Here is a 144179-nt window from a genome sequence, read left to right as displayed (position 1 = left end):
TTAAAAAATTTGTACGCTGGTGTCTGTTTGGTACCAAATGATTCTGTAATCAATGTACTATTAAAATGTATAATCGATGAATTTTTGGCTCGTCTTAAAATATTAGAAATCGATACTTTTTTGCCGCTGACCCTATGCGACGCATCCTTAATTTACGTATAGCAAATGAAAAAGTTTGTACGCTGTTGTCTGCTTGGTACCAAAAGATTCTGTAATCAATGTACTCTTAAAATGTATAATCGATGAATTTTTGGCTCGTCCTAAAATATTGGAATTCGATACTTTTTACCGCTGACCCTATGCGACGCAACATTATTTTATGTATATCAAGTTAAAAAATTTGTACGCTGGGGTCTGCTTGGTACCAAATAATTCTGTAATCAATGTACTATTAAAATGTATAATAGATGAATTTTTGGCTCGTCTTAAAATATTACAAATTGATACTTTTTTGACGCGGACCCTGGCGACGCATCTTTATTCTATGTTTATCATATTAAAAAATTTGTACGCTGGTGTCTGCATGGTACCAAAAGATTCTGTAATCAATGTACTGTTAAAATGTATAATCGATGAATTTTTGGCTCGTCTTAAAATATTAGAAATTGATACTTTTTTGACGCGGACCCTGTCGACGCATCCTTATTTTATGTTTATCGTATTAAAAAATTTGTACGTTGATGTCTGCATGGTACCAAAAGATTCTGTAATCAATGTACTATTAAAATGTATAATCGATGAATTTTTGGCTCGTCTTAAAATATTAGAAATCGATACATTTATGCCGCTGACCCTATGCGACGCATCCTTAATTTACGTATAGCAAATGAAAAAGTTTGTACGCTGTTGTCTGCTTGGTACCAAAAGATTCTGTAATCAATGTACTCTTAAAATGTATAATCGATGAATTTTTGGCTCGTCCTAAAATATTGGAATTCGATACTTTTTACCGCTGACCCTATGCGACGTAACATTATTTTATGTATATCAAGTTAAAAAATTTGTACGCTGGGGTCTGCTTGGTACCAAATAATTCTGTAATCAATGTACTATTAAAATGTATAATCGATGAATTTTTGGCTCGTCTTAAAATATTAGAAATTGATACTTTTTTGACGCGGACTCTGGCGACGCATCCTTATTTTATGTTTATCATATTAAAAAATTTGTACGCTGGTGTCTGCATGGTACCAAAAGATTCTGTAATCAATGTACTGTTAAAATGTATAATCGATGAATTTTTGGCTCGTCTCAAAATATTAGAAATTGATACTTTTTTGACGCGGACTCTGTCGACGCATCCTTATTTTATGTTTATCGTATTAAAAAATTTGTACGCTGATGTCTGCATGGTACCAAAAGATTCTGTAATCAATGTACTATTAAAATGTATAATCGATGAATTTTTGGCTCGTCTTAAAATATTAGAAATCGATACTTTTTTACCGCTGACCCTATGCGGCGCAACCTTATTTTATGTATATCAAGTTAAAAAATTTGTACGCTGGTGTCTGTTTGGTACCAAATGATTCTGTAATCAATGTACTATTAAAATGTATAATCGATGAATTTTTGGCTCGTCTTAAAATATTAGAAATCGATACTTTTTTGCCGCTGACCCTATGCGACGCATCCTTAATTTACGTATAGCAAATGAAAAAGTTTGTACGCTGTTGTCTGCTTGGTACCAAAAGATTCTGTAATCAATGTACTCTTAAAATGTATAATCGATGAATTTTTGGCTCGTCCTAAAATATTGGAATTCGATACTTTTTACCGCTGACCCTTTGCGACGCAACATTATTTTATGTATATCAAGTTAAAAAATTTGTACGCTGGGGTCTGCTTGGTACCAAATAATTCTGTAATCAATGTACTATTAAAATGTATAATCGATGAATTTTTGGCTCGTCTTAAAATATTACAAATTGATACTTTTTTGACGCGGACCCTGGCGACGCATCTTTATTTTTTGTTTATCATATTAAAAAATTTGTACGCTGGTGTCTGCATGGTACCAAAAGATTCTGTAATCAATGTACTGTTAAAATGTATAATCGATGAATTTTTGGCTCGTCTTAAAATATTAGAAATTGATACTTTTTTGACGCGGACCCTGTCGACGCATCCTTATTTTATGTTTATCGTATTAAAAAATTTGTACGCTGATGTCTGCATGGTACCAAAAGATTCTGTAATCAATGTACTCTTAAAATGTATAATCGATGAATTTTTGGCTCGTCCTAAAATATTGGAATTCGATACTTTTTACCGCTGACCCTATGCGACGCAACATTATTTTATGTATATCAAGTTAAAAAATTTGTACGCTGGGGTCTGCTTGGTACCAAATAATTCTGTAATCAATGTACTATTAAAATGTATAATAGATGAATTTTTGGCTCGTCTTAAAATATTACAAATTGATACTTTTTTGACGCGGACCCTGGCGACGCATCTTTATTTTATGTTTATCATATTAAAAAATTTGTACGCTCGTGTCTGCATGGTACCAAAAGATTCTGTAATCAATGTACTGTTAAAATGTATAATCGATGAATTTTTGGCTCGTCTTAAAATATTAGAAATTGATACTTTTTTGACGCGGACCCTGTCGACGCATCCTTATTTTATGTTTATCGTATTAAAAAATTTGTACGCTGATGTCTGCATGGTACCAAAAGATTCTGTAATCAATGTACTATTAAAATGTATAATCGATGAATTTTTGGCTCGTCTTAAAATATTAGAAATCGATACTTTTTTACCGCTGACCCTATGCGGCGCAACCTTATTTTATGTATATCAAGTTAAAAAATTTGTACGCTGGTGTCTGTTTGGTACCAAATGATTCTGTAATCAATGTACTATTAAAATGTATAATCGATGAATTTTTGGCTCGTCTTAAAATATTAGAAATCGATACTTTTTTGCCGCTGACCCTATGCGACGCATCCTTAATTTACGTATAGCAAATGAAAAAGTTTGTACGCTGTTGTCTGCTTGGTACCAAAAGATTCTGTAATCAATGTACTCTTAAAATGTATAATCGATGAATTTTTGGCTCGTCCTAAAATATTGGAATTCGATACTTTTTACCGCTGACCCTATGCGACGCAACATTATTTTATGTATATCAAGTTAAAAAATTTGTACGCTGGGGTCTGCTTGGTACCAAATAATTCTGTAATCAATGTACTATTAAAATGTATAATAGATGAATTTTTGGCTCGTCTTAAAATATTACAAATTGATACTTTTTTGACGCGGACCCTGGCGACGCATCTTTATTTAATGTTTATCATATTAAAAAATTTGTACGCTGGTGTCTGCATGGTACCAAAAGATTCTGTAATCAATGTACTGTTAAAATGTATAATCGATGAATTTTTGGCTCGTCTTAAAATATTAGAAATTGATACTTTTTTGACGCGGACCCTGTCGACGCATCCTTATTTTATGTTTATCGTATTAAAAAATTTGTACGCTGATGTCTGCATGATACCAAAAGATTCTGTAATCAACGTACTATTAAAATGTATAATCGATGAATTTTTGGCTCGTCTTAAAATATTAGAAATCGATACATTTACGCCGCTGACCCTATGCGACGCATCTTAAATTTACGTATAGCAAATGAAAAAGTTTGTACGCTGTTGTCTGCTTGGTACCAAAAGATTCTGTAATCAATGTACTCTTAAAATGTATAATCGATGAATTTTTGGCTCGTCCTAAAATATTGGAATTCGATACTTTTTACCGCTGACCCTATGCGACGTAACATTATTTTATGTATATCAAGTTAAAAAATTTGTACGCTGGGGTCTGCTTGGTACCAAATAATTCTGTAATCAATGTACTATTAAAATGTATAATCGATGAATTTTTGGCTCGTCCTAAAATATTAGAAATTGATACTTTTTTGACGCGGACCCTGGCGACGCATCCTTATTTTATGTTTATCATATTAAAAAATTTGTACGCTGGTGTCTGCATGGTACCAAAAGATTCTGTAATCAATGTACTGTTAAAATGTATAATCGATGAATTTTTGGCTCGTCTCAAAATATTAGAAATTGATACTTTTTTGACGCGGACTCTGTCGACGCATCCTTATTTTATGTTTATCGTATTAAAAAATTTGTACGCTGATGTCTGCATGGTACCAAAAGATTCTGTAATCAATGTACTATTAAAATGTATAATCGATGAATTTTTGGCTCGTCTTAAAATATTAGAAATCGATACTTTTTTACCGCTGACCCTATGCGGCGCAACCTTATTTTATGTATATCAAGTTAAAAAATTTGTACGCTGGTGTCTGTTTGGTACCAAATGATTCTGTAATCAATGTACTATTAAAATGTATAATCGATGAATTTTTGGCTCGTCTTAAAATATTAGAAATTGATACATTTATGCCGCAGACCCTATGCGACGCATCCTTAATTTACGTATAGCAAATGAAAAAGTTTGTACGCTGTTGTCTGCTTGGTACCAAAAGATTCTGTAATCAATGTACTATTAAAATGTATAATCGATGAATTTTTGGCTCGTCTTAAAATATAAGAAATTGATACCTTTTTGACGCGGACCCTATGCGACGCATCCTTATTTTATGTTTATCATATTAAAAAATTTGTACGCTGGTGTCTGCATGGTACCAAAAGATTCTGTAATCAACGTACTATTAAAATGTATAATCGATGAATTTTTGGCTCGTCTTAAAATATTAGAAATCGATACATTTACGCCGCTGACCCTATGCGACGCATCCTAAATTTACGTATAGCAAATGAAAAAGTTTGTACGCTGTTGTCTGCTTGGTACCAAAAGATTCTGTAATCAATGTACTCTTAAAATGTATAATCGATGAATTTTTGGCTCGTCCTAACATATTGGAATTCGATACTTTTTACCGCTGACCCTATGCGACGTAACATTATTTTATGTATATCAAGTTAAAAAATTTGTACGCTGGGGTCTGCTTGGTACCAAATAATTCTGTAATCAATGTACTATTAAAATGTATAATCGATGAATTTTTGGCTCGTCTTAAAATATTAGAAATTGATACTTTTTTGACGCGGACCCTGGCGACGCATCCTTATTTTATGTTTATCATATTAAAAAATTTGTACGCTGGTGTCTGCATGGTACCAAAAGATTCTGTAATCAATGTACTGTTAAAATGTATAATCGATGAATTTTTGGCTCGTCTCAAAATATTAGAAATTGATACTTTTTTGACGCGGACTCTGTCGACGCATCCTTATTTTATGTTTATCGTATTAAAAAATTTGTACGCTGATGTCTGCATGGTACCAAAAGATTCTGTAATCAATGTACTATTAAAATGTATAATCGATGAATTTTTGGCTCGTCTTAAAATATTAGAAATCGATACTTTTTTACCGCTGACCCTATGCGGCGCAACCTTATTTTATGTATATCAAGTTAAAAAATTTGTACGCTGGTGTCTGTTTGGTACCAAATGATTCTGTAATCAATGTACTATTAAAATGTATAATCGATGAATTTTTGGCTCGTCTTAAAATATTAGAAATCGATACTTTTTTGCCGCTGACCCTATGCGACGCATCCTTAATTTACGTATAGCAAATGAAAAAATTTGTACGCTGGTGTCTGCATGGTACCAAAAGATTCTGTAATCAATGTACTGTTAAAATGTATAATCGATGAATTTTTGGCTCGTCTTAAAATATTAGAAATTGATACTTTTTTGACGCTGACCCTATGCGACGCATCCTTATTTTATGTTTATCGTATTAAAAAATTTGTACGCTGGTGTCTGTTTGGTACCAAATGATTCTGTAATCAATGTACTATTAAAATGTATAATCGATGAATTTTTGGCTCGTCTTAAAATATTAGAAATCGATACTTTTTTACCGCTGACCCTATGCGGCGCAACCTTATTTTATGTATATCAAGTTAAAAAATTTGTACGCTGGTGTCTGTTTGGTACCAAATGATTCTGTAATCAATGTACTATTAAAATGTATAATCGATGAATTTTTGGCTCGCCTTAAAATATTAGAAATCGATACATTTATGCCGCTGACCCTATGCGACGCATCCTTAATTTACGTATAGCAAATGAAAAAGTTTGTACGCTGTTGTCTGCTTGGTACCAAAAGATTCTGTAATCAATGTACTCTTAAAATGTATAATCGATGAATTTTTGGCTCGTCCTAAAATATTGGAATTCGATACTTTTTACCGCTGACCCTATGCGACGTAACATTATTTTATGTATATCAAGTTAAAAAATTTGTACGCTGGGGTCTGCTTGGTACCAAATAATTCTGTAATCAATGTACTATTAAAATGTATAATCGATGAATTTTTGGCTCGTCTTAAAATATTAGAAATTGATACTTTTTTGACGCGGACTCTGGCGACGCATCCTTATTTTATGTTTATCATATTAAAAAATTTGTACGCTGGTGTCTGCATGGTACCAAAAGATTCTGTAATCAATGTACTGTTAAAATGTATAATCGATGAATTTTTGGCTCGTCTCAAAATATTAGAAATTGATACTTTTTTGACGCGGACTCTGTCGACGCATCCTTATTTTATGTTTATCGTATTAAAAAATTTGTACGCTGATGTCTGCATGGTACCAAAAGATTCTGTAATCAATGTACTATTAAAATGTATAATCGATGAATTTTTGGCTCGTCTTAAAATATTAGAAATCGATACTTTTTTACCGCTGACCCTATGCGGCGCAACCTTATTTTATGTATATCAAGTTAAAAAATTTGAACGCTGGTGTCTGTTTGGTACCAAATGATTCTGTAATCAATGTACTATTAAAATGTATAATCGATGAATTTTTGGCTCGTCTTAAAATATTAGAAATCGATACTTTTTTGCCGCTGACCCTATGCGACGCATCCTTAATTTACGTATAGCAAATGAAAAAGTTTGTACGCTGTTGTCTGCTTGGTACCAAAAGATTCTGTAATCAATGTACTCTTAAAATGTATAATCGATGAATTTTTGGCTCGTCCTAAAATATTGGAATTCGATACTTTTTACCGCTGACCCTTTGCGACGCAACATTATTTTATGTATATCAAGTTAAAAAATTTGTACGCTGGGGTCTGCTTGGTACCAAATAATTCTGTAATCAATGTACTATTAAAATGTATAATCGATGAATTTTTGGCTCGTCTTAAAATATTACAAATTGATACTTTTTTGACGCGGACCCTGGCGACGCATCTTTATTTTTTGTTTATCATATTAAAAAATTTGTACGCTGGTGTCTGCATGGTACCAAAAGATTCTGTAATCAATGTACTGTTAAAATGTATAATCGATGAATTTTTGGCTCGTCTTAAAATATTAGAAATTGATACTTTTTTGACGCGGACCCTGTCGACGCATCCTTATTTTATGTTTATCGTATTAAAAAATTTGTACGCTGATGTCTGCATGGTACCAAAAGATTCTGTAATCAATGTACTATTAAAATGTATAATCGATGAATTTTTGGCTCGTCTTAAAATATTAGAAATCGATACTTTTTTACCGCTGACCCTATGCGGCGCAACCTTATTTTATGTATATCAAGTTAAAAAATTTGTACGCTGGTGTCTGTTTGGTACCAAATGATTCTGTAATCAATGTACTATTAAAATGTATAATCGATGAATTTTTGGCTCGTCTTAAAATATTAGAAATTGATACTTTTTTGCCGCTGACCCTATGCGACGCATCCTTATTTTATGTTTATCGTATTAAAAAATTTGTACGCTGGTGTCTGTTTGGTACCAAATGATTCTGTAATCAATGTACTATTAAAATGTATAATCGATGAATTTTTGGCTCGCCTTAAAATATTAGAAATCGATACATTTATGCCGCTGACCCTATGCGACGCATCCTTAATTTACGTATAGCAAATGAAAAAGTTTGTACGCTGTTGTCTGCTTGGTACCAAAAGATTCTGTAATCAATGTACTATTAAAATGTATAATCGATGAATTTTTGGCTCGTCCTAAAATATTGGAATTCGATACTTTTTACCGCTGACCCTACCCGACGCAACATTATTTTATATATATCAAGTTAAAAAATTTTTACGCTGGTGTCTGCTTGGTACCAAAAGATTCTGTAATCAATGTACTATTAAAATGTATAATCGATGAATTTTTGGCTCGTCTTAAAATATAAGAAATTGATACCTTTTTGACGCGGACCCTATGCGACGCATCCTTATTTTATGTTTATCATATTAAAAAATTTGTACGCTGGTGTCTGCATGGTACCAAAAGATTCTGTAATCAATGTACTGTTAAAATGTATAATCGATGAATTTTTGGCTCGTCTCAAAATATTAGAAATTGATACTTTTTTGACGCGGACTCTGTCGACGCATCCTTATTTTATGTTTATCGTATTAAAAAATTTGTACGCTGATGTCTGCATGGTACCAAAAGATTCTGTAATCAATGTACTATTAAAATGTATAATCGATGAATTTTTGGCTCGTCTTAAAATATTAGAAATCGATACTTTTTTACCGCTGACCCTATGCGGCGCAACCTTATTTTATGTATATCAAGTTAAAAAATTTGTACGCTGGTGTCTGTTTGGTACCAAATGATTCTGTAATCAATGTACTATTAAAATGTATAATCGATGAATTTTTGGCTCGTCTTAAAATATTAGAAATCGATACTTTTTTGCCGCTGACCCTATGCGACGCATCCTTAATTTACGTATAGCAAATGAAAAAGTTTGTACGCTGTTGTCTGCTTGGTACCAAAAGATTCTGTAATCAATGTACTCTTAAAATGTATAATCGATGAATTTTTGGCTCGTCCTAAAATATTGGAATTCGATACTTTTTACCGCTGACCCTATGCGACGCAACATTATTTTATGTATATCAAGTTAAAAAATTTGTACGCTGGGGTCTGCTTGGTACCAAATAATTCTGTAATCAATGTACTATTAAAATGTATAATAGATGAATTTTTGGCTCGTCTTAAAATATTACAAATTGATACTTTTTTGACGCGGACCCTGGCGACGCATCTTTATTCTATGTTTATCATATTAAAAAATTTGTACGCTGGTGTCTGCATGGTACCAAAAGATTCTGTAATCAATGTACTGTTAAAATGTATAATCGATGAATTTTTGGCTCGTCTTAAAATATTAGAAATTGATACTTTTTTGACGCGGACCCTGTCGACGCATCCTTATTTTATGTTTATCGTATTAAAAAATTTGTACGTTGATGTCTGCATGGTACCAAAAGATTCTGTAATCAATGTACTATTAAAATGTATAATCGATGAATTTTTGGCTCGTCTTAAAATATTAGAAATCGATACATTTATGCCGCTGACCCTATGCGACGCATCCTTAATTTACGTATAGCAAATGAAAAAGTTTGTACGCTGTTGTCTGCTTGGTACCAAAAGATTCTGTAATCAATGTACTCTTAAAATGTATAATCGATGAATTTTTGGCTCGTCCTAAAATATTGGAATTCGATACTTTTTACCGCTGACCCTATGCGACGTAACATTATTTTATGTATATCAAGTTAAAAAATTTGTACGCTGGGGTCTGCTTGGTACCAAATAATTCTGTAATCAATGTACTATTAAAATGTATAATCGATGAATTTTTGGCTCGTCTTAAAATATTAGAAATTGATACTTTTTTGACGCGGACTCTGGCGACGCATCCTTATTTTATGTTTATCATATTAAAAAATTTGTACGCTGGTGTCTGCATGGTACCAAAAGATTCTGTAATCAATGTACTGTTAAAATGTATAATCGATGAATTTTTGGCTCGTCTCAAAATATTAGAAATTGATACTTTTTTGACGCGGACTCTGTCGACGCATCCTTATTTTATGTTTATCGTATTAAAAAATTTGTACGCTGATGTCTGCATGGTACCAAAAGATTCTGTAATCAATGTACTATTAAAATGTATAATCGATGAATTTTTGGCTCGTCTTAAAATATTAGAAATCGATACTTTTTTACCGCTGACCCTATGCGGCGCAACCTTATTTTATGTATATCAAGTTAAAAAATTTGTACGCTGGTGTCTGTTTGGTACCAAATGATTCTGTAATCAATGTACTATTAAAATGTATAATCGATGAATTTTTGGCTCGTCTTAAAATATTAGAAATCGATACTTTTTTGCCGCTGACCCTATGCGACGCATCCTTAATTTACGTATAGCAAATGAAAAAGTTTGTACGCTGTTGTCTGCTTGGTACCAAAAGATTCTGTAATCAATGTACTCTTAAAATGTATAATCGATGAATTTTTGGCTCGTCCTAAAATATTGGAATTCGATACTTTTTACCGCTGACCCTTTGCGACGCAACATTATTTTATGTATATCAAGTTAAAAAATTTGTACGCTGGGGTCTGCTTGGTACCAAATAATTCTGTAATCAATGTACTATTAAAATGTATAATCGATGAATTTTTGGCTCGTCTTAAAATATTACAAATTGATACTTTTTTGACGCGGACCCTGGCGACGCATCTTTATTTTTTGTTTATCATATTAAAAAATTTGTACGCTGGTGTCTGCATGGTACCAAAAGATTCTGTAATCAATGTACTGTTAAAATGTATAATCGATGAATTTTTGGCTCGTCTTAAAATATTAGAAATTGATACTTTTTTGACGCGGACCCTGTCGACGCATCCTTATTTTATGTTTATCGTATTAAAAAATTTGTACGCTGATGTCTGCATGGTACCAAAAGATTCTGTAATCAATGTACTCTTAAAATGTATAATCGATGAATTTTTGGCTCGTCCTAAAATATTGGAATTCGATACTTTTTACCGCTGACCCTATGCGACGCAACATTATTTTATGTATATCAAGTTAAAAAATTTGTACGCTGGGGTCTGCTTGGTACCAAATAATTCTGTAATCAATGTACTATTAAAATGTATAATAGATGAATTTTTGGCTCGTCTTAAAATATTACAAATTGATACTTTTTTGACGCGGACCCTGGCGACGCATCTTTATTTTATGTTTATCATATTAAAAAATTTGTACGCTCGTGTCTGCATGGTACCAAAAGATTCTGTAATCAATGTACTGTTAAAATGTATAATCGATGAATTTTTGGCTCGTCTTAAAATATTAGAAATTGATACTTTTTTGACGCGGACCCTGTCGACGCATCCTTATTTTATGTTTATCGTATTAAAAAATTTGTACGCTGATGTCTGCATGGTACCAAAAGATTCTGTAATCAATGTACTATTAAAATGTATAATCGATGAATTTTTGGCTCGTCTTAAAATATTAGAAATCGATACTTTTTTACCGCTGACCCTATGCGGCGCAACCTTATTTTATGTATATCAAGTTAAAAAATTTGTACGCTGGTGTCTGTTTGGTACCAAATGATTCTGTAATCAATGTACTATTAAAATGTATAATCGATGAATTTTTGGCTCGTCTTAAAATATTAGAAATCGATACTTTTTTGCCGCTGACCCTATGCGACGCATCCTTAATTTACGTATAGCAAATGAAAAAGTTTGTACGCTGTTGTCTGCTTGGTACCAAAAGATTCTGTAATCAATGTACTCTTAAAATGTATAATCGATGAATTTTTGGCTCGTCCTAAAATATTGGAATTCGATACTTTTTACCGCTGACCCTATGCGACGCAACATTATTTTATGTATATCAAGTTAAAAAATTTGTACGCTGGGGTCTGCTTGGTACCAAATAATTCTGTAATCAATGTACTATTAAAATGTATAATAGATGAATTTTTGGCTCGTCTTAAAATATTACAAATTGATACTTTTTTGACGCGGACCCTGGCGACGCATCTTTATTTAATGTTTATCATATTAAAAAATTTGTACGCTGGTGTCTGCATGGTACCAAAAGATTCTGTAATCAATGTACTGTTAAAATGTATAATCGATGAATTTTTGGCTCGTCTTAAAATATTAGAAATTGATACTTTTTTGACGCGGACCCTGTCGACGCATCCTTATTTTATGTTTATCGTATTAAAAAATTTGTACGCTGATGTCTGCATGATACCAAAAGATTCTGTAATCAACGTACTATTAAAATGTATAATCGATGAATTTTTGGCTCGTCTTAAAATATTAGAAATCGATACATTTACGCCGCTGACCCTATGCGACGCATCTTAAATTTACGTATAGCAAATGAAAAAGTTTGTACGCTGTTGTCTGCTTGGTACCAAAAGATTCTGTAATCAATGTACTCTTAAAATGTATAATCGATGAATTTTTGGCTCGTCCTAAAATATTGGAATTCGATACTTTTTACCGCTGACCCTATGCGACGTAACATTATTTTATGTATATCAAGTTAAAAAATTTGTACGCTGGGGTCTGCTTGGTACCAAATAATTCTGTAATCAATGTACTATTAAAATGTATAATCGATGAATTTTTGGCTCGTCCTAAAATATTAGAAATTGATACTTTTTTGACGCGGACCCTGGCGACGCATCCTTATTTTATGTTTATCATATTAAAAAATTTGTACGCTGGTGTCTGCATGGTACCAAAAGATTCTGTAATCAATGTACTGTTAAAATGTATAATCGATGAATTTTTGGCTCGTCTCAAAATATTAGAAATTGATACTTTTTTGACGCGGACTCTGTCGACGCATCCTTATTTTATGTTTATCGTATTAAAAAATTTGTACGCTGATGTCTGCATGGTACCAAAAGATTCTGTAATCAATGTACTATTAAAATGTATAATCGATGAATTTTTGGCTCGTCTTAAAATATTAGAAATCGATACTTTTTTACCGCTGACCCTATGCGGCGCAACCTTATTTTATGTATATCAAGTTAAAAAATTTGTACGCTGGTGTCTGTTTGGTACCAAATGATTCTGTAATCAATGTACTATTAAAATGTATAATCGATGAATTTTTGGCTCGTCTTAAAATATTAGAAATCGATACTTTTTTGCCGCTGACCCTATGCGACGCATCCTTAATTTACGTATAGCAAATGAAAAAGTTTGTACGCTGTTGTCTGCTTGGTACCAAAAGATTCTGTAATCAATGTACTCTTAAAATGTATAATCGATGAATTTTTGGCTCGTCCTAAAATATTGGAATTCGATACTTTTTACCGCTGACCCTATGCGACGCAACATTATTTTATGTATATCAAGTTAAAAAATTTGTACGCTGGGGTCTGCTTGGTACCAAATAATTCTGTAATCAATGTACTATTAAAATGTATAATAGATGAATTTTTGGCTCGTCTTAAAATATTACAAATTGATACTTTTTTGACGCGGACCCTGGCGACGCATCTTTATTTTATGTTTATCATATTAAAAAATTTGTACGCTGGTGTCTGCATGGTACCAAAAGATTCTGTAATCAATGTACTGTTAAAATGTATAATCGATGAATTTTTGGCTCGTCTTAAAATATTAGAAATTGATACTTTTTTGACGCGGACCCTGTCGACGCATCCTTATTTTATGTTTATCGTATTAAAAAATTTGTACGCTGATGTCTGCATGGTACCAAAAGATTCTGTAATCAATGTACTATTAAAATGTATAATCGATGAATTTTTGGCTCGTCTTAAAATATTAGAAATCGATACATTTATGCCGCTGACCCTATGCGACGCATCCTTAATTTACGTATAGCAAATGAAAAAGTTTGTACGCTGTTGTCTGCTTGGTACCAAAAGATTCTGTAATCAATGTACTCTTAAAATGTATAATCGATGAATTTTTGGCTCGTCCTAAAATATTGGAATTCGATACTTTTTACCGCTGACCCTATGCGACGCAACATTATTTTATGTATATCAAGTTAAAAAATTTGTACGCTGGGGTCTGCTTGGTACCAAATAATTCTGTAATCAATGTACTATTAAAATGTATAATCGATGAATTTTTGGCTCGTCTTAAAATATTACAAATTGATACTTTTTTGACGCGGATCCTGGCGACGCATCTTTATTTTATGTTTATCATATTAAAAAATTTGTACGCTGGTGTCTGCATGGTACCAAAAGATTCTGTAATCAATGTACTGTTAAAATGTATAATCGATGAATTTTTGGCTCGTCTTAAAATATTAGAAATTGATACTTTTTTGACGCGGACCCTGTCGACGCATCCTTATTTTATGTTTATCGTATTAAAAAATTTGTACGCTGATGTCTGCATGGTACCAAAAGATTCTGTAATCAATGTACTATTAAAATGTATAATCGATGAATTTTTGGCTCGTCTTAAAATATTAGAAATCGATACTTTTTTACCGCTGACCCTATGCGGCGCAACCTTATTTTATGTATATCAAGTTAAAAAATTTGTACGCTGGTGTCTGTTTGGTACCAAATGATTCTGTAATCAATGTACTATTAAAATGTATAATCGATGAATTTTTGGCTCGTCTTAAAATATTAGAAATCGATACATTTATGCCGCTGACCCTATGCGACGCATCCTTAATTTACGTATAGCAAATGAAAAAGTTTGTACGCTGTTGTCTGCTTGGTACCAAAAGATTCTGTAATCAATGTACTCTTAAAATGTATAATCGATGAATTTTTGGCTCGTCCTAAAATATTGGAATTCGATACTTTTTACCGCTGACCCTATGCGACGTAACATTATTTTATGTATATCAAGTTAAAAAATTTGTACGCTGGGGTCTGCTTGGTACCAAATAATTCTGTAATCAATGTACTATTAAAATGTATAATCGATGAATTTTTGGCTCGTCTTAAAATATTAGAAATTGATACTTTTTTGACGCGGACTCTGGCGACGCATCCTTATTTTATGTTTATCATATTAAAAAATTTGTACGCTGGTGTCTGCATGGTACCAAAAGATTCTGTAATCAATGTACTGTTAAAATGTATAATCGATGAATTTTTGGCTCGTCTCAAAATATTAGAAATTGATACTTTTTTGACGCGGACTCTGTCGACGCATCCTTATTTTATGTTTATCGTATTAAAAAATTTGTACGCTGATGTCTGCATGGTACCAAAAGATTCTGTAATCAATGTACTATTAAAATGTATAATCGATGAATTTTTGGCTCGTCTTAAAATATTAGAAATCGATACTTTTTTACCGCTGACCCTATGCGGCGCAACCTTATTTTATGTATATCAAGTTAAAAAATTTGTACGCTGGTGTCTGTTTGGTACCAAATGATTCTGTAATCAATGTACTATTAAAATGTATAATCGATGAATTTTTGGCTCGTCTTAAAATATTAGAAATCGATACTTTTTTGCCGCTGACCCTATGCGACGCATCCTTAATTTACGTATAGCAAATGAAAAAGTTTGTACGCTGTTGTCTGCTTGGTACCAAAAGATTCTGTAATCAATGTACTCTTAAAATGTATAATCGATGAATTTTTGGCTCGTCCTAAAATATTGGAATTCGATACTTTTTACCGCTGACCCTTTGCGACGCAACATTATTTTATGTATATCAAGTTAAAAAATTTGTACGCTGGGGTCTGCTTGGTACCAAATAATTCTGTAATCAATGTACTATTAAAATGTATAATCGATGAATTTTTGGCTCGTCTTAAAATATTACAAATTGATACTTTTTTGACGCGGACCCTGGCGACGCATCTTTATTTTTTGTTTATCATATTAAAAAATTTGTACGCTGGTGTCTGCATGGTACCAAAAGATTCTGTAATCAATGTACTGTTAAAATGTATAATCGATGAATTTTTGGCTCGTCTTAAAATATTAGAAATTGATACTTTTTTGACGCGGACCCTGTCGACGCATCCTTATTTTATGTTTATCGTATTAAAAAATTTGTACGCTGATGTCTGCATGGTACCAAAAGATTCTGTAATCAATGTACTCTTAAAATGTATAATCGATGAATTTTTGGCTCGTCCTAAAATATTGGAATTCGATACTTTTTACCGCTGACCCTATGCGACGCAACATTATTTTATGTATATCAAGTTAAAAAATTTGTACGCTGGGGTCTGCTTGGTACCAAATAATTCTGTAATCAATGTACTATTAAAATGTATAATAGATGAATTTTTGGCTCGTCTTAAAATATTACAAATTGATACTTTTTTGACGCGGACCCTGGCGACGCATCTTTATTTTATGTTTATCATATTAAAAAATTTGTACGCTGGTGTCTGCATGGTACCAAAAGATTCTGTAATCAATGTACTGTTAAAATGTATAATCGATGAATTTTTGGCTCGTCTTAAAATATTAGAAATTGATACTTTTTTGACGCGGACCCTGTCGACGCATCCTTATTTTATGTTTATCGTATTAAAAAATTTGTACGCTGATGTCTGCATGGTACCAAAAGATTCTGTAATCAATGTACTATTAAAATGTATAATCGATGAATTTTTGGCTCGTCTTAAAATATTAGAAATCGATACTTTTTTACCGCTGACCCTATGCGGCGCAACCTTATTTTATGTATATCAAGTTAAAAAATTTGTACGCTGGTGTCTGTTTGGTACCAAATGATTCTGTAATCAATGTACTATTAAAATGTATAATCGATGAATTTTTGGCTCGTCTTAAAATATTAGAAATCGATACTTTTTTGCCGCTGACCCTATGCGACGCATCCTTAATTTACGTATAGCAAATGAAAAAGTTTGTACGCTGTTGTCTGCTTGGTACCAAAAGATTCTGTAATCAATGTACTCTTAAAATGTATAATCGATGAATTTTTGGCTCGTCCTAAAATATTGGAATTCGATACTTTTTACCGCTGACCCTATGCGACGCAACATTATTTTATGTATATCAAGTTAAAAAATTTGTACGCTGGGGTCTGCTTGGTACCAAATAATTCTGTAATCAATGTACTATTAAAATGTATAATAGATGAATTTTTGGCTCGTCTTAAAATATTACAAATTGATACTTTTTTGACGCGGACCCTGGCGACGCATCTTTATTTTATGTTTATCATATTAAAAAATTTGTACGCTGGTGTCTGCATGGTACCAAAAGATTCTGTAATCAATGTACTGTTAAAATGTATAATCGATGAATTTTTGGCTCGTCTTAAAATATTAGAAATTGATACTTTTTTGACGCGGACCCTGTCGACGCATCCTTATTTTATGTTTATCGTATTAAAAAATTTGTACGCTGATGTCTGCATGATACCAAAAGATTCTGTAATCAACGTACTATTAAAATGTATAATCGATGAATTTTTGGCTCGTCTTAAAATATTAGAAATCGATACATTTACGCCGCTGACCCTATGCGACGCATCTTAAATTTACGTATAGCAAATGAAAAAGTTTGTACGCTGTTGTCTGCTTGGTACCAAAAGATTCTGTAATCAATGTACTCTTAAAATGTATAATCGATGAATTTTTGGCTCGTCCTAAAATATTGGAATTCGATACTTTTTACCGCTGACCCTATGCGACGTAACATTATTTTATGTATATCAAGTTAAAAAATTTGTACGCTGGGGTCTGCTTGGTACCAAATAATTCTGTAATCAATGTACTATTAAAATGTATAATCGATGAATTTTTGGCTCGTCCTAAAATATTAGAAATTGATACTTTTTTGACGCGGACCCTGGCGACGCATCCTTATTTTATGTTTATCATATTAAAAAATTTGTACGCTGGTGTCTGCATGGTACCAAAAGATTCTGTAATCAATGTACTGTTAAAATGTATAATCGATGAATTTTTGGCTCGTCTCAAAATATTAGAAATTGATACTTTTTTGACGCGGACTCTGTCGACGCATCCTTATTTTATGTTTATCGTATTAAAAAATTTGTACGCTGATGTCTGCATGGTACCAAAAGATTCTGTAATCAATGTACTATTAAAATGTATAATCGATGAATTTTTGGCTCGTCTTAAAATATTAGAAATCGATACTTTTTTACCGCTGACCCTATGCGGCGCAACCTTATTTTATGTATATCAAGTTAAAAAATTTGTACGCTGGTGTCTGTTTGGTACCAAATGATTCTGTAATCAATGTACTATTAAAATGTATAATCGATGAATTTTTGGCTCGTCTTAAAATATTAGAAATCGATACTTTTTTGCCGCTGACCCTATGCGACGCATCCTTAATTTACGTATAGCAAATGAAAAAGTTTGTACGCTGTTGTCTGCTTGGTACCAAAAGATTCTGTAATCAATGTACTCTTAAAATGTATAATCGATGAATTTTTGGCTCGTCCTAAAATATTGGAATTCGATACTTTTTACCGCTGACCCTATGCGACGCAACATTATTTTATGTATATCAAGTTAAAAAATTTGTACGCTGGGGTCTGCTTGGTACCAAATAATTCTGTAATCAATGTACTATTAAAATGTATAATAGATGAATTTTTGGCTCGTCTTAAAATATTACAAATTGATACTTTTTTGACGCGGACCCTGGCGACGCATCTTTATTTTATGTTTATCATATTAAAAAATTTGTACGCTGGTGTCTGCATGGTACCAAAAGATTCTGTAATCAATGTACTGTTAAAATGTATAATCGATGAATTTTTGGCTCGTCTTAAAATATTAGAAATTGATACTTTTTTGACGCGGACCCTGTCGACGCATCCTTATTTTATGTTTATCGTATTAAAAAATTTGTACGCTGATGTCTGCATGGTACCAAAAGATTCTGTAATCAATGTACTATTAAAATGTATAATCGATGAATTTTTGGCTCGTCTTAAAATATTAGAAATCGATACATTTATGCCGCTGACCCTATGCGACGCATCCTTAATTTACGTATAGCAAATGAAAAAGTTTGTACGCTGTTGTCTGCTTGGTACCAAAAGATTCTGTAATCAATGTACTCTTAAAATGTATAATCGATGAATTTTTGGCTCGTCCTAAAATATTGGAATTCGATACTTTTTACCGCTGACCCTATGCGACGTAACATTATTTTATGTATATCAAGTTAAAAAATTTGTACGCTGGGGTCTGCTTGGTACCAAATAATTCTGTAATCAATGTACTATTAAAATGTATAATCGATGAATTTTTGGCTCGTCTTAAAATATTAGAAATTGATACTTTTTTGACGCGGACTCTGGCGACGCATCCTTATTTTATGTTTATCATATTAAAAAATTTGTACGCTGGTGTCTGCATGGTACCAAAAGATTCTGTAATCAATGTACTGTTAAAATGTATAATCGATGAATTTTTGGCTCGTCTCAAAATATTAGAAATTGATACTTTTTTGACGCGGACTCTGTCGACGCATCCTCATTTTATGTTTATCGTATTAAAAAATTTGTACGCTGATGTCTGCATGGTACCAAAAGATTCTATAATCAATGTACTATTAAAATGTATAATCGATGAATTTTTGGCTCGTCTTAAAATATTAGAAATCGATACTTTTTTACCGCTGACTCTATGCGGCGCAACCTTATTTTATGTATATCAAGTTAAAAAATTTGTACGCTGGTGTCTGTTTGGTACCAAATGATTCTGTAATCAATGTACTATTAAAATGTATAATCGATGAATTTTTGGCTCGTCTTAAAATATTAGAAATCGATACTTTTTTGCCGCTGACCCTATGCGACGCATCCTTAATTTACGTATAGCAAATGAAAAAGTTTGTACGCTGTTGTCTGCTTGGTACCAAAAGATTCTGTAATCAATGTACTCTTAAAATGTATAATCGATGAATTTTTGGCTCGTCCTAAAATATTGGAATTCGATACTTTTTACCGCTGACCCTTTGCGACGCAACATTATTTTATGTATATCAAGTTAAAAAATTTGTACGCTGGGGTCTGCTTGGTACCAAATAATTCTGTAATCAATGTACTATTAAAATGTATAATCGATGAATTTTTGGCTCGTCTTAAAATATTACAAATTGATACTTTTTTGACGCGGACCCTGGCGACGCATCTTTATTTTTTGTTTATCATATTAAAAAATTTGTACGCTGGTGTCTGCATGGTACCAAAAGATTCTGTAATCAATGTACTGTTAAAATGTATAATCGATGAATTTTTGGCTCGTCTTAAAATATTAGAAATTGATACTTTTTTGACGCGGACCCTGTCGACGCATCCTTATTTTATGTTTATCGTATTAAAAAATTTGTACGCTGATGTCTGCATGGTACCAAAAGATTCTGTAATCAATGTACTATTAAAATGTATAATCGATGAATTTTTGGCTCGTCTTAAAATATTAGAAATCGATACTTTTTTACCGCTGACCCTATGCGGCGCAACCTTATTTTATGTATATCAAGTTAAAAAATTTGTACGCTGGTGTCTGTTTGGTACCAAATGATTCTGTAATCAATGTACTATTAAAATGTATAATCGATGAATTTTTGGCTCGTCTTAAAATATTAGAAATTGATACTTTTTTGCCGCTGACCCTATGCGACGCATCCTTATTTTATGTTTATCGTATTAAAAAATTTGTACGCTGGTGTCTGTTTGGTACCAAATGATTCTGTAATCAATGTACTATTAAAATGTATAATCGATGAATTTTTGGCTCGCCTTAAAATATTAGAAATCGATACATTTATGCCGCTGACCCTATGCGACGCATCCTTAATTTACGTATAGCAAATGAAAAAGTTTGTACGCTGTTGTCTGCTTGGTACCAAAAGATTCTGTAATCAATGTACTATTAAAATGTATAATCGATGAATTTTTGGCTCGTCTTAAAATATTGGAAATCGATACTTTTTACCGCTGACCCTACCCGACGCAACATTATTTTATATATATCAAGTTAAAAAATTTGTACGCTGGTGTCTGCTTGGTACCAAATAATTCTGTAATCAATGTACTATTAAAATGTATAATCGATGAATTTTTGGCTCGTCTTAAAATATTAGAAATTGATACTTTTTTGACGCGGACCCTGGCGACGCATCCTTATTTTATGTTTATAATATTAAAAAATTTGTACGCTGGTGTCTGCATGGTACCAAAAGATTCTGTAATCAATGTACTGTTAAAATGTATAATCGATGAATTTTTGGCTCGTCTTAAAATATTAGAAATTGATACTTTTTTGACGCGGACCCTGTCGACGCATCCTTATTTTATGTTTATCGTATTAAAAAATTTGTACGCTGGTGTCTGTTTGGTACCAAATGATTCTGTAATCAATGTACTATTAAAATGTATAATCGATGAATTTTTGGCTCTTCTTAAAATATTAGAAATCGATACATTTAAGCCGCAGACCCTATGCGACGCATCCTTAATTTACGTATAGCAAATGAAAAAGTTTGTACGCTGTTGTCTGCTTGGTACCAAAAGATTCTGTAATCAATGTACTATTAAAATGTATAATCGATGAATTTTTGGCTCGTCTTAAAATATAAGAAATTGATACCTTTTTGACGCGGACCCTATGCGACGCATCCTTATTTTATGTTTATCATATTAAAAAATTTGTACGCTGGTGTCTGCATGGTACCAAAAGATTCTGTAATCAACGTACTATTAAAATGTATAATCGATGAATTTTTGGCTCGTCTTAAAATATTAGAAATCGATACATTTACGCCGCTGACCCTATGCGACGCATCTTAAATTTACGTATAGCAAATGAAAAAGTTTGTACGCTGTTGTCTGCTTGGTACCAAAAGATTCTGTAATCAATGTACTCTTAAAATGTATAATCGATGAATTTTTGGCTCGTCCTAAAATATTGGAATTCGATACTTTTTACCGCTGACCCTATGCGACGTAACATTATTTTATGTATATCAAGTTAAAAAATTTGTACGCTGGGGTCTGCTTGGTACCAAATGATTCTGTAATCAATGTACTATTAAAATGTATAATCGATGAATTTTTGGCTCGTCTTAAAATATTAGAAATCGATACTTTTTTGCCGCTGACCCTATGCGACGCATCCTTAATTTACGTATAGCAAATGAAAAAGTTTGTACGCTGTTGTCTGCTTGGTACCAAAAGATTCTGTAATCAATGTACTCTTAAAATGTATAATCGATGAATTTTTGGCTCGTCCTAAAATATTGGAAATCGATACTTTTTACCGCTGACCCTATGCGACGCAACATTATTTTATGTATATCAAGTTAAAAAATTTGTACGCTGGGGTCTGCTTGGTACCAAATAATTCTGTAATCAATGTACTATTAAAATGTATAATCGATGAATTTTTGGCTCGTCTTAAAATATTACAAATTGATACTTTTTTGACGCGGATCCTGGCGACGCATCTTTATTTTATGTTTATCATATTAAAAAATTTGTACGCTGGTGTCTGCATGGTACCAAAAGATTCTGTAATCAATGTACTGTTAAAATGTATAATCGATGAATTTTTGGCTCGTCTTAAAATATTAGAAATTGATACTTTTTTGACGCGGACCCTGTCGACGCATCCTTATTTTATGTTTATCGTATTAAAAAATTTGTACGCTGATGTCTGCATGGTACCAAAAGATTCTGTAATCAATGTACTATTAAAATGTATAATCGATGAATTTTTGGCTCGTCTTAAAATATTAGAAATCGATACTTTTTTACCGCTGACCCTATGCGGCGCAACCTTATTTTATGTATATCAAGTTAAAAAATTTGTACGCTGGTGTCTGTTTGGTACCAAATGATTCTGTAATCAATGTACTATTAAAATGTATAATCGATGAATTTTTGGCTCGTCTTAAAATATTAGAAATCGATACATTTATGCCGCTGACCCTATGCGACGCATCCTTAATTTACGTATAGCAAATGAAAAAGTTTGTACGCTGTTGTCTGCTTGGTACCAAAAGATTCTGTAATCAATGTACTCTTAAAATGTATAATCGATGAATTTTTGGCTCGTCCTAAAATATTGGAATTCGATACTTTTTACCGCTGACCCTATGCGACGTAACATTATTTTATGTATATCAAGTTAAAAAATTTGTACGCTGGGGTCTGCTTGGTACCAAATAATTCTGTAATCAATGTACTATTAAAATGTATAATCGATGAATTTTTGGCTCGTCTTAAAATATTAGAAATTGATACTTTTTTGACGCGGACTCTGGCGACGCATCCTTATTTTATGTTTATCATATTAAAAAATTTGTACGCTGGTGTCTGCATGGTACCAAAAGATTCTGTAATCAATGTACTGTTAAAATGTATAATCGATGAATTTTTGGCTCGTCTCAAAATATTAGAAATTGATACTTTTTTGACGCGGACTCTGTCGACGCATCCTTATTTTATGTTTATCGTATTAAAAAATTTGTACGCTGATGTCTGCATGGTACCAAAAGATTCTGTAATCAATGTACTATTAAAATGTATAATCGATGAATTTTTGGCTCGTCTTAAAATATTAGAAATCGATACTTTTTTACCGCTGACCCTATGCGGCGCAACCTTATTTTATGTATATCAAGTTAAAAAATTTGTACGCTGGTGTCTGTTTGGTACCAAATGATTCTGTAATCAATGTACTATTAAAATGTATAATCGATGAATTTTTGGCTCGTCTTAAAATATTAGAAATCGATACTTTTTTGCCGCTGACCCTATGCGACGCATCCTTAATTTACGTATAGCAAATGAAAAAGTTTGTACGCTGTTGTCTGCTTGGTACCAAAAGATTCTGTAATCAATGTACTCTTAAAATGTATAATCGATGAATTTTTGGCTCGTCCTAAAATATTGGAATTCGATACTTTTTACCGCTGACCCTTTGCGACGCAACATTATTTTATGTATATCAAGTTAAAAAATTTGTACGCTGGGGTCTGCTTGGTACCAAATAATTCTGTAATCAATGTACTATTAAAATGTATAATCGATGAATTTTTGGCTCGTCTTAAAATATTACAAATTGATACTTTTTTGACGCGGACCCTGGCGACGCATCTTTATTTTTTGTTTATCATATTAAAAAATTTGTACGCTGGTGTCTGCATGGTACCAAAAGATTCTGTAATCAATGTACTGTTAAAATGTATAATCGATGAATTTTTGGCTCGTCTTAAAATATTAGAAATTGATACTTTTTTGACGCGGACCCTGTCGACGCATCCTTATTTTATGTTTATCGTATTAAAAAATTTGTACGCTGATGTCTGCATGGTACCAAAAGATTCTGTAATCAATGTACTCTTAAAATGTATAATCGATGAATTTTTGGCTCGTCCTAAAATATTGGAATTCGATACTTTTTACCGCTGACCCTATGCGACGCAACATTATTTTATGTATATCAAGTTAAAAAATTTGTACGCTGGGGTCTGCTTGGTACCAAATAATTCTGTAATCAATGTACTATTAAAATGTATAATAGATGAATTTTTGGCTCGTCTTAAAATATTACAAATTGATACTTTTTTGACGCGGACCCTGGCGACGCATCTTTATTTTATGTTTATCATATTAAAAAATTTGTACGCTCGTGTCTGCATGGTACCAAAAGATTCTGTAATCAATGTACTGTTAAAATGTATAATCGATGAATTTTTGGCTCGTCTTAAAATATTAGAAATTGATACTTTTTTGACGCGGACCCTGTCGACGCATCCTTATTTTATGTTTATCGTATTAAAAAATTTGTACGCTGATGTCTGCATGGTACCAAAAGATTCTGTAATCAATGTACTATTAAAATGTATAATCGATGAATTTTTGGCTCGTCTTAAAATATTAGAAATCGATACTTTTTTACCGCTGACCCTATGCGGCGCAACCTTATTTTATGTATATCAAGTTAAAAAATTTGTACGCTGGTGTCTGTTTGGTACCAAATGATTCTGTAATCAATGTACTATTAAAATGTATAATCGATGAATTTTTGGCTCGTCTTAAAATATTAGAAATCGATACTTTTTTGCCGCTGACCCTATGCGACGCATCCTTAATTTACGTATAGCAAATGAAAAAGTTTGTACGCTGTTGTCTGCTTGGTACCAAAAGATTCTGTAATCAATGTACTCTTAAAATGTATAATCGATGAATTTTTGGCTCGTCCTAAAATATTGGAATTCGATACTTTTTACCGCTGACCCTATGCGACGCAACATTATTTTATGTATATCAAGTTAAAAAATTTGTACGCTGGGGTCTGCTTGGTACCAAATAATTCTGTAATCAATGTACTATTAAAATGTATAATAGATGAATTTTTGGCTCGTCTTAAAATATTACAAATTGATACTTTTTTGACGCGGACCCTGGCGACGCATCTTTATTTTATGTTTATCATATTAAAAAATTTGTACGCTGGTGTCTGCATGGTACCAAAAGATTCTGTAATCAATGTACTGTTAAAATGTATAATCGATGAATTTTTGGCTCGTCTTAAAATATTAGAAATTGATACTTTTTTGACGCGGACCCTGTCGACGCATCCTTATTTTATGTTTATCGTATTAAAAAATTTGTACGCTGATGTCTGCATGATACCAAAAGATTCTGTAATCAACGTACTATTAAAATGTATAATCGATGAATTTTTGGCTCGTCTTAAAATATTAGAAATCGATACATTTACGCCGCTGACCCTATGCGACGCATCTTAAATTTACGTATAGCAAATGAAAAAGTTTGTACGCTGTTGTCTGCTTGGTACCAAAAGATTCTGTAATCAATGTACTCTTAAAATGTATAATCGATGAATTTTTGGCTCGTCCTAAAATATTGGAATTCGATACTTTTTACCGCTGACCCTATGCGACGTAACATTATTTTATGTATATCAAGTTAAAAAATTTGTACGCTGGGGTCTGCTTGGTACCAAATAATTCTGTAATCAATGTACTATTAAAATGTATAATCGATGAATTTTTGGCTCGTCCTAAAATATTAGAAATTGATACTTTTTTGACGCGGACCCTGGCGACGCATCCTTATTTTATGTTTATCATATTAAAAAATTTGTACGCTGGTGTCTGCATGGTACCAAAAGATTCTGTAATCAATGTACTGTTAAAATGTATAATCGATGAATTTTTGGCTCGTCTCAAAATATTAGAAATTGATACTTTTTTGACGCGGACTCTGTCGACGCATCCTTATTTTATGTTTATCGTATTAAAAAATTTGTACGCTGATGTCTGCATGGTACCAAAAGATTCTGTAATCAATGTACTATTAAAATGTATAATCGATGAATTTTTGGCTCGTCTTAAAATATTAGAAATCGATACTTTTTTACCGCTGACCCTATGCGGCGCAACCTTATTTTATGTATATCAAGTTAAAAAATTTGTACGCTGGTGTCTGTTTGGTACCAAATGATTCTGTAATCAATGTACTATTAAAATGTATAATCGATGAATTTTTGGCTCGTCTTAAAATATTAGAAATCGATACTTTTTTGCCGCTGACCCTATGCGACGCATCCTTAATTTACGTATAGCAAATGAAAAAGTTTGTACGCTGTTGTCTGCTTGGTACCAAAAGATTCTGTAATCAATGTACTCTTAAAATGTATAATCAATGAATTTTTGGCTCGTCCTAAAATATTGGAATTCGATACTTTTTACCGCTGACCCTATGCGACGCAACATTATTTTATGTATATCAAGTTAAAAAATTTGTACGCTGGGGTCTGCTTGGTACCAAATAATTCTGTAATCAATGTACTATTAAAATGTATAATAGATGAATTTTTGGCTCGTCTTAAAATATTACAAATTGATACTTTTTTGACGCGGACCCTGGCGACGCATCTTTATTTTATGTTTATCATATTAAAAAATTTGTACGCTGGTGTCTGCATGGTACCAAAAGATTCTGTAATCAATGTACTGTTAAAATGTATAATCGATGAATTTTTGGCTCGTCTTAAAATATTAGAAATTGATACTTTTTTGACGCGGACCCTGTCGACGCATCCTTATTTTATGTTTATCGTATTAAAAAATTTGTACGCTGATGTCTGCATGGTACCAAAAGATTCTGTAATCAATGTACTATTAAAATGTATAATCGATGAATTTTTGGCTCGTCTTAAAATATTAGAAATCGATACATTTATGCCGCTGACCCTATGCGACGCATCCTTAATTTACGTATAGCAAATGAAAAAGTTTGTACGCTGTTGTCTGCTTGGTACCAAAAGATTCTGTAATCAATGTACTCTTAAAATGTATAATCGATGAATTTTTGGCTCGTCCTAAAATATTGGAATTCGATACTTTTTACCGCTGACCCTATGCGACGTAACATTATTTTATGTATATCAAGTTAAAAAATTTGTACGCTGGGGTCTGCTTGGTACCAAATAATTCTGTAATCAATGTACTATTAAAATGTATAATCGATGAATTTTTGGCTCGTCTTAAAATATTAGAAATTGATACTTTTTTGACGCGGACTCTGGCGACGCATCCTTATTTTATGTTTATCATATTAAAAAATTTGTACGCTGGTGTCTGCATGGTACCAAAAGATTCTGTAATCAATGTACTGTTAAAATGTATAATCGATGAATTTTTGGCTCGTCTCAAAATATTAGAAATTGATACTTTTTTGACGCGGACTCTGTCGACGCATCCTTATTTTATGTTTATCGTATTAAAAAATTTGTACGCTGATGTCTGCATGGTACCAAAAGATTCTGTAATCAATGTACTATTAAAATGTATAATCGATGAATTTTTGGCTCGTCTTAAAATATTAGAAATCGATACTTTTTTACCGCTGACCCTATGCGGCGCAACCTTATTTTATGTATATCAAGTTAAAAAATTTGTACGCTGGTGTCTGTTTGGTACCAAATGATTCTGTAATCAATGTACTATTAAAATGTATAATCGATGAATTTTTGGCTCGTCTTAAAATATTAGAAATCGATACTTTTTTGCCGCTGACCCTATGCGACGCATCCTTAATTTACGTATAGCAAATGAAAAAGTTTGTACGCTGTTGTCTGCTTGGTACCAAAAGATTCTGTAATCAATGTACTCTTAAAATGTATAATCGATGAATTTTTGGCTCGTCCTAAAATATTGGAATTCGATACTTTTTACCGCTGACCCTTTGCGACGCAACATTATTTTATGTATATCAAGTTAAAAAATTTGTACGCTGGGGTCTGCTTGGTACCAAATAATTCTGTAATCAATGTACTATTAAAATGTATAATCGATGAATTTTTGGCTCGTCTTAAAATATTACAAATTGATACTTTTTTGACGCGGACCCTGGCGACGCATCTTTATTTTTTGTTTATCATATTAAAAAATTTGTACGCTGGTGTCTGCATGGTACCAAAAGATTCTGTAATCAATGTACTGTTAAAATGTATAATCGATGAATTTTTGGCTCGTCTTAAAATATTAGAAATTGATACTTTTTTGACGCGGACCCTGTCGACGCATCCTTATTTTATGTTTATCGTATTAAAAAATTTGTACGCTGATGTCTGCATGGTACCAAAAGATTCTGTAATCAATGTACTCTTAAAATGTATAATCGATGAATTTTTGGCTCGTCCTAAAATATTGGAATTCGATACTTTTTACCGCTGACCCTATGCGACGCAACATTATTTTATGTATATCAAGTTAAAAAATTTGTACGCTGGGGTCTGCTTGGTACCAAATAATTCTGTAATCAATGTACTATTAAAATGTATAATAGATGAATTTTTGGCTCGTCTTAAAATATTACAAATTGATACTTTTTTGACGCGGACCCTGGCGACGCATCTTTATTTTATGTTTATCATATTAAAAAATTTGTACGCTGGTGTCTGCATGGTACCAAAAGATTCTGTAATCAATGTACTGTTAAAATGTATAATCGATGAATTTTTGGCTCGTCTTAAAATATTAGAAATTGATACTTTTTTGACGCGGACCCTGTCGACGCATCCTTATTTTATGTTTATCGTATTAAAAAATTTGTACGCTGATGTCTGCATGGTACCAAAAGATTCTGTAATCAATGTACTATTAAAATGTATAATCGATGAATTTTTGGCTCGTCTTAAAATATTAGAAATCGATACTTTTTTACCGCTGACCCTATGCGGCGCAACCTTATTTTATGTATATCAAGTTAAAAAATTTGTACGCTGGTGTCTGTTTGGTACCAAATGATTCTGTAATCAATGTACTATTAAAATGTATAATCGATGAATTTTTGGCTCGTCTTAAAATATTAGAAATCGATACTTTTTTGCCGCTGACCCTATGCGACGCATCCTTAATTTACGTATAGCAAATGAAAAAGTTTGTACGCTGTTGTCTGCTTGGTACCAAAAGATTCTGTAATCAATGTACTCTTAAAATGTATAATCGATGAATTTTTGGCTCGTCCTAAAATATTGGAATTCGATACTTTTTACCGCTGACCCTATGCGACGCAACATTATTTTATGTATATCAAGTTAAAAAATTTGTACGCTGGGGTCTGCTTGGTACCAAATAATTCTGTAATCAATGTACTATTAAAATGTATAATAGATGAATTTTTGGCTCGTCTTAAAATATTACAAATTGATACTTTTTTGACGCGGACCCTGGCGACGCATCTTTATTTTATGTTTATCATATTAAAAAATTTGTACGCTGGTGTCTGCATGGTACCAAAAGATTCTGTAATCAATGTACTGTTAAAATGTATAATCGATGAATTTTTGGCTCGTCTCAAAATATTAGAAATTGATACTTTTTTGACGCGGACTCTGTCGACGCATCCTTATTTTATGTTTATCGTATTAAAAAATTTGTACGCTGATGTCTGCATGGTACCAAAAGATTCTGTAATCAATGTACTATTAAAATGTATAATCGATGAATTTTTGGCTCGTCTTAAAATATTAGAAATCGATACTTTTTTACCGCTGACCCTATGCGGCGCAACCTTATTTTATGTATATCAAGTTAAAAAATTTGTACGCTGGTGTCTGTTTGGTACCAAATGATTCTGTAATCAATGTACTATTAAAATGTATAATCGATGAATTTTTGGCTCGTCTTAAAATATTAGAAATCGATACTTTTTTGCCGCTGACCCTATGCGACGCATCCTTAATTTACGTATAGCAAATGAAAAAGTTTGTACGCTGTTGTCTGCTTGGTACCAAAAGATTCTGTAATCAATGTACTCTTAAAATGTATAATCGATGAATTTTTGGCTCGTCCTAAAATATTGGAATTCGATACTTTTTACCGCTGACCCTATGCGACGCAACATTATTTTATGTATATCAAGTTAAAAAATTTGTACGCTGGGGTCTGCTTGGTACCAAATAATTCTGTAATCAATGTACTATTAAAATGTATAATAGATGAATTTTTGGCTCGTCTTAAAATATTACAAATTGATACTTTTTTGACGCGGACCCTGGCGACGCATCTTTATTTTATGTTTATCATATTAAAAAATTTGTACGCTGGTGTCTGCATGGTACCAAAAGATTCTGTAATCAATGTACTGTTAAAATGTATAATCGATGAATTTTTGGCTCGTCTTAAAATATTAGAAATTGATACTTTTTTGACGCGGACCCTGTCGACGCATCCTTATTTTATGTTTATCGTATTAAAAAATTTGTACGCTGATGTCTGCATGGTACCAAAAGATTCTGTAATCAATGTACTATTAAAATGTATAATCGATGAATTTTTGGCTCGTCTTAAAATATTAGAAATCGATACATTTATGCCGCTGACCCTATGCGACGCATCCTTAATTTACGTATAGCAAATGAAAAAGTTTGTACGCTGTTGTCTGCTTGGTACCAAAAGATTCTGTAATCAATGTACTCTTAAAATGTATAATCGATGAATTTTTGGCTCGTCCTAAAATATTGGAATTCGATACTTTTTACCGCTGACCCTATGCGACGTAACATTATTTTATGTATATCAAGTTAAAAAATTTGTACGCTGGGGTCTGCTTGGTACCAAATAATTCTGTAATCAATGTACTATTAAAATGTATAATCGATGAATTTTTGGCTCGTCTTAAAATATTAGAAATTGATACTTTTTTGACGCGGACTCTGGCGACGCATCCTTATTTTATGTTTATCATATTAAAAAATTTGTACGCTGGTGTCTGCATGGTACCAAAAGATTCTGTAATCAATGTACTGTTAAAATGTATAATCGATGAATTTTTGGCTCGTCTCAAAATATTAGAAATTGATACTTTTTTGACGCGGACTCTGTCGACGCATCCTCATTTTATGTTTATCGTATTAAAAAATTTGTACGCTGATGTCTGCATGGTACCAAAAGATTCTATAATCAATGTACTATTAAAATGTATAATCGATGAATTTTTGGCTCGTCTTAAAATATTAGAAATCGATACTTTTTTACCGCTGACTCTATGCGGCGCAACCTTATTTTATGTATATCAAGTTAAAAAATTTGTACGCTGGTGTCTGTTTGGTACCAAATGATTCTGTAATCAATGTACTATTAAAATGTATAATCGATGAATTTTTGGCTCGTCTTAAAATATTAGAAATCGATACTTTTTTGCCGCTGACCCTATGCGACGCATCCTTAATTTACGTATAGCAAATGAAAAAGTTTGTACGCTGTTGTCTGCTTGGTACCAAAAGATTCTGTAATCAATGTACTCTTAAAATGTATAATCGATGAATTTTTGGCTCGTCCTAAAATATTGGAATTCGATACTTTTTACCGCTGACCCTTTGCGACGCAACATTATTTTATGTATATCAAGTTAAAAAATTTGTACGCTGGGGTCTGCTTGGTACCAAATAATTCTGTAATCAATGTACTATTAAAATGTATAATCGATGAATTTTTGGCTCGTCTTAAAATATTACAAATTGATACTTTTTTGACGCGGACCCTGGCGACGCATCTTTATTTTTTGTTTATCATATTAAAAAATTTGTACGCTGGTGTCTGCATGGTACCAAAAGATTCTGTAATCAATGTACTGTTAAAATGTATAATCGATGAATTTTTGGCTCGTCTTAAAATATTAGAAATTGATACTTTTTTGACGCGGACCCTGTCGACGCATCCTTATTTTATGTTTATCGTATTAAAAAATTTGTACGCTGATGTCTGCATGGTACCAAAAGATTCTGTAATCAATGTACTATTAAAATGTATAATCGATGAATTTTTGGCTCGTCTTAAAATATTAGAAATCGATACTTTTTTACCGCTGACCCTATGCGGCGCAACCTTATTTTATGTATATCAAGTTAAAAAATTTGTACGCTGGTGTCTGTTTGGTACCAAATGATTCTGTAATCAATGTACTATTAAAATGTATAATCGATGAATTTTTGGCTCGTCTTAAAATATTAGAAATTGATACTTTTTTGCCGCTGACCCTATGCGACGCATCCTTATTTTATGTTTATCGTATTAAAAAATTTGTACGCTGGTGTCTGTTTGGTACCAAATGATTCTGTAATCAATGTACTATTAAAATGTATAATCGATGAATTTTTGGCTCGCCTTAAAATATTAGAAATCGATACATTTATGCCGCTGACCCTATGCGACGCATCCTTAATTTACGTATAGCAAATGAAAAAGTTTGTACGCTGTTGTCTGCTTGGTACCAAAAGATTCTGTAATCAATGTACTATTAAAATGTATAATCGATGAATTTTTGGCTCGTCTTAAAATATTGGAAATCGATACTTTTTACCGCTGACCCTACCCGACGCAACATTATTTTATATATATCAAGTTAAAAAATTTGTACGCTGGTGTCTGCTTGGTACCAAATAATTCTGTAATCAATGTACTATTAAAATGTATAATCGATGAATTTTTGGCTCGTCTTAAAATATTAGAAATTGATACTTTTTTGACGCGGACCCTGGCGACGCATCCTTATTTTATGTTTATAATATTAAAAAATTTGTACGCTGGTGTCTGCATGGTACCAAAAGATTCTGTAATCAATGTACTGTTAAAATGTATAATCGATGAATTTTTGGCTCGTCTTAAAATATTAGAAATTGATACTTTTTTGACGCGGACCCTGTCGACGCATCCTTATTTTATGTTTATCGTATTAAAAAATTTGTACGCTGGTGTCTGTTTGGTACCAAATGATTCTGTAATCAATGTACTATTAAAATGTATAATCGATGAATTTTTGGCTCTTCTTAAAATATTAGAAATCGATACATTTAAGCCGCAGACCCTATGCGACGCATCCTTAATTTACGTATAGCAAATGAAAAAGTTTGTACGCTGTTGTCTGCTTGGTACCAAAAGATTCTGTAATCAATGTACTATTAAAATGTATAATCGATGAATTTTTGGCTCGTCTTAAAATATAAGAAATTGATACCTTTTTGACGCGGACCCTATGCGACGCATCCTTATTTTATGTTTATCATATTAAAAAATTTGTACGCTGGTGTCTGCATGGTACCAAAAGATTCTGTAATCAACGTACTATTAAAATGTATAATCGATGAATTTTTGGCTCGTCTTAAAATATTAGAAATCGATACATTTACGCCGCTGACCCTATGCGACGCATCTTAAATTTACGTATAGCAAATGAAAAAGTTTGTACGCTGTTGTCTGCTTGGTACCAAAAGATTCTGTAATCAATGTACTCTTAAAATGTATAATCGATGAATTTTTGGCTCGTCCTAAAATATTGGAATTCGATACTTTTTACCGCTGACCCTATGCGACGTAACATTATTTTATGTATATCAAGTTAAAAAATTTGTACGCTGGGGTCTGCTTGGTACCAAATGATTCTGTAATCAATGTACTATTAAAATGTATAATCGATGAATTTTTGGCTCGTCTTAAAATATTAGAAATCGATACTTTTTTGCCGCTGACCCTATGCGACGCATCCTTAATTTACGTATAGCAAATGAAAAAGTTTGTACGCTGTTGTCTGCTTGGTACCAAAAGATTCTGTAATCAATGTACTCTTAAAATGTATAATCGATGAATTTTTGGCTCGTCCTAAAATATTGGAAATCGATACTTTTTACCGCTGACCCTATGCGACGCAACATTATTTTATGTATATCAAGTTAAAAAATTTGTACGCTGGGGTCTGCTTGGTACCAAATAATTCTGTAATCAATGTACTATTAAAATGTATAATCGATGAATTTTTGGCTCGTCTTAAAATATTACAAATTGATACTTTTTTGACGCGGATCCTGGCGACGCATCTTTATTTTATGTTTATCATATTAAAAAATTTGTACGCTGGTGTCTGCATGGTACCAAAAGATTCTGTAATCAATGTACTGTTAAAATGTATAATCGATGAATTTTTGGCTCGTCTTAAAATATTAGAAATTGATACTTTTTTGACGCGGACCCTGTCGACGCATCCTTATTTTATGTTTATCGTATTAAAAAATTTGTACGCTGATGTCTGCATGGTACCAAAAGATTCTGTAATCAATGTACTATTAAAATGTATAATCGATGAATTTTTGGCTCGTCTTAAAATATTAGAAATCGATACTTTTTTACCGCTGACCCTATGCGGCGCAACCTTATTTTATGTATATCAAGTTAAAAAATTTGTACGCTGGTGTCTGTTTGGTACCAAATGATTCTGTAATCAATGTACTATTAAAATGTATAATCGATGAATTTTTGGCTCGTCTTAAAATATTAGAAATCGATACTTTTTTGCCGCTGACCCTATGCGACGCATCCTTAATTTACGTATAGCAAATGAAAAAGTTTGTACGCTGTTGTCTGCTTGGTACCAAAAGATTCTGTAATCAATGTACTCTTAAAATGTATAATCGATGAATTTTTGGCTCGTCCTAAAATATTGGAATTCGATACTTTTTACCGCTGACCCTATGCGACGCAACATTATTTTATGTATATCAAGTTAAAAAATTTGTACGCTGGGGTCTGCTTGGTACCAAATAATTCTGTAATCAATGTACTATTAAAATGTATAATCGATGAATTTTTGGCTCGTCTTAAAATATTACAAATTGATACTTTTTTGACGCGGACCCTGGCGACGCATCTTTATTTTATGTTTATCATATTAAAAAATTTGTACGCTGGTGTCTGCATGGTACCAAAAGATTCTGTAATCAATGTACTGTTAAAATGTATAATCGATGAATTTTTGGCTCGTCTTAAAATATTAGAAATTGATACTTTTTTGACGCGGACCCTGTCGACGCATCCTTATTTTATGTTTATCGTATTAAAAAATTTGTACGCTGATGTCTGCATGGTACCAAAAGATTCTGTAATCAATGTACTATTAAAATGTATAATCGATGAATTTTTGGCTCGTCTTAAAATATTAGAAATCGATACTTTTTTACCGCTGACCCTATGCGGCGCAACCTTATTTTATGTATATCAAGTTAAAAAATTTGTACGCTGGTGTCTGTTTGGTACCAAATGATTCTGTAATCAATGTACTATTAAAATGTATAATCGATGAATTTTTGGCTCGTCTTAAAATATTAGAAATTGATACTTTTTTGCCGCTGACCCTATGCGACGCATCCTTATTTTATGTTTATCGTATTAAAAAATTTGTACGCTGGTGTCTGTTTGGTACCAAATGATTCTGTAATCAATGTACTATTAAAATGTATAATCGATGAATTTTTGGCTCGCCTTAAAATATTAGAAATCGATACATTTATGCCGCTGACCCTATGCGACGCATCCTTAATTTACGTATAGCAAATGAAAAAGTTTGTACGCTGTTGTCTGCTTGGTACCAAAAGATTCTGTAATCAATGTACTATTAAAATGTATAATCGATGAATTTTTGGCTCGTCTTAAAATATTGGAAATCGATACTTTTTACCGCTGACCCTATGCGACGCAACATTATTTTATGTATATCTAGTTAAAAAATTTGTACGCTGGTGTCTGTTTGATACCAAATAATTCTGTAACCAATGTACTATTAAAATATATAATCGATGAATTTTTGGCTCGTTTTAAAATATTAGAAATTGATACTTTTTTGACGCGGACCCTGTCGACGCATCCTTATTTTATGTTTATCATATTAAAAAATTTGTACGCTGGTGTCTGCATGGTACCAAAAGATTCTGTAATCAATGTACTGTTAAAATGTATAATCGATGAATTTTTGGCTCGTCTTAAAATATTAGAAATTGATACCTTTTTCACGCGGACCCTGTGCGACGCATCCTTATTTTATGTTTATCATATTAAAAAATTTGTACGCTGGTGTGTGCATGGTACGAAAAAATTCTGTAATCAATGTACTATTAAAATGTATAATCGATGAATTTTTGGCTCGTCTTAAAATATTAGAAATCGATACTTTTTTACCGCTGACCCTATGCGACGCAACCTTATTTTATGTATATCAAGTTAAAAAATTTGTACGCTCGTGTCTGCTTGGTACCAAATAATTCTGTAATCAATGTACTATTAAAATGTATAATCGATGAATTTTTGGCTCGTCTTAAAATATTAGAAATTGATATTTTTTTGACGCGGACCCTGTCGACGCATCCTTATTTTATGTTTATCATATTAAAAAATTTGTACGCTGGTGTCTGCATGGTACCAAAAGATTCTGTAATCAATGTACTATTAAAATGTATAATCGATGAATTTTTGGCTCGTCTTAAAATATTAGAAATTGATACTTTTTTGACGCGAACTCTGTGCGACGCATCCTTATTTTATGTTTATCGTATTAAAAAATTTGTACGCTGGTGTCTGCATGGTACCAAAAGATTCTGTAATCAATGTACTCTTAAAATGTATAATCGATGAATTTTTGGCTCGTCTTAAAATATTAGAAATTGATACTTTTTTGACGCGGACTCTGTGCGACGCATCCTTATTTTATGTTTATCAAGTTAAAAAATTTGTACGCTGGTGTCTGTTTGGTATCAAATGATTCTGTAATAAATGTACTGTTAAAATGTTTAATCCGCGGACCCCATACGGCGCGGATTCATTTTACGTAAATTAGATTTAAAATATAGTACGCTGGTATGCTTATGGTACCAAAATAATCTGCTACCAATACACTATTGAAATATATATACGATTAATTTTTGGCTCGTTCTAAAATATTGAAAACTAAACATTTTAAGCCGCGGACCCCATACGGCGCACAATTATATTACGTATATCATATCAAAAAGTTTGTAGGCTGGTATGCTGATGGTACCATCATAATGTGAAGACAATGTACAGTTAAAATATATGAAAGATTAATTTTTGGCGCGTTTTAAAATATTAAAAATTAAAATTTTTACACCGCGGACTCCATACGGCGCGGATTCATTTTACGTATATTAAATTAAAAATGTAGTACGCTGGTATCATTATGGTACCAAAGTAATCTGCTACCAATACACTATTGAAATATATATACTATTAATTTCTGGCTCGTTTTAAAATATTGAAAACTAAACATTTTAAGCCGCGGACCACATACGGCGCACAATTATATTACGTATATTATATTAAAAAGTTTGTAGGCTTGTTATGCTGATGGTACCATCATAATGTGAAGACAATGTACAGTTAAAATATATGAAAAATTAATTTTTGGCCCGTTTTTAAATATTGAAAATTAAAACTTTTAAGCCGCGGATCCCTTACGGAACACAATTATATTACGTATATTATATCAAAAAGTTTGTAGGCTGGTATGCTGATGGTACCATCATAATGTGCAGACAATGTACTGTTAAAACATATGAAAGATTAATTTTTGGCGCGTTTTAAAATATTGAAAATTAAAATTATTAAGCCGCGGATTTCAAACGGCGCATAATTATATTACGTATATTATACGAAAAATTTGTAGGCTGGTATGCTGATGGTAGGATAATATGAAAATGTTGTTAGGCTTGTATTTGTATGATATATAAATAATCTAAATACAATATAGTATTGAAATATGCAAACGATAAATTTTGTGCACGTCTTTAAATATTAAAATTTGACACTATAACGAAAAACAGCTTTTCACTGTTAAAAAATATTAATCGATTTTAAAGTATATACTATAACATTATATACTATAACATTTTATTTAAAACATATTATTACTTTAATTTTTATAACATAATATTATATTAAAATTTAATTAGCAAATTAATGTTTGTATCTTTAATCAACTGATGTATGTCAAAAATATTATTAAACCGTTAATTTGCTATGTAAATTGTAAAATAATAATATGTTAAATGTATTAAAATAGTTATATGTTGTAAATAATACATTATAATACTTTATTTTCGACGAATATTTTTTGACAAAAAATAGCTGATAACTGTCAAAAAAACATTATTTTAATAATATTATTTTTTTAAATATAAAATTAAAGAATAAAGAAAGAAGCGCGCTACGCGCGCGCTTTATTGTTCTAGTTTAAAATAAAATTTACAAAAGAGATTTCATTTATAATTATATTTATTTACATTTTACATTTTAGCAATATGTCTTGAAAGATAAATATATTTATTGTGAAATCATTGTGTTATTATTGTTATATATTAATAAGGCTTTGTAAACATTAAATAAAATTAATTAAAAATAAAGTCCTTTAATTAATTTAATTAAATAAATTAATTAAATGACTTTCCAAGTACGAAACAATAAAAATTCGATTAGAACTATTGATAACTGATTGCTTAGGTAAATTAATAATGATGTAAATTGATTATTAAAAATATTAAAATAAATATATATGTATATAATAAACATTTACTTCAAATTACTATCAATAGATTTCTATCGCATACTAGCATTCTTATTTCTTAAAAGTCTTTTGCGCTCAACGCTCGTCGTGCGTCATACCTCCATTGGGTTATATAGAGCGTGCAGAGAATGAAAGGAGGGGAGAGAGAAATAGAGAGGAAGAATACAACTGTAGTGAGTAGTGTGGGAGGGATTGTCGGCAGAGTGGGGACAAAGAGAGAGGATGCTATCCACCTACAACCGTATAAGAAGCCCGCGCTTCTACCAGGAGTGCATGAATAGCACGAACGTTGCGGCTTACTAACTCATTCACATGTTATCTTATCACGGATACTACGTGTCCCGACGAGGCAGCTTGGATTCCGCGAGTGGACTCGCCGCGACAGCTCACCTCTTGCTGCGTCGTGCATGCCTGGCATACGAAAGTTGAGATTAGAATGCACGTGGTCACCCTTCTGGAATCTCGGTCGTTTTATACTGACGAAGACGAGATGATGATCAGTAGTTACTGTCGCCGATACACCGCCCAGCATGAGTGGATGAGGCTTCTCCGAGGTCAGACTTTACTTACCGTTCTTTATACATATATACATCTCGGCAAAGCTGCTGATACTTATGAGATTTTTTATTTTTATTATAACATAGCAATATCTGTCGAATCAATAAAAGTACATAGATATATTTAATTATCCTTGAAAATAATTGATAATTTTATACATGTATATGTATGCATGTGATGTATGTATGTATGTTATATGTATGCATGGAAGTATGTGTATTCGCATATGTATGTATTAATATGCAGATCATAGAAAAGATGCTCCGAAACGTAGAAGAAATAGGGAAACAATCTTTAATTATCGAACAAAACAATCAATTAATTTTCTCAAACATATGTTTTATGCAGCTATGCATGTAAATTTATATACCAAAGTCGGGCTTCGTATGCAATATATCTCGTAGCTAGGTTCTCGTGGCTAGGTTTTTCATTCTTGGCCTGGCATGATACCCTGTTCGCACATCCGCGAGTCGCGAAGTCCTTGCGGCGACATTACGCGTCGTTCCGCGGTCGGCGGCGTCGTCGTTAACCGTCGAAGGTGATATTGAAAAAGGTGGGAGCTGGTCTTTCGTCGCGCGATTACGTCTCGATGCACACGTACGTATCGTTAACACTCGCCAAGACTCCTCACCTGCCCATCAAAAGACGTAAAGTCATCCACATTGGCCAACCATCGAACCGGGGAGCACGTGATCGAGGAAGTAGTTCTCGCGCCGCGTTACAATCCTGGGCGGGGAGAGTCACATGACCCGGAATCGTTCGAGGGGGACCAGGGACCAGCATTGCCAGCCGGCACCAGCGCGCTCGCATGTTCTCTTCGTCGTTACTTGGCGAAATGTGGACGCCTTTCGAGAACTGTTTTTCTTGGCACCCTGAAGTGTACCTCGGATGGAACCGATCGTCCGTAAGGGCGTATCGTGGAACCTTGACGAAGCTTACAACGTGTAGAGTATGTATGCCCTCGTTTGAGCACTCGTGGATAAAGCTGATGCCTGTAGGAGTGTCTCGAGCATTGCTTTCCCAACTGAAGTTAACAATGCTACTTTTTAAATTGAGTTATAGAGAAATTTTTTTTATTAAAAAAATGAGATACATTGTATTAATGACGATTCGTCGAAATTGGGTATCTACCTCAATTTGTTTTATTTCTGCAACTCTTAATTTTAGCGATGCGTATTTTGCAGAGATAATTGACGAAATGTGTTCGAATTTTTATTAAAATTAAAAAAGTATTAAAATAATATATTATAGTATATACTATATCTTTAACATTTTGAATATTTAAGAACATTTTGAATAGGTATAATTGTAATAGATAATGAATGAACGCGTTCTGTTTTAATTTTCTTCATCACTGATTATTATGCGAGATAATTTAGATCGCTCAGACGGCGCATTAGATAATGATTCATCGTCATCGCTAATTATTATGCGAGTGCCATTTGTCTTAGCATTATCATCTTTTAGCGATTCTTCTTCCTCGTCGCTATCAAGTAATCGACGTTTCTTACTGGATGGTTTATCTGTATCGGAGGAATCGGATCTATCCCTTTTTGTATCGTCTGTAAAAAAAATGTATGAAAATTTATATTAGCATTGACCTACAAAGAGGTCGGAGATCGATTAGTTATCTTTTATCAGCATACGTTACTGACCGTTCTTATCATCAATGTTTCTTTCAATTTCCATTTCCGAGTCGGAGGAATCATCGAACATTCTTATGCGGTTTCTCGCATTGCCCATGTCATCTGAAATTTTAAATCATAGCGTATGTTATTGTTTGAAAATTGAAGCTGCTAAATGACAAAAATACATTTGTCGGTAAATTCGTGATAAAGGAATACCAGCAGTCTGCTGGCTGGAATTACAGAGGGCGAGAAAATGTTATATCCTATATGCTTCATTAAAGCAAAGCTTAATTAATTAATAGTGACATACCATTCGTTTCTTTTACAACTTCTGCTTCATCACTTTTTTCCACAACTTCTGGTCCGCTGCTTTCTCCGCTTAATTTCGATAATTCTTTAGATTCCTGAATCTTAGCGTGCGGTTTCGATTGTTTGGAAGTTGATGGTTGCGGTTCTGAAAATAATTCGAGAAATTTGTAGACTTCTATATATCATATATAAAGAATGATATATTTTTTAAATAAATGCTCCGATAAGTTTTAATTTAAAAAACCTCGGAATGTATTGAAAAGTATTTGTAAATTTTATTTTTCGTATAAACTGATTGCTTATACATATTATAATCTTATAGGCGATTTTGAAAACATTTCGTATTAATATACAAAGTTATGCTAACACCTAATCCTTTCCAATATACTTTTTTCATATGACAAAATTATCAAATAATAAATAATTATAGAAAAACATAACTTTACTAACCTGCAGGTACAAAGAATTTTTTAACATGCTCAAATACGTCAATATCATCTCCACTGTCATCCATCTTTTCGTCAGTGTCGGAATCTTTACATGGTTCTGGCTGTATTTCTACAAAATGCTTCAAATGGTAAATGATCTTCATTTGAATGTTTTCCACCCAGTTTGTGTGAGCGTGTGTATATGTGTGTTGAACATTATTCGCCAATATTCACTTACCCTCGACGACAAATTCGCCGGCTAAAGCGTCTTCGATGAGTTTGTAGCGTTTCTGAATTGTGGCTGTAAGCATATTCGCCGGAATACGCCAATAAGATTCCTGGGCATCAGCCGGTGGCATAAATCCCAGGGCACGGAGGAGCTTTTGAAAACTCGGTGAATCCATCGCGGTCGACGAGTAATCTGTCAGCGGCACCAAGGGTATGCCCTCGGAGCTTTCCTCGTCACGATCGTCCAGAATGTCTTGCAGGGATTCCTTGATCCATTCTAACGCTTCTCTCATGTCTGATTTATCGAGAGATTTTTTTCAATAAATTTTTCGCATTAATCTTTTTTCGTTAATAATTTATTTAATTTCGCGCGTTCGCGTATATATTAAGGATATTAATCACGCGTTTGTTTAGTTTTTACATTACTTTCAAGATATTCGTTTGTAAAGATATATGTATGTACTTGTTGTGTAAATTGATGAAGATGGATTCGCTGGATTAAATTTAAGATTTTCGCAAAAAAGAATTACTTTTTTTTTAATCTGCGGAACGTGATTCGAGTATTGATATATATACCATATACTCCACAAAGTGGCCCGAGAAATCGTTTTTCCGACAAGTCATCATTTCTTTTTTTCGTAATGGTTTCTGCAAATCATCGCCTTCCTCCCTTTTTTTCTCCAAGCAAGAAGAACATTTATCCTGCGTGACGGAAACGAGGGACGCGCGCGCCATTCTAGCGCGACAAGTGCGCTTTCATTAATCACAAAAACGCGGTTGCAGGTCGGGTGGAAAAACATGAGAGGGCAGCGATACTCACCCTTGTCGATGACGTCCTTCAAGAGACCAGATAATTGTGCATCCGTGTAAACGATCGTCGGTAGCTTCCGCCTGTTCCGTTGCTTCTTTTTCGTCGACTCCTCGCTCCGTCGAGGCGCGCCGCCGCGCTTGGAGGATTTTCGAGTTTCTTCGTCGTCTTCGTCGTCGGTGGCTGAACTTTCGTTCCCGTCAGAATTACTGGCAGCTTGCGTTTCCCACGACGATTTACCTTTGCGCACAATGCATGGAAACGATGTGAACCTTTCTCGAGCGAGCGTTCATCAGCGTATGTAAAGTACGCTGCGCAGTGTCGCGTATGTGTGTGTCTGTATATGTGTGTAGGAAGCATTTCACGTAACATTAGATAAATCTCGAGCGTGATAAATATTAAAGTCTACGTATAAAATCCATAACACTCTGAATGACAAATTTCTTCTTTTCTATTCTCGCGTGAAAATCTGAGATGTAATCCCGTGCGGGGATCTAAATTTACATCTGTCTTGGATCTTTGCCCACACGTCGTGCACAACTTCTTAGAACATGTTACGTTTTAATTAGATTAGATATGATATAAATCTGCGTGCACTCTTCGAACATATTGGCAAAATATTAATTATGATTTCTATCTGTTGCTGATAGAAAAAGAATAACATTTTCTGAAGGATAATCCTATATGTGGTTAGAGCGAAATTGCATCAAAACATAACGTTGAGGGAAAATGTTATTTCCAAGACACATGAGGTGAACCGAAATTTCTCTGCAATGCTTCATCTCATAGCTGTATATCTATGATATGAGCTATCTCAATGCATTGAATACAAATAAGGTATGAGAGGAAAACAATATCCATGATAAATATGAAATTCCTTCCGGCGCCATAATAAGAAGCTAAGGCGAGTGATATTGGTCTAAGAGCGACGAAAGTGCGTCTGGAATTCGCAGTTGCTGATATTAAATAACAAAATTGATATTCCGTGATGATATCATTATGGATTTCAAATATGTACGACGGAAAGAGAGAGCGTAAATATTATTTCAAATATCTAGAAAATCTGTTGGATAACACACTTTTGCTTGAAAGATTAATGGCATTCAAACAAGAAAAATGTAGATAATATTTAAAATTTTTACACTTTGCATTTTGAAAAAAAATAAATTTTACATAACGTTAAATGTTTATTAAAAATGTTTATAAAAAATGTATACCATATATTTTGAATACTTAACACGAAAAAAATTTTTAAAATTTTTTAATATTAATTTTGAAATATTAAAACCTATACAAAACGATATTATTATTGTTTTAGTTGTAAGTTTAAGCAAATATTTTTAAAAAGAATAATTATAAATATGATCTTTCACGAGATTACGAATAACCCATAAATATGTAAATATACAATATATATAAATACACACATATTCGATTTTATATACATATATATATATTGTTATATAAATTCGGTAGTTCGATATGTTAAACCGCCAGAATGGCGTTTGGTTCACAGCGCATTCCAACTCTGTATAATTTCTACAACGTAAATTATTGCATAACGTACAAACGGAGGGAAGAGAGAGAAGTGAATTTAATACTAAATAATTTAACAAAAATACATACAAGTATGCATACACCGCGATTTTTTAAATTGCACAATATCTGTGGCATATATGTGAATATTTGAATTTATAACTTTACACACATGCGTTCCTTGTTTCATAGTTGAAACATTTTCTCATAAAATTGATATTTTTGTGAAAATATTAATTAATTATGTCAGTGACCGTCTGTGCTTTGTTGGACGATAATATTTCGTCGTATTGAAATCAAATATCGGAATAATTTGCGTGCAGAAGCAAAAATTTCCGCAGAACCGCACTTGCTTCATTCTTGAGGAATAACGAAGGGAAACAGAAACGATCTTGCAAACATACGAACGAACTTGTCTCCTCTCGGTAATATCGACGAAAGGTTTTTTTTTTCTCTCCGCGATCCGTAAGAAATCGGGATAAGAGAGCGAGAAGAATCCTGTACAAATTGATCTTTGCTCCCTCTCGCTTTTTCTCCCGCGTACTCTCTCTATCTCTACCATCCCTGTTGAAAGCGAGCCGCTCTATGCAGTCGCCGGCAATCGCGTTACTAGAAGACTGATCGAATGGGAATAGTCGCGGAATCGGAGGATAGTAAGAAAGACAGATGCGAATGGAATGGGATGGGATTGGCCGGAACAAGGGATATGCTCGAGACTGGATTGTGATGAGGGAGGAAGAACGAATAGGTATACTCACCCTGGTTGCTTTTTCTGGCCCGTTTTTTGCGCAGCTCCTTGCGATCCTGCGCCAATCCTAATTCCAAAAGCTTCTCCTTGATCTTCGGCTTCGGCCGCTTTATTCTAAGACCGGTGAAAATCAAATCCACGGGATCTGTCGGAGACATAAGTGTAGTTTCGATTTTTATAGCGTCGTCAAGAAAACGGTATGGCGCGGATGATAGGGGAGACTTTGTGAGAGAATCACACGCGAAGGAAGATCGAGACGACTGTTGGAGATTTCAAAGAGATTTAAAGTTGGAATCAATTAAAGCTTACAAAGAGAAACGCGAGCGCTCTTTCTTTATTTCGCGAAATATATATTTATACATCAATTGAACGTCGGTGTTTACGGACTTTTAGACTTACGGATAATTTAATTTTTCTCCAAGATTATAAAATAATTTTATATTTAAACGCGATTCTCTATGATGTAAATCTGTTCGCGATTTAATTTATATTATGTGACATTATTAATTTTATTTAAAAAATTGTCCCTTACGTCGAGATATCTTTGCGAATGTTTTCCGTTTGCCGGTTGAGAATTCTAGAGTTAACAACTGCGAAGTGAAAATACGATAGAATGAAACACTTCGCGGAGATTTTTGAAAGAAACGTGAAGAAAAATGCCCTTGACATTTCGCGGACATCTGAGAATTACGCCTGGCGTGGAAGCGACTTCGAAGATTAAAAGTTATGGAGAGCGGCGGATTCGTATGAAAATGAAACAAGTTTTACAAGACTTCTCTGAAAATGTCTCTGTCAGGAAGGATATTATTCTTCGTTCGTCCCAGCGGGATTCGAAATTATTACTACAAGCAGCCAAGCGTGTCCGATGTTCGGAGCTTAATTAAATCCTAGGAATCGTTCCGGTGTTAACGAATTCTCGCACGAATTTCGCATTCACGAAATATTTCAACAGTTTCGGAACGCGAATAACCGGTAGAATTAACGCGAAAATTTATGGCAAATTTCTATCGAACAAATTTATATATCGAGAATTGGGTTAAGGCCATTTTCACTGCACATGTAATATTCCCAGATAAATTACAAATTACAATAAATGACAGTTACCACAATATATCGCCGGATTCTCGTGAAATTTATGTTATCAAGTTATAAACTTCGCTCTTTATTTCATTTCATCGTGGTTAATCATCACAATTAATTTTCATAATAGTATTTAATCGAATTACAATTTAATATTCAAAAATGAATGAATGCATGCAAAATAAATGAATGATGGAAATGCGAAAGTCAATATCGATTAATCGGATTTATACTTTAAGAAAATGAAACATTTTTAAAAGAATTAAGAAACATATCGATGAGAAAGTAACTTAAAGAAAATTAATTTACCGTCATCGTCCTTGAACTGTGTCCAAAGTTCCGTAAGCTGGGTAATTTCTTCCTCGGACCATTCCTTAGGCAACCTCTTTTGTACCTCGGCTCGGACGCTCTAATTAATTGCGATATTTAAGAAAATAAGTTAAACCGTGTACGTAAAATGGAAAAAAATTTTAATATTTAAATTTCTATCGAAAATTATAGAAATCGCAAATTAAACTCTATTCGTTATCTAATATTTCCAAAAATGATAGTAATTCACTCGCGAATGAGCAAATTATTGAATAAAAAATGCAATAACGTTGTACTTTGCACTCTTAACATTGACTCAGCGATAATCGAATAATAATTATAATTATAATAAATTAGAGTATTAATGCCTGAAAAGAATACAGATATATCTTTACAGATATATGTATAAATTGGCACTCAGCTCTCTATTCGACTCTTATAATTTTCTCGAAAAATACTTTGCACACGCTTAATCCCTAAGGATTTGACGAGACAAAGCATCCCATGTACAATCTCTGAAGAAGCAACTTCTAAGTCAGTAGGCGTATTTAAAAAGGAGAAGCCGGATCGCGCTCGTTTTCCAGCGATTACGTTCCACCCTCGACGAAACGAGACTCCTACGAGAGTCCCTAAATGGTCGTCGGAGCAATATCGTGCGACTTCCATGAACTAAATGAATGCCAAATGAATACTCGGCCCGTAGTCTCTGATTCGACCGTTCTCTTTCTCTTTCTCTCTCTCTCTCCTCGTTTTCTCTCTCTCTCTTTCTCTGTACTTGATGAGACGAAACGTATTCACGCATGAAATTATTTTAATGAAACGTTTCCGCTGCTAAGCCTTTCCTCCGGCAGACCTCGCGAAGGAATCGATAATACGTTGGAGAAAACGTTTCCGCTGACGTAGCGACCCTCTTCGCCGACGATTGCACACTTATGATTAATGGCAAATTAAAAGCGGGAGAGAAACGAATTTTTCTTTTTTCTCTCGTCGATCGTTACTGGTTAACATCAAGTCATTAACAAAAAATTAATTATATTTTCCGCGCGATCTATTCTCATTAAAAGAATAATTACTTATTAAATCGAGGTAAAACATGGTAATAAGAGCTAAGTGCAGCAAATAGAACGCGTATATATTTTATTGTAAATATAAAATTATTATAAATATAAAATATACATCATCAATAAAAATGGCCTCCAAAAAAGGACTAAAATGTAATTTATATTAATAATGCTTATTCTATATATTTACAATAAAATATACGCCTATTCACTGCACTTGGGTTTTATTGCCATTTTTTTACCTCTTGATTATATTCAGAAGAACCTTTAGAATTATTTATGTCATATGAATTTCTTAAAAAAAAAAAAAAATAAAATAAAATAAAATAAAATTTTAATAATAGTGACTGTGAGAGATGTGTGAGAGATTTGTAGAATAGAGATTGTAAACGAATCAGCGTTTTGCTTTAAAGAAAATAATTGAAAAAACTGTTGGCGTCAAAAACGCTGACATCTTCCAAGCGAATGAAATTTTTTGCTGAATCTCTTATACGTCGCATTTCATATCTACAAAAAACACAGCGGAATAAGATCCGGTATTGTGTATTGCATCGCTTATTCTCCGCTACGTGCTTTTTTCCCTTGTTAGAAGCTTCTCTACAAACTCAATTAATTTCAAGTTTTAAATAAGCCGGTAACTAGTTAGTAACTCCTCTGCCGCAATAAGAAGCTTGATTAACGCATTCCCATGCTTTATCACCGTATTGCACCGTGTATTTTCAGAAGAAAAGAGTTATAATGAAGGGAAAAAGAAACGCTTTCAAGCTTAGCGGGATTAATATATCTATCTCGGAAAATATTATTTAAAAAAAATGTTAATAATATTTTTAAAAAAATAATGCATTCTTGTGCGGTTTCAAAATTCATTAAATAGTAAATATTCTCCAGGTTATATGCGACTGCATCATGATATAAATTACTTTAGTAATTTGCATCATGATACTTAGGGATTAAAGATAAAGTATTTATCATATTTTAATTTGCACTCTGTTCTCTGAAACATAAGTTACACAATACCCCACACATAACACACACATTTACATCTCGACAAACTCGTTGGGTCACGTTTCCTTTGTGTTTTCGTGCCCCGAAGGGTGATGCAAATGTTTATACGTATGTCGTAAAGGCAGAAGGCAAAACAAAACGATAGCTTTTCTCAAGGAGCCGCCAGTTTTAGGGCCGCGAGTTGACGAGGGGACGCACAGATATTTCCATGCTCGGAAAAAGAAACTACTTGGTTTGGTAGAAGGAACACGCAGCTCACATCGGAAGTCGCACGCAACCGCTCGGTAGAAACTTGGGAAGAAGGAGAAACGAAGAAACGAGGGGTGAAAGCTCGCCCCGTAGGTATTGTCTCCGGAGAATTTACAGTTCCTGTAGCAATTCCCGGCTCCATTTTTTGCATATGTTCGCTCCGTCGGCGGAGGCAGTCTAGAAACTTATTTTCGAGGCCGAACGAACGACTCCCCCCGCCCTCCGCCCTTTCAAGCTTCTCGTAAATCATTGATCTTGTCAGACGGAGCGCGACTGGGATTGCCGCGGGGACATATGAATGGACCGAGTACTTTTTTGATGGGGAGAAATCTTTGCGAAATCTTTCGAAACTATTTCTCTCATTCTTACAGTAAATAAACTATAATTGAAATAGATTCAAGATTGTGTTCGATCGCTTTGCTATCTTTTAGAAAAAAAATCACGCTATTACAGAAAGAAAAATATAACTCACCTTAGAATTGACAATCAAACTCATTTCTTTGAGTTTTTTAATGACGGTACGTCGCGTTCTAGTTTCATTGATGATGTGCTCCAATATCCAGTCGATCACGTCTGTGAATTTACGACATTATAATTATTGCGATATACGAGAATGACCCGGTTTTGATCCAATTCTTTTTTTTTCATTTCTAAATATTTAAAGATAAATAATAATTCTTTTGTTAATTCGGACAATAATAATAAAATATTAAAGATGAACGATTCATATTAAGTAACTGTATGTCTCGAATGTTTCTTCGTATTAGGAAAAGCTAATCAATCGAGTTCAACAGTGTGGACACGAGACTCCTCCACGAGAAGTAAACGATATAAAGAGTTTACCTTGAGGGTATTTGTTAGTCTGATGCTCCATGAAGAGTGTCCGCAGCTCGTCCTCTTCCACCTCGGTCCAGACTGCTCGTGAAACTTTCCCGTTAGTCGTTTCCGCGTTGTAGCCATCCACGATTTCTGTCGCGTCACGGCTGGTCTTCCAGAAGAGCAGCTCCATGTACGACTTCCGGTTCTTCTGGGCGGCTTCGATGAAACGGCGGATTATGAAGACCGCGAACTTTTGGAGCTCCTGAAGCAAGGATCGATTTTTCGCTACTCGACGAGTCCACTTCCGTGAGCCATTAAGCTCGATACAAGGGTGAAATAAAAACCTCGATGGTGAAATTTATCGCGCGGCATAAGAAAGGGAAGTTTTATCGCTGAGAAACACAGTAAAGTCTTATCTATGCTTTTATTATGCGCAAAGAACGATGATAAAGTGTTGCGCTAGGAAGAAAAGATTTATACTATATTGAACTAGACAATAATTAGATGCCATCACAACTATAACGTTGCTAATAATTATTTATCACTATTGGAAGATATAATATAAAAGTATCGTAGTGACGCGATTTAATTTGTGCACCCTCTATTACCTTATATATAGGATCCTTTGATTCCAAGATTCTTTGAAAGATTCGAAATATGGACGCTTGAAATACCATGGCCGGCATTTTGCAATCCCAAGCAATCCGATGTAGCATTTTTATTGCATAGTGATTTACTTCGATCGTATTGTCCTCGAATTGCTGCAGTAGCAGCGCTAAAGCTTTAACAATCTTCACGTTGGCGAACCTTTGAATGAGATATATTACTCTCTTTTAGCAAAGGCACATTGCCTTATTTTATCGAAATATAGATGTTATATATACGATATTTCATCGTATATAAAATGTTTTTTTTTTCTCTCAATTTGAAACTGTGCTTTAACAGACTGCGTTAAAATAGCTACAAAGAGTGTAAATTGATTACAAAATTTCACTTTTTGAAATAAAGAGAAAGAGAGAACAAGACTTTGAAGAATGGATTTTAACAAAATTTTACTTTGAAGCTTAATTAAAAAATTAAATGTTTAAAGTAAAAATGTCAAAAATTATGATCAAACAATATTTATAGATAAATGAATCAATATATATCAGAGAGTTTTATATTGTCTTTTTATATCGCACCTTTGAAAGAATTCGTCCAATTTAAAATCAGTCTCGTGGGAAACAGTTTCTTCTTCTTCTTCTTCCTCATTCTCTTCTTCGTCTATTAAGATCATTTATATGTATATATACATATTATGAATAAAAATGTGTAAAGCTTCAAATCAAGAGATTCGATATTTATTTACCCGTTTCATGATGCACAGAATTTTCAACATCTCCGTTTGCATTTAACGTTTCTTGAGTGACAGACGGGTCTTCTTCTACTACAAATAAATAAAATAAATTTAAAAAATAAAATAAATTTAAAAAAATTATTCTAGTTTAAAAATAATCGTTTTTAATTTTTGAGTTGAACCTAGTAATAATATAATCGTCAATAATCTAATTATTTCTTCTCATATATAATATATTTTTAAATATATTTTTATTATAAATTTTTGAGACGATATAGTAATTTCGATATGCAGATCGTAATACATAAGTATATCCCTGAAAGTGCATCGATGAAACATTTTAAATAATTGCGAAAAGTTTTCTTTGAGCGAGTTGTTGCTTCAACTAAAGAAAGCTTTCTACAGTCCGAAGAATTCAGTTTGTCCAAGTGACGGTGACGGTGGTGCTATTTCAGTTTAAAGTTTTAATTGTCTCTTCTCCGCGGTCTGTTCAACTCGAAACAGTAATTCGAGATAAAATAAAGCGCTCGTCTGACTCGCGGTGTTTTTATCTCGGATTTTTAAATGCTTCATGCCGTTGATGTATTAAAAGTGTTAACGGAAACTTTTGCTTTCTCAGCATGAAGTACGATTTCAGTATTTCCATAGATTTCTTGAAAAACTTTTCTTCCATTCGTAGAGAAATTTTTCTCTAAGTTCCTCTGGATAGTTACGCAGGATGACTTGCAATGAGATAAAAATTTTTAGAGTCGAAAAGAATATTGAGCGAGATATATACACTTTTATATTTTTTTTATTCAAAAGAATCTTGTCGTGAATCCTCTCGCGTAGGTTTAAAAAATTCATAAATAAATACAGTAAGCTTAGCAAATGCCTAACGGAAACTAGGTGCATAAAAATGCATCGTTTTTTATATCATTTTGCGACGAAGAGAAACTAATCTCCATATTTATGTACCCTTAGCGGAATCTAGTTCAACAAAGAAGGAAGATAATTCATTCCGTGGTTATAGATCTCTAAATATATGCAGAAGATTGTGCATTTAACGCGAGAGTTATCGGTTCGAGCGCGGCCGACGCGGAGAAGTTGCGTCGAAATTTGCGATAGCTCGTTGCGTTCAACTATCGATCGTCTCCCCGCAATTTCTCAGCGATACGTTCCCACGCACAATGTATTCGGCGAGGATGTGTGTATGCGTGTATGTATGTATGTGTAAGCACCCAGATGTATGTGCAAAAGAGATCGACAGCACGTGGTACGGTCGCACGAGCTCGTTAAGCGGCTAATACTCATGTTTCAATACTCTTCAAGCATGTAATTTGCATATTTCGTAAATTAATTCATTAGATACTTACATATCATTCATTACTACGCGAAAAATAAGAAAAGTTGCATCCCCCCAGTTTTTAAAATTATATTATTATTATTATTATTATATTCCATGACATCAATTTATTATGGCCGTGTCCTCTGATCTGCAGTCAACTTTTTTTTCACTCTTTAAATCCATTTTTGACCCGTAACAAAAAATAGTTATACGTTGGAGCTGAACTATTCTGTATACATTTGTACAAAGTTTTTTCAAATTTACAGGCTGCCGAACTTTCCTCGTTAGTCATTCTGTCATCGGTCTTTTACGTCGTTTTTATCACGTTGAAATAGATACTTTACAATGATTGATACTGCATTATACACACGTTAATGTTACATAAAATAATAAGTACTATGTAAAGAGCTTTTAATTTAGACAAAAATTTAGAGACTTAATTTCGAAATTTTTTTTCGCATATATTACTTTTTATTTATGTTAAAACAAAGTTTAAAGTAAATAAATTGCTGGATAATTTGAGTTTCAATAAAAAACCTCTTTCAATTCCTCAAGTATATAATTCGATATAAATTTATATTTCGAAAACATGGACAAGCGATATCGTTCTAATCATAATTGTAAATTAATTTGATCGACGGCGCGTAACAACCGGATCTCGTTAGACTCGAGATTGCGATGCTCCTCCTTGCGCCATTAAATTAGGCATTATCGTAGGCGCAAAGACGAGAGGCGCATTATGCGATTGTATTACCTGGATAATAAGTGTTGTCTAACGCATACATAGAGTAGCTAGGTAAATGGGGTTGCAGGTGGTATATGAGAAGTTGGGCGGTTGAAAATAATAGAGACAGAGGACGAGGGGAAACAAGGAGGGAAAGCACGGCGAAGGATAGGAGTGGATGGGTTTATCACGGCTGAGACCAAAAGCCCTGGTACGCTACCTCGATGTAATTTGTGAAGAGATAATAACCGTCGTCCACGAGAACACGGTCGCGGTGTACGTGTGTTGAAGAATTTTTTTGTTATATTTATATTATGTATTGCATTTAAAAAAGATAGTCTCCGGTGGAATTAAGATCCGTATCCATGAGCGAATTTTGCTGAGATCGCGTCTCGGACTTGATGCCTATAAGCGCTTTAATACTAGATCGAGAATTAAATGTTATCGAGACAAAAAAATCTGTTAATATTTTATTGGATATTGCCTCTTTGAAAAAAGTTTTTTTTTTTGGTAAAAGTAAAGCTTGTATCTATAAACGATTTTTGCAGATTATAATCAATTCTTGTAAGCGCTTAAATTTTTTACAACTACATAAAAACTGAATGCCGAAACTTAAGAGAGAGAAAGAGTGAAAGGAAGATAAAGAGAAATTTCTTAAACATATTTTATATTGTAATTTTTCCTCCTGTAAATCTTTACAGTATCATCGCTCCTGCATAATTTTCAATCGCAAATACAAACTGATTTCTTTTTTTGCTTATCCACATTTATCAAAAGTATAATTTTTCTCATGGAAGATAGAAAGTTAATAGCAAGTTAGAAAATGGAAAATTAAAAGATAAAGTTTTCAACGGATGGATGTAAAGCAACTTTCTCAATAGAAAAAGTTTCAAATTTAAAAGGAGTGCAAAGCAAGTCTTGTAAACCATAGTTACTCGCAGTTTGATAAGACTCGTAACCCACTAAATGAATCAACCATGGCGAGTAACTTACTCCTGAAATCAAGGAAGAGCTATTGCAATGTTTCACTAGTTTACGACAAATTCATTATTGCGAGGAGATTTCATGTCTCTGGGATTTAGGGCAGCGTGAATATCGCGGAAATTGTAACCTTGATAACCCGCGTCTCGTTTCTCTCCCGCACGGAAATCCAATGATATTTTTGAACGAGGGAACGATGTTCAGCGCGTTCATTTTTCTGTAATTTCGAGAGAAGGAAAAAGGGAAGATGCCGACTTTTCCTCTTATCCTACATTGCGTTCACTTGTTTCTTACTCGTCTTGCTTGGATCAGTGAAGCAGAAAAAATTGAGGCGATGCGACGACTGGAAAAAAGCACGCGGGCAAAAATCATATTTTGAGAGAAATGTGTTTGAGAAATTATACTGATAATATTTTATTCATTAAACGTCGAAATGGAATGGTAATTACGCTTCTTCAAGTATTCTACAAGATAAAAATTTTTAATGCATTTACTCGAAACACGCTCTTTTTCCAATTTCAAAACCTTAACGTTTCAAACGTACAGAATATACCTACAGTCCGTCATCGCGATGGAGCTAGGATTAAATTAGTTAAATATAGAAAGAGCTGCACAAAATCTGTACGCTGTACAATACGATTGCACGAATAAAATATCGTTTTTCGTGAACAAAATTCAGTCGCAAGATCTACCTAGTATAATTTTTTTATACGAATTGAGGTCATCTCTGCGGCGTACGTTTCGAGGGTTATTCCGCTTATACGTGCCGAACAAGGAAAAAACTGACAATTGAAGAGGGCGATGACCGGAAGCGAAAGAGGGGAAAACGGCATTATATCCAACGGTAGCGTATATATGAGACAGCTACGAAGAGTCATCGGGAGGGCGATTGACGTGTTTATAGCGATTTGATGCCGCGGACCTAAGCTAAGTCCAAGCAAGCTGTGCGGACCCGACCAACCCTCCCGAGTTCGCCCCTTCTTTAACCAATCTGCTCGCAGCTCGACGACGTGCCTGGCTGAAATTTCGGTATTCAACGATCGTCACAGTCCGGTACTACTATTAGGCCGGTAACTACTTATTCAAACCGGATCGCTCGAAACGCCCACCTTTCTCGGCGGTTGTTGTTAACGCGATCACGTCCTCCCGGGTCCCCTCGCCTCAATCTCCTCATCCCATTCTGACCCAACCTTTTTCTGTAACGATGCAAGCTCGGATCTTTCCTCTCTCCTCTATACCCTTTTCCTTTCTTTTCTCCCTCGTTCCTCATCTCTTCCCGTTCCGCTTGCTCACGTTGTTTAGATGCAGTTTTATTGTGCCCCCAGGGTTCGTTGCCGCAGAAGCGGCATGACGTACGCCGAGCAATTCCTAGACCGGACGAATGGCGGACGAGATCGCAAACATGGCTTTGGACTACGTATCTCTTGCGCATTTCGAGAGACCGATTCATCTCGCGGCGAAAAATAATAAAGTTAGAAAGAGAGAGAAAGAGAGAAATTAAAAATTGGCTGACTCCATATCTTATCATTCATTAAAATGCAATGACATGTTCTAATTATCATTTATTAATTAATCGTGATAAAATTAATAATAAAAGAAATATTCGAGAAACACTTATTTAGACTCTAAATAAAATAATAAATACATGAATATAAAAAAGAAAGCGATATGGATCGAGATCTCAATGTTCTGTGTGTCGTGTTTCCGTACGATAAATGATTTCATTAATTCGTTTAAGCATTTATTCTATTGGTGACGTAAATCCGGCAGAAAATTGGGATAGCTAGAAGGTATGCGGCACGCATAGGAGCCACCTATTAATTATTTATAGTAATGTGATATTGATCCGTCTGGCTACCTTCCACCGAACTGACCGCTGCTAAGCCCCATATTCCAACATCTCCGAAATGTACACACACACACACACACACACACACACAAATATATATTGTATATATATTGCCGTTAGTAATATCGGTACTTTAGCGGCAATGCGTATGATCCATTATTAAATCCATTATTAAATCGACTTAACTGTTTGTATAAATACTTGGTTTATCGACCAACGATCTCAAAGTTAAAATAAAATACACACAGTGTCATTGTTATTAATTTCACAAACCAAACAGAAACGATCTTAACGTTTGTTTCGTAATTAAAAATTATTAAAACTATTTCGTAATTAAAACTCATAAAATTTGTCATTTTAATCTATTTTCGAGCGAAAAGAAAACGTTCTTGAAAATTTTGTGCTTCTCGCGTAATAGTGTATTTCTAAGAAATATATACAACTTATATACTCGATGATAAAACTGTTACGCTCCAAGAAAGATTAGGGGTTGATATTATCTGTAATTTCACCATTTCATTTTCGTTTTATATTAACATTGAATAAGTTAATTATGCTATGTAAATAGATTTCAATCTCAATTGGATATACGGAAGGTGATTCTGAAATAGATCGTTGAACTTCGCGTTTGCTCTCTTTGAATCCAATCTGGAACCGATTTTCCAACGTAGTTCCGTACCTCGGATCGTGACTTTCATTTCTGTTGTTGCAGGTGCGCTTTATCGTCGAATGTTTTTACATGAAAAGTAAAAGCAACCGGGATTACGGCAAGTGATTTTAACGAGGACATTTCTGCTACTACACATAGCTGCTAAGTAATCACACGCCGCGCCGGTTGCGAGAAGCCTCCCTTTCGCTTTTATCTCGAATTAAAACTTCAGAGTGCACAGCAAATTGATACGTCAATGTTGTCGTTCAAGTAGCAACTTTGTTATATATTTTCTCTGCCTTCTTTCTCAATATCTTTTTTTAAACTCCGAGTAAACGTAAATACAAGTTATTTTCTCTCGGAAATTATCAGTGATACGACAAAAAAGAATTCTTCTTTTGATATTTTAAGGTTTTCTAGAGCTTTTTATGGAACAAATAAGATATCGCTGCGTAACTTCCCACGGGAACACAGAGGAACAATCTCATGTTTTAAAATGAAATCGGTTTTTCTTATACAAATGGATTTGCTGACTATTCTGCATATAAAAATATTAAGATGAGATTATCGAAAAATGAGTACGAGATGTTTCATATTTTTATATACATATTCTGTGAGACATGTTCTCTGATATAACATATCAAATATGAAATAAATATACCTACAGAATATTGTAAAAAATGTTCACTTCTCATTTTACTTTAATACACAGAATGACAAGAAGAATCGATTTTTTCCTGATACTTTTCAAAAAGTTGATAATAACTTTTTTATTTTAATCAGAATTGATTTAAGTCATAATACTTTTTCATAGATTTATTGGGACGCTATCCAGAATTCTGAAGAAAATGCTAAATTTATGAAAAATCTCTCTCTCTCTCTCTCTCTCTCTCTCTCTCTCTTTCTCTCTTTCATTTCAATTCTCTGAAAATAGAAGATCGAAATTAAAACTAAGGCAATCTATTGTCCGCAATTTACGTGGTAGTTTTCAGTTGCTAACGAGATACTTAAACGGCCTAATACAGACGTAAAACTAGACGGAAAATAAGTTTGCGAAGGAAGAAATAGCCGGAAATACTCAATGGTAAATACTGACGCACCTCGTCTCACCTTCCTATCCCGCATCTCGATAATGACCATGTCGTGCAGTTCGCCGTAGGAATTTCCTTAAAGCTTCTTTATGACTTCCGGTATGTTTACTGCTACATTAACAACTGTTTGCGATCGTTGTGCAACGGCAGATTACCTTTCCGTAACGTGTCATTTTTCTTTATTACGAAAAGATTCTCTTACACGCCTTCTCTTGTCAAGCGCATCTGTATACTTAGCTGTTTGTTATTACGTTATTATATAAAAGCATATTTCACAATGCTCGCGTTTCAAAAATAATACGAGTGGAAAAACGAGTTTTCGCGTATGTTATTTCAGTATTAGTTATAAAAATGTATATTTCATTTATAAATATCACATATATACGTATTCCATCTATATCTAAAAAAAAGACAGAGGCGACATACATACATGCGCGTAAATACACAAACACATGTTATCGTTATTCAAATAACTCTCACTATGAATGTTGATTGTCATCAATGTTTGCTTTCGCACTGCCAAAATTTTACATTTTTCGATTTGTTTCGCCAGTCATATGTCGCTCAGAGATCGATAGTAATTAGTGGCATATATGTGTTATTTTTTCTCGGAGCTCGGCAAAATATGACAAAAATTCCATATTAAAAAGTGTTACTTACTTCTTTGTCAATCCGAGCACGTATCTCTTTCATAGTTTATTACGGATTGAAAAAACATAGTAAAATCGCTAATGAAACAAGCAATTTCGCGTTAATTAAAAACTTCGCGAAAACCCGAACATTTGCGTATTGTTAAAAAAAACTGTATATCTGCGTTAGTCTTTGTTACGGCAACATCGACGGTTGTTTAATTCGTTTTTTTTACGTTCCTCATCTCTCGTACATTCAACATGATCATTACGCTGCAACAATACTTGCCAGTCTTTTTCACATTATGTGTGCATTTAGAGAATGATGATATTTTTACGGCGAGCGACTGTTAACACACAACAATCAGAAATAATGCAATTTTTTACGCTACGTAAAAAAAGTACAATTTCTTGCAACATGTGCATTTCTAGCGAGAGCGAGAGAGGATATGCAAAGTCTGTGATAAATCGCCATCGAGTTCAGTACATTTGCTTGAGCAAGAGGAAAGGATGGAATAAAGAATTGATTACTCTTCCACAAGAGCATTTTATGTTGACGAAGATAATTTTGTCGAGCGATACTCGTCCTAGCTAATCTTGGACTCGATCCAAAGAACGTCCGATAATATCATTTTAGTAACATGAAATAGCATAGAATACCCATTATAGTGGAGTACGTGGCAAGAAACTTTGAGCCAAATCCAAGTACATTACAATAAAAAGCGTGGAAATTGGCAACGACTGTTTATTTCTTTTCGCGCCTCTGAGTCGAGATATCTACAAAGTAATTGTAAAAAGTTTTTACGTATATTTCACAGATATCCTATCAGAGGAAATTCAGATGATACATTTTTTTATCGTCGATTGCGATACATTCATATTAAGTGCTTTTTGCGACCGCAAATCGTCGATATATCTCTCCTTTATATATTACTCCTTTTTGATTTAGATTCATAGACACGAGCAAATAAAGCAGAGAGCGATCGGGAGGACTAGGGGCACGGGAAAAGCAGTTTCCTTCCCAAAGCCACCGGAACGTAAAACGGAGGAGGAACAGTTGCCGCGTAACCTCGATCACTTGGAGAGACTATCGAGTTACGACGGCGCTCCTCGTGTCTAGCATAATCCCCGCCAAATCCTGATACTGTATGCCGAACGTAAAAGGGGTCTCTCTGCGGTGTCGCGGTTCCGGGGTACGGGCGTAGGGATGAAATTGACCGCCGTCGTTGCCACTTGAGGACCGCTCGGCAATTACGAGCTATCCCTACGGCCAACGTTGCTATTGCTGGCTGCAGGTTGGCGTCCCTTGCTTGGTTGCCCGGTTGTCTGCTCATAGATATACATACCTCAGCATTGTTCCTGCAGTACCACTCTCTCTTGGCCCAAAGCACCCTCACCCTCTCTTCTCTCTATCTCTCTATTTTCCTCTCTCTTTTACTGTGATTTCCCCTTTTCCCCTTTACTCGCCATCTCGACGTGTCCTACGCTCAACGTTCTAAATCACGGCTATCTCTTGGTTTAACTAACAATGCGCTCGGCGACACCGCGTTCATGCGCTCGTTCGCCTGCTTATTATCTTCGGACCTGCTTTATCTACGTCCGCATAAATGGAAAATTTTCATTGCGACGCGCACGAATTCTCCCGGATTGTTGGTCGAGAATGCTAACGCGCAGCCGGATGGCTATCCGGCGGTACAGTTTCATCATTGCCAAAAAACACGCTTTTATCATTTGGACCGTTTCACACCGAGGCGACGATGTACGATTCGACCTATAAATTGCTACGTTCAAGATATTAGAGAAGTCTGAAGGAAGAAAACTCGACAAGATATATTCCGTGCATTTTTCAGTAGAAATTTCCAAACTTGAAAATATTGTTACACGGTTTTTAAAGATTATTATTTAGAGTTTATTCTATTTAAACGTTTCTAAAGCGATATCTTACTGAAACTAAGAGAAGAAAAAAATGTAAAAGAGGAGAAGAAGAGGACATCATAATAAAAATAAAATTTATCAAACATAATCTGTTCTAGGGAACAATTTCATTCTAACATTTTCGAGATTAAAGAGATGTATATATATAATAATGTTCATCATAATGACTTAATAATAAGACGTCACGTAATATCGTCCCTTTTTTATATAAAACAACGTAATATCACAGAAAGTAGAAAGCTAAAGCTTTGTAGGGGCATCGTGTCCCGTACGATATACGGACCATGGTAGACAAAGAACGCATACAAGACGTACTACAACGAGATTACCTGCTTATCCGTATCCCAGCAGCTCCCAGTAGCTACTAACCAGCACGACATAGATCTCCAAGTACCTTATATATATTTGCGCCAGCCGAATTCACCCTAAATAGCACGCAATGGTTGGCAAACTCGAGATAAATCGGGAATATTATGTACCATAATATTAGATAAATTTTACGAGCGCTATTTCCAATTTTATACATGGAAATGAAAATTGTTCCTATAAAGTGCTCCTATAATTAATAAGATTGTTTAAATAAATCGTTTGTGTCAACGTTTTTATCAACAAATTTCTGCTCTCTCTAACAGCAAACATTCAAATTCTATTTTATTACAACAAAAGATGGAAAATTATATTCTATCGACGGACCAAACAACCATAAGTGTAATTGTCGCTTATGTATAATATCAATGCTCATTTTATTCTGCTCATTACTTTAAATAATAGCAACGTTTCTATGGCAACCGACGCATTCAAAGCAATTGGACCGCATGATATTGTTAATTACGCCGCTTTAATAACAGTCGTTATCAGTCGGTCGTTTAAATTATTTGCTCAGCATGGATATCCCATCGAGCGGTTTCAAAATGTTGAAAAGTTATGATTATCAATTACACATTAATAACGATACGGTCAGATAATACGAAGCGCGCTTAATGTTCTCAATTAATCAAATGATCGAACGTACGAATAAGTGATAAAGAAGCGGCGATTATCGGTCCATGAGCGAAATTGTTACACATCGTCATGTAGTGAGGGACATGATGGGAAAGTCCGAATCGTAAACGATGTTTCCGTCGAATTTCCCAGACAAGAACAAATAACGTCGATCCCATCGCGGTGCGACCCGAGTCGAACGAGGGTTTACCATCCCGGTAAATGCTTGATGGATAAGACTACTTAGGCCGCCGTCGTAGATCAAGGAGACGTTCTTCCGGAGTAAAAGAAGGTTTGGATAAAAGGTTCCTAACAGCGACTTTTAGAACACGGTTGCCTCGCGTTCTGTAAAAGAAAACGCGAGGCGACCGGGATACCTTCAAAAACCATTTCAACGACTCTCCATCACTTCTAAACCTTCGAGACTTACATCCATGCATCTTTTATGAATATCCTGCTGCTATCCGAACGTGCTCTAAACGGACCTTTGAATCTCGCAATCGCATCGTTAGCAAATAGTTTTTACCAATCATTGAAACGATAAACATCGTTCCAAGGCAATATTTTTAAAAATTTTAATTGTTACACAATATTTATTATTTATTATATTGCATTTACTTGCCATGTGCAGGTTTTCAATCATTTTTATTTTGAACGATCAAAAACGATCAATGAAATGCCTCATCATACGCACATTTCACATAGAGTTAATAAGCCGTTTCCGGCGCATCGTATATTATCTTCGTTTATATAGTTGCAATGTTTCACGCGTCATACACATTTAATATATTAACGCTTTTAGTGAAACGTGCAACATGACTAATGAAACGATAAGTGCGCCGAAAATTCAATCGACCATGACTTCCAGCTGCGTCAGTTCGAGTTTTGCCTTCGAATCGTTATTAATTGTTGTGACTGATCAGCGAAATACCGCAATAACCGGCGCATCATATGCGTCTGTAATAAAATATCGATTCCCGCTAATGAACGTCGGAGTTTCGTCGGGTTACATTCATTCCATTTTTTCATGGCTTGCGATTATATTTTAATGTCAAAATATTAAATAAATAAATTATTATTTGTTTAAAAATGAATATAATTTTATTTACACAAAAGAGAAAACGTAGAGTAATTTTCAGTAAACTTGAAAATACGACAGTTCAAACAATTTAATAATTTATACATTTGCTGAAATCATTCTGTATTTTTCTATTTTGCATTGCAAACTAATCTCTCGAGTCGAGTTTTGAAAACGTGCCAATAAATTTTTATTGCTATTTTATGATGAAACATCTTGCGGACCTTGGTGAATCGATTTAGTATAATAGCATCATAAATCACATTTTGTGATAACCAGACAGTATCGCGCTCCAATGTCTTCAATATAATTGGCAATGTCACGCTGATAGATTTTTACCCGCAATAGCGTATTGTCACTTTTCTAAACCATGTCTAAATAAAGAAGATTATAGTGCATTAAAAAGATGAATCAATAAATTCTTCACTTCATATATACGATAAGAATATTAAGAATCTCTATTTCGAAGCGAAACGTATTACGATTCAGCATAATTGAATCAATTATTTCAATCAAAAGATTATAACTTTACTTTTTCTTGTTGGAAAAGGAGGAATTCCGTCATAGAAACTGTGTCATTAGGACAAACTCATTAATTCACACAGAAAAGCTTTAAGTTGAAGTAAAACAGATTCCTGTACAACTTCAAAGTTCTCGTTCTTTGCAGAAAAGACAATGACTCATACTCAATCTACAGAGAGTAGAAATGGCAGGAAACAAGATCATTAAAGAAGGACGAGAAAGTTTCTTTTACGAATAAGTTTTAATGAGTCATAGACCAGAAAATATATTGCATTTTGATCTTTCTTAATATCCATTAATATATATAATATACACGTTGTTTAAAATTGCCATTAATTAATTTATTACGTAATTTATATATTATTTTATCGTCATTATTATTATTTCACGATTATATCGAAACCCCAAAACGGAACGGAATAAAACAGCGTGTATTTATACATCCGACAACATCTTGATTATATCCATTTCGATGCTGGACGTTTACAATAACGAAGCATCGGGACACATTTCATGATAAAGTTAAATCCGTCTCGCTATCCGGGACGAATTTTATTTCAAAACCATTCCATATGTAGCAATTTAACTCCCCAACGCGCCGAATATCGCCATTTTGAGCCAACTGCTTCGACGTTTGTAATCACGGACGGTAAAAATGTATACTCGGCCGATCGTTTTAAAATACACTTTATTTACGATATCGCCTCGCAACTTTGATTACTAGGACCAATGGGTTTTTTTTTGATTGTATAAAATTTTATTTATTGGCAAAATGTCGCCATATTATACTTTTTTTGTGCAGCGCGCAGCCTGGTTTTTTTTACTGATGCTCGTTAAATCGGATTACGGCTATCATTGCCGGACGTTGAATTTAATCCGCCGCAGGTTTACACAGCTGCGCTTAATCAGTTTCTCTTTTTTTCCCGACGAATACATATTCACGTTTAAGTAGCGTAAGTGAATCGTTGATATAACGAGAGCTCTGTATAGTATAATATATATTTCTGTGCACGATATATGCATCATATATATGCAAAGACCGTTTTATATTTTGAAGCTTTTATTTGAGATTGACTTGTGATTCTTATGACATGATATGACATATTTTTTTTCTCGTAAATGCATATTATATTGAATAGAATATTTTATATTTTTTATATATATAATAACATCTTTCATTTCGTAGTTTAATTAAAAAGTTAATATCTAATTTTAATTGAATTGGATCATTTTCTAAATATATATCTTTTATAAATGTTTCATGAATATATATTTTTGTGTCTACACATTAAGCTTTCTTCCTATAATTTCCATAATTTATTATATAGAATTAATTTTTCAATATAAATTCTAAATTTTGACATTGACGTATTATTGGAATAAATAATTAATTGTTACTTTTGCATATACATATGTGTATGTGCATGTAGAAATAATATAAATGCCATGATAAATACACATTGTCGCAATAAACTTATTTACCATTCCACCAATTAAAATTATCCATTTAAAATGTGTACAAGTCAAATATTTAATAATTATTATATATATATATATATATATATATATATATATACTTAATATATTTGATATGATATATAAATAACCAAATAGCTTATGCTCTCTATATCTCTGTGTCATTAAAGCAACATCAACCGCATAATATTACGTATTTTTTGAAAATTTTGTTTCAAGATATCGCCTTGAACAATCGCTAAAAATTCTTATTCGAAATCTTTATTCACTGGTAAATGTTGCTAAATATTAGTTGGATCAATTTGCGAGGTCTGAAATCAGGTAATCGGCGATCCGGCAGCGGTAACTATCAAGGGGAGTTATTTGCATTGAGAATTACGTAGCAGAGCCTTAGCCCTTTAGGTATTGTGATGCAAAGTGTCCAGTGCGAACTCGAGGGTGATCCAAATATGTACGTGTCCCTATCCTCGTGTTCATGCATGTGCCTGCGAATGTGTGCGATTAATATGCGTAGAGTGGTACACGGGTTCTGCTCAGTATGCGGGACATCATCGCTTCTATGATAGTATGATTGTCGGGCCACTCGTGGCTCAATCTAACGTTCTCGTGTTCTATTGCTCTCCCTTCCTTCCTCTATTTCTCTCGCTATCTCTTTTTCCTGCTTGTTCACTCTCGCTATTTCACATCGATTCTTGCTCTTCGTTCCTCTAGCTTTCCTACTCTACATCCATCTTTGTCTTTCCCCTTTTCTCTCGAACGAGAACGGCAGTCAAACCCGGTTAATCCCAGAAGGATTCTACTCTTCGCCCCTTATCAGTATTCAATACCCCTAAACTGCTTTTTGACACGGCCAGGACCTCGAGAATTCTATTTTATAACATGATTGTGACCTCACCGTTCTATAAATGTACTGATCAATCGCGTAATCATGCAACGCGGACAGAGAAATAAAAGTAAAATGTTTCTTATTTTCTTCACATAAGATACATGAGTAGATACATAAAACTTTTAGACCGTCCACTAGATATTTAAATGCAGATATAGAAGAGAGTTTACAGATTGTTCAAAACGTTGAAATACATGTATTTTCACTATAATGAATTTTAATATAATTTTCTAAATAACTGACTAATATATAATTGTCAAAAAATATTACAAATAAATTTTAACCAATAATTCTATTCATTAATATATCTATCTGAAATATTTGGAAAATGATATCAAACTGTGATATCGAAATCGAGAAGAGGACTGTCACAAATAAAAAAAATGAATTATGGATTTTTGTACCCATACAAATGTTTTTGCAATCACGAACAATGTGTACCTTTCATATTTTGAAAGAGTACATATATACATACATACGTATATAAAATATAACTGTTATATATGATTTCTGACATATAGTCTCTCTCCCATAAATTTTAAACTTAATTTATTAAAAGTTATTTGATAAATCATTTGATTTTTGCATATAATATCCAATATGCCAATAAATAAATGATAATGATATGCTTTGACCAGAAAGGTTAATGAGTTGATATTAATATGAGAGAGGAAAGCATTACGAGTGACGTCGAATTTTATAAAATCAAGTCGCCAACCAAACAACATCGACTTCGCGAGATCGCCTCGGTTTAATTCATTTAAATGCTTTATCGTGCAGGCGAAACAGAATGGCGGCTGGTGAATCGAACCATTTATTCCGCAGACCACGATGAACTATTCTGTCCCATCCCATACTGTCCATCTCTTTCTCTCTCTCTCTCTCTCTCTCTCTCTCTCTCTCTCTCTCTCTCTCTCTAGTTGTTCGCAACCAGCATACAAGCCCATACTCCATACCTGGCTCTTGCATGTGAGCTGCTTCCTGATACGGCAATGACAATTTGTAACGAGAACACGTGTGTGTGTGTGTGTTTATGTATGTGTGAGAATCGACTGAAAATTTAAACATGAACGAGCGCGTGCGTGCAGAGGGACCGATAGCATTATCGTAATTAATAAATTCGATGTGATAATCGTTTATTTTGAAACGTCACTCAAATATTGATAGCTAATGTAGTCTGTTTATTAATATAATTTGATACCATCGATGTAGTTAATACATTAACAGGAAAGTGATTTTGCCACAAAATTGCAAACTTTGGTACAAAACTCGGATATGTTTTACATCCGCAGTGATATTTACGTCTAGACTGCATAACTTTACAACGGAGATATATTTACAAAAATAAAATAACAGATATATTAATTTTGTGAAATATTCGCCAAATATTGCAAACAAAAATGATTTAAAGCTAGTTTGAAAATTAGTTAGTAGCATTCGCCATTCAGTTTCCAATACAAATTTTTTCCCTTCGACAAATTGTCATAAAAATTTATAGAAAAATAATAAGTGACGTCTAAATAGCAAGTAGTGCGTAAATAATACACTTACTAGTAAGCGATGAAAAAGATTGACGAGAATCAAATAGCCCTTAAAACTTCTTACTTTCACGTAAGTTGACAGTTAAAGAGATTGTTGAAGAGCCAAGAGTGAAAATATAGCAACAGTTACGCGTTCGCTTTACAAATAACAATCTGATTCGTTCCGACACGTGTGTGTAGTAAATCTATATCCAATATGAAATATAAAAATGCGCGTTGCATACGCATAGTAAAAGGACACTATGTATAATGTATACATAGTTGGCGATGCTATGCGCATGTCGCGAACAATCATCCAGCGAGTTTTTCGCGCGCGTCGCACGTATGTGAACATTCTTCCGGAATAAATAAATAATTGTAATACCGGCAGTTTCCAGGTGTAGATGGGCCTGGATGTTCCAGGTACGACGGCGCCGAGCACATCACACTGTGCTCTTGAATATTTCAAGATACAACTGGCACCATCTCCGCATGAATTCTTACGATCGGTCAACGGCAAATTCTCGAAAAAGGTTTGAGAAGATACAAGAAATAAGGTTTGAGAAAGATACGAAAAATACCAAGTATGCTCGAGCAATCACATTTTATGTAACTCGCACTTTCGGGATGCTTCCGTCAAAAATAGACTACACGGGGTGAATATATCAAGAAAATATAACCAACGAATCTCTTCATCGTAATTTTATAACTTAAAAAAAATGTGCATCAGCATGCAGAACAGTTTCTGGAGAGAAAATTAAATATTTTCAGAAGAAAGATATTCTTATCATATTTTTTACGGTAAAAAAGATATCTTAATATGAAAACGAATTGCTGAATATTATAAGAAAGATCCATAACTCTTTTCATTAATACAATAAAAAAGACATCACGTTAATACGAAAGCATATAACGATTAATATTAAAATGAGAAAGCGTCAAGATAAGAAAGTTTATAAAATATTCATCTTCATCGGGTCAGACATCATCGAGAGATTCGGTTTTAATAAAATCTTAAAGCGAAAGAGAGCATTCCTTCATCATTATCAAACGTTCGAAATAGTTGACGCACTCGTCCGCAATAATGAGCTTTTAATGAGAGTGCGATTGGTTATGATTATGACAAAAAGTTGCCGTAATTACTAGTGCGTACACCTGAATAGAGTTTAATGAAAAGCAATATTGCGCGGAAATTCGATAGACTTTCAGAGATACGACCCTGCACCGCAAGAAGCGAGGTGAGAGAAATATTGATAAAGGCTGGCCACTGCGATAAAGTAGCGGAGTAGTTTGCGAGTTTATAAATATAGCATTTGATATATAGATCCAAAATTGAGACATCGTTAATTATATGAGAAATATATTAAAATATAATCTAAAATTTTTATTCAATTTGTTCATTAAGCGCACAAATAGTAATATATTATTCAACAATAAATCTTCAAGAAAAAAAAAACATATTTCAGTGTCGTGAACTTTTATATAGAGACACAGTATCACTTAAATGATTTTAAAATAAATTAAAGCCACTATCGTAATATACTCGCTTTTATTACAGTGTCAGGGGGAGGAATATCTTAATTTATTATACAATTGGAAATAACAAATGGTCAATTTCCAACATTTAAATATTTCATCTTCTTCTCTTTGTCTCGCATGTACATAAATAAAACATTGATTGCTGGCAGACACAAAGTGCCGCGTCTTATAAATTACATAACGCTTTAGAAAGAGCATTTTCTTTTATCGAAAGTATTAAAACACAGCGCAGCCAATTATACGCTTATAGCGAATTCCAAAGGTATCGCGCCTCAAAGGGTAAGATCTTAAAAAGCTTTATTGCCGGCAAGCGTTTTCCGTGCAACGGTCCTTCATAATTTCACTCTTCAATTATTTGTGAGTTCCCCAAAGCTCAGCGACTCGTTAGACGACGCTCCCTGCGAAGCTGATTAAAAGTTTCTCATCTTTAACGATACTTGGTTGCGAAAAAGCAGAAGACGATTGTCGCGAAGTTTCTCATGGGAAAGATCACATGCAATTACTCGTTAGAGAAAAACGAATTTATTTCCATTCGAGAAATAGCCTAACCGTATGATAACATAAAAAATATAATATCATTTTAAACAGATAATTTAAAATTGCGCGATTCAGTATTTAAAAAAAATTATCTTCTTTAAGAGCTCGCATGTTTTAATTTAAAAAAATTTTTAAAAAGCCTTCTATACAAATTCTCAAAATTTGATTTTTTATATCGACCAGAATTAATATCCTTGTGTGATGATAAACAATCTGTACATATAATAGATTTTTTAATTTTATCAAAATCTTGACAAATGAAAAACGCGAGTTCTATTGTCTTTTTCTTGTTATATCGAATCTTTAATATTTTCTATGGGATAAATTCACTTTTTGAATCGTGTGGCAATTTCTCTTTCTCAAAAACCATAAGGCTTTAAGATGTACAAAATGTATGGTAAAATATTTATTAACAGAATATTTCGAATAATCGATGCATCGAAATTCCATACTTAGCGAATATATAATAAGCGTTGTTCAATGCTACCCCCCTTACATTTGCTTTCTTTTTATCCCCCTAGGGTAACCTACTTCCTGAAGTAGCTTCTCTTTCTTCTCTCCTAGTTACTCCTTAGACTGCAAGTACACTGAATCATCTTAATCGCTTTATCGCCTGTGTGGAATATAATCGCTCAGTTAAGAGAAGCACCGCCATGCTTCCTCGAAGGGTATCCGCCCGACTCTTATCGAGTCCTTCCCTCTTTGTGAGGAATCTTCGACGAGGCTCATCCGAGGGATTCCCACACGGTCTATCGGGAATACTCTAAGAATCTATGGTATCTGAGATATTCTCGCGTCTCAAGATATCGCGGTCTCATCAATTTCACATGATATCATAGAAAGAGGGCTGTCGCAAAAGTTATAAGCGATAAGTCGAAAAAAGCTCTTGAAAATTATAATTAGTACATTTCTTTTAGAGTTTACCGATTTGATAATTAAGAATACGGTGGATTTATGACACTATAAAATAAAAATTCTATCTGTGTCTCAACTGCGATTTAATTTTGCAATCTCCTTCCTAAAATGTTGCATCGCTTTGCAACAAGTGAACTTACAAATGCGTCTAGATTTTGCGATGACTAGTACGAATCCCCAACCTTGACAGAGATAAGTGCACGATTCATCACGCGGGATATAACGTGACTATTTTTTTGTGCACAGAGTTTAGCCGACGTGAAAATATACGCTCTATTCGTGCAATATACTAACGGTGGCTTCTTCCATAAATAATAAGGTAACAATGGAAAATTGTTTTGATCTATCAAGAATACATGCACGCAATACATCGTTTATGTTGGTATATTGGAACATTGCAAAGTGCTATTCAAGTTTCATATAAAAAGAGTGCTAGCACATTTTTGTTTATCCCCAATGCAATAGAGCAAAAATCTTACTTTTGTTTCGCGAAAAAGACAACCATTGAAACTGAATAAATTATTTATTTACAGAGAAATATTGGATATTTCTCATATGCACTTGCGTTATATAAGGTGCGCTTTATTTACGAACATATAAAATAGATAATCTGCATAAGCAAATTGCATACAGATGCAATTTAAAAAAAAACATTTTTCAAATATATTAAAAAGAAATACTTTTCAAATTCTCCTGTCTTTTAAATATAATAATTTCATTACAGCGTTTTTATCGTGATATATAGAAATTTAAATAAGTGATAACAGATATCTTATATACAGCTTTGTAAATAATTTTATTAAACTAATTTAATTTTTGAAATTAAAAAAGGAATTGCAGCTACATAAATATCTTACTTTCTTTTTCAAAAATGTAATAATACATCATATTTCTGTAAAAAAAGCGCATAATTATTTATTCTTCCGTCGAAAGCTTGAATGCTTCACTTCAAAAGTTTAATTCAAAACTGTAACTTCAATCGCGCGAACAAAAATAGAAACTTTTTGCAGAAAGAAACAATAAATATATATTTATCGAAATGTACAACGGAAAGTTAAATGCTTCAGTCGCACCTTGCTACATTCGCAGATCACGAACGGACACACGCCTGGTTCTCGTTGCGACTTTATATCGCTAAACTTGTACAAAATGTCAAACGTAAAGTAGAGGAGGAAAACATATCTAAAACTTAAAGCAAGATCTCGGCGAAGGACTGAATAATTAAAGGAGGACAGTTGAAATGGCAGTAGTCTTGCTTGGAATATGGTAAGAATTCGCAGCACGCTCTACATACTCTTTCGACGGCGACGCTCCTTTACCTTGATAAGATTCACTGAATAGTCGAGGAAATAGGTCACTGCTTTCACATACATGGCGAACCACGCAGATGCGCGGATGCGCAATTAATTATACAAAGAAAATAAATATGGAATAAGCGAGAAGAAATCTACGAACGTCGAGCGCAGAAGGAAATTGAAAAACGCTTTCGCGAAACTCGACATCTACAAAACTAAAAAGTTTCAGAAGATATATTATATTCTCAAGTTATATTTCTCGCTGGATGTCATCAGCGATTTAAACGTAAAAACCATGATATATGTATATATGAGAAAATCATTAAAATATATTATACTTTAAATGCAGCTAAAGGGAAAAAGGATATCGATTATACTTTGAATATGAATCTTCTTCAAGATAGAATTCCTTCACAAACAGATGCGAATGCTATCTAGCCATACAGTAGTTTCTTGGTACAACGCGTTTAACGATATAGATGCTTAAAGAGAGTGACAGTCTCTCTTAGCAGTAATTGGAAGCTTAAACTCTTCTAATTGCTGACAGAATAAAAGATAATTGTACTTGTAAGGACGGAAAGACCGAATAGTCAATAGTATGTTACTCATCGTTAATAAGAGAAGAGATATTCATACATAAACTTATGGGTGAAGATGATTTATCATCCATACAAAATATTTCTTTGAATAAACAAGAGAATTGCAATATCATTGAAACGTTTAGATTTGCATCTTGTATTTCAATGTATTTGTGAAAAGGATGTTAAAAAAACAATTCTCAATGATTGGACATAGAGCGACTCATAAATTTCCAAAGTTTAATGCTCGTTGAATCAAATCTCTAATCGATTTAAATCTCTCAATTCGCTTTTCAATGAAAAAAACAGCGTTTTTCGGTTTACCCCCTATTATTGCACTCCACTCCGCCGTTATCAACGGGAAGCACCTCGTACATGCACGAGCGAACTATTAGTTGCAGAATGTTCGCGCTAGGGTGACCTCGACGTATAGTGACGCAGGGATTGTACCACCACTATATATCCCGAGCGAAATTCTCCTCTCCTCTCTTCGTCGAGATTGATGGTTTTCATTGTTCACCAGGATAGGCGGATTTCAGTGCGGTGCGAGCACGGTAACACCGGCAAACGCGCCCTTCGCGTCACACAGAAGCCCTTTGACCATCCTTTGCATTCGGGATTCCGGAATGAAGGAAATAGAGCGCCGTAATACCGCGATAGCGCGGCTACGTTGTACGATACAGACTGCCGTTACCGCAAAATACTACGGATTGCGCATGCATGCAGCTAAAGAATTTTAACAGAAACTGCTGCGTGCAACCAGCAAACTGCATTATTATAGAGAAGATAATGGATGCAATCGCTTTGATACGGAATCGTTGAAACGCAAATATTTCCGGTCTCTCGGCTGCTTCTTTCGCTTCATTTTCGAGGTTTAATTAATTATTCTCGAGAACTTGGAGAATTTGTGTAATTATTTGCCAAAAAGTATTTCGATCGACCTAACTGGCGACGGCGTTCGGCGAGAATCCATCTATGCGATATAAATTATACACGCAATCGCGTCCATTTATTCGTTGCTTGCTCAAAGATTTCGCTATACGCTAGAGATAAAAATCCGATGCGAATTCCGTCCGCAATTTCAAAAAGATATGACGAAATGTAAGAAAAAAAATTGAAGCTGATGTCTCGCGCGTTATTTTTTTTTCTTTTGAATCTCGGCAATATACGAAAATACTACGTTCACCGCACACTTCATATATGATATATTCGCGTAGCACTCTATAAAACCAGATTACGGCTATCCGAAGAAAAAACAAAAAGTCCGCTAACGTTATTAGATTTTCTTTTATCCCTGAGGACGAGACGATACGCGGCGAGTAAGCGAGGAGGTGAGGATAGAAATAAAAGAGGGATGAACGCGTTGGTATATAGCAGATTCTGTCCGCTCCTCGATTCCGACGAAACAGGGACATTTATCAGGATCCGTCTGATAAAATAAATAGACAGGAGGAAGAGTGGCATTTTAATTATATAAAGACGACCGGCGATGCGTGTTCGCTAAGTTACTGTCTCTATTGTGACACGAGAATGACCTTGTAGCTTAAATATCGGTCGTTTTATTATCTCTAAGTATATTTTTAATGTAACTCTCTGTAATCGTTTAAAAAAATATGTAAATGATAATTATCTCGTTCCAAATCATGATCTTCAAATAAACACAACATTACATCTCGAACGTTTCAAATAAAATTGTGAATCTTTAAAAAAAACCTTATAGAAAAATATAAATAACTTTTAGTGAAAAAACAATAAAAATTTTATAATATTTATAAAAATATAAAAAACTATAAAGCACTTGACGTATTTTTAAGTTAATTAAAGGGCGAGTTTTTAATGTTTATTTTTATTTCAAAACTATATACTGTTGTAATAGCTCTGCGTTGGTTTGATTTTTTTTTTTTCGGAATTTATCGAAACGATTCATTTCGAAATTACGAAATTGGCGCAGAGACATTCGTACGGATTATGACTGCATATACTACATATCGATGGTGAACAGCACTAGAAAATCGATAAATTTGAAATTCAAATTCTTGAATTTCTGTGAACGCCATTTCGCGTTGCAGAAATATCTGAATACGGATTAAAGTAAATGATTAAAGTAAATGATATAACACACTTGGGCCAAATATTCAAATTTTAATCAGTTTTTCATATAGAAACGTCTTCTATATATAGCATTTCAATATTTAATTATCAAAATATTTAATGTGAACAATTTAAAAAATAAAACTGTAAAAATTAAAATTTATTGCTTTACGGTGAACTCAACTTTGAAAAGTGATCAAACTATCCAAATCCAACTATTCAAAATTTCATACCGCGCATAAACATATCTATATCAAACATACGCGTATATTATCTTTTATAAATTGCGAAACTACCATAAACGAAAAAGCATTGGCTATATTGAGAGCTATGAACGCGATGATTATTGTGCCGACGGGCTTCCTTGGTTATCGATCGCAGAATGTTATCTGTACATTCCCCGAGCTTAACAGCTAATCCTCATGATATGTGACGGACATTTGTCTCTCTTCCGAACACGAGCATAACAGTCGCGCGCAGCGTCTTTACGACATGCAATAAATACTTGACGAAATTGTTGGATGAGACGTTAGGCGAACGTCGTGCAGAATGAAGAGACTAAGGAGGGAAAAAGCATCCTGTCTCAGCAGGAAATGTATGGCCAACTGGAGAATGCGCGGCGCGATAAAGACAAGTTTTATCATCATTTAACTTAATTATTTTGCCGTCATACCTATGCACGAATTCTACAATAAAATAATAACTAAGAAATTAATAAGGCTCTTAACGCATTCGTTTCCCGACTTCGTCCCGATATTTTTTGCCTATGCTTCTTTAGGGAACATCAAAGGGAGTTTATTAAAATAAATAAATCTCGAATATTGAAATTTATTTTAATTACTTTTAATTAACTATCACACCAAGAAAAATTTGTACTCTATGCACTATATCAATTTCAGTGAAAAATTAATTTTCATTGAAACTGACGCACTATCATCCGCGTTTCGCTTTTACTAGCCCGTTGAAATTTAAATTTGTAATAAAATAATAATTTCCACAAATACATGCGTGTATGCGCATGTGTGCGTGTGCGTGTGTGTGTGCGCAAAAGTGGAAGCAAGTTTTCCACTTTCAAAAATTTATTTTAATACCATATCGTGTTATATATTGATCATTTAGCAACCTATATGAGCCTGAAAATAGAGCAAAATTCACGGATGATGTAACTCGAATAGCAGAAGCTCTCACATTTATTTAATAATCTGCTCGAACGTATTCTCTCGTATATAAAATTTTGAACGCGCAGCTTTATTTTAAACCGTAATTCACGATCGTATATTTTCCATATTAATTTTGATATTTTGCATTATTATCGATGGATGACTGGGGAACATTCCGATATATCTTATGGAATTTGTGAAAATTGATATTGATATTAAAAAAAAAGGCAAATAAATTACAAAACTTTAAATTGATCAAAAATTTCATAAATAAAATATGGTTCACTGATTTCGTGAAATAGTTTTCGTAACGTGTTAAATAACGATGGCGAAGAAGGCAATATCGGCGTTATATCTCGGGATATACGTATACGATAAGTTTAAATCACAGTTTGAGAGATTCCAAAGTGGTTCATCCGCAATCCGCGCCAGCAGCGGAATCTTTTGAAAGAACAGAGATTCGCAACACATTTTCAATCGCGCTAAGGAATGTCAGCTAAAAATCAAATGCAGGGGGAAGAAGGGGAGGAATTTCATCGTACCACTTTTAATGGAGCCGAACGAAAACAAGCGCCATTAACCGTTATCAAATTTCCTTCGACCGTTTTCCCGTCAGTTTATTATCCAACTTTTCCATTATCCTGCACGAGGCGAAGGGCGAGCGGAAGAAAATGAAGGGGAGAAGAAGAGAGAAGGAAGAAAGGAAGAAAAAAAAATACGAAGAGAGGAAGAAGGGATATTTTACTCGCGAATTCAAGTCGAACTATAATCCGTACTTTAAGTCTATGACTCCCTGGCAAGCAGCAGCGCAGTAGCAGCAGACGCGGGCTCGAGAGGAGGAAACGAGAAGCGACATCACGCGGTTCGAACTTTTCCGAGGCAATGAGGGCTGCTCGAGAACCGCTCCGTAAATCGGACGATAAATCTGAAAGTTTCTGGCTCCCTATGCTCCCGAAAAACCGTCGGAATCGGCTCTTTCTGAGAGAGCATTCCATCGGTATAGGTCTCTATCAGGATGGCGGAAGATGCGGCACGACGAGATACGATCAAGAGAGAGAAAAAGAGAGGAGGGGAATCAATATAAAAGTCAGCAACCTGCCACACACTAACCAGGTATTTACGGCGGGTAAATACTAAAAGGGGCATCCCATGCTCGTTCTTTTACTCCCCGAAGGTCAATGGTTCGAAAGAGTGCCGTCGCTTTCAAATGCAAATTTATCTCGTTCCTGCAATACATATACGGGGTGATTCGCAACTTATGTACATAATGACGTAAATCTGAAGCGAGAAAATGTTTATGGAAAATGTTCTCCATGTTGAGATACAAGTAGTTTCATGAGTCATGAGCGAAGATAATGAAAAAACGAAGCTCTTTCAGCGAAGTCAATTTTAAAGATATAAATATATACAATCGTATTGTGTTCGGCTAAACTCGAAAAAATTTTATTTTAATAAGACGACTGAAATTTTAAACATGTTATTAATATATTTAATACGGATAATAAATGTTAACAATAAATTTTTATTTTTAATTTAAGAAAAAAAGAAATTTATCTTTAATCGTTCTATTAAATAGAATTGCGTATCACCGTCTATATACCTACACATAGGTATTTAAATCTCTCTACATCGATCCAAGCGAAATCGCCTTATTTGACGACTCGCAGATCGAAAGAGTCGTGCGGAGAATTGAAAAAAAATGAGTCGCGTATATTACTGAATTTAATGGAAGTTGGATTAAATGTACTCTCCTGACGGTTGAACGGAATTAATTTGATTATGTCAATTATCTTTCCATCTAGAGGCGCGAGTATCTCAATAAATTTAAATAGCTATATACAAGCTATGTGAATTTAGCACCCGACTTTTTAAAAATTAATTTTTTAAAACGGAAAATGATAGCATTTTGTTTGTAGTTTTAACAATTAATAAATAAAAGAAATTTTTAAAATGACTCGCACCCGACATTGAGATATTGCAAATCCGCTTGCGAAGTCTTCTTTAGAAGTTTCGTTTGTAGTTGTTTGTAGTGATTTTCCTTTCGTTTGTAGTTGAGCGGTTCAAAAGTTATAAACAATTGTTTATTCGTCCAAGAGGTAAATTTGTCAATTTTTAAGATATCGCAAATTCGATTGCACAGTCAACAATTGTTTATAACTTTTGAACTCCTCAACTACAAACGAAAGGAAAATCACTACAAACAACTACAAACGATTCTAAAAAAGACTGCGCAAACGGATTTGAAAAATCTTAAAAATTAACAAATTTACCTTTTGAACGAATAAACAATTGTTTATAACTTTTGAACCGCTCAACTACAAACGAAAGGAAAATCACTACAAACAACTACAAACGATTCTAAAGAAGACTGCGCAAGCGGATTTGCGATATCTCAATGTCGGGTGCGAGTCATTTTAAAAATTTATTTTATTTATTAATTATTGAAACTACAAACGAAATTATTGTTACTACAAACAACTACAAACGAAATGCTATCATTTTCCGTTTTAAAAAATTAATTTTTAAAAAGTCGGGTGCTAGGTTTACATAGCTCTTTAATCTTTATGAATCTATAGTTTTGTCTACGTACAAGTAGTACAAAAATAGGTAGTATAACCAATGTGGTCAGACATACTGAGCCGCTCTAATTCAAAAAGTGAAAAAAAAAATATGCAATATATGCACACAATATAATGCAATATAATAACACAAATGTACTTTAATCTTTACAAATCTATAGTTTTTTCGATGCATAAGTAGTACAAACATAAGTAGTAAAAACAATGTGGTCAGACATACCGAGCCGTTCTAATGCAGAAAGAGCAAGAAAAAACATGCAATATATATACACAATATAATGCAATATAATAGCACAAATGTACTTTAATCTTTACGAATTTATAGTTTTGTCTACGCGTAAGTAGTACAAACATAAGTAGTAAAAACAATGTGGTCAGACATACCAAGCCGTTCTAATGCAAGAAGTGCAAGAAAACATGCAATATATATTGCTATGTGAACCTAGCACCCGACTTTTTAAAAATTAATTTTTTTAAACGGAAAACGATAGCACTTCGTTTGTAGTTGTTTGTAGTAACAATAATTTTGTTTGTAGTTTTGACAATTAATAAATAAAATAAATTTTTAAAATGACTCGCACCCGACATTGAGATATCGCAAATCCGCTTGCGCAGTCTTCTTTAGAATCGTTTGTAGTTGTTTGTAGTGATTTTCCTTTCGTTTGTAGTTGAGCGGTTCAAAAGTTATAAATAATTGTTTATTCGTCCGAGAGTTAACTTTGTCAATTTTTAAGATTTTTCAAATCCGCTTGCGCAGTCTTCTTTAGAATCGTTTGTAGCTGTTCGTAGTGATTTTCCTTTGGTTTGTAGTTGAGCGGTTCAAAAGTTATAAACAATTTGTTTATAACTTTTGAACCGCTCAACTACAAACGAAAGGAAAATCACTACAAACAACTACAAACGATTCTAAAGAAGACTGCGCAAGCGGATTTGCGATATCTCAATGTCGGGTGCGAGTCATTTTAAAAATTTATTTTATTTATTAATTGTCAAAACTACAAACAAAATTATTGTTACTACAAACAACTACAAACGAAGTGCTATCGTTTTACGTTTTAAAAATTAATTTCTAAAAAGTCGGGTGCTAGGTTCACATAGCTCTATACACAGAACTGTATAAAAAGAGAGGAAGAGAGAGCTGTGAGAGATTGAACTTAACTTATCGATTTTTCATTTAGGCAACTTTTTTCTTACATCTCTACATTTCCATGTATCTTATCATTTTTTTATAATCAGTTAAATAGTTGTAAATATTGTATATAATAAATAAAGTTTTATTTTTTATTAAAATAATATTATGCGAGTAATAAAGAGATTTATATTTTCTTACTCAATGCGATATCAATGTACACTTATACAAGAAATGAAAGACAGATTTGCCAGTGAATGTACATCATATCTACGTGATATAGTTATTATAATAAAATATATGTGTCTATATACATGTCTCTCTCTTCGAGTGTTTCAATAATCTCTTATTCGTTTCAATATGCCAGACATAATATGCCATATGCGCCAGGAAAGTTATTCCACTTCCTCATATCGCGATATCTTTATGCGCACGCCACCGTTATATACAATTGCGATATCACGTCCGTGATGTCATAAACTAAACGGGATATCATAAAAGTAGCAGCAATAAAGACAGAATATTACAGAAAAAAATATCCAACTATCAAAATAATTTTAAATTTTAAATATGTCAGCTTATTTTATAAAATGGAACAAATTTGACTCTCTCGCTCTCTCTCTCTCTCTCTCTCTCTCTCTCTCTCTCTCTCTCTCTCTCTCTCTCTACAAATAATGTAAAAACAATGATACGTTTACGATATCATTCATTCTCTTTTATCCGGAAGAAAATCCTACTTTTGAAACGATTTATCAAAAATAAACTCGCGTAATGTCGACACAACCGAAACAATTTCCAGCTCGAGATACTCGTCAACGCCGACGTGATTGTTCCGCGTCGAGGATGCGGTGATAATTTTTCTATTGTCGCGCACATTTATTTGTTAGAACTCGTTTGTCGCGCGTACAAGAGAGCGGAAAAGAGAGGCTAACCGATAATTAACAGTTCCTTTGCCCCGGCATAAAGTCGGGAAAGGATTCAAAGCGCATCAATTTCGTTTCGTACGTGCAGAATTGCCGAGGCGCCGCTAGTCAGCGCCGGCTGTCACAATGAATCCAACGGCTGACAGTTTCCACCGCATTTAGTCACCCGCATTTCATCCGCGCCGTCGCTTATATAGCGTCCCCGAGATGAAGTCGTGGGGTTATCGCCATGGTTAGACACGCGCAGAAATGGTTCTCACCATCCTATCGAGCTACCGAGCGCGTCTGGCTTTTTCATAAACTAATTATTTTTTTTTAAATAAATAAGAATGCTAGAGGCGTATACACATCTCTAAAAATTGTATTTAATTTCGTATCAACGCGAAACTTTTTCATTTATGAAACATTTCTATATACATATTTCTCTTTCTCTCTCTCTTCCTCTCTTTCATAAGTTATTCCGCAATCATATAAAATTATGCAAAACTGTACGTAAATGTCACGCAGGTGAATTTCATGAATAATTCTATCGGCTGCTATATAGTAAATATTTGTACTTATAAATATGGATTTGTATATCCTCTCGAGAGTATTGGCATCAAATTAGCACATAAAGTTATTTATAAGAGAATATGTTCCGCATCACACGGATCCGTGGCGCGATCAATCGCGGCTTTAGGTGAATTTAAATCGACACAAAATGAGCACGTTATCGAGCTATCCCCGAGTTCTCTCTAGCCGGTGTGATTTCATTCGAGCCTCCTCTCTTTTCCTTCTCTGTCCGCGTCACTCTATCCACCGTCGTCGGCGTCCATCCGTACCGACGCTTCTCAAATGAGTTTGCCACCCGGCGTATTTCCAGCCCGGGCATCGGCCGGATTTGAATAATCCGTTTCTCCGGGCTTTAAGTGTTTTTCAAGATTAGACGGGCACCGCTTTATAGGCAGCTTCAAGAGTCAAGAAGTAATTTATCTTCGTTTGAATGCCTCGCGTGATAGTGACTAAAGGGGAACAACGAGCATCCACAAGTTATACAATCCGCCACTTCACTGATTGTTCGAAACATCGTATCGAACCTATCCGATAAAATCGATATCAATTGTTTTTAATAAGGAGATAAATATGTAGCGCATGTTGGCTCATTTTCTTAATAGTGGTACTTAATAGGCTTTCGACATTCATAGATCCTTCTCAGGCAAAAATTCGCGATTAATTGAGTAAAACATATTTACACGCATCTGCTACATTTCATTTTCTGATCGCGGATTAATTTTTCCATTATTTGTAAAATGTAAATGTTGTTTTTCATCCGTTTTTCGCTCCTTTCATTTTCCGAACAATTCAGTTTAAAAGACTCTTAGCTAAAAAGAAAAAGTGCAGTATGTGTAAAAGGCGAGAATCTCGATGGTATTTTGCTCTAAACATGAGGCTTTACCTTCCTATCAAATCTAATGGCAGCTCAGACACAATGTTCACATCTTCTGTGATTTTCTCTCGCTCTCCGCCGTGTTATTTATCAACAGGCTAAAGCTGTCCATTTTCTCATTGGTAGACTCGATATCGATATACTTTGTAAGAGATCTGAGTCTCTTCGTCGACTAGTCTGTCTTCAACTATTTTTATTCTTATTTTTTTCTTGATTTGATCAACTAACATACAATTGTCGTAAAAGTATGAAAAATTATTGTCATGTGAATAGATTAGTGCGAGTTAAAAATGTCACGACAAAATATAATATAAACGCGTTATTGATAATAGGCGAACAGTTACTGATAATATGCGGAGAAGGAAGTTTGGTTTGATTTATAGTAACACGAACGTGCCTCTATTTCGCTGCTGCATTTATTCTTTCATGTTTTGACATTTTTCGATCAAAAAGTTGATGGAGGATACGAGACTGTGCCTGAAGGCTCCAAAGAGTTATAATTCAATCGGAAAACGCGGGGATTACGTGTCATGGAGAAGTAATGTCGATAGGAGCAGTTACAGTCGAGTTCGATTTTATTTCCTTCTAGATCGACCTTAAGCACTGCTACCACATGTATTATACAGAGGAACCGCGATTGTCTACCCGCACCGAATGGCTACCATTCTCGTTTCTATCTTCTGCATTGTCGGCAATTTATATCTTCTCGCGGGACCGGAAGACTGTAACTTCTTGAACGGAAATGATATAGAAAAATTCATGAAATAAAAATATTTCAAATTAAAACAAAAAAAAAACAATCTTATCTCACAAATCTTGGAATCGCGTTTTGTAAAGTAATAACAATGATATAAAAATAAGATATACATTAAAAAAGTTTACTAGTTATATTATTATATGTAATATATTAAATAACAGAGATACTGCACATTTTTAGGAAGCGTTATTTGACATCTTTCATCTCATCATAAGTCATGGCTTAAAATTTTATTTGTTAAAAGCTGCAAACTACAAATTAAAGAGGCATTTTTCAACAACATATTTTTTTGAGATATTCACGTGTCTGCAATTTTCCTATTTAAAAAGAAAGCCAGTATTTCCTCGAGCTTGAATATTATGAAATACGATTGGGCGTTTCGTTTTTTTTTTTTTTTTTCATTTTCTAATAGATTTCCTTATCACCGCAATCATAGTTTTCGATCGATGCGAACAATACGGTGAATTTAAAAATCTGATCAAAAAACGTCACGCGCAGAGATGGCGGATGCTGTAACGCGTATCACGTCTCACGGAATCGTCTAAACTTTACGAAGATACGAGTTTGGTAGAATCCTGTCTATTTACAAGTGTCAATAATCGAGAACTCTCGACGGATGTTATTGATGAGACCGATGTTGGACCGCTAGCTAATAGCAAATAGCTTCCCATGAGCAAATAGTTGAAAATTAACTGATCCAAAAATACAAAATACAAGTAATTTTAGTAGTTATTTAATTTTATACAATTTAATTTATTATGTTATATATAGATGCGTAAATTATATAATTTTAATTATAGCCGAAACTGTGCACTAAATTTATTATCTCTCTAATAGCATTTCATGTCGAAAACGTCGTAGTTTATGTAATTAAATCTAACAATCTGAGAAAGTCGCTCGACAGAATCTGAAATAAATGCCGCTTTAACGCATACATATTTATACGCTCAAATCCAGCTTTGAGATACTCTGCCTTAAGCTTTAATTGAAAAACCAGACCTAATTGTGAAAAATGGTTACGATCCGACTCCCTCTTATTTAGACCAACTCATTTTCCCTGCCATACCCGTGGTACTTCTTCGTCAACTGACAAGAAACGATGTGCAAAAACGCGCTTCTCTGAGATGGAAAGGAAAGATTTAACGATTTTTAAGCATTGAGGAAATCCGAGACCAAAGCATAAAAAATTTTTAAGTAATAAATTTTAGATTTAAAATTTTAGATAATCTTACGTTTAAAATATAGAAAATTTTTAATAACTAAATAATAATAATAACAACACAAATATATATATAAAATATATATTCTTTTTTGTATCTAAGTATGATGTCTGAAAGCAGATAAATCTTTATCTATCCAGATAAAGATTTTTATAGAAGATATGTATGTACGCTATATGTAGATATTAGGCAAAATACTCGCATCTGTATCCTATAGGTAACGAAAATAAAATAGCTTTTACTAGATATATCTATCTACATGGATTCTCCGAACACGATGGCGAATCGACTGGTTTCAGTGATGGAATAGGAAAGAATAGCGCAACTTTAAAAAGAAAGCACCAAAGATCAAGAGCTTTTTCCTCCGCAATAAAAGTGCGGCAGAAATGTTTTTCAGAAATAGGTATCGTCTATTATTACGGAGATGCGTTTCAATACCCAGGTGAATTTTCTGATCCCCATATAATAACGCCGGCATCTTCTTGCCGATTGTACAAACACATAGAATGAAGCGTATCCATGGGGTTCCAAGGAGTCGAGAGATCGTATACTGTCCATATTCTCCTCCTTCGTTCTCGCACGTCATCTCGCCATCGTATACTTTCGTTGCTTCAGCACGCAGTGTCTTCGAGTTATCTTTCGTTTATGAGTTGGTGTACTTTATTGCAGGAACGTGTTTTCCTCGTAAATTTCAAACTTCCTAACGTATCGTTCGCAGACAAGATGACGGACCTATTACGCGCCCGGATAAGTGCGTCCCTGTAATCCTTTCACTATATGTATATACATTTAAAGGGATTTACTAGCCTGACGGCGCAGATTGTCTCCGCAGTGCTTAAATGGTGACCACCATCTAAATATTCAAAGCGGTCAGGTCAACACATATCGAAGCCCGGTAATATTACTTTGGTATACTTTGGGGTTTTGCTTCTACATGTATAATTTAATTTATTAATTAGTCATTAATGAGATAAGTATTTTACGATATACATATCATATTAATAATTGAAATAAATTTATATTTTTTTTATTATAATTTAAATTATTACATCAACTATGTAAGTTTGCTTTCAAGTAAAATTTTTTAAAATTTATGTCATGAAATTAATAAAACTTTTTTTATTATAGTCTTTAGTAAAAAAAATAAGAGAAGGGTAGAAATTTCTAAAGGCTAATCAACTTTATTTTTCGCATGTTTATAAAATTCAGAAGAATATTTGTATCTATAAAAAATTTGGAGACACATTTGTGCTTCTCAATTAATTTTTGCAAAGAAGGTTTATCGTTACTTTCTGTTATATGTGTGGTATAACTGTATATTTTTTATAATAAAATATATAAAACATTTATTTGTGATAACGTTATTTTGGTATAGATATAAAAATAGAAAATTATAAAAATTACATACACACACATGTACAAGAGAAGATATTAAATAATATAATAAATAGAAAACACATAAAATAAAAATTTGATTATTTTATACGCGTCAATTCCGAAAAGACACATTGCGTAATTTCCTATAGAATGTGCAATAAAATGCATTTTTCACTGCAATGTCGATATCGTAACAAACTTGCAAAAGCATCACCAATTTTGCGATGTATGACAAGTGTTTCGCGTAACTTTTATAGGACAGTTTATAGGACACTTTTCAGCGACGTCATAAAGTTGCGAAGGTAATGCGCTTTTCTCGAGCCTGCCAGGTAACATACCGTAACTGTATTTTCGCTTCTTATTTGTGAGATACATAAACGTTAGAAATATGTGATATCGGTGTTATCGCGACGATACCAATATCCAAACGTCAGAGCGTTACGACGCTAAATTATTTCGCGTCATCGATTTTATAATCCCTTTTTTACATTCGAAATTCATATATCGGGATATTGAGAAATATTTATAAATATACCAATTGCAAACGTTTCTATGAACGTCAAAAATGCGTCGGCGAAGTATATTAGTTTTGGATCGATCGATTACATCGATTGAATGAGGCGACGCGTTGTGTGTGCTTTAAAAGAGTAAGTATTTTCACATATAAATTGATACGACCCCTTTTTCTTCCCGATTTTGCCGTAAGCAATTCGCTCTTGAGGTTTATCCAAGCGTATTAATAATACCCTGTACATATATATTGTATTCGTCCATAGGGTAACGCTTCGCGTCGCGAGAAAAGCGATACGCGTTTCGCGCGATATTCCTCGCTCTCTCGGCCCTGTCATTCAATTATCTCGCATGGATGCTGCCTCAGTGTGGCGTTCCCGGGGTGTCGAGCGCAGTACCGTGCGCACGCACGGCAGCGAATATAATTTATCATAAATTATGAAAATGTCGCACAAATATTCTCACAGCATTTGATTGAATGAATACAATTTATTATTCGACATTTTTGCCCAATAGCCCGTACGAGGCGCGATCAAAGAACTCGCTGAAAAAGCAGTACACAGATATATATCGGATTTTTCCCCTTCTTTTTATCATTATATAATTCCACACGATTCGCTGCGCGAATATATAACTTTGAACATTTTTTTTTTATAGCATTCTTTCAATATCTATACTTTGGTTTGCAATAACGAAAGAAACGAAAATGATCCTATTCAGACGAGTTTGCATTTTCAAACTTCTCTCGCAGACGTTTCCTTTACCAACAAAAAGACCGTTCTCGGACCGGGCGTAAAAACGGCCAGACTATTTCGCCGTATTCGAAAGAAGGAGTGCAGCGAGAGAGTACAAAGAGGGAGCATGAGCTTTTCACTTAAAAAGTTTCGCTTAAGGAGGGTCTGGGGACGTGGAAATCGGCAGGCGAAAGGTGGAAAGGCGGCACTGTCAGAATTAGATTTTAGACGGGGGAGTACCGTTTTCCTGGCGGGGGAGAAGAAGAGACTTGTACGAGAATGAAATAGCATTATCGGAGGCGAGGGTGAAGATATTTCGACGATACGTGGTCATACAAATAACAACGCTCGCTCACACGGACGCATGTAGTTAGGAATCGATGGATAAGCAACTCGATGCATACACATGGTGTTGCCGAATTACGCAGGTGCATTCTTATTGTTAGATCAACTCTTAATAACGTAACTTTGGACTCAGCTTTTTTCACGACTTTTTTAATTAAATCGGTATAGAAATTCTGTTACAGTAAAAAAGTTTTGAGATAAAATAAGAAAAGCAAAATGCTTTTTATGTCTTGAAAAGCTCAATTCATAAAAAATTTTCCACTTGCAACGGCTTGTAACTCAAAAACTATCGACGTGTCGATACTTTTATTCGGCAAAATAGAGTGAAAAATTGAGTGAATTCTACTGAATTTGTTTTTAAAGTTTTGCGATCCATTTCAGAATCACCCTGTATAAACAACTGCACGTACACGTGCATACGTGGCCGAATGTATTGGTAAACCTCGAGGAAGCTGTTAAGCTCCTGATCTCCTTTTCGCCCGACTAAGTGGATACACCTGGCCGAATGGGCTCGTTTCGGATACAGCGGACCTTTTAAGTTAAGCTCTACCTACAGCTTCATTGTGCCAGAGAAAGGCTAAAGGAGAGGAAGAGAAGCGGATAGAGATGAGGCCGACGTGAAAAGGGAAAATGGAAGAGATGTCGGGGGACATGGTACACGAAAATCTACTATACCAACAAAAACCGCGCGTGACTCTTTCTGAAGTTACGGCGTTTTAAAACGGCGACTCTGGAAGGACCGGTAAAAAATTCCGAAGGAAGGAAATCCACTCTCGGGAAATGTCACGATGTCGCGTAAAACACTCGAAACCTCGTTGTCGACTCCGACTACTTAACTTTCAGCCGTTGTCGTGTAACAAAGTAAAGTTTATAGACTTATTGGCACAATTCTTACATCAGGTTTAGTTACAAAAACTCAAATGCAATCGTATAAAAAATTTGTTTTATACAATTAATAAAACGAATTTTAGTTAAAAGATGAATACATTCTCATAAAAATAATTAATTAAATTGTCGATGCTACCATAATTTTTGCGAGTAGAATACCCGAATTAAACTCTCCGACGATTTGATATTCTGCCACAATATACTTGCAATCTCGGATAACAACCAACGGCAGAAAAGCATTTAAAAGCACGCGTACTCGGTCCAATTTGGCGTCGTTAAATCCATGGATATATTCAAACGTGACCATAGGTTGGTTCGTAGCAAATCCATGGACAGATGCGACTCGGGTCACGAGGCGGCTCTAGATGAACCCATAGACAGATTTACTTCACGAGACAGCGAGACGCGTTCTGTCCACCTGCGGCCACGTGGGTTACCTTTCTACAGGAGATGGCCGTAAATGAAATTCCCGACTCCGCGTTAATTAAAGCAAACCGCAAAACGGTAACGCGACGCGCGACAAAGTACGCGTCTGAAGGACAGACATTGGTGGCTTTCATTTGTCACAAGATTTAATTGTAGCCTGCCAGAGACAGTTCCTGTATGCAGATCAGGCCGATCAGCATGACATCGTTCAGCGAACGACTGCGTATAAACTGATGTAAACTCAGTCTGTTGTTGTTGCAAAATAAAAACTACGCTGGTATTGGTGTGGCGAACATTCGGCCTGTTTTACATTCCCCACCCGATCTTGTTACGCGAATAACAATCGACATCTACATGCCAAACGAAAATATCTGTACTATAGTAATTCCGAACTAGACAGAATGTTCATATAAAATGTGCGATCGAAATTTCCACGAGTATATGTGGGAAAGGAGGGATGTGAAAAAAAGGGTCTGTAAACAAATGTCGAAAAATCGGAGAAGAAAAGTTATTGTCATGTTATAAAAATTTTAATTTGTGTATATATGTAGCCTCTTTCTTGCTATTATTATTAATAAAAAAGATATCTCTAATATTAGTATATATTAAATTCACGTTTACACAAAAAGGAATTAAACTCGTAATCGCAAGATTTCTCTGCACATAAAATATCCTCGAGAAAAGTATAAATTAAATTTTATAAAGAGCAAGAATTGAACATTCGTATCCTTTCTACGAAAATAGAAACTCCAAAAGCGTAGAGATAAAAAAATATGACTTAACTTTTATTAATCCAACGTACATTTAACTGATATTGTAAGTTAGTAAAAAATTAACGCTTCTGATTTACGAAATAATCAATGTTTCAATAAATTCATTATAAATTTATAATGACCTAAAATTTCGCAAATGCTAAAACATTGTTCCATAACAGAATTATGACACTGTCATAATAATCGATTTACTATATTAAAAGATATTTTAATAATAATCGATTATCATGACAGTGTGTTATAATTCTATTCTAATTAAAAGAATAATTAAAAGATATTTACTTCATAAAAAAAAAATACAAACTTTTCAAATCTGACATTTTATTATATGTAGTTAGCAACGTGTATGTAATAACGATAGTGTATAACATTATTCAGAGCCTTTTCAACAAGTTCAACCCAAGATATGACTAATGTAATCTCACAAACATCCCCTAGCATTTGAGTTAGATATCGCAAACTGCTAATAATAAATATATCTCATCATAATAATATTGCATTGCATACAAGATGCCTTGCGAAATACTTTGACGTGCAAATCAAGCATGACTTTGTAATAGTATTCCGCAGCTCTGGCACTTCGTTAACAATTGACGCGTTTTCCTGAAGAACCAATTGGCGGTTCTGTGGCATACTCCGACGAACTTCGACGCGACCGCAATCAAGCCTAGGGCATGTACATGTGTCGACTGCAATAGAAACGAATGACCCATGCAACAGAGAAACGTGTGACCCATTTATCTCGGCGCACCAAAGTCTGCATCGATTTCGCCTGCTCTTCGCAAAATGAAAAACTAGTTGGTAATATTTAAAAAAAAAAAAAAAAAAAATCGATAACAAAATAATCAAAGAATAAGCTTGCATACGAAAATTTTAATATCATCAAACGTTTCTATGTACATATATTTTGAAAATCGTCTCTTTCTGATGATTTAATATTTAATTTCATCATTAAGTAATCATCAAGTAATAAATTATTAGTCCATTACCGTCTGTGTTAAAAGCCCAATTATATTACACATCCCGTACCATTTAAATGGAGCAATATGTTCCAACTAAAGTTGTTCTGTGCTGCAAGACGATAACGCAACAAAACATATATACATAGATAGCGCGATGAAAATGAGTATCATCTGTACATAAAGTCGTAACTAGGGCGCAGAATGAATTAATTTCAACTTTATGTGTCTCGTCCAGAAGAGCCCGGCGAAAGTCGATGTCATCTCTGCATGCTGCCGTGGAAACTTATGCACCTAAGTGCATTTATTATATATACATATTACGCCTCTCCGTCGAGAAAGTCGGGTACTTCTTAGGGTCATTTACGCGGATGGTTGCATCATCGTATTAAGTTCAACAAAAGAGATCGTCCAGATTTATGGAATTATTTTGGAATATTATGTAAGATGTGTTTGCATAATTATTAATAATTACTCATAATTAGTCTATTTGTTATTAATATTAATTATCTATCTCGTTAATTATTACGAATTATTGTTGATTATCTATTAATTACCAATAATTATTATTATTTATATCAAATACAGAAACGAGAACATATACAAGTATTAAGAGCAAGAGAGTTATAAAATACAGGAAAATATTGAAATGTGTGATATATCCAAGCAAAATAGCAAATAATAAAGTATAATGTTTTTGGAATATGGCGAATGTGTAGCGTTTAGTGTCCTATTAAATTTTCGCTTCTAGATTCGTGTGTGCCCCTTCCCCCTCTCCCCCACTGATAGGGTTAGATATATTATAAATGGTTACGCTGAGAAACAGGAAATTGCTATAACGTTGCAACGAAATCCTATTGCGAGGGTGCGCGTCTTTGCTTTAAGCTGAGTCCTGAGGTTTGGCGGTGGGATTTGCATAAGGACGAGGGTAGATGTAGCGCCGTACAATTTTCGTTTCATCGTGGGTGTTTACGTATTCTATAACTCCGTCTAGAAACTTCCTCCGTGTGAAATTATGATCAGCTGCAGGCTTGGATTCACTAGCGGTATTCCGTATAAATATTCATATAGAGGCGAGCGTTAAACACATGTTTGATTCTAGGTTTTTCTTGTTTAAGAGAGAGAGAGAGAGAGAGAGAGAGAGAGAGAGAGAGAGAGAGAGAGAGAGAGAGAGAGAGAGAGAGAGAGAGAGAGAGAGAGAGAGAGACAGTAGTTTCTAAATTCTTCAATTATTTAATCTCCTATATTTATATACTATACCACGTAATACCTTTAAATTAAACACACTCTTTCATCTTGGATTAAAAAATCTTGAAAGAACATTCGTGGTTCTGGAAATTAGTTAAAAACATTGATATAAAAAAAGTTTTCATTACGTTTAGAAGAATTCTGGTATGATGCTACTGAATAATCGAGCTCTGTGTTAAAACCATCTAATTTACATTTAATTTACATCGTGCATTTAGATTGCTTCTCAACATTGTCTTGTATATGTTTACAAATATTAAATTATTCTTGAAGGTGTGCCTGTATGTGTCGTACCATATTGAGTTCTACTAACGAACGGACAAGTATCCAATTCCATTACGCGTAGGATTTCCAATACCTGCCGGCATATCGGATACATATGTTGATCGAGTAAGTTGTGCTGAATGTACTTATTGAAAGCACTGGAAACTAGGTTGGCATTCGGGGTAGGTAGGTAATAAACAAACCGTCTACCTGCGTAAACTACACTACTGACTATCTGACCATATGAAATTATTGTCTAGGGAAAATGCTTGTTATAACTTAAACAATGCGACAACAATGGCATGCTGTGTTAAGCGAATACTATGTCCAATACCACTGATATAGCACGAGTTTACGATCAAAGAGATATAAACACTCGCACCTTATTAATTCAATCTGCGCGTTAAAATAACCACATATTTGTACATACAAAGTAGTACGAATCGTTAGATTACTTTGAAATTAATTAAATTAATCAGACAAGCATATATCTTTACGTTAAATATTAATTTAATATATTGGCGATATATTAATATTGAATTAAATATTTCTATTACTTTAAATATATTAAAAAAAGATATAGATATTTATGAAAATACATATTTAGTTTGATAAAAAAAAAAAGATGTCAAGTTTTATAAATTTCAATCTCTTCCAATCACGCCTGAATAATTTTACGCATATCACATATTCCTAGCAATTTTTATTTTATTATATATATAAGCTATCTAATATTCGTATAATTAATCGCATTGAACTCCTCGGAGCATGACGTGAAAAATATCGGTATCTCGTTTAACGCGCTTTAATTTAAACTCGCCAATGTTCTTTCAACGATCGACCAGATAATTAAAAAAGCTTAACGTTTCTTTCCTCTCTTTTGCGTGCGCTACGATCTCTCGCGGTATACGTTATATTTAAAAAAAATTTAATTAAAAATTTGACCCGCTCGGATGGATTATGGATGAACAAAACATCTTCGTCAATTAATTACAAGCACCGACAAGCTGACATAAAAAAAGCTTATGCATCAGATAGTTCGTCAGCGTGTCGTTCGTTCCAAAAAAAGTAATATATCGCGGAGATGGCTGCAGACTGACAAGGCGGATGCAGAACTAAGTACGTTAAAATTAATGGTCGGCGAAACTTCATCTTCTGGTACGTCGGAAAATATGCGTAACAAAACCGTGAGCGCGGCTGCACCCTGCTCATCGCCGCGTGAAGCTAGCTATACATTAATATTGTGTAATTTATTAAATTGTAACTCGAAAGATATATTTTATCTCGTACGCGCGCAATATTGTCCGAGTGATTATATCAAGAAATCTCCGACGCTGCTGCGCAAACTAACGTTTACGTACGACGTACGTTTTATTGTTACAAAAACGTGCGAAATAAAAGAAACGTATTCTGAAGCGTTGAAAATCGTGTCCCAATTCAATTTTCTTGTCATTCTACATTGATCTCTCATTTAAAAACATTTAAAAACATCACCGACTGATTTCTCCCTTCAAAAATTTAATTTATGGATATAAAATACAAAACAGACATGATCAAATATTTTCTTCTTCTTCTTATAGTTAGAGAGAAAGAGAGAGAGAGAGCAATGTTACAATAAAATATTTGTTTCTCTCTTTCAAACAGAATAGAGATACGATACTGTACGAGAATTTCGGAGTTATTATCCGACCACGTTATCATATTTGCACGACAATTCAATGATATTGTCTCAGAGAAAGACTCGATAACTATGCAAACTCGCGAAGCAATTTCTAAAATCATAATACAATAATATTATCTCTGTGGTAAAGAAAATATTTGATAAAAATATGATATCATTAACTGGCACAAAATCTCGCTAATTAATTACGATCGTTTTCCATACGCCTTTCCAAATATTATGGTTTTGCAGTAAAGAGGAGAAAGATCTCCTCACCACTTGAATCACTTAGTTAGACTTAGAACTAAGATTTATCTGACACACCGAACAATTCGCCGTACTCGTCTATTCGAGGACTAACAATGCAGATATGTTACAATTGCCAAGCGAATTGCATGTAGCAACAACATCTAGTTACAACATTCTCAACGTGAGTCGGTTTCACTATCTGCGTATTTTCCAACGACTACCGATAATGCTTTCTCGGAATGTATGAGATGCAGTGTGTAATGTACTTTGGCGAATGCACACTTGCTACATTACACAGCATGCTCCACCGCCACAGCTGTGTTACATTTTAATAGCAAAATCTATCGACTTCTCGATTAAAATCGATTTCTCGTTAATCATCATCCAGAAAGAGACACTCGAATATTAGAAAAAAAGTCATACGTCTGTTGAAAATTTATGAACAAATAATATTTTCATTTGTATGTGTAATTTGAAAACCAAAATTGACGACATTAAGGAAGAGAAAGTAAAATTATTATAGAAATTTAACCCATAGATTCTTTGCACAGAGGCGAATGAGGCGTTTTCCTATAAATGTAAACAATCGATGTGTATATTCATTGATAATTTGTTTTCCGTCTTCAATCGGTGCGCACAACTACGAAATACAAGGTAATGCAAATAGCGCAATCTATGTAAATGCGTGAGAACAATGTTACGCGTATTTCCATTTGCTGTACTATTTGCACACTGCCAGGTAACCACCAATGACGCTTTCTCCAAATTGTTCTCGACGTAGCAATTACGCAACGCCAAACATCACGTTTATATTGTAATTTCCTGCCTGTGCACGCAATGGTATAATAAGAGGTACAATACATGTTTGGATTGAGTAAAAGCATATTTCATCATTAAATTTCGCTCATGATAATCGCTCATTTTTTTTAGCATACAGTAAAATTAAAAAAATTAAAAAAAACAAATTTTAACAAGCTATTAAACACACGTAAATTTTAAAAACTAATATTTCTGATTTAGGAAAATATTTCCTCATTTTTTAATATTAGATTTTTAGAAAAAGTATTATGAAAGGACATGTAACATCGAAACATAATTATTCTTTATGGAAAAAATAAGATAGATTACTTGTTATTCCTTAAAAAAAGGAAGACATTTTTTTTATTTTTTAATTGTACTCTTTTTGTAGATGTAATTTTCGAATAATGAAACTATGCTCAAATAACGTTATAAACATTATGAATGTGTAGCACACATCATATAACTTAGGAATCAAGTGAGATTGGCGTGCTATGTACAAGCTCAAACCGCCGGAAACGTGTCCCAAAAGATCCATCAAGTACCCAACAGCCACGAAATGGCTCTCGACCAATCTACTGCTGAAATCAGGAAACACTCGAGAAGAACAAGAGTGAAGGGCAATTCGTAAAATCTTTTCTTCCTCACACCTACATGAATGCATTGCAATAATAGAAATATATATAATAATATATTGAGGCACACTCACACACAACCTATCTTCTAAATCTCAACATACATATAATAAAATAGTCAATATATAATAAAATATGATTATCTTTTAAATATATTTATATAAAAGAGCATTTCAAGCATTTCTAATCTCCCGCGGTCGGACTATGTACAAATTTATTTTTAGAAATTTTCTTGCAATTATCGTATACGTATTATACATGTAACTATTCTTTTATTGTAATGTAATGTAAATGTAATGTTACATTTTAATGCAAACTTTTAACGTTACAAATATTTAAAAGTAAATTGAATTGAAATGTGACGTAGCCTAACACAACAATTCAGGATTTACAGTAAAAAACAAAAACTAAATGATTCCTTTTTCACAGAATATCAAACTATGCTCTCATATTTAAAAAAAAGATCATATGCTCGATTTACATTACAAAAAAATTAAATCTTTCTGAATTTAGTATATATATTTTGATCGTTACATTTTTCTTGTTGCTAAAAATTTTTTTTTCTTATATTTGTAATTTAAATAATTATTAATAATCATACTATTATTATCTTTAACGATTATTGTTGTACAAATCATCAATTAAATTGAAGAATATCAATCAATGAATAAGTATAACACAAAGTTTATGGTCGATAGAAATACGTAAATATAAATGTATTAGGAACGATCAGAAGGAGTTAAGTGCATTTTATACATAGACTGGAAAAATAGCGCCGTTAAAGTCTATTCTATAGTTTACTGGACGTAATATTCGTCCATGTAAAGAGAGCCAAAAGAAAATGCCTCGGCGCACAGCAAATGGGCATGGCAATACGAAACGGGAATAATACCCTTTCGTGAGAATTCGATGCCAGCGGCAGCGCTGCATTCAATAGCATGATTCACCCGGTGCTCTCAATTCTACAGATTCTGCTAGCGATTGTGGGAGCCGCAAAAATGTAAAATACCGGAAACAGCGGATGCTTGCAAATGAATGAAAAGAGAGGAAGTTACGAGGCTAGAAAGACGCGTATAAACAGTGATTATTACTCGCATACAAGTTAAATTGCATATGAATAATCAATGTAATTTTACATTATGTAATATGTTAAATGATTATTATATAAAATAATGTAATTATATATAAAAATATAAGATTAATAAAAAAAAATAAAATAATAGAGAAATATTTTATACGACATAAAATATTTACAAAATTTTAGAGCTTTAAATAGTCGTATAATATGAGACTATAACATCAAAGATAATTATTTTTTAAAATTTAGTATTAATATCGCCTCACGTTCAATACGGCAATGCAAATATAAAGCTCGATTCACGTATCTCTAATACACAAAAAAGTTATACGATTTGACTTAAAATATTCTTTATTATTTGCATTGTTTTAAATAAATGTATAAATAAACGTTTGTAACCCCTTATTCTGACTTTCTACGAGTAGATGCCGAGCATCTCTTGACGTGTCTCTGTGAAAGATAGAAAAGGAAGATTCAACTTGTACGCGCGCGTACACGTTTAGCTCTACAAGAACAGCCCTATACCTTCTGACACACATTTCTCTACGCGACCCGCAGTTTTCCTTTTACCTTCGCCTTTATCTCCGGACCATTCCGCCGGTCCTATTTTATCTAGAGATATCAAATGACCCCCCAGACACCTTTGTTCTCTCTTACTCATCTCCAGCCACATTTGTATCTGTCTCGCGTTTCGGCTGCTCCGAATCGCCCGTATTACACGTGCTAAAATCTGCGCACGCATTTACTCACGTTGATGTAACAATGTTACATTTATTAATGTTGCGATTTACTAACTACTAGTGCCAAGATGAGAGGCGTCGTAAGACTGATTAGAAGTTCAAAATATCATAAAGCTGATTGTGAGACATCATCCTGCACAGTTCTCAAATTTTTTGACAGAAATCAGCTGATTTCTGTCATAATATAAAGCGTTAATTTGCTAATTAAAATAATATATTATAAACGTAAACTTGTGTAATGTTACAGCAAGATAATTTCCTTTTTTCCTCATTCATAATATAAACAACATTTTTCTAACAATTTAATAGTAATGCGATGTACAAAACAATAATCATTGTTATTCTAATATTGTTAGACACGTTTAATTTTACAAAGTTAGTTTGCAGCAAACTGCAACTTGCCATTTGTCGTTTAGCTTTTTGCTGCCTGACATTGCGCATCGAGATAGTAGAAGTTACTTCTTGTCCTGTAGAATACATGCATTAAAACTCCATCTTGGTTACGACGGAAGATCTGCGCGCGCCATATCTCGTTCGAATGAGATCGCGAGGCTGCTCTCTAAAGAAGGATATACCAATGTATCTACCTCCAGAATTGCAATAGTCATTCGCATTCGTTTCTATTCCCTTAAAAATGGCCGACCGGCTCGTTTCGAGCGGGACACTAGAAGTTGTATGAGCGTGATATATATATATCTACAGCGGATATAAAGAATGCGTTATACGAGAGTCAACGTTTACGAGTCTACCCGTTATCGTCCTTGGTCATGACTTTCTGCCACCACGGTAAACCCTATCTAAAAAAAAAAACCACCACATGTCCGCCAGCACGTCCTCGTTCCTTTCGTTCCCGTCCGACCGGCGTCCTACTTTGAGACCAGGAATTTTCTATTTCCTTGAGTATCGCAAGATCAACGCGAATTCTTGGCATTGATGCCGGGGGAGAAAGGATGCTCTCGACTCTTAAATTGTCTTTATCAATCTTTCAGTAGGTGAGGCGCGTGAGAAATTGACATCGAAATAACGATCAATGGCGGTGAGCGAAAGCGTGCGTTGAATTTAAATGCTGGAGTGCGGAAAATCATTCACATTTTCGACCGTCAATTTTTTAAATGTTCGCTATTCGCGATAATTAGACGCTTGCAATGTAAGTGTTTCTTTAAACTAATGGCGGATTAAGTGCTCGAGCAAAACAGAAGAAAGACTTTTTCTCTCGGGTGATGAATTGTACATAAATATCCTGAAGGCAACTTAAGAGAACTTTTTTTCCTTAAACATTCTATCGAGTACTTTAAATATTTATGAGAAAGTGGCTTTTTTGAAATACTCGTTTTTGACTGATATTTCGATTTAGAATCTATCTAGAAATACATACAAAATTAAAACATATTTTTGATTGTACAGAAAATATACACAAGTGTCCCATAAGAGAATATGTAAACAAAATTTTATATTCTATTCTATATATGTATTCTATTAAACTTTATTGCAAGAAGCATAATATTAAAAATTAAGTCTGCGAAATTATAATGAGATATATAAAACATGTCATATATAATTTCATGACTTTGATTATTTCTATTGTTAATAGAATAATGTAAATTTACCTCAAGTAATTTGTTTTTTCGAGATTTTCTTAATTTTTATTTCTTCTTCAAATAAAACTAATCAAGATAATAAAATTATATAATTGACTCATAAAATATATCCTAAAATAATAACTCAATCATATTTTAATAATGTAAACAAGAAACGAAAATAACATGTTTTTTTGTATATAAGATAAATTGCGTTTGTGAATAAATAAAAAAATTAATTAAACTCTCTTCCTCTTTTCCTCTACTTTAGGTTGTGAAACCTCACCTGAATGCAAAGAGAAAAAATTTTACGAACCGCACAAACAACATTTTCGGGAAAACAACGACCACAATATATCTGTACAAATTTCGATACCCTATATCAATAAAAATAGTCTCTCCGACAATCAAGCTTAACGAAGACGTAAAATAAACTGAAACCAACGTTTATAAAAACATGATACTTTTTATAAAAAAACACATGATACATGATACGTTTATAAAAACATGATGGATTCAATGATAAAATTTAGTGAATCTAAAATAAAATTTTTTCTTTTAAAAAGAACCTATATCAATCTTTGATAATGAATTATCAAAACTGTTATTAATTTCATCGCGAATCAAACATTTTCAGTTTGATATTATAGATATATTTTTTAAGAATGGATTGATTAATCTTCGGGGTTTTATTCGTGATATTCTAAGGTAAAGAAATATCAATTGGGAAAGGAAGGAGCACATAAAATCGGTGGCGGAAAAAACGGCGGGGCTCCACGTGTCTCCGGCACTCTCGATGTCTCTTCGAGTACTTTTTCCAACGTCTCTCATTTCTCCCTCTCTCTTTCTCTCTTTCCTTCTTCTCTAACAAGAAGAGACATTTGGTGCAGACCATTACCCCAGTCCTGGGTGCCATCGGCCATCAGCAGCGCGTTAAAGCCGCTGCAATTACAAACTCCGACAGTCTCATCCCCTTTATTCCATCCTGTACTTCTTCGTCCTCCTCTCACCATCCGTCCCCGCGTTCCTTCCACTCTTTCTCTCATTTTACCTTTTCGGTCGCTTCTCTCGCTTCGTTCGTGTTACACCGGCCCCATTTACATTTGCCCACTACTCTCGTAAAAGTAACTTTGTAACCCGTGCGGGCAGTAGTATCCGAGCCAGGATTCCGTCCTCTATTCCAGGGAAATTACATGTCGGTCGGCACCGCAGGCTCGAAAGAAGATTTCCCTTATCAAGCGCCGCTTCCTTCTACACCACCCCGACTCTTCCACCGCATACTGAATGTCCACTTACACCCAGCAATCAACCCCTTCCGCGTACAATGACACGCACATGAATAATTCCAAATACGTTTTGCGGACAGATTATTAGTTTTATGACTCGCGTAAAGCTAATATCTTTTATAAACGATGTTATCAGGTGTTGCGAACAAAAGCGAAAAATATACCCTATACAACTAGCACGAAAGATTCGAACAACGTCATAATGGGGAATACAGAATATATCTATATTCTTGCGTGATTTTGTGTTAATGATAAGATTATTTTTTATTTCTTTTAATTCTCAAATGTTAAAATATAAAAATATATTATATAATATAGAAATATATTAAATAAATTCTACATGTTTCTTTCAACAGTTACAACTATATCATAATTAATTATTAAGACGTCTAAAAAGTGCAATATTACATTAATTTAAAATATAAATTATTGAAATTATTTCTCGCAAGAATATGTTCCCTTGTGCGATGTATAATATTTCGAATTTTATCTGAACTTTCAAACTAATCGATTACATCGATTTTCGATATGCTCGAAACGCGTTGGATATTTGAAAATACCAAAAAAATTGTAGAAATACAAACACACACACAGATACACACGATAATGCTTAAATGAGCGAAGAAGTTTGAACGTCGCAGCGCATCAGGTAGAGTGCTCCGTGAAAATCGTCCGAAAAGTATTGGAATGACTGCATGATCACAATGTTTACTCGTACTTCTTGAATACGGCGTATCAATCACTTTGGAAAGTTGAAAATTTCTGGTATTTGGTGAAATTGTCGCATCGCAAATGTCGACCCATCGATATTCTATGGCCGCTTAGAGCGATTAAATCATCGCGTGGAATTGCCGGCACCGAAGTGACGTCAGATTTTTCAGGTCAATTTACAGAGCACTTAATCGAGAATGAGCATGTGTAGAGTCGATGTTGACGCGCGTATTGAATCGTTTACATATGTTGAACGAAACAACGCATTTTCGGATAAGCGCTTTAACTCCTTTGTCAAAAAGCTTTTATATCCGAAGCTAAGATAAATCTACGAAAATAATTCGCCAAAGGTAAAAATTGATAAATGTTATTAATAATGTAATCATTGATTTTAACAAAAATGAATTAATGAACAAAATAAATATTAATTTGTTCTTTTAATATTTATTTCATATAACGCATGTAACGATTTTAAAATCTAGTTAAAATTAAAAGCACGAGATCTGTTTCTCGCACTCATTTTCACCGTGTAATCGCATTTCGTTTTTTGCAGAATATAATATTTATATCTATGACACAGCGAAGTGCTACGAACTAAAAATCTGTATCATTTTTGTGCATGCCAGGCACGTTTATTTCAAATCCATCCATAAAATGAACCGCGATATTTTTCTAGAAGACAGGTAATGATTGTTATTCCGTCCCAGAAGATTTTCTTTAATCGATGATTTATCTATGGGTTCTCGCGAGGTCAAGTAGATAGCCATTTTAGTTTTTTTTTGTGCTTCTTTCGCGCCAATATCCCAAGATAGCCGCGATTACCGTTTCATCGAGCGCCGAAGTCGCTAGAAATCTCTCTTTAAGTCTGGCGGCTCAAGCATTTAACCTCTGTGGTAATGGTAACGGTGTCAGTGTGATCAGCGACTCGATATAGTATATAGAAAATGCCCGGGTCGGTTATACACCGAGATCATTGGTGGTTCGATTGCTCGGCTAGGTTCAGCAAGTAATACGGTGATACCGCAGGGATTACAAACAGAGAGCCACGAATTTATGATACTCGAAAACATTCGTATTCTCAACGAACTGGACTAGTTAGACTTAGCGTATATTCATACGCGCATGTGTTTATTTCACGAAGCACGATGCAATTTATACATGTATAAATATAAACTATGATTTTCTTTTGCTAAAAATATCGGATATAAGCATTTCTAGCAATATCAATGCTCAAAGAAAATATCGAAAATATTTGCGAAAAAAGCGCTGATATTAAAATACGACTACGCATTTTGCGAGAATGTCAATGAAAAAAAAAAACTTTGATTATTATCCTCTCTCAATATTAAAATTAATTAATCCGGCAAATGAAAAACTTCATATGAAAAAATATAACAAATATCATATTTTTTATATATCATATTATGTTATATATGTTTTAATTAATATTATTATATACTATAATATAATATTAATTATATATACTGTAGTTAGTATAATTAATATTATATTATACAGCATAATAAAATAGTATTGCGCTTGGCATGTACAGGATATACACGTGCAGAGATATTATCTGACCTTTCACCTTATCTCGTGAGAATTGCATCTTTGCGCCTCCGTAACCTCGGCACGCGAATCGAATCTAAGAAAGCTGACTAGCGACTAAAACTCATGAAACTGCCGGCAAAGTTTTAGTTGGATTAGTAACTTAGTGCGTGCTTATTGTCTTAACGAGTATCTATAATATTTCCGAGAACGTGACCTCTTCGCGGTTGTTCCAAGAATGAGGGTGAAACCACATGCTACTTTGGCTACTTGGCTAATTGCATTAAATATCCAAGCAAACGAAACGGTATAAGATAACAATTAATTTTTTATAGCTCTGATATATGTATTCTTTTACCCCATTTATCTGGCAAGAAATCGTGAACTATCGAACACATGTACAGACAGCAGTAAAATATTTTATCGTTCAAAATAGGCATGAAGAAATAGAAGAAACTACTTCTTCAGCAAGAATATTGTCTTTTATGTATTTTTAACTTTGTTAAAAATGATGTAAGAGCGAATACATCCGAAATAGTTGCAATTTTAAAGAAAACAGATAATAGATGAAAAAATAAATCCAAACAGAAAGCAGCATTTACAAAAGTGAGAAAAGTTTGCTGGGCAGCAGTTAGTGAGTCGGCCAGTAGCAAGGATAGTTGGTGAAATCATAGAATACCGGCTCTACGCGTCAGTACGCTGTCAGAGGACGCAAGCGCGCTCGCGCCTCTTATCGAGTTCGAGAGCAAAAGCGACGGCTGCCGGTGGTGGCGAGGCCAGTGGTGGTAGTAGTGATGGCAGTTATATATATGTATACAGGACTCTGATATATATATATATATATATATATATATATATATAAAGAGAAAGAGAGGAGAGGGAAGAGGGTGGAAGAGAAAGAGAGAATATACGTAGGGTAGAAGAGGGTGGAATGGCTATGTAGGTGGCGGCACACAGCCGAGTGTCGGAAGATAGAGGGGATCGAGATGAGGGTGCGAGAGGGAGAGAAGCCGGCGGAAGGGTAGGAAGATGAAATGTGCAGGGTGGAGAGGAGAAGAGGAAAGAAGCGACGCGCGGAGGGTGGCGGGTGCAGCTACGAGTCGCGAGCGCCGCAGTGTTTGTCAGTCCTTCGTATGGACATCACGTTCGATGAGACCGATAGTACTCGCCGGTATTGGCATTCGTATATATATATTATATATACATACACATATATATAATTTATATAACGTTTTTGGCGGCATCCATCATCGTTGATAGCCACCAACGTCGGTCGTGCAACATCAATTCCGCTCCATAAATGAATCCGCGGCACGCGTTGTCGCGATTCTCCTCGATTCTATCGTCGTCGTCTCGTCACTTTGCCCGCGAGCAAACGAACGGCGTCGCGAGATCCCACCGGACAGCGGACGAGATGTGAAGACGTCGCCTTGGAAGCGATGTGGCTTCCGTTAGTGCTGCTCGCCTTGATGGCGAGCGGTTCCGCCTGTCCGGACCTCTGCGAGTGTCATCACCAGAATGGTATCGGGAAGAACGACTTTGCGCCGATTTTGTTAGACGTGACGTGTCGTGGACGCGTACCCGGTCTATCGGAAATACCCGTGGGAGTGAGAAGTTTCTCGGTGAATAACGCCGAGGGAACGGATGTCGCTGTTCTCCTGGACGAGCTGGAGACCGCCGATCTAGTGAACAATCTCGGGATGATCGATACTCCGGATAATCTCAAAGTGAACGAGACGTCGGGGACGAACGATACAACGTCGGAAAAACTGGCGGACGTAACGGCAGAAACACTACCGTATCTAATCGAATTCGCGGTGACAAATTGTTCGTTGGTATCGTTGAACACGTCGTGGCGCGGTCTCGAACGCTTGAGATCGCTAAATCTGTCGTGCAATAATTTGCCGCGAGTAACGGACATGCTGATGATTCACTCGATGAATCTGAGCGAGCTGACATGCCTCGATTTATCGGATAACTCGTTATCGAATATTAGTGTCGGTTCTTTTAGGACGCTCATCGGGCTCGTGCGTTTGAGTTTACGTAAAAATGCGATCGGTATAGTGGACGAGAACGCGTTTCGCGGTTTGAACCGGCTGGAGTTTCTCGATCTGTCGGACAACAGGTTGGCAGACTTGCCGGATAGCGCACTTACGCCGTTATATTCCCTGCAGAAACTCGATCTGAGCGGTAACCAGTTACAAGTTTTAGGTGCCAGATGGTTCGAAAGTCTCGACAGATTGAGGGAACTCGACGTTTCGCGAAATGGATTGGCCAGAGCGGCTTCAGGAACGCTGCAACCGTTACCAGGACTATCTGTTCTAAGACTCGCGGAAAATCCACTAAAAGAGAGAGACGTGTCTCTATTACTGGGTACCGGAAGAAGATTGGAGACGGTAGACGCATCACGAACTGGCTTGGCGAGAGTTCCAGCCGCTTTAACAAGATCAGTCAGAGCGCTCAGACTTGCTGGTAACAAACTGACTACTATTCGCAGCGGCGACTTGGATAGTTATCCTCTGCTACGTATGCTGGATATCGCTGATAATCGTCTGACGGATATCGAAAACGACGCTTTAGGGCGACTGGAGGTTTTAGAGGAGCTCGACTTATCTGGAAACACACTTTCGAAAGTACCAGGAAGCTTGCCAAGCAGTCTCATGATACTTAAGCTTCAACGAAACGCGATAACCGTGCTAAAACTCGACGATCTCGGTGGATTGTATAGCCTACGATCGCTAACATTGAACGATAATAATATTAGCGAGATCGAAGTGGGCGCACTCGGTCAACTGCCCCTGCTCGCCGAACTGGATCTATCCGATAATCCTATCAAGGCGTTATCAACTAATACTTTAAGTGGGCCGAATAATCTGGCCAAGCTCCGGATGTCAGGTCTAACGTCGCTTCAACGACACCAGGAAGAACAAAGTGATATGGCGTTCCCTGTACCGACCCCGGAGAGACTAATAATGTTAGACGTGTCGCGTAGCCCGGTTCTTGCGGGACAATTACTGGCGGATGACGCTGCATTGTCCGCCTGCAAGAGCCTGATAGAACTGAATCTTTCGGAGACCAACATCAGCACCATTAGATCCGACCTCGCGTTTATGTTGCCGCAACTGCGCGTGCTTAGGCTCGATAAGAACAACTGGAATTGCACGGGGGATCTCTACTGGTTGGGCGAATGGATTCGACAGCACCGCGAATCGAATCAACAATCGAGCCAGCCGGCTCGATGTTTCAGTCCGCGGAAATTGGCCGGATTATTTTTGCACGAGCTGCCACCACCGCCGAATTTCATTTCCACGATCGGGGGAACCATCACGACGGCAACGGCGAGCACCTCGATTACCGTATCTGTCGTCTTCACGCTCGAACATACATCGCATACTGATCAGTCAAACGTCACAGCGTCTTCCAATATCAAAGATACAAATTCTGATGGCAACATCACGAGTCCTCCAGCGTTATTTCCCATAAACACGAAAATCGAATCAAAAATCGAAGCTGATTCGAATGTTCTCTCGTCCGCGAAAACCGCTGCCACGACGAAAATACCCAAAAAACCGCCGCGAATCTACGAGGCGCCGACGTCCTTCCGTAACGTAACGTCGTCAATCACGACGCGAACGAGCAGGGAACCGGGACGAAAGGGCGATAAAACAAATCGTATCTCGATGGATCAGAATTTAATCAAGCACGCCGTCATCTCGTCGGCCTCTCGAGCGCCGCACGACCCCAAGCTATCCATTATGGGGACGGAAGACGCGGAATTGCGTCCGCAAACTTTCGATAACCGATCCGATGGCGAGACGCGGAAAAACGAAACGAGCAAACTTGCCGCGTCAGGTGTCGGCGAGATTCTTTCGTCGGCGACTTCGCGCGCGGAAGGAAAAACAACGATCGAGAGGTACTCGGGCAAAACGGCGAACTCGACCAAGGAGAACGCGGTATCGGACGATTCGAAAACGATAGCGGAGGAACTCAACAGCCGGGCGAGGGTGTCCGAGGCCCTGTCCGCCGGTGCTCATCCCGGGATGTTGGTGTTGGTCGGCGCGGCTCTCGGCGCCGTCGCGGCGTTGACCGTCGTCCTTTCGCGAAGAGCAACCGTGCACCGGACCGACCGGTATCATCGCCACGAAAATATCGAGGTGCACACTCTCACGCCTACCGCGGAGCTTTGGTGACCCGAGTCGGAATATGTTCGTCTGTTCGAAAGGGACAGGCAACTGGACATCGAGAATCGCGACCGAGAAGCATCGACGACGCTGCCTCAACAATCACGAAGCAAGTTACGGCTGATCGACGTGTGTCTGAGAAAAATTTTCAAGTAGCAAGCGCAATATATCGCTCATCAAAGGCGCGCATCTTGTTATTGTGACGAGATCTAAATGGATCTGCCAAGCACGATAACTGAAGTGTTAATCAGAAAGTTGGAAGCATCCCCTGACTGCGGAAACCATGGAGAAGAGAACGGGCGACTAAACGTCGAAGTTGGGAACGAGATACTCCGAGCTAATCCGTATCGCTTCGGAAACCGCCAATACGTTGCGGATTACGAAGCAATATCTTGCAAAAATAACAAATTATTCAACGATCATTTGAAACTTCTGTAAATAATAAAAGAGAGAGGCAGACAACATTGAGAATCTAATTTTCATAAAATTAATAATTAAAGAAAAATATTCATAATATTAAAGAAAGATGGATATAAAGAAAAAAAATGTTACTTATAAAATTAGTTTTTGTAATCATGTATCTGTTAATCTTGCTTATCGAGTTTTTTTGCAAATCACGAATGACTCAAAATTATTTCAATCGATCGATACCGTCGATATCGGTATATTCTATCCGGTGAAAATTATCCGAAGATAACACTGTTCAAACTCCATCAACAACGGAGATGTAGACGTCAAGCGCTGTAACCAAGACCTTAAAAGCACGAACGAGGATCACCGCGCCATTTCATATGGATTTTGACATATACAAACACATTTGGAGTTCTGTAACACACGTCGTCCACCGAAAAATATAGGATGCATGCTACATACCAAAAACTCGGGGAAAAAGCTGCGTGCGAAAAATTCGACACAATTTCGAATCGTACATCGCGGCCGATCGATGTTTCGCGCGAGACCTTCTTGATAATAAATGCCAATTATAAAAAGAGACGCACAAATGAAAATAGCTAAACGAGGTAAGAGAAGTCTAATCTATCTGCCAAATTCGCGACATTAGTGCTTGATATTTTCTAACGTCTTCGGTATCGCACATACTTCGTCATCGCAGACGTGTCATAATCGAGTGGCAATATTCGCGAACAAGCGGGCTTACCGATTTCATTAATTGGCTGGGAGCAGACCGATAAATTGGACATAGTGACAATAATAATGGTTACATGCCGCGTTTCAAGAGTTTGATTCTTCGCGGTACGCTCAATTTCTGAGAAGACTATATTGTGACTGAAATAAAGTGCGAGAGTGTAATAAAAGTAGGAAGAGAGCATATAAGGCTAGCAAAAGAATAGAAAAACATGAACATGGTAGAGAAACAGGTAGGACAGCGCCAAATTAATGCAGAATGTAGGAGAAGGGGGAGTGGAAAGGGATAGAGCAGGATGCGAAAAATTTGCGGTGGCAAATAGTATGCTTGAACGATAAAACTAGACACCGAAAGCGAGATCGAAAGTGTTAAGCGAAAGAACTTTTATCGAACGATGTGTGCGTGTGCGAAAAATGAAGTGTGTAAGAGAAAAAGCGAGAAAGAAAGGAAAAAGGCTAATCCAAAAAACCATTCTCGAATGCAGCAAAACGGGATGTACAGAAATATTGCTTCCATACTTAATTCCACTAAGCTTGGTGAGCCGTCAAGACTTCTTAACAAATACAAAAACGAAAGAGAGAATGCATGCGAGAGAAAGAGAGTGAGTGAGAGAGAGGGAGGGGGGAAGAGAGAAAGAGAAAGAGTGTGAAAGAGGTAGATAAATAGCGAAGAGGCTAAATATTATCTTTCTTAAAATAACCAGTGTCAAAATACCGCTATAATAATAAACCGATGTACAAAGATGCATCTTCGTCTTTCTCTTTACCTTTGTCAATTTTTTGTTTTCGATGTTCTTTGTACAAAAAACAGAACGGGGATATATACAATGTTTCATAGTATATAAAAGTATATTCACATAAATATTCTTAAGAAAATATTTTAGGAGGATATACGTTTTTTTTTATATAATAATACATGCATAGATTGTAAAAATATATATATGATTTTCTTGTTAGTTAAACAGCATAAATATAATTTTTTAAAATTAGTTTTAGCTATTATATATATATGTTATTATATATGACAAATTTTTTTAAACTCATTCTTTTCTGTTGGTTTTTTAAAATGAGAGTTAGGCAATATATATATTAATTTTTATTATTTCGTTAGTTTTCATGAAAAATAAATACCGAAGACGTTTATATTTGGCACCATTAATATATTAAATAGGTAAGTACACTAAAATAATATTCATTATCTTATATATCATACAAATATTTTTTTATTACAATCCTAAACATGTTATACTTTACTTGGACTTAGTTAGAGTTGTAACAATTGTGCTCCTCCAAATTTCAATGTCAGAAATATTATTGTCGTGCCTGACATCTTTTTATTTTAAACCGTTCAATTGAAATATTTGTGAAAAATAAAATTTATCATTTATCGTTAACTATTCATTTTTAAACCAACAAATCGAGGCGACTTAATTAAAATAGACTTTTATAATAATTAAAAAGTATTATTTTTCCTATTAAAAAAAGTAAATGTTATTTGCACGTCTCTTTTCTGCTTCGTTAAAATTAAATCTTGATTATTAACAAAGCTATTGTTAGGTAGGTATATATAAATAATGTTCCGCATAAATATTTATCATTTCCTCTGAAAAGATAAACAGGACCGCCTGCATAGATAGTGTTTACTTTTGTTCTTGCAAGATTTTGATTTTAATCAGATCCGTGTCAGCGTTCCTGTAATTTACTGCACGCGTTAATTAAAGCAAGACAAACATTCATCGCATTCATTATAACCTCATTAACTGCAACGATAACCAGCAAAAATTTCTTTTGCTCGTGGCTAATTCTTTCATGATATTAAAACAATTCAAACACATCGAAAATAAAATTATTAATTAATTAAATGTAAATAAAATAATTCTAATAACGAACAATTTTTTTATAGAATGTCAGATGAGCCATACAAGGATGATAATCGTTCTTCACGAAATATTAACAGATTCTACTGCAGAATTATCTAAGGTCTAAGGTACTAAAGATACGTTGCTAAATCGCAAGATCTCGAATTGACGCGAATGCAATTTTATGGATAATCTAAAGCGTTGCCGTTTTACTATAGCCTGCAGGAAACTTTCTGAACAACGATAATAATAACGAGTCGGGACGGCAATAAGGAAGAACGATACCTACGAAGTATATTGAATACAGCGATTCTGCAAGACGGGCAACCTTGAGTCTCAGTTTAAATTTCCTATAAAACAACTCATCGTGCAACTAAGAAATTTAATCACCGTATAGCGGCTCTCGGTTCACCCCGAGGCTACGGAACTGGCAAATTCAGTAACATCTTGCAGAAGTTCGTTATCCCTGCTCCCCTCGGTTTACCAAGATGCCCGTACTATCTCGTAATATTAACTTCATCGATGAAAAACGGAATCTAGTTTGGAACTCATCTGCATATACCGATTCCAATGCAATTATACTCTTCACGCGCGGATATTATATGTGGGCGTTATTGCACTCAAATTAGCACGGCAAATGATCGGACAGAAAAATCATCGAAAATAAAAGACGTTGGTAGAGAGAAATATATCGCGGATTAATCTACCACGTGCGCGGATAACACTAACAACAGCATAGAGAATAATACAGTTTTTTATTAAAAGCAGTTTCTCGTTAAAGAATTAAACTTGTGTAAGGAGAACAAATATAAGATAGAATACTGCAAGAAATAAAAATCAGTAAAAATCTATCTGATAATAAATAATTATAATATGTTATATTTATTTATTATTTAGATTATAATCTGATATTTTTCATAATATTTTGTACTTTAAATCTTAACTTGGTCAAAGTTCTAATTATACTCGTATCGTACCACTTTGTATTGACACGTGCAATAAAAAGTACATTGCAATTTCGAACTCAATTGCACATTGATCCCAACACAATTACTCTTTTCCCAACGGGAGATTGCAAGCTACGTTGTTACAATGCAATATATGCCAATCATTATAGTGCACAGAAGTGCGCATTTGCGAAGATTACTACTCATATTCTACATGAATAGCAAAAATATGCAATGAGAGTAAGATTGTTTTGCATACAAATAAAAAAATTATTTTAATCCTTCGGATCTTTATGTTTTTTAATCATATACATATATAACGAAAAATTTTTGCAGAAAGTAACACACAGTTATTCCGGAATCTTTTACTATCTCTTAGTCTTAAATTATTTATAGCAATGAGGATTATCGAGATTGTTTAATAATGTAAATTGTCTTTGCGCGTTAATTTTCACAGGTACTTAGCGGTTATATTTATAAAATGTTTATAAAATTTTTCGTATATGAAGATGTGATGTAAAGCACTTTATATACAAGTACCTTTGATTAAATGTACATAGTTATGTACGCTCTGTGGTAACGCAGTAGCGTTTCACGCAAACAGGAAGACATTTTGTTACGCAAATTGGTCTACGAATTCATTTGTAGAATTGTTTCGCAAATGGCAAATTCAATCAACCTACTTACCATCCTCTCTCCGCGCGTTTCAATTTATTATTCATAAATTCAACAACTTGATAAACACGTATTTTCTAAATTTATGCGCGCATTGTCTCTGCGCTTTGTCTTTCAACTATTCATATGATTATTTGCATCATGGAGGTAAGAAATAACAGGAGGGAGGATATACCCCCCTTGCCTGGCAAGCAGACGTAAGGGGGGAACACTAAGCGCCATATTGGTGGCTTATCGAAGCACGACATTTGAAATAGTGATGAAAGCACACACAAAAAAAGGAAAAATTCATAAATAATATTTATAAATATGATATATATATATATATATATATATATATATATATATATATATTGTATGTATAATAGTAATATATATATATTGTGCTATGCCATATAAGGCTTGTTTTCTATTCCTGCACTGGCTGAACTGTGCACACTGGTGCAATAAGTTAGAGTGAGACAAAATATACTTTATTGTCTCATTCTAACTTATTGCATCAGTTCAGGAATAGAAAACAAGCCTATTGTAAGCGAATCTGTATGTATTTAGTAGCATGGGCATTTTATTTTATAATATTTTATAACTTTTATATCTTTTTAAAACAAAATTAATGTGAGATTCGATTTATTCGCCAAACGTGTTCTCACTTACTTGGTTCAGTTAGGTTAGATAAGATGAAAAAAAATACAAAACGCCATATTACTATGGCCAACCAATCACATTTGGTGTTGTTACCCCCCCCTACTTAAAAGGCTTTACACTCCCTCCTGTTATTTCTTACCTCCATGATTTGCATCAAGAAGGCAAATTGATTATTTCGTTAAATTGTTATATAATCCAAACTAGCTTCAATAAACTTTGTTAAATTTGCGCTAAGATTTTCAGATAGAAAATATGTGGCAAGTAAAATATGCACAAAGTGTTCCATATCTCGTAATATTAAATCCAATGATAGAATCGAAATTAATGTCATGTAAAAATAAAAAAGTCTAGAAGCAAAAGATTCCGGAAATTTTTTAAATATTGCATTTTTCAAAATTCAAATTTTTAATAAAAAATATATATTTTTTAATATTCATCAATAATTTTTGTAAGATTTATATAAAAGCTTGTTTCCTCAAGATTATCTTTATGTCGACGATAGAGTTCTATGTGTAAATTATGAAACAATCTATACATAAATACAACAAAAAGTACCTGACTCGAATCAATTATCCATTATTAGAGATAGTGTTAGCTGAATTAATCCCTACGATCGACACAGAAGCACGAATGTTTGCCGTTTCAGCTAGATAGTAAGAGAAACCTAACTCTCTCTCTCTCTCTCTCTTCCTCTCCCTCTCTGAACACAGTAGCATTGATCGAGAGCCACGTCCTCTATGACACTTTCTGTACAAAGGAGAGAGCACCGACACGACGCCAAGGTAAACTAGGTCTTCATGGTAGGAGAAGCAGCGATCCTCTTCATCTCCGATCACCGCAAACCGCCGCTCTTCTCGTTGCGCTCTTTCCGATCGTATACGTTCCGCAAGCTTTGTGGTCTTTTTATTTGCCTTCAGTCTCATCGTTACCTACCACGGAATTCTACCGATCATCCAATACGAACCGCGGCTCTAACATTTACGTAATTAGCGCGTTAAAAATTTATTTTCAACTTTCATTCAAGAAGATGCGGATTTGAAATGGTTTAAAGTTTCTGTTGAATTTAGAAACAATTTCTAATTATCCTAATCTATAAGAAGAAAAAACACGATATGTTCTGTATATAATTCATATATCAAATAAACAAAAAAAACATAATAATATAAATATTTCTTGAAATAAATATTTAAAAAATTTAGCAACAAATACTAGAAGATATACTTCATACAACAATACTTCTGTGAATGCATCTCATTCAGAAAACTTATAGAGATTGTTTAAAATAAAGTACGAGTGAGACAATTGGAGAAGAAAAGGATTTTTTTTACGCCCCGACCGTGCAAAAAATTTCTACCACAATACACAGGAAACTTTATGCCAGTTTTACTAATTTCGTAGACTTAAAGTTTTTTTATGGCTTCGCTAGTTTTTAATAAAATATTATAAAAATATGTGCAAGTTAGTCACATAAACCTTACACACACACACACAGTGTGGTGAATTATTGAAATAACTTTTATCTTCTCTTACTCGCCGTAAAGAGAAACAATAAAAGTAAGCGCGCTAATAAAAAAAGATGAAGATATGCGTAGTGCAATAGCGATGCACTATTATAAATTCGGAGAAAAATATTGTGTGAAAATTTTCATCGATAAATTATAATTATCGCGATATCTTATCACAATTGTCCAGCGAAAGCTGAAAAATCGAAGTTATAATTTTGTATCACGTATCGGATTTTTGCATTAAAGTACTGCAGAAAATCCTATTAATTAAATGAATGTACGGGTAATAGTCAATAGCTTTTTGTATGCATATTTTAATCGCGTATATGCCAAGCGCGCGTGTGACAGATAAATGTAAATTCCTCCTTCCTGAATATGCAATGTTTCAAAAGCTTGCCCATGCCAACGATCGTTATTTTCTACTGTACTTTTTAGAAATGATTGACGAGCTACAGGCGTCAACGTTCTGAAAAATAATTAGCTATACTAATTGAGTCCATTATTTATGTGGAAATAATCTTGCTACTCCCCCGGACGTAAAAATTCGAATTACAATGGCCTAAAAAGCGAGAATCGCATAAACACACGTAGACACTTGCATTTGCACGTAGTGGTGATTACTAAGGTTGTACCCGACCGCTGGAATAATTGAAATGGATCGCTGTGGAAATGCCTCTTCTATATCCTTTTGTTTCGCCCGTTCTCTTTTAACTAGCGCATCGAGAGAACTATAGGTATATAAATCCTGTTTCGCTAATTTTTAAAACTGTTTGATTAATGCGCGCATTCTCTCTCTCTTATATAGTGCTGAAAATATTTATTTTAAGAAATGATTTCATTATCTTTTTGTTTCGTATTTTTATGTTATTATTTATTTTAATATAATAATATTAGTTTTATTGTTAATATATATGTTCATAAAATTATAATATCACACGTATATAATATACGAGAATTTTGTTCAAATGTCAACAAAACGAAAAGAGATACATAATACCGCTTTTCGTCAAATATTCAGTTAATAAAATAAATATTATAATTTCGCATGTTTTTACAGAAACATTTATTACGTCTAGACAAGCAGCACGATTATTCAGCTGCTTTATTAACGGATTAGCATTATCGTTACTGTAAAAAAAAGAGAATGTCGTATATAACGATCGTTTCAATAATTCCACACATGCCTGTAATTCAAATGGCGACCACGTTTACAACGGTGATTCCGTTAACCACAGATTTACTGTCACGTACACGATTTTATCGGATAGAGTATTCGATACACTTTATGCTTTTGACCTTTGTTGTAATGCGTATACCGGTAACACATTTGTGTTTTTATTACATTTTTCATACTGCGGCGATAAATTGTTGCTATGAATTAGTAGCAGTAATTTGGAAATATTAATAACTGTGTGAATATTACTGGAGTAAATAATTTATATTTTAAAAGAAAATAATTACAATTTTTCAATTAAAATCGAGATATTTAGTTTTTAAGCTTGAAAAGAGTAATCAAAAAATTTCCCGATACAAATAAATATTTTCCAGCACTATCGGGATAATTTCACGCCTTCGAGCTGAGATTTGATCCAGCATTTTTTCTGCAGTAAATGCAACCGCGGCCGTCTGTTAAATTGCGGCGAGCCACGAAAAATACGCACGGTCAATCGATTTATTCCCTCGTATATTTCAGGATTACGAAAGTCCGAGGTCGGAATCTCCAGGAATATTTACGACCTGACCTGCCCAACGATACATCAAGTGATAAAACCAGGCGAATCGACTTTTTTTTTAATATCGAGCACCGAAGAGTGTCGAACACAAATAAAGATTGCACCAAATTCCAAAATGATACACATGACACGCATATAACATATGTACTTGAATGTCGTTTAAAATAAATCGCAGACTGTGTGCATAAAATAGAAAAAAATAATGCATAGTTTCGATTCATTTACATTTAAGAAACGAATTGCGCGTGTGCAAAATTGTATACAATTTTATTAAAACGTATTTTAGTTTATATTTCTATTAATACTTTATTGATATTCGGAAAGTATAAATATATAGAGAAAATATTTGCAGAAATTTTATTTTCCCTCTTTTTTAACGTTATAAAATGGATAGAAAAAATTGCAAAATTTAAATTTATTTTATTACAAAGAAAGTTATAAAAAAAAGTATGTATATACACACGTATACGTATGTACGAGTATATAAAAGTACATATCGTTTCAAAATACAATATCCAATATTTTACGGAAAAAGATAAAAAAACGTAAATAAATATGATGATTTTCACACACAATTTCCGCTTTTCGAACTTATATAAAACTTGCGATTATTGTCTTAAAGTGAAATTCTCGAATAAATGACTATATTCTTGTACGTCTAAAGTTTCTTTCCCGTTTAAATATCTACGATTATGTGAATGATTTTACTATATTTATAACTCTATATATCAGATCAGAATGTGCACGAAGAAGAATAAAGCTCTGAATCGCGTCGGAGATAATGTAATCATACTGAAGTTTGCAGAGCTAATTGATATTGATTTTAAACTAATTATGTAATTACGACATTCGATTAAAGATGTTACATTAAGTTTATCAACGATAAATTATATTTCTTACAATTAGATATTTTCGAGTATAATATTCATATAAACTTATTATGATCCAAAATTGTGGTTAAACGTTTCTCACAAGCAAAAGATATATAAAATTATCTAATCATTCTTTTGACATGAAAAATTTTGCACTCTTTTTAAAAAGAATAATAGAATAGAATAATAAAATAGAAGATATTTGTTATTAGAATTGGTATTGCGTGATATTATTCGCTCGCGCATCCCTCGCAACAAAAACGAGTCTGCTGGAGACGAGTATAAATTCGATGCAGACATCGCGAGAATAGAGCACGGAAAAAGTACGCAAAATATTCGTGTTGTGTGTGTGTGTGTAGATTATATATAAATATAACTTCCACAATACATTAGATAAATTTGAATGAGAAGATGCAATCGTATTTCTTATAAAGTATGATGGAGAAATAAAAGACATGGGAATTTCGAATAATAAAAAGTTTTTTCACAACTTAACGCCTCTAAACTTGGAAATAATTTTAATAAAACTATAATAAAATTCTACAACAAGAAAATAGCATTTGCAATAAATATTTCCTTTAATATTGAAAATAGCAAATACTATGCATAAAATATTATATATTAAATATTAACGTAATTCAAAGCGCTGAATCAATTTAGAATAAAATATTTAAACTGGAGCTGTGTGTAAAACGCTATCTCGTTCTTTATTAATCCATTCATTTGAAATAATAATTTATATCAGCGTATGTAATAAAAGAATATTAATATTTTAGTTTTATTTTAGATAAATCAAAGCGAATCTCTCTGTCTTTTTTCTCATTCTCTCTCTCTTTCTCTACTGTCTTCTTTTAGTCATTAAAAGATATCCCATACACCATTTATCCCGTACCACAATTATCCGGATTGACTTTGTGTGCGCCCACATGTGCCATAAAAGTTTATAGTTTCTAAGCCACAAGGAATAGCCATGGCAATGAAGAAATACGAGATAGAATCTTGTCAAGAAGAATTTTCCGTAATGGTTGAAAACGGAAAGTCGCGAACCTTCATCCGAGACTTCGTAACTCTCTCACGTCTCTGTTTTAAGCCATCTTCGTGGTGGACGATCTTTACGATTTCCCGAATCGCGAATTAGATTAAAACAAAGCTCTCTGCAATAGTTTGGCTATTTATTTCCCTATCGTGGTATATATGCGTTCTTCGCCTTCGAGTATTTATTCGCGTTCCGAGTAATAAAATATTATATAAAGATCATGTCAGTATCGAAATTTCATCAATCGAAGCATAGATTTCATTGTTTAAATCATCAAAAGCAAAAATCCGACAAATCCGCGGGTAAGAGGTGCGATGTAGCTGTAAAAATTCAATTAATATTTTGCACGCTAGAGAGCGACAAATTTCAATTTGAAAGCGACTCTTTGATTCTGTATTCGATTACGGAAAAGCTTTAAAGTACGAAGCTGATACGCCGACTGCACAAACAGCTATTGAAGAAAATGGTGGATGAATGGCATATACTCGCAGAATTTCCAGAAAGATCCTTTGTCAAGGAGACCCCGCCGCTGTTTGGCACAAACATCCGCGAAAGGTGGGCGACATCAAAGGCAACACAGATAATTGGTTCGAGCTGTGCCAAAGCGGCACGGTGCGACAGGTGAAGATTGCGGGATTACGTAGGTGCAGTCTACAAACGCAATCACGAAGGAGAAATTTCGTCCTGGCGATATCGTTTGTGTATATATATACATACGTGTGTTTGTGTGCGTGTATGTTTATTTATAGGATGTTGCTCTTAACCGAATATTTGATCTAGCCGGATTGCGGATAGCATGACCGAAACAGTTACAAAGAATAATTGAAATGGCAAAAATCAATTTCTTCGACCGCGTTTCGGATATTACCATATTAATTACCGTGTCTTTTGAGCGGATAAATCGAGAAAGTCGATAGAGAGAGCGGAAGTTTTCCTGACAAGTTTTTTCGAAGTCACGTCATCAATTAAACTTTTTGAGTTTAGCTCTTAAAATTCCGGGTACACGATCTCTTCAAAATACGAATATTCAATAAGTAATTTGATAAACTATTTGAAAATTTCAAATTATAATTGACATGATATTCCCATCATTTTATTAAAGAATTATCTCCAAGATAAAAACTCCATTCTTTAATTCAATTCAGATAAAGATTCCAGTGGATCGAGAAGATCTACTTAAAACCAATTACAAGCGTAAAATTATCATTCTTTACCGTATTTCTCTCTCTTATCGTTTCAGTTTCAAGAAAACCACCCCCGGAAAAGAGGGGATTATCTAACCAAATCTAGACGAAACGAGTTTCTTTTTCCCCTTTTCACCCCTTCTCGTCATTGCGTTGCCATCCCGCCAGCCCTGACTTCTAACACAACTTCCTAAGTCGCTCGTTCAATCTTGGAACCCCGGCGCCAATCCGGCCTGTCCATCCTCCAAAAACCGCAATAACATTTTTTACATCCCCCTCCGTGCTTTTCCCTTTTCCTTTTAATTTACATACAATTTCGCAGTGGATCTGCCGTTCATTGCACAACTTCTTTCAGACTCCGGATGTAATCAAGGATTCCGAACGCCGAAAGAAGTGTTTGGCTTCAACATTCGTCGCAGTGATTCTCTCATAAAAGTGAGGAGAAGAAAAAATACATAATGAAAAAGCTTCGATACGCGCGTTTCCGGTTACATTTAATACTTTTTTACAGTCGTTTATGCTTTCTTTACTTAAATCTTAAATAAATAACCTGTCAAAGTGTAACGAGAAATGTTGCTTTGCAAAAGAATTTATCTTGTATATTTATATATGTAAGAAATATCAGCATTTAACAGCTTGTCAAATGCAGAAACTCTCTGAAACTCACTGTCTCAGCAAAGTGAACATTTTCAAATATTTGTAAGTCATAAACGTTTAATGGAAAGGAATATACTTATTCTTGGAATTTCAAATATGAGAACAAACTTGGTAAAAAAGAATCTTTGGGTGATACACCGATACGCTTGCTGTGCAAATAATAATATTTTCGATGCACCAAACGCAGGATATTTCATGATTCCGTCGCGAACACAGCACAGGATGAAATTTTAGGAGAGACAACTGTGCGTCTATGCCAGATTTTATCAGATTCTCTCTCTTTCCCTCTATATTCTATAAAAAAAAGGGAGCCACGCTTTATTCGACCCGCCGCACGAAGATTATGGGGGATAGAAGCGGAAAGCAGATGTCTGCTTATTGACAGGTCGTCATTGATTTTCTGCCAAATCGGACGAATCACCGTTCGTCGGCTTAACGAGCTGCCCTGGTGACTTTCGCTGACATCTCTTCACGGTTCACAAAAGCGTAGTATTCCTTCTTTTTAGTGCCGTTTGCGAAAAAATCGTCATTATTTTAATCATTTGCAAAACTCATTTAGAAAGTCCGTGAGAAGCGTTTTAAAAAAATAATGCAAAATTATGTACATACTATTGAAAGATATATAAGACACAAATCTTTTATTACAAAAAAAAAGATTGATTTTTATATTATCTTATGTAATCATTTTTCTAATGTATTTTTTTTTACTTTTGCACTGTATTAACTGTTATACGATTTTAATTATCGTTGCACTAGAGAGAGAAATAAGTCGCATCGACTTAACTAAAATTCCCAGCGTAATGAAATTATTCCCGTGAGAAATGAAGGAGAAGGAGGAACATACGTAAAGAAAGTGAAATTACTGTGCCAAGGATGCGCCTATCGAAGATTTCTTACTTTATGGATCAGGTCGCGTACTTTCCGGAAATTTATTCCATGCAGTAAAACCGCTCCCGCGCTAAAGTCCCACACGATGGCAAGTATCCAAGATCGGAAAGTCGTTATTCAGCCCATAAATTAACATTCGCGGTTACATGCGATGCATCGTACTTTTCGAAGGGGAATTCTTTGCAGATAAGGCAATGATATCGCCTTGCTTATGAAAATATATGATCGCATTATAGTAAGTAGTTGATGGCTAATGATAAAGTTTACTGATGTAATGTGAACTTCCTAGATCGCGCTTATATACATAACAAGTTAATGTATAAATCAATAGCAGCATAACACAGTTTTATATATTTCTAGTTATATGCGTAAAGAAAATAAAAGTTGATATAACATTAATACACATATCTAGAAGATATAAATTAATATTTGAATTAATCAATAGTTTTATAAAAAAAACATTTCTATTTTTTTATTAAATATCAATTAGTGCAATTAACAAATCAAATTCAAATAAATTAAACGTATAAGTTTTATGACAAAGAACATCTCTATGTAATTTTATTTATTTGGTATTATTTTTTTAATGAAATAAATTTGCATCAAATTATTTTGGTCAATTCAATTTAGTTCCTTATATGGTAGCATTTCACAGAAAAATATCCGAATCGAAAATATTATGTGCGGTTATTTGAGATTCAATAAGAGAGACCAATTTCTCACATCGACTCAAATGATATTCCTCCGGGATATCATTAACTGCGCAAATGTCTTTAGAAAATGATGTTAGTCGCATCCACTCTCAAAAGGAGTGCATTATCTCTTTGCAATGTAATTCCGCTTCAATATAGATCAGGAAGGTGACCTACATCGTCGTTCACCTATCCATCCTTTACTTTTATTACAAGACAAATCGTGATAAAAAAGCACTGAGCTGTTTCATTCGCGTATCAGAACTTCTTTCTCCTCTCACCTCGATATCCTTCTCGCCTTCAACGAAATAGCATTGTGTTGAACAGAGATATGCATTTAAATTTATCTCACGTCGTTTCACGAGAACGAGAACATAATTGTGTCGTCGAGAAGTCATTAAGACGTGCTTCCTTTCGCGACCGCTTCCTTTTAAGGCAGATAATGACAGACGCAGTTTAAGTGATAGCACGTGGTTCTCTTCAACAAATTCAGTTAAACGTGTAATATATCCACGAACGATTTTAATTAATACAATCTAAACGTGACATTGTAACGCCTAATCACACAATTTCAATCTTTTAGGATAAAAAGTAATAATAGATTAATTTCCATAAACATTTTTCCATTTAAAGTAAAAAAAAACTTTATTTTTCAAATAAAAGTTAAATTTAATAGTTTTTTAAGCAAAAAATTTAAACACTATTTAATCAATTATAAACTTTAATTTTAAAAACATTTGCGAGCAATAGTTAAAATTTACTAAAAATTAATATTTTTGGAATTATTTCATTTTCGTACAATCGCTATTCAATTTATCTTTGGATGAGAATTTTTTTGCGTTCTGAGATGATCTCGATATTCTAAAATGCATCAACGGACAATGTCGATAACGAAAAATCATCACAAAAATCCCAAGCGTAGTTTACGATTTGCCAATTCGAAGGAGGATTAAGCTTTGCGCCAATTTGCATACATATAGTCGATCACTTAGAATGTCACGATAAAACGTTTCGATTACAAATCGCAAAAAAAAAACGATAATTGATTATTGCGTTCATTGATTTTCGAGAACGGAGAGAATCGTCCATCTATTCGTTCCTCCCTTTCTCGTTCTTTCACATCCTCGTGCATACGGCTCATCATGAAATAAATAAATCCGACGCGCATTCAGTACATAGCGCCAATCCGAATTCAATTTTCTGGCGAAGTCCCGCAAGGGGAGAAGTATTATCCGTCGGGGTGCTGCAAAATGGCAAGAGGGATGGCTTTGGTAGCAGTGATAGTTTTATACCATAGCCATGAGCGAACGTAGATGCTCGTAGAAAATTTTTCTAGGAAAAAATATACAGTAGAAAGTTTATGCATGCAAATTTTACATCCCTTTCTAAACTAAATATTTTTTCCAATATTTAATACTGTTCTTAAAATAATATCCTCCTTCGGATTGGCAAACCGTAAATTATTCTTGGCATTTTGGTAACGATTTTTCATTATTCGATATTGCTCGTTGATTTAAAAATATCGAGAATTATTTTAGAACGTAGAAAAATTCTTATCCAAAAAGCTAAATTGAACAACATTGGACAATTTTCAAATAAAATCATACTCGTATTGGTTATTAATATTTAAAACAATATTAATCAATATAATCCTTGCAATAGAAGCATGTAAATATATATATATGCATATACATATATGTATATACATTTTAATTAAACTAACATTTCAGTAAATATTTTCAACAATTTAAACGATTAAAGACAGAGATTACTCAATTTTTTATAATATTTTGTAGACCATGAAAATGTGCGATAGACTTTAGTTGGATTTCCATGTTTAGTGGGCGAGGCACATGCAAGACAGAGAAGATTGGCGATGAAATACCGCCGTGGCCTGGCACGGTCTCTCGAATTTCAGTGGCAATCGAATAACCCACCGCGAAATCCGTTAAGCAGTTATTAAAGCTCCGGAACTTGCTCGTCTCCCGTGGCTTCCGTACCCTGCAGAAATTTCAGTTATTTCTAGTAGGGCACGCAAATCCGATTTAGATATTCTACCGGAACGTCCGGGTCTGCCTAGAACGGCCGCGCTTCGGGCGCGCAAGTTAAAAGCGCACCACGACGCGACGGATGAACACTAGTGTCCCATTCGTCGTAGGGCGACCGCGGTAACTCTGTGTTTCGCGGAACATTACGTTCGCATTAGCCCGAAGAAACATATGCAGCCCGGAAATACCAATTGCGAGTGTGAGGGGCCTAAAACGAACGGCGTACGTGCAATTTATATGGAGTTTGTAATAAGAATCGAAAATATAGATTCTCCAAGAATATTTTTATTTGAAAATAATTTTAATCTCTTTCTCTTCTCGGTATGACACAACTATTCCAACTATTCGCGTACAAAAATTTTATGCGGTATCTCGAGTATCCAATCTATGTTTTACAAGTGCTAAGATATGCTCAAACGGAAAAAAGAAGCGGAGAGACGAAGAAAATCGAACGACAGAAATCTGAAGTCTCGGTGATAAAAGATACTACACGTAGAATGTAACGGAGCGTAAGAGAACGTCTCTGCCGCGCTACGGCAAGAAGAGAAAAGCCGGATAAAAGGATTCGTACAAACAATAAAACACAGAATCATGGAAAATACTTAACGAGCGCATAAAACGGGAACCTCCCCACCCCCCTGACGTAGACGAACATGAAAGGCAAACAGCACGAAAAAGGTAAAGCAAAGATGAGGAGAGGAGCTTGGTCGTGTAAGAATAGGTGCAGGTGAAAGCCGATGGAAATGGAATACGAAAAAAGAACGATATATATATATATATATATATATATAGAGAGAGAGAGAGAGAGAAAGTGAGACGCGCACCTGGCGAAGAGAGAGAGAGAGATTCAGAGCGCACCAGAGTTACAATATAAATGATCCCGTCTCCCATCCTCCCCCGTCGAGATCTCGACCCCAGCCAGACCGCCATCCACCCTTCCTCCCACCCCTCGGTCCATTTACATATCTGTATTATTCAAGCACGACTGTTATTCAATTTCTACGCAACTCGTAAATGGATTATTATTTAATGGAGTCGCACGCCGCTGGGCGGGATTTGCCGTGCGACGCGATTGCGTACGCAAAGGGTGCGTAAGACGAGAGCAACGACGACGCACAGAGGCGAAACGTCAATCAGCGATCTGCCCCCGGTGATTTTTTCATATACGTACTAATAATTAATAACGCGGTTCACGGTTATCTCCGCGTATGAGATGTTAGAAAAAAATGTCGAATTTGGAATATATTTGAATATTCAAATGTGTCGCAGAATAATTCTGTTTTTAAGACTCTGTATGTGATTAGAATTTTGTCATTTTTGTGTTAAAAATAGGGACGTAGAAACTTTTCAATTCATAATTCAATTAATACATACATAATTTAATTAATACTGCCTTTCTCTCTCGGCTTTATGTACGCGTAGTGTTTGTATATTTATTAAATTTCTGACGTTTACGACCAATCTGTCACGCGCTATTATATTTGTCTGAGAAAGCTTAAATTCCACACAATGCTAGTTTGTATTAATATAAATATTCATATATTATAATCTCAATTATTGCAATATCAAATTTTCTAGCCACGCAGCGATGAAACGCATTTTACAAAAATGTCAACCTCTTCGCAGCGTTCATTACTTGTACGCCAAATTTTTAACATTGATTTGCATTCATAGCGAGGAGCATAATCGTGGCAATTTCATGGAATTTAACCTTCAATCATAACTTCATTAACTGCTACCGAGGGAGGGCCGCCATAAGAGCTTACGTAGGACTAAAGTAGCCTCGGTGTATCCCCTGCATATCATTTGTATAGCTATAACAGCTTTAGATAGAGCTCGGAGTAACGTTCATCCCCCCTCTTTTAGTTATCTTTCTTTTTTTACAATTGCTGATTCTCCCCACGACGAGTTTAGAGAGCCGGAAGAAAGAAAAGCCAGCGGATATATTTCACATGAATATCTTGGGAGATGGAGGCATGCCCGAACAAGAATGGCAAAGGTAAAATATCTATCGCCAATGAAGAAATGGGGGAGAGAAAGAACGAGCGATAGGGGAAAGCATGATGAAATGAATGAACTCGTTGAGTATCGCTTTGCATATTAATGGTTATGCGTCGTTAGGGAAGAGGCTATCATATCGTCGACAAGAGGGAGAGAACATGGCAAAAAAGAAACATTAACGCGCCGCGGTTGTCTCTTCGATACCGGAACGCCGTTAAATGTCGGGTTGAAGTACCCTCTGAACGCTCCACTCAATACTGGGTGTTACTTGAGTACAGACGTTTAAATCTCTTCGTGGAAGAAAGTCGTTTGAAGAATTCTTAAAATCGTATAAAACATTTATTTCCTGGGATCCAATTATACTATACATAAAATGGCAAAGAGATGTTAATAAATAGTTAATCGTTATAATTTTTGATATAAGTATATATATAATAAATAATTAACACAATAATAATAACACTTGTCTAAACAAGATTATTCTCAAGAAAGACACAAGTTTAAAGTATTTCGAGAAATTACTGGATAACATTAGATAAGAGAAGCTTTCTTCCAAAATGACTTTTCTTCCAAGAGAAAAATTATAAACTTAACAAAAAACAAATTGATGCACTGACTTTAAAAATGCATCGACGTTTTACGAAATATATCAGAGAAATAAAATCTTGTATATAAAATCAGCAAATGCAACGATAGACATTGGTTTGCTCCGAAATCGCACGAGGTAACACGATGCATCGCAATGATTTGATCGGAGAAAAGCGGACGTGGCGTGCCGATTTTGACCGAACTACCTTACGGACCGATGTCCTGGAAAGAGGAAGGACGTTACGAGAATGCACAAACGTATGCGCAAATGTATGGTAGCGATCGCTCGAGTAAACGTAAGATGTAAATATCAGTTCTCGCTTTGCTTCAAATCCCCCGAAACGTCAATTCGATCTGATTATTGTTCACCTACGTTGCCATGACGAGAGATAAAAAAGAATAATAATGCGAAAATATAATGCAAAAAAAAAGAAAACAAATAGAAAAATATATACGCAATCGAATTTAGTGCTGCCTCTGTAAAGGATTCTGTTATATAAGGTTATAAGATTTGCACTCTAAACGTCAATCCCCGCTATTGCGCATTAACTTCGGTTCCAATCGACAAGCAGCGCAAAGTATAAGCTGATTGCGAATAATGTATATTTTCCGATAACATTTCTACTAAGAAGAGAGATCGTCGGAGAGTCGTTTGAGAAGAGTTGCGCAAAAAAGGAATAGAACTAGGAACAAATGTTGGTAGTAGATCTGTTGTTTACCCTGCGTCTTGTACTAAATAATTCTCGTTCGTTCCTATGGTTTCACGCCGCTCGAAAGGAAGACGAAGTTTTCACCCTGATAAAAGTTCTTTCATACCTCTCGAAGCCACTTCTCTACTTCCTCGACATATAGTCGGGGATTCAACGCCGCCAATCTACGTATTTTAGGTACACGGTACTTTTTCAGGAAATGTAGAGATGACTTTTTTCCGCATTACGGTAAATAAGCAAAATTATTGCAGTAGTACACAAATTCAATGATGAGAAAAAATCATCGCACTTGTAAAATTTTAAAAATCACGAATATATCAGTGCTACGTTCTTGCAAGAGTAAACAGATTTTGCAATAAAAAATATCCGTTTGTTCTCTTTTTCTCTCATATCACAAAAATATTAATAGTAGTTATTATATTAGAGTTTAATATATGTATATTTATTCTTCAAAAAAATTGTAAAAATAAAATTATCGTAATAAAGGTAAAATTAACTTATGATATAAAAATGTTATATATAATATATATAATTTTCATTAAAAAATTATATAGTTATATAAATTTATATTTTAAGTTAATTTTATTACGACAATTTTCTCTTTATAATATTAAAGAATCATAGACATAATTACAAGGGAAAGAAAAGCTTACTAGTGTAGTAAAATGCGTTAGTTAACCAAACATATACAAATGAGGTAGACATAAAGGAGGGTAGGTCGTACGATGGTGGCATGCAAATTTCGTCACTGCGTTTCACCGTTCCAAGACTTTTCAATTCGACCTTCATTCATCAAACCTTCGACTTGAAGGAGAAAAGAATACATGGGCTGACTGTTCGCTAGCATCCATCACCCATTCGGTCTAACAAGTTGGAATCGAGCGAGGAGAAGAGAAAAATCGCGCCCAACTACAGCACACATCTTCCTCTACATCCTATTCTCATACTTCCGTCCGAGTAAGTCGATGAAACGTATACTTTATACATGGCAACACAGTATCGTTCTACTCGCGTGAATAAGTAAAACCTTTCGGTATGCCAGGCAACTTCCACGATATCGATCGCTATTATTTATAAATGCTGTTGATGAAGTATCCCTGTCGCGGATGACAAATAATCGTTTGTATTACCCTCTCTCTCTCATACACAATCCTCTCTGGCCTCCTATCTACGAAGTTGTCGAAGTTATTTTCTACAGAAATTGTTAACAAGTTCAAGAAGTGCAGTTTATTCGAAGAATATCCAATTGTCCAAGTTGTTAACTTAAAATGTAATGATACTAGGAGCAAGATTGCCATCGTTAGTCTAATATTGAGCGACATTTAAAAACAAGAAATTATATTTCATAGTAACAGATCTTTCATATAGAGGTTTTTTTGCATTTGTTTTCAACTGTTAAATTGAAATAGCAAAGAGTTATAGTAATAAAATTTAAATATTTCTCGAATTTCTCGATATAAACACGAAGTGTAAGCTAGGAAAAGCTTGTCTCGCGCACCCACCAATTTCCACGATGCGCTTTATCAACGCGAAACAGATACTCTATTATATACAGCGTGTGCAAAAGCATCGGGATACGATCGAGTCGCAAAGTACAGCCATCCAGACGCGTAAAGTGTGTGCGGAAGCAGCTGAAACGGAAAAACAACTTCAATCGACGAAGCCAATGTACGCTTCGGATCGATTGCGATTCCGTTTGCCTCCGACAAAATCCACATACACCCTACGCCACATAGGTACCAAAATATTTAAATGCGTCTATGTACAAATGATTCCTTTCATTACTATCTTGAATCTTGTGTCATCATATTTATACACACACAGAATTTTCTCTTAGAATTTACCCTGAAAATCATGGTAATCGTGGGACAATATGGTATAGAAAAAATTTTATGAGAATTTCTCTGATTAATATTTATCGCAATAAAAATAATAATATCTATCACAATAAAATATAAAACATGTTTGATTAATTTTACTAAACTGCATAATAAAATTAATCAAACATATTTTCTATTTTATTGTAATAGATATTATTATTTTTATTGCGATAAATATTAATCAGAGAAATTCTCATACAATTTTTTCCATATCATATTGATATTGTCCCACGATTACCATGATTTTCAGGGTAAATTCTAAGAGAAAATTCTCTCAGTGTATATATGTAATACTGAATAGCATTATTATTATATTAGATGATAACAAAGATATTTTTGCATATGTCATAAGATAGAAGTAATTAAATGAAAATATAGAGCGTTTCAAGAAAACCTTGACGCAAGCTATATTTTATCTCTATGAGTTCAATGTTAAAATCGATGTTTTCGTAGCGCGTTTATATATGTATGTAATTTCAAGAATAATTTTTACACATGTAGAGTGTAAATTTTTGTTAACATTAAATATCCATATGAGTAATTTTCAAATTACACAAGTCAGTCAACTAGAGAGAATCTTTCGTTTGGGGCAAAAAAGGAGAAGATTCATAATGTGTAAAGATTGCGGGTAGTAGAGATAATGGATGCTTCAGATAATGGATTACTTATATCGTGAAATAAAACAGTCTAGATATCTGAGAACGGATATTTTATCCTTCTCAGAGTGAATATTAGATGACAACTTCATGACGGCATATATAATTGTCACTGCTGTCATCATATTTATATAATGATCTAAAGCTGTACATGACAATGTTGTCATGTCATAAGCTGTGAAATTCAGTGCAAAATGTGGATTGTAATCCATACCACTCTAAACGTTCTTTATTATTGTGGCATTCGTTGCGAGATACGACGAAAGGAAATTAAACGCGCATTCGACAACTGTATAATGAGACATTACTAATATTGTATATCTATAATGGATAAAGAGGAAAAGAAAGACGTGTAATCGATAATTCTATACAGGTTGAAGTTAAATTAAATAATTTAGAAAGTACCAATTTTATACAACAAAATATTGAATAATATTTACTTTGACTTTGACTCGTAAAAAAAACTTCTGTGTATAATTAAATAAAATAATAAATTAAAATGATAAACTTAAATTATTTTTTCTAAAAAGGTTTTATTATAAAAAGGATCAACTTATTGTGCTTTATCTCAATTTGTATATAATGTGTTTATAGAACAAAATGGTACAAATTCTACACATAAACAACCTTTAAAACTACATTTTACATATACTGATAAAAGAGAAATTTTACCATGAAAAAAAAAAAATACAAGCACAACCATAATTTTTTTCATTAAAATAAACTGCTTCTATTTGTAAAAGCAGAACAAAAAATTAAAGGATTTAAAACGTCTACAGCAGCTATTATTGTGTTGGTAATAAACAGAGATAAATACGTGGCGGACCCGGATCGTCGCGAAATCTCGGCACTGAATAGCGTAGTTATTCACACATAAATTAGACGCGTGAAATGAATACCAACGGCGCGTTTAATTAAATTTGCGTCGTGATATACGCGCCAGTTATTACAAATCGTCCCTGCAAGGGAAGAACACCTTGAATGAATTCATGTATTTATACACATCTTTCTTTCCCCTTGTGATACTTTCTTAACATAAAATATATATGATATTATTATAGCTTGTATATATTCAAGCGGGCTCACTTTTCTACCAAATGTTTTTGCGTTAAACTTCATAATTCAATAAATTAGCAGATGTAACAAACTTCCTTCCGCGTAAAGGAAAGAAAACAGCTCATTACTTTCGTGCTTTAATCTAATAACAGACTTTCCTCTTTATAATTAGGCAGGACGCAAAACAGGAACTACTCTTTTCTCACAGGGTTACGTATGCAAAGAGGAAGATATAAGTTTCTCGCGATAGACCTGAAGTTGCACTGGCAATCCTCAGGAGAGCAAAAAATGTTAACGACCCATGCTTTCAAAGTACGAAGTTTTAACTTCATTTCAGATGAGTTACCGGAGATTGTCAATACATATTTCGTTTTCCATCCGATTAAATTCGCGGCCTATCACGGATTTCATTAAAATAATTGTATTATAAAAACGGCTCTGAGAGAAGCGCGTCAAGTGTTTTTTATATCCTATAAATATAAAATAAAAAAAGAAATATCACTCACCGCCCAGATCTGCGAAGAAAATTTCTCGAAGAGCTAGAAATTCTTCCTCAGGAGGTATATCCGCTCTTCCGAAGCAGTCATTCTCGGTCCAGATCTCTCTGTAACAATTTTATTTAAATATTTATTTTTAACTTTTCTAAATGCAGCTTCTTTAATGTATAATAGTAACATTAATACTAAAATAAAAAGTACGATAACAGCAGCTTAACAGCATGATAATGTTACGATCTTAAAAGGAAGCAGCTTTTAATGCACTGTAATATACACAGTAATATAACACTCCCATATACATAATTCAAAATTGCAAAGCCTTCATATTTCATAAAGTTATAAATTATAATACATTATATATTGAATATTATATTATTTATAGTTTCTCTCTTAGCGTGCATTTTACGAAAATTAAAATATTTTATAATATTAATTACATATCGCATTTTAAAAAGAACTGTGTCACGACTAAAAAAAAACAATTTTTAGAAAATAAAGTTGCAAGTTTTAATAACTCATAAAATTAGGTAAAATTCTTTCTCTTCTTGAAAATTCTTTAAAGTTACACTTTTATTTTACAACGTTATTCTTTTCAAAATATGGCAGAGATTTTACAGATTTCTAATCATATATAAATGATGCAATGGATAATTGGTTCGTGTGTTTTTAATAAGATCGATGTGACTAATTGTAAATAAAAAAAGTTTATTATTCCGAATCACACGACTAAAGAAGATTCGTTCGAGTGTGCTGAACAGCGGCGCGAGTGAGAAATCCGAGTGGCAAACTCAACGGGTTCTCATAGAAGGTTCCTTTGAGCATGAAAACCTCACCACGATCTACACCAACATCGAGCTACTTGCGTCAAGTGCTCACACCCAACCTTCATTCTTCGTAGACCCTTAGTTGACCTACGCTAGTCTATCATCGACGCCAACACACATGCAGCTCCTTCACAAAGTACCTGCATATCTTAGGGTCGCGAGGCGAAAAATATCGCCACTGTAGCACAAAAGGAAAGAGCAAGCGTGAGAGTTGTAAAATTTTTAAAGATAAGAGCAGCTTCGATCTATGTATTTAAATTTACATCAAATTATAAAAATTTAACACACAAAAAATTAACATGATATATGCTTGAGAAAAAAATTCTCCTCAAGCTCAATAATTGAAAATATCTGAAAAATTTAATCATATATGAACTTACGTATTTGAGAAAACAAGAAAAATTAATTTTGTAATAATTACATTTCTCTCTTGTTAAAATTTTTAATAATTGATTATATAATTTTTTTCTGAATGATTATTTTTTAAATTTTTAAACATTTTTATTACAAAAAAGTTGCATTTGGGATAGATGAAAACTGGTTTAACAAGTCTGAAATATGTTTTACGAACTTGAAAAAAGAGATACTCATGCGCGAACGTGACTAGAGGATAAGGGTGAAGTCACGTCTGCAGAAACATTCCGAAAAAGGATGTAGCTAATGATGAAACACTTTTAACCTTATATTACATGGCGAAATACTTCATCTGCCTTGAATTTTTACTAAAAATCTGCTTGAGTTTTTTAATTATGTATTTTTACGAAAAGAAAAAACTTTGCATGCAACTTTGTCACCTAGTTTTAAATTCATTTTTAAAATAAATATTACAAATGTATTATAGTTTTATATTTTATATATACACACATACATATCACTCATTTTAATAATTAAGAGCCATTTTTTGAAAACTTCACACACACACACAAATTCAATAAAAAATTTAAACATACATTTTTATCTATTTTCAAATATGTATTGTTGAGATATCTGTATTATTAAATTTTTTTTATAAATCGTAAACCGATTTTTAACACACTCAATTTATTCCATTTTTAAATACATGTTTCAATTCATGTACAATTAATTCATATTCATGTATAATTAAATTTGAAAAAAATTTTCTAGTTATTATTATCTCTTTTATATAAAAAAAATCTTTACTTCTAGTTATATACAAAAACTTGCAGCTACAGAAAACTACTATCGTAAAATAAGAAATTTTAATTTTACAATGGAGAGCATATAGTAGTATCAATTATCGAAAAGCCAAAGAAATAGTGAGAGAAATATATAACATACAATAAAAAATATAATATAATGATGATAGATTTTTCCATCAATATTTTTACGATATAATCGCAGTCTCTAGATCGTAAAAACAACAATGACGACGAAAATCTTTTCTACTTCATTTCATTGTCGCCGTACGATTGGTAATGAAAATCATTCCTACTTTATGTCATCCTAATAGCGTTGGAATCGCATTAAAATCCGAGAATTGGATTTGGTCACTTGACACGAAATCGCACTTAGTTGCAATTCTACTATATAAAAGCGAAAGGTATGGACGGTTCTAACGCAGACACGTGCGTATGCACGTAACAATGTGTTTCGTTTTATGCGTATACACGCGACACACATTCGTACATTTTACAATATACGATTCCCATCGGATTCAACTCCGGACATGATCCGTCCCCGTTTACACATGAGCAGAGACGTAATCCATATATCGTAACTACCGTATATGAAACGAGTTCCTCCGTTAGAAACGAATTTCTCTTTTTAATCTGAGGCAAAAATCGTTAGATGGAATATCGAAAGAATATCGAACAACAAAGTCATACGACTTATTATTAAAATAAAGGAACTTTGAATTTTTGATTCAAGTAATATTTATTTAAAATAAAAAAAATAATTTCTCGACAGATCATCGACTTGCATCATCGAAGCTCGATTTATAATAAATCCGTTCGTTCTTCAATCACTTTTAACTTGAGATTCTACTTGGAGAAATATGTAGCTTTATCGTTTTACGTTAGTCTCGACAAACACCTTATAGCGCGTTTCAGAATTGCGGGTCAAAGAAGTCTAATTCACCTTCGAAAGCTTTCCGAAATTTTCCCCGCTAGAGATGAATCCAATAAGCAAACGCGAGGGAGAAAACGCAAAAGAAGAGGAAGGGCGCTGTCCCCCGAGCGGAAGAAGTGGCTCGTATGGCGCGGCTGCTGGCTGCCTGAATAGAAATTCAGCAGCATACAATTCCCATTATCCCCCGATTTGAAGTTCCGTGACAATGGAATCTCCCAGACGCGCTGTGCCCGTCGTCGTCGTCGTCGTCGTCGTTTCTCGACTCAACGTTCCGACGTACAAGCCGATACCGCTTTGCCAGACGCGAAATGGATAATTTCGACACGTTCATTCTCATGCTTGGCAAAGTGATAAATCAGCCTTCGTGATTTTAAATATTAAATTGTCGCAAAAATGACATTTTAAGAATTGCAAATGTTTTCGTTTTCTCCACCATTCTTCTACATATATTCTAGCATATAAAAAAGAATGTAATATATTATCCTAGAAACAATCTGTATATTTTCAACATTCCTGTGCATAAATCTGAAAATCTGCTTCTGTATATTAATCACCGAATCGATATTTCAAAATATAAATAGAAAGGCAAGAGGAAAGCTCTCGATTTCTCTTCGCGAGCGATAAAATCATTGCTGAACATCATTATTCATATATAAGAAACGAAGAGAAAGAAATGATAAATCGACGCAATTTTTCTCGTCGTAATCACTCTCTGCATTTCTTTGAATTATATGCAATCCTTGAAAGTTAAAATCACTATAAAAGGAACGCAGATGGTGTAAGTGGAAAATTAGAGGGTTAAAATCAGTAGCCAGACGGCGGAATATTTGCTAGGCAAACGAAACACGATTACCAGAAGCACTATCCGTAACCGAGAGACCAAGACGTGTACGCGAAGAGGATAAGGGATATTATACTGTTTGTCTTACGTACCTACGTATTACCGTAAATGTCTTATTCATAATATTGTCTAGGCCCAGACAGTAGTCTATATATACGACATAGTCAACAGTCTGCTACTTTTATCCCTTTGTGTGCACAAGGTCGGCATGATCCTGCAGACTCCCATTGTGTATCGGCCATAGTAAACATTACTTCCCACCGTAAAATGGACGATAGAATATTACGTACAATCTCCCAAAGTAGTTCGCAGCGACGATACCGCGTAAAGAAAAATCTCGGGAAGGACTATAATTTCATAGCTTTATGATAGAAGAAGGCAGCGACGATAAAAATGACTTCTATCCTCGCGGTTATATCACGGCACTCTAATCTGACAGAACTAATAAAGTTGAAGATTAATAGTATAACGTTTTACGTATCGTGCGTTTTCACTTGAAATTATATTTTATAGCGCAACGACGATGTTATTTTTAAATGTCACCGAGTTTGGCAATCACTCTCGTTTCATATTATAAACGTTATTCTTCAACGGTATCTGCAAATCATCTTTTTTATAAAATAAAAAAATATAGAGCTTGAATCCTACGCGTGTCTGCGTTTAGCGTAAAGCTTTGAGACGAAGAGACGTAAAGAGAAATCTATTTACACGTCGACGAGTTTATCAACGAGGATGTATCGAATCTCGCGGAAGCATCGAAGCGGCGATTAAGCCTTAGAGCGAGAAGGTTTGACGAGGTGGAACGCAGAAACAAGTTGACGGAGGGACATGACTCATAGGCACATTTAGAGGTGGAACACTTCAAAGAGTTGGTTGGGTACCGGTTCACCTCGGTGAACCGGTGTATACCGACGCGCGTTACAAGAGAGCGCGGCAGATCCCTTTCAGATTTAATGTAATGTAAATATCCGCCGCAGTGCAAACGCCTGGCTTTTCGCCAGTTAATTGGCCGTATGACTGGTCGGTGCACGAAACCGAAAAAATTTCAAACAGGTCGATAAGTATAATTAATATACATTATTAAAATTCTAGAGTGAAATAATCCCTAATCAAAGTTGCAGGATAATTATACAAAGTTTCTTCATTAAGTTTTTCTTTACCAGTTTTCAAAGTTCATCTTTAATTTTTTAACTAGAAATAATAAGAATAATCTAGTTACGAAGCTCATTTTATATATCATGTAGTGTAGATGAAAGAATGTATCAAATTATACTTTTTATTAAATGATTAAACTGTCTGTATTAATATCTCGTAAGATTATATTATAATTTACACGTATTGTATTATTTTAGCTCAAACCATTAAAAATTCGAGCTTATGAATAAAATTCCAGTTCTTGTCGACTATTCAACCCTAAGATTAACGCGTTTATTTATTAAAATAAAGTTCTCAAAACTCTCATAATTAATGTTCTATTTACTTTGAGAGATGTCATGATTATGTCATGATCGTCGGAAAATAAATTATACTCCGCTATAAAATATGGCAACAAATATGTGTGTGTGAAAGGATAAAAAAATAAAAGTCCCTTTTACATTAATCATATAAAAATAATAATATAAATAAAAATTAAAAGCTAAAAAACGAAAATACCGGCCACTATATAAAAACACACTATATAAAGACGATCTTTTTATCGTGACAGAATCAATAAAAAATTTCCATAGAAATTTATATATTACACCGCGATGTATTAAATTATAATGTTACAAGTGAAAATAATAATTTATTACAGCACAAATGTCCAAATAATTTCACGTATACTTTATTCTAATAAAGTAGCAAAAAAGTTAAAACTGCTTGTTGCATTGCGTTGCATGCAACAATGCACAATGATGATTTATGTGTAAAACTGACTCTCAAAATAAATAACAATAAACGACATTGTCATCGCTTCGGCATGCAAAGTTTCACGAGTACTTTCCAGCAAATCGTTTTTTTTTTTTTTTTTTAAACAAACAAGTATCTTACCTTCCTGCACGTAGGAGACCAAGCGCCTTGTCCAAGTTCCTCTGTCGCATTAATTTCTGTATCTTCTTCATGGCGTCAGATCTATAAATCAAAACAGAAATATAAAACGTAGTTTTAATTGCATTTCGAAATAATCCATGATAACGTAAATATTACTTCAGTTGATTCTGTCATATAAAGCTAATACGTACTTTTGATCGTCAATAGGCGTATCTATGGTTGCATCAAACGGTATCATTTCTGGTATGACGGCATCTCGCATTACGGCAGATAATTCAGGACCAATAATGTCCCAACGTTCTTCCAAAGTAAGAGACGGAGTTACAGTCTCCTGATGAGCGGGATCTGCTTAAATCAATTTTTTTTGCATATTAACTTTAATTTATATAATTTTAAACATTTCTCAACGATTATTATATAAATAAATCTTACTCTTTCGTCTCTTTTTAGCCTTTTTTCTCTTTACTTTCGTTTCTTGAATTACGAGATGTCGTTGGCCTTTCTGGCAGAAGTGTTCGAGCATTTTCATAAATATGTGAGCAGTCGTTACAAGATCCACTAGGTACTGCCTGAAAGACGAATATATTTATATAAATACGCTATTTTATGCTACGTGTATATAAACATGTATTATAAGCGCAAAAATGACGCTGTACTTAAACCGCACCTTTCCTCCTTGTGACAAGAAATTAATTCAATCTCGCTACTCGTGCATTAATTTGTCAATTTAGTTCCGGCAACGTTACTACTACGAAAACCAAAGTTTGACGTCGTCCTGTTTTCGTCAGCGTATATAACATCAAAGTAGCAGCAACGTGGTATTGCGGTACGTCGCGCCGCCCTTACATTTCCGTCGTGGAAATCCGCGCAAAACCCGTCAAACTCGTAGCAAGTTGAACGCCCACCGCCTTTTCCCATTTCGCCGGCCGGAAGGTCGATAAAAGTTGTTTATTCCGCCAAGGAATCGCGCAGAAGGGAGGAAGAAACGGGGCGGGGGTGTGTACGAGAGAAGCTAGTGAAGAGAGATCCGGCCGAAGAAGAGAAATAGTCGAAATGGCGTCGGAGGGAGCCGGAGTGGCTTCCTGGCTGGTCGAACCGATTGATCCGAAAGTGAATCAATCTGTCTGCGGTAGATAAAACTTTCGGTAAAGAGTTCTTTCTCTTTCTCTCTCCGTGAGACGCGACGCGGATTCGCTCGGTACAGACGCGATTGTTTGGCGACGCGTCGCGTAACTTCTCGCGATATCTCGCATTACTTTTATTACGGCGTGCTGAAAAAAATCGCGATAGATTCGCGGTTTATTCTACCGAATTAAATGGCGAATGAATGCCGATTAAAAAATAAAAGCCAAAAAAAAAAACGAGATGTACGATTTAATTTGTTTCTCCTATTTTTTTAAGATAATTTTTGAAATTGATTCTCTCTTTCAAAATTTCCCGAGTGAGATTCTATTCACTTACCGTGACATTTTAGTCTCGTCAAAGCACAAAAGCTGAGAGAATATCGTTTCCCGATATTCCGAAACGTAAAAGATGTTGCTTTTAATAATTCTGCTGGATTCTGTGACACCGTGATCTGTACTCTTATCCATTGCCATGAGAGTATTAAGAAGTTCCTAAAATGTAAGATATATTTTCGCCAATTTCTCTAGATATTCAATATGCCACTAAGCTGATTATCCGCGTACATTTTCCTACCTGATATGCTTTTAATGCTAAATGCAATCTACGAGACCAAAGCGGTATCTTTTTCTTATCGGTTATCATCATCTCGTAATAATGTTCCATTTGCCTTTGTACTAAATAAAATACTTCCGTGGATATGGTTTCGCTAAAATTCATAAATCAATAAATCAATAAGTAATAAAATAAAAAAAAAGAATTACGACTAATAGTATTAATAATATAAAATAGAGTATAATTTATAAATTTATACGAAAACAATTAATAAAATTGGAACAATTTTTTTACATGCTTGCAAAAAGAATCAATAAGAATCACACATTGTTACTAAAATTTGGTCAAATAGAAATACAGAAACATATGCATTTGTATCTGCTATTCTACAAATAATAAATCGTAAAGTTCAAATAGCAAAAATAATTCAAATGTATATATTATTTAAACGAGAAATGTAAAAATATAGGATAACTTTCACTGTCATCTCGTATAATTTATGTATTTTAATACAAAAGAAAATAATTATATGCCATCAACATCGGGCAAACAATATATTAATATAATATGTATATTGTGCAAAACTTTACATTAATTATTTAATAATTTTCATTAAAAATTGTAAAAAATTATATCATGCTGCTAAAATTAGATTTAGATTCGTCCTGTACACGCAGATGTTAAAGAAATTCTTTAGACTTTTCTCTAGATAAGATCCAAAAGAAAGCGACGATGCGTAAAACGAGTTCGGAAACTGTCTCGCTTTCTGCCTTTTTAGCGGGATATGCACTCGGCAACAATGTGAATTTTGTTATAAGAAAGTTGAAAAGTGCCAAGGTTTACCTCACATATTTCACTTCGAACTTGTAGTGGCGATTGAATTCCATAAAAAAACGCAAAGCCCACAGATAGGAAGTGGTCTCGGGTGCTTCGCCGTGAGTAACGTTGATAATGCAAGATCTAGCGAATTTCATTACGGGATTGTATGCTCCACTAAGAAACTCCACGCAGAATTCTTTTAGAAAAAGTCGCACACTGAGAACAGATGTACGTTCCACTTTAGCATCCTGTATGCCCATTTTATCTTTGCGTCGCTTCACTCTTTTCTGTTATAAAAAAAAAACACATGCTCTTTATATTTATTTATTTACCGATTGCCCTTCGTATAATTTATACAAGACAAGATTAAAATTATTTAGACTTGGATGTTTTTGGAAATCATAAAAAGGCGAGAAAAATCGCGCATTACTAATCGGTTTGCCATTTACCTTATTGTGACCAAATTCCAGGGTTTCAATCTTTTGATACGGTTTATGGCATATCATTTGATTTTCTCCGGTTGCTTTCATATTCCGCACAATGTAAGTACCGCCAAATCGTGAATGTCTAATTATAATAAGAGAACATATAAATTAATTCAGAGATCAAAAATCTATATTTGAAACAAAAATATTTTTCAAAAAAATATAAATATAACATCTTAGAATATACAAAATATTAGAAAAATGCGCGCACATGTACATTTCGAAAATTAAATTTGTCTTGATTTCGCGTCTTTTTCTCCTCCGATTTTTACATAGGGACAAATTGGAAAGCGAAAATAATGTGCTTCTTCTAATGCTACTAAAAAAGGAGTAGAGATCATTCAAATTCAATTTCAACCATGACTCCCGAAAATCCAATCAATGGAATAAAAGACAGCTGTCAAGAGCAGATACTTTCCTAAATGACGCGCACCCCCTATCCATCTTTTTTTTACTTTTTTGCAAAAAACTCGGTCCCATCACCTTCCTTCAAATATTTTTAAACAGGCAGTTAACTTTCCGAAGAGTTTGTTAAAAAGCAAGCATTCCGTCACAAAAAAATTTAAATACTTGATAATTTATAATTTATATTATCAACTTCTTTGATCTCTAGAAGAATTATAATTTTCAAAAGAACGTTTTTCAAATAATAAAATTTTTATAAAAATATAATTTTTTTTATAAAGAGAAATAATAAATTAGAAATATATAATTATGATCCAAAATACATAATTTAAAAAAATAGATTTTATTTATTTTATTTATTTGCAAAGATTTTTATTTTATTTTGTTATATATATAAAATAAAAAATAAAAATTATATAAAAAATATAATGCAGAAAATAATTTAAAAGCTAAAATTATATATATAACATTGTATTACGATAAATGCATATACGACAGTCATCCAATTTCGTTACTATATTTACTTGTTGCTATCAAAAGGAGATCTGTGTTCGTGACACAGCTAGGCGCTGCTTTATCGTTTTCCGATCAAATTATCTTTCTATCGATCGATAGGAAACACGAGGAAGGCGGAGGGATCTTTTCATCGCACTCCCAGTCCCTTTCAAGTCGTAAAAAGCCTTTCGCAAAGACGGGAAGGATGCGCGCATCCAGAGGCTTCTGAAACGCGCGCTCGTTACAAGAATATGGCTCGCTTCTCTCCAACAAGTGGATAAAAGCTTCTATTCATGGTTCGGATGGTCCTGTTTTAAAAACTAGGTCATATTCATTATACGCGTATCATATCGCTGCGCAGTCGCGAAAATCCCTAAAGGCATCCGTCAAGTAGTAATCGGTGCCTTTCAGTAGTCATCCCATTTTTACGATCGCGAGCTTTTAGCTGTAGCCGCTCATTAAAACGATAATTATGCGGTAGCTATTCGTAAAAGTGCATTCTCCCATGTTTCATAAAAGCCGTATAATACGGCTAACGTATATGAATAAACTTGTATGAATGAAGTACTTTTAGACATTGCTATAGGCGTTTTCCGTGCACTGAATATCGAATAAAATATCCTATGAATAGAGCAGACATTTAAAAAGTTATTTTAATTTTAAAATCGATTGAATCCGAATGAATTTTTTCAAATGTAAATTTTCTATTTTTTTTTTTTTTTTAATATTTATTTTAAACGATTATATTATTTACGAAAATGCTGTTCTATGTTTTCTCTCTCTCGCTCTAGATAATTTACCCCTACATATTTTTATTTAGTTTTATTTTTCTTTGTAATTAATTTAAGTGTAATAACAGTTCTTTCCTTTTTAATTTGCACAACATGATTATATATTTATCACGATGTCTTACAGATTTATTAATCTTTTAAATTTTATTAATAATTTCGTTAATCAATTAATATAATAATCTTATTAAGTGTGTGATATAAACTCACCTAGAACCGGCATATTTTTTTATTTTGTCCATCTTTTCGTTCAATTCTTTTTCTCGTAAGGTTACAAGTTTAGCCTCGTCATTTTCTTTTTCAGCAGTACTGCGTTGCAAACCACATGCAGCCAATTGGCTTGCACTTTGCTCACGTAACATCAAAGATATAATCTAACCAAATGAAAATAATATCGTTATTTATGAATAATAAGTTGTTCCAAGTAACATTATTCTCAAAATTATATTTAAATATAAAAATAAAAAGAATAAGTGTAATTTGTTTTTATATACCTCCAAAATTTGCATGTGATAATGCTGCTCCTTATTATTACTGATAATAAACAACAGTATATCCACTATACCTGATGCGTGCAACGCAAACAATATCTAAAAAAAAAAAAAAAATCTATATTGTCGTTCGAAATAATGTTCGATATACTACATATGTTACAAAAAATATGTAAAAGATTTTCATATAGCAATTCGCACCTCATCGTGAACAGTAGCGTCATTATCACCTCTTTTATCATTATCATTAGGTGGTATTTGCAATACATTTCTCATGAAAAGAAGTATTCTTTCAATTGTTAATTCATTTTCCTCCTCCCTTTCTGTACTATCCTAAAATAAGAACGAATAAGAATTATTCTATAGTCGGCGCGCGCACATACACATATACAAATACACATATACTGATCAAAGGACATGAAGATTTTTGCCACTTACAATATTAAGCAATTTTTCCAACCGTCCACCTACTGTTAACCACACATTGTCATCGCTTAATGCTGCCTTATATTCTTGTAAATGTGAATTTATTTGTTGATACAAACTGTACATAGTTTTCTCTGTTGGTATTAGTTCATTGAAAATTACAAACGCGGAACTTGTTAAATTGATAAGTAATCTGTTATAGAAAAAAAACAAGAAAATTTAGTTACGCCTACAAAATAAGAATCGTACAATCTTTTTCATGCACAATATGTTTCTCAGTTGATAATTAACACATACCGCAATAGAACATCCCATAATTCAGTATTCTTAACATGATGTATAAGAATCTTTACAAGATCTGTTTGAAGTAATTTTGTACGACCAAGAAAGCGTCTTATAGTATGGGTATCATCATCTCTTCTAAGATATCTGATAAGATCTTTTATAACATCTATAATAATAAAAGAATTATACTTAATTATATTTTTTCTCAATTATATGTTATTTTTAAAAAATATATAAAATAAATATATTTACCCAAACAATTTTTGTCCAAATGATAGTCAGTTCCATCAAAATATCCAAGCACAGCGCAAGTGGCTGTAAGCTCAGCAGAAAGATAATCTGCCATATTCAAATAATAAATATTGCACAACTTTCAATAAAATATATATTCCAAACTATTGATGGTTCTCATACGCACAGTTATTACAATGAGTAACAATGTGCATTATTCATCATTATGCCTGTGAATAATAACAAAAATCCAATAAATATACAAAATAAAGATTTTATTCATCTTAATTTTCTTGAATAATATGCATCATATAATTGCAACGGACATAAAGATTGTCATTCATCAATTTTTAAAGATTTAACTAAATAATAAGATCTTTCTTGATAGAAAACATTACTGTTAATCAGTTTTACAATAGATATTTAAACGTTAAATGATTTCTATTCTGAAAATACTCACTGAAAAGAGAGGATTCAGCGACGACTATGCAATCAGTAACCGCTTTACATTTCGTAGTTATGATATTTTGCGCCGGCGTCAACTTCACTCTGTAGGTTAAAATTTTAGGTTATATTACGCACGCACACGCGATAGTGATAAAGTACGCGTAAAATAAGCACTTCACACTTTGCACAAGCGAATGTATACACTCTGCCGTGAAACACTTATGCGTAACAGCTCGCGTTAAATTGTCACTTTTGCGTTTCTCCGAGCGAGTCAAAATAATCGTACATGCGCGCGTTGTCGAACGCAACAGGTAAAGAAAGAGCGCGCGTACAATACAATCTGACCTTGCCGCCATACGTCATCGTCATCGGTCGGTCGCGCTCGGCTCTTTCCGGCTCAGTTCGTGTAACGTACCGGTCGCGCCATTTGTACTTGTGTTTGTGCGCCCAGGTCGAAGAGCACGGAACGCTAATTAAGGTAAATTATTTTCATTATTTAATTGTTTAGAAGGTCTATTCTCATCGCCTTTTGTACTTGATGTGATTAAAATGAAATAGGCATTGCGTACAATTGGAGTGAGAAACGAAAGAGGAGCAAAACTGTGCAAAAGCGCAGAAAATACATGCGTCAATGCTGATACGATTATTAATTGCTAAATAGGTATGCTAAAATGGCGCGCAATGATATCTCTTTTGTCGAAATCTGATTTTTAACCAAATTATCGAGACATTATATATATATATATATATAATATAGATCTTGTGTTCTGTAACCGAACCTAACCCTAACCGAAACTTGTTTTTTATTACCGATTACTCGCTTCACAAATGTGTAAATTAGACTTTATTTTAACAATAATAATTTAATTAGATTATAATCGCCAATGTGTAACGACATTTTAAAGAGGTTACTTTGAGAGATAAAACGTTTAAATTTTAATAGAGAAAACATTTCAAACAATTTTCAATCAAAAACATGGTTATTTTCGCAGATATCAGAATAATATGTTTATTACAAAATATATTGTGTATGTGTTAAGGTTTTTCGGTTACGACTCGACGGGGACTATATGGACTCTATTATTTCGCCGTAATAACGGAGCAGTGCTTTTTCGGTGTGCAATATGTCGAAGTTGTGTCCACAAAGGAAGAAAATAAAACCATAAATCCAATTTCGTCGAGCAGGGGAACGGGAGAGGACATCGCGCGTAGCAGGCGGCTGTGATAAGAGAGGGTAAGTACGAAAGATACAAGATCGAGTAATAGCAGAGAGCAAAAGACAAAGGATCGGACGATGGTTGGAAAAGGGGGGGTGGGGGAGGGGGGAAGATGTGCGAGGTGCCGACGCGTTTGACGTTTGCGGTTGTGCACAGATATTCGATGGTTAATCAATATCATCGGGAAGGTATCTGGGTCATCGGGTTATCGGCCAGTCGTCCGCTTATTTCGTCAGTGCTGTTCCATGACAGTACACGCTCTCTATACATTTTCCGCTTTGTGACGTGCACGCCCGACGATTTTCGCGCTGTGAACGCCCGGAAAATTGTTCGAATGCAGTCGATTGCTCTTTTCGAATCGATTGGCGCGATTCGACACGAAATGCGTTGATATTTTTTCTCTGCTCGCAACAACGTCCGCACAAGCTCGTTTGACGAAAATGTCGAAAAGAAATATTTAATTCGAATGTATGTAATGTATATAATGCCTAATACAAAAGGATTAATGCAAAAATCACGTAAATAATGTGTTGCTACATAAAAGAAAAACAAAGAAATATGTATATTTTTGTTCAAATATCAGTCACGTGTACGCAATTTTAATGCACATGAAATTATTTATATTACTTACAAAAATAATCGTGTTACATTATAAATTAATTAAATAGCAAGAATTGCGATAATATCAAAAGACAATTCAAAATTTAGCGAAATAAATTGAAGGAAAAAAAAACTATAATATAGTTAATATATAACTATCATATATATAATTTCATAAAATTTATAATATGATGCAACTTTAAAATACAATTAATTCTTTGAAGTTTTTAACAATTAGAAACAACCGACGTGTTTTGTGGTTCGCCGTGTAAACAGTGTGTTTGGTTGCAAACTCATTGGATTTTTGGTATAATTATATTAACGTTTAATAAAGTCCAAAATTACTGGTCAAATATATACATTACATACATATACATATACAATACATGTATATATATATATTCATTTATTTATTATTTATTGCAAAATTACATACTGGCAAAGAAAAAACTGCTTTTATGCGACATGCTAATAAGCAATAACAATGTGATACATGAATAAAATACAGAAACGAGAGAGTCATTTATTTTTGTTTGTCTGAAGCATTGTTTGAAAACACAATTGTTATTTTATCTAGACGTGAATGATTTCGCATTAAAGAAACAACAGATGTTGGATTATAGATATCTCGATTGTACGATCTGAATTTATTATACACGCATTGAAATAATACTCGAAAAGGTTTCAAAATAATTGTTTTATCAGAGATTTGTGTATTTTTCTGAAAATTTCTATATTACTTTTCCTTTATATTTAAAATCTATAAATTTAATATCATTTCATTTAAATTCATTTTATTTAAAAAATCTATATAAATAATACTATATTAATATTAGTTGAGAGATAGGTGTAAAGTAAAATACAAATTATATCAATTAATAATAAATAACTAATTACTTTGGAATCAAATTCAATTTTAAGCTTTCAAATTTATTGTTTTTTTTTTTTATAATATTATTTATGCATAGCCATGCCTGGATACACAATTTCCTTTCTACAAACATTTTTTAGAAAATTCTTTTGGATTTTTTATTTAAAATATGTAACGCGAAAATATCAAAAAGAGAGCTTTTTTACAGACATTGCCGCGTACCAGTAATAATTCGCGTGCTGCTACCGGCAATTGTTAATGATTTATACTACCACCTGTGTTACAAAACATACATATACTATATAGCTATATAGTAATTAAATAAATATATTTGCAAAATATATTACATTTTTGCGATCATGTATACGTGTACAGAATACATGATATGTTGGTTAACATGAAATGAGTAAATCTTCTGTTTAATAGTTAAAAAATTTTAATTTTTTCATACATTTCTCATCATTTTTTATATAATAATTTTATTCAGAATTTATATTTCAAATAACATCGATATTCTGAATGAGAGGAAAGGGAATAATAACAATAAAATGTATCTCGATCTTTTTTAATGGAACATGAAATCACACGCGCAATTTTCTCCAGAGTAAAAAATGTTTCTGTCTGCTTGCTTTAGGGTTAATGTAGGAATACAGCTTGTTATCTCACGGATTTAATTATACAATATATACTGGCAGAGATTATAATACAAAATTAATTAGATATCTCTGTGTCTCTCTCTCATAACGAGATACAGTTTTGCATCTAATTTACGATAAATTCTCCACGGATTACTTTGTACTTTGATATGAAAAACTATAAGTCAGTCCGATTCATAAAGTTGGTAAATGTCGTGTGCATAATTTACTTGTTAACTAGTTAATTCAAGTCAAGTTTTGTGAGTTCCACCACGCGTAAACATAACTGTCTAGAGGGGAGTTGGGAAAGCGGTAAATTTAGTCAAGCCGAAATAAAGCGATTGCGTTTCGCGCTATAAATTACAACCTCAGATACTCTTCGCTATTTCTTGACAAATGCAAACTCGAAAGTTTGTTACATTTGGTGCCTTTAAAACAGCTCTTGATACGACGGATCAAGACTGCGCGAAATTCTAATGAAAACGCATTTATGTCAACAATCTCTTGATGCAGAATATTATTAATTATTTCTTGTTAAATTTTAACAAAAGTATTATCTTTTATTAAATTAATTGGTAAGCAAACAATATTTTCGATTATTTCACAATTACATATATTAGA

The 144179-nt window shown here is 34.2% G+C and overlaps 2 protein-coding genes across 3 annotated transcripts; one reads left to right on the top strand and one right to left on the bottom strand.

Moving 5' to 3' along the window:
- Positions 1-39542: 39542 nt before the first annotated feature.
- On the bottom strand, positions 39543-140565 carry Timeout (circadian regulator timeout). 2 transcript variants are annotated; one of them, XM_083052493.1, is made up of 28 exons: positions 140249-140565; positions 139810-140018; positions 139570-139723; positions 139285-139465; positions 139048-139179; positions 138850-138945; positions 138566-138729; positions 136632-136749; positions 136207-136469; positions 135385-135517; positions 135148-135302; positions 134119-134255; positions 133878-134031; positions 133687-133767; positions 127909-128006; positions 50856-50930; positions 50689-50770; positions 50116-50314; positions 49532-49769; positions 49161-49261; positions 46374-46473; positions 44995-45129; positions 42713-42940; positions 41903-42187; positions 41687-41794; positions 41238-41381; positions 40955-41047; positions 39543-40861 (listed from the first exon to the last, which is right to left on the bottom strand). In XM_083052493.1, the coding sequence occupies exons 2-28, from the start codon at positions 139901-139903 to the stop codon at positions 40638-40640; spliced, it is 3972 nt and encodes a 1323-aa protein (XP_082908619.1). In that variant the 5' UTR covers positions 139904-140018; positions 140249-140565; the 3' UTR covers positions 39543-40637. The 2 variants fall into 2 exon arrangements, with proteins under 2 accessions (XP_082908619.1, XP_082908618.1); XM_083052492.1 differs by having other exon boundaries at positions 39544-40861; positions 50856-50933.
- On the top strand, positions 101575-105309 carry LOC145944262 (uncharacterized). Its single transcript, XM_083052494.1, has one exon. It carries the CDS (start codon positions 101886-101888, stop codon positions 104634-104636), a length of 2751 nt encoding a protein of 916 aa, XP_082908620.1. The 5' UTR covers positions 101575-101885; the 3' UTR covers positions 104637-105309.
- Positions 140566-144179: the final 3614 nt, after the last annotated feature.

This window comes from Prenolepis imparis, unplaced genomic scaffold, assembly GCF_030444845.1.
Source record: "Prenolepis imparis isolate NDT839.2.m4 unplaced genomic scaffold, iyPreImpa1.0 SCAF_13, whole genome shotgun sequence".
Taxonomy (NCBI): domain Eukaryota; kingdom Metazoa; phylum Arthropoda; class Insecta; order Hymenoptera; family Formicidae; genus Prenolepis; species Prenolepis imparis.
This window is presented reverse-complemented; position numbering and strand designations above follow the sequence as displayed.

Coding starts and splice junctions, on each gene's coding strand:
- LOC145944262 (XM_083052494.1), top strand. CDS start 101,886: ATGTGGCTTCCGTTAGTGCTGCTCGCCTTGATGGCGAGCGGTTCCGCC.
- Timeout (XM_083052492.1), bottom strand. CDS start 139,903: ATGGCAGATTATCTTTCTGCTGAGCTTACAGCCACTTGCGCTGTGCTT. Junction 134,032..134,118: donor GGCTAAAAAGAGACGAAAGA/GTAAGATTTATT, acceptor TGATTTAAGCAG/ATCCCGCTCATCAGGAGACT. Junction 128,007..133,686: donor GGTCTCCTACGTGCAGGAAG/GTAAGATACTTG, acceptor AAATTGTTACAG/AGAGATCTGGACCGAGAATG.